This window comes from Nuphar pumila, chromosome 8 (genome assembly GCF_984573655.1).
Source record: "Nuphar pumila chromosome 8, dmNupPumi1.hap1.1, whole genome shotgun sequence".
Taxonomy (NCBI): domain Eukaryota; kingdom Viridiplantae; phylum Streptophyta; class Magnoliopsida; order Nymphaeales; family Nymphaeaceae; genus Nuphar; species Nuphar pumila.
The window spans coordinates 20,808,314-20,952,492 of NC_143256.1; the positions used below are offsets into that span (position 1 = coordinate 20,808,314).

The 144,179-nt window shown below is 37.9% G+C and overlaps 2 protein-coding genes, 1 non-coding gene and 1 pseudogene across 3 annotated transcripts; 3 read left to right on the forward strand and 1 right to left on the reverse strand.

Moving 5' to 3' along the window:
• Positions 1-36,737: 36,737 nt before the first annotated feature.
• Positions 36,738-37,151, forward strand: LOC149829747 (auxin-responsive protein SAUR36 pseudogene; annotated as a pseudogene).
• Positions 37,152-40,084: 2,933 nt separating this feature from the next.
• On the forward strand, positions 40,085-40,664 carry LOC149829748 (auxin-responsive protein SAUR64-like). The gene has a single exon (XM_090015617.1). It carries the CDS (start codon positions 40,169-40,171, stop codon positions 40,619-40,621), a length of 453 nt encoding a protein of 150 aa, XP_089871743.1. The 5' UTR covers positions 40,085-40,168; the 3' UTR covers positions 40,622-40,664.
• Positions 40,665-44,418: 3,754 nt separating this feature from the next.
• On the reverse strand, positions 44,419-100,370 carry LOC149829749 (Copper amine oxidase family protein). The gene is made up of 11 exons (XM_090015618.1): positions 100,259-100,370; positions 99,868-100,173; positions 98,639-98,751; positions 98,205-98,535; positions 97,897-98,112; positions 97,556-97,792; positions 92,719-92,904; positions 72,007-72,147; positions 70,259-70,527; positions 52,542-52,623; positions 44,419-44,705 (listed from the first exon to the last, which is right to left on the reverse strand). Exons 1-11 carry the CDS (start codon positions 100,355-100,357, stop codon positions 44,598-44,600), a joined length of 2,088 nt encoding a protein of 695 aa, XP_089871744.1. The 5' UTR covers positions 100,358-100,370; the 3' UTR covers positions 44,419-44,597.
• Positions 100,371-137,963: 37,593 nt separating this feature from the next.
• TRNAM-CAU (transfer RNA methionine (anticodon CAU)) lies at positions 137,964-138,049 on the forward strand. The gene is given in 2 exon segments: positions 137,964-138,001; positions 138,014-138,049. It is a non-coding gene; the product is annotated as a tRNA-Met (tRNA).
• The last annotated feature ends 6,130 nt before the right edge of the window (positions 138,050-144,179 follow it).

Genomic DNA, 144,179 nt, shown 5'->3' on the forward strand with positions numbered 1-144,179 from the left:
TCTCGGACACCACTTTCACTTTTTACAGTTTCGGATTTGGAGCAACACACAAAGAGAAACTATAGCCCTAAGTCGATCCAAGATCTCAGAGGCCCAAATTAGGCTCTGACACGTGTACCGACATCTCGGATTTTTGTCAGACATTAAAAAAAATCAGAAAAATCTGATAAAATCATATTAAAAACTAGACATTCTCACGAGTTCAAAACATATTTCGGATCGACAATCGGATCTCCCATGAGGGATATCTCGATTTTACAAGTCGGAAAATGATTTTCAAAACGTATCCCGGGTAAAAAAAACCCGACTTGCCATTTTGAATGTTTACCGCAGTAAACAAATTCAAATGCCTCCGAATTTTTGGCAAAATTTCAGGGACACATAAGGGCGCATTCCGTGATTTTTTTGGAATTTTTAATAAAAAACAAATGCATCAAATGACGTGTGGACTGACTGACAAAAACAGAGAACTACTGAAAATGAGCAGAATTGAAACAAATCCTAAATTAATCCTAATTAATTCATGAAATGTGCTAAATAAACAAAATAAAATGCAAATTAAATCTAGATAAATGCATGAATGATAAAAATCATCAAGGAAGCATAATTGAATATTTTTATGTATGTCGTTTTATGAGAATAGCTCAATCCATCTCTCGGATGAGCTCTTTCTTCAAACGACTCCCGAATCGAATTATGAAATCAAATCAAGAGGAAAAGAGGTGCACCTTGCTTCGTTAGGCAGCGTAGGAGCTTGCGAAAGGGACGGCTATCACGAGCTTCATTCATCCTTCGCTCCGGGCTTCGGATGGTTCACCAAAATCGACCCACTACCTTCTTCACTGAGCCAAAGGGGGCGTGAATTCCAAAGTGCAAAAATCGGATTTTCAGGAAGGCTAGGTTGAATTTCCAAGTTCACAAGAGTTCTCAAAAGATGGTCCCCCTAGGCTGGGCATGGAGCCTTGTTTTTATAGATTTTTCTGAAAATTTTGAATTTTAAACAGGCTCAATCTGAGCCCTCCATGTGGCGCCATCTCAGGGGGTGCCATCTGGGGGTTTGAAATTCGAATTTGGCTTTTGCAGGGAGCCCTCAGGTGGCGCCACCTCATGGGGCTATTTTTATAAAAAAATATATTAAAGAAAAGAGAGGAAGCCAAGTGGAGTCCTGGAATGGTGCCACCTCAAAAGGTGTTTGACACATGTCAGAAGGACAGAGCAGTGGGCTCAGAAGGCGCCACCTCAGAGGAATTTGAATTTTGCTTTTTCTGGTGAAAGGAGATCTGGACATGTGGCAGTCCAGGATGGTTCCAAGTGTCAACCTGCTGGAGAGGCTTTCTCAGATGGCGCCACCTCAGGGGGAAGTTTGAAATTCAAATGGAGGTTGGCCCTGGAGGAATGGAGGATGGACATGTGGCGCCACCTCAGGGTGGCTCCTACAATGCCATGTGGCAAGAGGGAGGAAAAAGAGGGAAGGGACATGTGGCGCTCTCTTAGGCCATCTGGGAAATCAGAGCTCTGGATTTTTGCCACCTAGTGCTCTGTTTGAATTTTAAATGGTTTGCTTTTTCTGAAGAAGGCCAGGAGTGACATGTGTCTCCTACTTTTCTGAAAGAGGTAGGGAGAAGACATGTGTCCTCTACTTTTTCTGAAAGAAGCAGAGAATGACACGTGGCAGAGGGGAGAGAAGGTGGGCCAAGCCATGTGGCGCCATCTCAGACAGGATGAAAAAGGTAGGAGTTCTTGATTTTCGCCACCTATGGGGGTTTTTGAATATTTGAATTCTAGCTTTTCTGAAGAAAGCAGGAAATGACACATGGCACTTGCCTTTTTCTGAGGAAATGAGGACTTGCCACGTGTCCTCTGCAGGAAACACTCCAGATGGCGCCACCTCAGAGGAGACAAGCCTATCTTTTTTGTAGGAATTCAGAAGTGACACATGTCTCCTACTTTTCTGAGAAAAGTAGGAAGAGGACATGTGTCAGGCTACTTTTCCAGAAGGAAGGAGGGGTTGACACCTGTCCTCTGCAGGAGACACACTTCAAGTGGCGCCACCTCAGAGGAGACAAACTCCACTTTTTCTAGACAGGACAACCTATGACACTTGGCATCTTCTGGTAGTCTTTGAAATGACACATGGCGCAGGATGGATAGGGTGACACATGGCAGATAAAATGGGATGACATGTGGCGGCTTTTTAGGGTAGCCCCACACTGACACGTGGCATGGGAATGGGAGGAGAGAGAAATGACAAGTGGCACCAATCCAGGGGACAAGGCTCCTATATTTTTGGTTTTTCAAAATTCAAATTTTCAGAAGGGGAGCTTGTGTGACACCACCTCAGTGTGGGTCCCACATTGCTTCTTTATTGAAATAAGGATAAAACCACAACTTCTTTTTGGAATTTTCATAAAATCTGGACTAATGGGCAAAACAGGAATTTTGGAAAGAGTTGGCCCTTGTGGGGCGATTTTGTAAAAAGGAGATATTTGAAATTGTCAAAAAGGGCAAAATCTGAGGTGAAGTGACTCAAATCCATATTGAAAACTATCCAGATGGTTTTCCTGAGGAAATATTTTGAAATTCAGAGTCCTGGGGGTAAAATGGGAAAAATTGATAATTTTGAAGACCCAGGGTTTTGAAATCAATTTTGAAAAGAGTTAAAATTCGAATCTGGATTGAAAATTTTGAAATCAAGAGTTCTGGACCTCGAAATGACATGCTGTGCAGTGCAGTGATTTGAAATGCTCATGCAATGATATGCAATGTCATGTCTTATGAAATGCAATCTTGAATCAAGACTTGGAGATGTCTGTCTCCTGTCAGGAATAAAATTTTGAATATCTGAGCTAAAAATAGAGAAATTTTGAGAGTTTCAGATGAAATTTAGACTTTTGCAAGGTCCGAGCTCAGAAAATGACCATTTTGCCCTCTGGCGATTTCAGAGGCTTGAAGCTGATGCTTGGTGGAAATGTTGGGGAGGTGAGTGAAAATTTGGGGTGTTTACAAATACATATACCAATGGCCATAGTCAGGGTATATTGAGAGTTAATTTCATTTTAAATTTTATAAAAGCACCAAAACGTATTGTATTCTTCACTTGAATTTAAATGTGGTTATTATATAATATATCCAATGACCATAGTCAGGGATATATTATATTTTCAACCTCATTCTTAATTCATTTAAAAAATGAAATAGCTTTTCAAATTCTTTAAATTCATTTCATCATTTAGGATAGAATTGCATCATACTTTTCAAAAATTCCTTTTAAAAATCCAAGTGATTGTGAGTACCTCTTCTTCAAATTCCTATTTCAATTCTATCTCATTTTTCAAATCCAAACTTTGAAATCAAATTCAAAGTTTAAATCCAACTTGATTCATTTTATAAATTCCAAAATCAAGTTCAAAGTCCCATTTGACTTTGAAATTCATCATCAAATCAATTTTGAAATTCCAAAAACCAAAGTTAAAATCTCAAACTTGGATCCAGATTTCCAAGTATGAATTCAATTCCACTTCGGATCTTAGACTTCAGATCCACATTTTAGATTCCAAATCTTAGATCAAATCCATTCTAGGATCCAAAATTCCAATTCTACTTTGGATCTCAGACTTCAGATCCAAATTCCATTTAGGATCCAGAACCCAACTCTATTTTGGATCTCAGACTTCATATCCAAATTCCATTTAGGATCCAGAACCCAACTCTACTTTGGATCTCAGACTTCAGATCCAAATTCATTCTAGGATCCAGAACCAACTCTACTTTGGATCTCAGACTTTAGATCCAAATCCATTCTAGGATCCAGAACCCAATCCTACATTGGATCTCAAATTGCAGACCCGAATTCCATTTTAGGATCCAGAATCCAACTTTGAATCTCCGACTTCAGATCCCAATTTCATCTTAGATCTCTAAATTCTTAAATCCAATTCCATTCAAAATTTCAGATCCAGTTCCATCTCAGATCTCTAATTCTTAAATCCAATTCCATTCCATCTCAGATTTCAAATCCAATTTTTATTTCAGGTTCGAAATCCAAAATTCAACTTTGAAACCTATTTAGAATCCAAAACTTCGGATTCAAAATTCCATCTTGAATTCCAACTTTCCAATCAATCCCATTTCTCAAAATTTTATTTAGATTTCCCACATTTCACTTTGATTTCAAACTCCAAAGTTAGAATTCAATTCCATTTTCATCTCTATTCTGATTCGAAGCCCATTTATGACTTTGAAATTTCCTTTTTTCTCCTTCATCTCAATTATTCCTTTCAAAAAGCCAAGATTTATTCCCAAAGCTCTTGATTATTCTAAAAACTTAGAACTTTAAATCTTAAGTTCTAAGTTAGAGATCATTTCTTCACTTTATCAGATTCATCTCAGAAACACTTGGGAATTCTTCAAAACATTTTCAAAAGAGCACACATCTTTGCATTTGCACAAGCATGATTCTTTGTGCATTTAGACTTAGAATAAATTCTTAGATAATTTCTTAGCAAAACAAAAGGCATAATTCGACCCTTGGTTCGATTACCCCTGGTAAAGGCGCCAGGAACGGTCGAACCTCGTACCGACGAGCGGATCCCGTCTCCCAGTTTTTCCCGCAAATATTTCAAAAACGGAGGCGAGTTATTTTAAAAAATATTTTCAAAATTAAGGTCAAGTGAAACCCCGCAAAAGAGTTCATCTTTCTCTTCTTCTCTTTTCTTTTCTCTTCTCTCTTTCTTTCTGCCTTTTATTTTCTCCCTTCAAAAAAGGAGGAAATAGAGGTTGGAAAGGGAAGAGATGAGGAAGAGAGAAAAATCACAAGAGAGGAAAAATTTTGTGATGATCACAGTTTTGGCGACCGTGATGGGACTCGTCTTCGTCCGGTCGAATTTAATGCTTTTTATTTTTGCTTTGATATTATCTAAGTCTTTATTCTTCTCTGTTAGCTTCATTTCCATGCAAAACCTTAGGAGCCTAGACTCTGTCCTAAGCTGACATCATTGCATATAGGATTTAAAGTATGGTTTGGTAGGACCATATTGAGGAGATTATTCTATGCTCACATTAGACTTAGGTCTGAAATACAACTCTCCTCAATTCTAGGGATTGAATGCAAACAATATGTGCAAGTGTATGCTTCTCTTCATTTTAAATCTATCTCTCTAGGATTTGCATTAGAGCCATCTGATTTCTTGCATGTTGAGCATATTTTGAAAACCTCCCTACCTATATTGTCCCGGTCTTCACGTTGCTGGGCTGTCTCACTAAACCATAGTTCGGGAAAGAGCCTCACAACTGGACCACTTATTTGGGTTCGCGCCCCCCTACCACGTACCTAAGGGCCATAATCCAAGGTATATCGGTAGGTGCTCAAGGATGTTGGGAAGTCATTACCTTAGAACCGGAGGAATATTTCTATGCCACGTACTTCGAACTTCGGCTTGGGTATATCGGCATATCTTGATTGGAATCAGATGATCTGAGCCCTAGAGTCAGGATTAAGGTCCTACAAGCCATTTCAAATATTGCATTTAGGGTCAGCCTTTAGAGAGTGCTGTATGCGCATCCTCGTTTGTGCAGCTTTAGTTATGTGATATTTCTCTTATTCTCTCATATATATGTATCAAACCCTTTTTCAAAACCCTGGGTGTATTATTCAAAACTTACCCTCATTTTCAAAAACCTCAGGTATATATTTCTCTCTATCTACATTTCTTTTCTCTTTTAGATCAAATTTTCTTCAAAAACCCTGGAAAATTCCTTTAAAATTTCCTCAACCTTTTCAAAATTTTCAGGTTTGATTCTTCAAAGAGTCTATCCGTAAGTCCTGCATTCTATCTGATTCTCCTCATTTCTTCTTTGTCCCAATATCATTTCAATGGCGTCTGATTCCCTCGATGTTGTCTTTCCTCGAGATCATGTCTTCTATCAGATTCAAGATGGATCCCCGGATCAACGGGTCATCCAGTCTCGTCCTTTCTTCCCTCGGTGGTATTATTCTTGGTTCGCCACCTTCTCACGTATATTCTCAGACCACTTGGATGATTGTGGGTTGGAAATAGCATCAGCAGTAGGCAAGCGAACCATCAATGGAGCTCTGATTCAGGCTATGGCAGAACGATAGAATCCACGTACCTGCACATTCTGGTTTCCTTGAGGAGAGATGACTCTATTGATGGATGAGTTCAATGATATTATGGGATTGCTCGAACCAGCTGGTCAGCCAGACGATCCTGTCGAGCAGCAGTTTTTGATCAACATCAAAGGGGTAGATGTTCGAGAAGCCTTGGCCAGAGCAACAGGGAGCAGATCCTGGCCTCTCATTGAGATTGGTGGGAATCAATTCATCGGCCTGTTTGAACTATATCGCAAGTATGGGGCCTACGAGGAGGTTGACACTCTGTCTCGAGCAGCGAAAGACAGAATACAACATGCCATGATCCTATGCACAGTAGGATTAGCTTTCTTCCAAGATGGTCAGAATTTCATAGACATCAGAGTCGCCCAGCTCTTTCGAAGATGGGGCAGTAAGCAGACCCATCAACTTTCAGTCTCCATGGCCGCATTAGCCTTTCTTTACAGAGGATTGGCTCGATTTGCTCTTGGGGAGACCATTTTGGTAGAAGGATGCACTTACGCCCTGCAGTCGTGGTTCCTGCGACACGTTCCCTCGAAGGCCAGTCCTTTCAGATTCAATGGTAAACAGCCGAAAACAGCCATTCAGTGCCGAGCTTTGATCGAGAAACTGCATCAGGAGGAGATTACTTGGGATTTCTTTGACAGAAGAGAGACCGTTCCTCGATACTCCTATGCTCGTGACAAGCGCTACAGATTGCTTGGCCCTTTCTTTTGTGTTGATTATCAGCCGGAACGATGTCTCAAGCAGTTTTCGCAGCGGCAGGTTCGTGCCAACACCCGCTTTCCGACAGGCAACATGCCAGAATTCAACCTGCAGTCGGATTAGTGGTCTGGGGCATACCATGTCACTAAATATACCTCGGACTCCTTTATTTCTCTGTCTGTATTTCCTGGACCAAATGTAACATCTGAATATCGAGAGTGGTGGCAAATTGTTTGCCCACCCTCTCTTTGTCCTTGAATGTTAAAGTATCAATAAAAATTACTTTTGGCCAAAATTTTACTTCTTGTATTTTGTTTTATAGTGCAAATAGTCACAATTTTTTGTGACGACCTCATCCCGGGTAAAAAGGACATTCCTCCCACATTTTCTTCAATATATTTTATCATGGTTGACAACCTCGCCTAGGTAACAAGGCACATTTCTCTGTTATCATCAAATGGTAACACAATTATCACAAATCGTATGATGATCCAATCCTGGGTAATGGGATAATCTCTTGAAATTGTCTGCCAAAATCCTTCATTCTTTCCTCAAAAAGTTATAATTTTCAAAAAGCTTCTCCATACTCTAAACCATTCCCATATTTTCTTCAGGAAAACTTTGGCATCTGAAAATGGTTCAGACAAGGGCTGGTAAGCAGGCTGCTCAATGGCACAGTGACAGTGAGCCAGAGGAGATGAATTCTCCTAGAATATCCAAAAAGCATGACTCGGGGGATGAGAGCGATGTTGATCCGGCTATGTACCGGGTTTTCCAAAAGATGATGACTAAAATGATGGCCGAGCAGGCTAAGGCTGTTCCCAAGAAGACAGTTTCTAAAGGCAAAGCCAAGAAGAAGCCCATGAAAAAAACCGTCAAAGTCCGTAAGCAGAGGATCCAGCGTGACAGTACCTCAGAAAATTCAGAATCAGCAGAAGAGAACTCCGAAGAAGAGCAGCTGATTTACATTCCGAAGCATCTGCGGCAGTCCAAGAGGCCAGTGGAAGAGCCAGTGTCACTAAACAAGCCAAAGTATGGGGCCCCCGCGGAAGATTCGATTCAAGCTTTGACAAAGATAGTCAAGGACCTGCAAATCCGTGACAAAGAAAAGAGGTCATACACCAGGCAGGATTTCTATCTCGGCTTAGAAGGGGACAAGGATCTGAAGAACCTCCCCCGAAAATTCATTAAGTTTGACGGAACCAGCGATCCTAAGGCCCATCTTGCCATGTTCTTTGCAGAGTGTGCCTGGTTCAATGAAGATAACTGCGCCCTTTTTCTTTGTTTTCCCTGTAGCCTGGACGGGATAGCGGCCAAGTGTTACGCTGAGCATGTCAATCCCATCGAATTGAGGGATTTTGACAAAGTTGTTAATATGTTTGTTGAACGCTTCCTGTTCAACACGGAAGCCCTACCTACCCTAAACCACTTATGCAACCTCAAACAGGAGCTCAATGAGAAGGCCAGGGATTTCATCCATAAGTGGAGGAGCATTTGTAATAAAATGAGGAATCCCATTTCTGAAGAGCATGCCCTTCAAGTCATCCTAAACAATTTTTGTCAGCCTCTAAAAAGTCTCCTTTTCCCATATCCCTCCAAATCCTTCATCAAACTAACAGAGCGAGCAGAATGGCTCAAAATGGGGGTAGAGAATGGGATGTATCAAGGTGTCGCTCTGGCCAAGAATATCCCAGACCCAAAGAAGAAGGCTCATTTTACCTACTCAGCTGATGTTCCCGAAGATAATCAGGGCAGTAGCAGTAAAAATGACAGTGGCACGAGGCCTGAACAGAATAGAGGCAAAAAGGGGAAGTTCTTCAAAAGCAATGACAAGTCTCTTCCAACCGGTCCTCAACAAAAAGGGGACTTTCAAGAAAAACCTAAACACATCAATTGGAGCAAGGATAGGAAGTTCACTCCTTTGGACCAGCCTCTGGAGAAAGTGTTGGAATACCTGCTATCCCACGGGATGGTGAAATTGCCCAAAATTGCAGACCCTTCAGTAGTCATGGGCAAATACAGAGAGCAATATTGCAAATTCGATAGAGCCATGGGACATGATACAGAACACTGCTTCGTCTTGAAGCATTTAGTCCAGGATTGTATCGACAAGAGCATCCTCGTAGAAAATGAAGAGGAGGGAAAAATGGAAATTTTATCTGCTCCATTTCTGAACATTCTTTCCTTCCACAGAGCCATATACATCCATGCTCTAGTGAAGAGATAAAGCTCCAGCATCAGGTAATGGTCCTACATCAGGATCAGCCTGTATATCAGAAAATGGACATATTCTCGCTTCTTGATCAAATAAGTGTACCAGTCAAGAACGAAAGAATTCAAATCTTCCCAAAGAGTTTTCTTAAGAAAGAAGCCTGCACAGAGAAAGCAGAAACCTCTAAGGCAGCGGAAGAACGGGCCGATGATTTTCAGAAGCCAATTACAGCACTCTCCAACATTTCAATCTTTGAATTAACCCATGATTCTCCTAAGCATCAGGAAAAGTTGGATGATCTGTTGAGAAAAATTAAGGTGAAGCCGGGCACCACGCCCGAAGACATGGCACAGATCGTAAATCAGGCGATGACTAATGCGCCTATTACATTTTCAGATGAGGACTTGCCTAAGCCTTATTCATTCCACAATAACGCATTATATATCGTGGTCAGGACCAGGGGCATGACTGTCCCACATGTACTTGTTGATGGGGGCAGCAGTTTGAATATTTGCCCAGAAATGATAGCAAAGGCCATGGGATTGAAGGAAGAAGAATATGTGCCCGATCCCATTACCATCTATGGCTTTGACAATCACGGGCAGATTTCAAAGGGCAAGATCTTCCTAGAAATTTTTATCAACTACTCAATGCACACGGTATTATTCCATGTTGTCAATGTGCCGCCAACTTACAATCTGTTATTGGGACGAACATGGATCCACAACGCCAATGCAGTTCCATCAACCCTCCACCAATGCATCAAGTGGTCCAAGGGCAGAATGATTACCACCATTCTGGGCGAAGACCTTAAAGAAAGGCTGCCACAGCCTATGATTCCCCGTCCAACATTTACAACAGATATTCCCAGCATCCGGGAGGCAGATGAAATCAATCTTAGCGACAGCCTAGAGATGTTGAAATTAAAAGATGTCATGGGCAAAGAGAATGTTACAGCCACGGTCCAATGGCAGGGACCTTGTTTCTTCAAGCTAGGAGGACGCATCAATTACACCTCCTTCAAAGATCATCCTTTATTCCATCAGTTTTTCAAAGCAAGAAAGGGATTCGATCTGTTGATCAAACATGGATATCAGCCATTCCAAGGAATGGGGAAAAATGAAGACGGCATGATAGAGCCTATCATTCCAGTTCAGCATGCAGACAGTTCAGGGTTGGAGTTCACCGGCCAGGACTCCAACAAAAAGACAGTTTTTGTCAGAGGAAGCCAATGAAGAGATGATGCATTGGTTTTTCCTGCTTTTCTATTCTCATTTCTTTGTTTAAATCTTGTAGGGACAACACAGTCCCATCTTTTGTCAGTATCTTGTAAATACTATGCTTCAATCAATGAAAGATCAAGCTTTTCCTTCATATTTGGGCATCTATCATTCTTTTCTTATATTTTGTTGGTGTCATTATTCTTTGCTTTGTACAAAAGGCTTATTTTTTATACTTTCCCTTAAAAACATCTTCTTGGCATTTTCAGGACCATTAACTCCTGAATCAATGACAAAATTCGTTATCAATCCCAAGTATCTAAAATTGGCGAGGTTTCTTGAGATGAAAGACACAGCAGAAGTCAGTCAGGCAGCAGAGCAAACCGAAGAACCAGCTGAATTTGATTCCACTATTCAAGAATTACCAGAATTTGCTCACATTCAGAAGCAGGATGAACCCTCATCTTTGGTTCAAGATCCAACTGAAGATATCAACATTGGGTCGGAAGATGATCCGAAAATTCTCAAAATCGGGTCGGGTCTAAGCGAAATTGAAAAGCCAAGATTCATCCAATTCCTTAAGAAGCATCAGGAAGTATTTGCCTGGACTTACAAAGATATGCCAGGATTAGATACCAAGTTGGTTGAGCATCGACTCAAGTTGAAACCAGAAGCCAGACCAATCAAACAAAAATTGAGGACATTAGACCCTCGAATTGAGCAGCAAGTCAAGGAAGGACTTGAAGATTTATTGAAAGCAGGCTTCATCCGAGCCATTGATTACCCAGATTGGTTGGCAAATATCGTGGCAGTCCCTAAAAAGAACGGAAAAGTTCGGATCTGCATTGATTTCAGGGATCTCAATAAAGCCACCCCGAAAGATGAAGCAAGAGCTGGAACGTTTGAAATACATGACCAGTGAAATGCTGGGACATTTTGGAAATACCTGACCAACGAGTGTTGGATCTTTTTGGAAAATACATGACTGGTTATGAAAAACTGAATTTTAATAAAAAGGTTGAGAATGATCGAAATTGGGAGATTATAACCCGAGGGTTGAGAAAATGGTGAATTTTTTTAAAACATTGTACCCAGAGGTTGGAGAATTGATAATCTTGAGAGATTTGGAGATATGAAGGTTTGGAAATGATAGATTTTGAGAGATTGAAACCCGTATGTTTGGTAATGAGAGAATGGAGAAATCGCAACCTAAAAGTTTGATTTATGGAATAGGTTGATTTTGGGAGCTCGACAATTGTGAGCTCGGACCTTTTGAAATACATGACCAGCGAGAGCTGGGTCTTTTGGAAATACACGACCAAAAGCTGAGTCTTTTTTGGGGATGCATGACTAGCAAAGCTGGAATGTTTGAAATGCGTGACCAGCGAAAAACTGGAACGTTTGAAATACCTGACCAGCGAAAAGCTGGAACATTTGAAATACATGACCAACGAGTGTTGGATTTTTTTTTGGAAATACCTGACCATTAAAAGCTGGAATGTTTGAATTACATGACCAGCGAAATGCTGGAACGTTTGAAATACATGCCCAACGAGTGTTGGATCTTTTGAAATACCTGACCAGCAAAAAGCTGGGACGTTTGAAATACCTGACCAGCGAGAAAATAGAACGTTTGAAATACATAACCAACGAGTGTTGGATCTGACCAGCAAAAAGCTGGAAAATTCGAAATACCTGACCAGCAAGAAGCTGGAACGTTTGAAATACATGCCCAACGAGTGTTGGATCTTTTGAAATACCTGACCAGCAAAAGCTAGGACGTTTGAAATACCTGACCAGCGAGAAGCTGGAACGTTTGAAATATATGACCAACGAGTGTTGGATCTTTTCGAAAATACTTGACCAGTAAAAAGCTGAAACGTTTGAAATACCTGACCAGCAAGAAGCTGGAACGTTTAAAATACATGCCCAACGAGTGTTGGATCTTTTGAAATACCTGACCAGCAAAAACTAGGACGTTTGAAATACCTTACCAGCGAGAAGCTGGAACGTTTGCAATATATGACCAACGAGTGTTGGATCTTTTCGGAAATACCTACCAGTAAAAAGCTGGAACGTTTGAAATACCTGACCAGTAAAAACTGGGTCGTTTGAAATACATCAACTTTTGGGAGTTTTAAATTAGAACTTGAATTTTTGTAGAAGAAAAGATTTTGATCAAAAGATTGCATGCAGAAAGTTATTGGTACGAGGGTCGGATCCTCCAAATGAGCTCAATGTATGTTTGAAGATTTTGGGAAATACCCTAGTGCGAGGACTGGGTTTGTAAAGATGAGCTAAACAAAGTGAAATTTTCAGAGAATAAAGATTCTTTGGTAAAAATTAATGAACCATCATAGTTTAATTGCATGTGGTCGACTTTCCGGATTTTGTTCCCTTGTCCTGAACGGGGGAAATAAATAAAAAAAGAGAATACCTCATCGACATGAGGCATCAGGTTTATCCCTTAACCAGAAAGGGTATTCTTTAAAGATAAAAGTAAATGAGATTTTAATAAGATTGAAAAATTTGTTAAAACTTGACACAAATGAGCATTAGCTTGATGTAAATTTGATCAAACCAAAAAATGAATCAAATGAAATGAAAAGACCACAAGATCAATTAAGAATTAACAGAATTTAAGGAAAAGAGCTTTCGTCTAATCCTGCCTGCATATGATGAAAGAAGATGATTATAGATCAAAATAAAATGCCCCAGTATCATGGAGAAGAATGTAAGAATTGATAGAAGATCATTATTTTATTGAAATGACTCTTTAGAAGAGTACAAAGGCTTTAGAATGAACATTTCAGGTGTAAAACTTCTTCAAATGCAGAGCATTGATGGGATCTGACATTTCCACTCCATCTGCGTTGATTAGACGATACGAATTGCGAGGAAGTGCTTCTTTAACCACATATGGGCCTTCCCAATTGGGTGACCACTTGCCTCGTGGTCGATGCTTGAGATGAGCCATTGATCTGAGTACCAAATCGTTAACTTGAAATTTTCTCTCAATGACGGACTTGGCATAGTGTCGAGCTACCCTCTGTCGATAAGCTTGAGCGTGCTCTGCTGCTTTGAGCCTCTTTTCATCCAGTAAATCTAGCTGCACCAATCTCTGCTGCTGATACTGATCAAGTGGCAATTCTATAAGAGAAGCAAATTTGAGAGCGGGCTTTTGGACATGGAGAGACAATACTACTTCAGTTCCGTAAACAAGTTCTGAAGGAGTGGCATTAGTCGGAGTCCGAATGGTGGTCCGATATGCCCAAAGTGCGTCATGAATTTTCTCATGCCAATCTCGTCCTGTTTTCACAGTCCTTTCCAGAATACGGATCAAGATTTTATTGGTAGATTCTGCTTGGCCATTCCCTTAAGGATAATAGGGAGCTGAGAAATGATGGAAAATTCTGAATTTAGAACAAAACGTTTTCATCCTCTCATTTTTAAAATGGGTTCCATTGTCTGAAACAATGTCATGTGGGATGCCGAAGCGACAAAGAATGTTCTTGTGAATGAAAGAAACCACATGGTGGTCTTCTACTGTGCGTAGAGTAACAGCTTCAACCCATTTTGTGAAATACTCTATCACAACCGGAAAGTATTTATGGTCGTTGGAAGCAGAAGGGGTAATTGGGCCGACGACGTTGAAAGCCCACATGGAGAATGGCCAAGAAGAAACAACTTATTCCAGATATGTGGCCGGAGCATGAATGGAAGGTGCGTGCATTTGGCACTTGACGCACTTCTTCACAAATCTATGACAGTCCTGCTGCATGGTATTCCAATAGTACCCTGCTCGAACGATCTGTTTGACGAGAGTTTGATAACCGACATGGCCACCACAAATCCCTTCATGTGCCTCTTGGATAACTTCCATAGCCTCTTCTTTGTCTAATCATCTTGAATACTCAAAACTGAAACCACGGTGGTAGAGGACATTGGCAAGAATAAAATAACGGGTAGACATACGCTGAATCGCACGTTGCTCCCTTTTAGGCAAATCTGGTGGAAATTTATCAGTCTTAATGTAATTCTTGATATTTTGATACCAAGGTTTCTCCTTCTGATTAACCTAGTTTACTTGTATAATTGAATCGAAAGCAGGTTTCTCAAGTCTGCCAACTTCGAAAGAACGACAAGATTCACTGCCCTTGAAGGATAAAATGGAGCCCAGGCTGGCTTAACCATCGACTATCTGATTGTGCTCTCTTCTTATGTGACTGAGCTGAAATTCTTCAAAGCTGTCCACAAGAGCTAAGACGATCTTCTGATACAGAATCAATTTAGAATCTTTCACTTGCCATTCAATGTTAACTTGACTGACAACAAGTAGGGAATCACCAAAAGCATGCACTCTCTTGACATCGAAACTTTGTAAAATTTTGAGGTCTTGTATTAGAGCTTCATACTCGGCCATGTTATGAGTGCATTGGAAACCAAGCTTAAGAGAATAAGGGATCATTTCTTTTTCTGGAGTGATCAACAAGACTCCAATCCCTATGCCAGACATGTTTTTAGAGCCATCGAAGAACATATTCCAAACTCGGGGTTGTTGGATATTACAGATGTGCTCATCAGGAAAATCATCTTTTGTTTTAATTTCTTCCGTCAAAGGGAAATCCGCCAACTGATCTGCGATCGCTTGGCCTTTAATCGACTTTTGAGAAACATACTCTAAGTCATATTGCATTAGGAGGACCTACCACTTTGCAATCCGTCCAGTGAGAAATGGTTGTTCTAAAATATATCTGAGAGGATTAAGTTTCGATAGGAACTTGATTTCAGAAGCCAACAAGTAATGTCTCAATTTCTGGCACATCCAAACCAGGGCTAGATAAGTTTTCTCCATTTGGGAATACTTCTTTTCATAATCAATGAATGTTTTGCTCACGTAGTAGATGGCGTGCTCTATTAGGCTGCCCTCTTCATACTGCGCGAGGAATCCGCCACAGGCATTCTAATTGACAGAAATGTATAGCAAGAGAGGTTTTCCCAACTTTGGCAGTTTCAAAACTGGCAGATTAAGGAGATGCGGCTTGATACGCTCAAACGAGAGCTGCATTCTGGTCCCCATTCAAATTTAACTCATTTCCTTAGCAAATGATTGAAAGGTTCACATCTCATAGCCAAATTAGAGATGAACCTACAGATAGACTGAATACGCCCTTTGAAGGCTCCGCAGTTCCCTGAGATAAGTTGGAGGCGGCATATCAATAATGACTTTTGCCTTGGCTGGATCCACCTCGATTCCTTTCTTGCTGACAATGAAGTCGAGTAATTTGCCAGACTCAACTCCAAAAACACATTTCTGAGGGTTAAGTCTCAATTTATAGAGAATAAGTCTTGCAAAAACTTGACTAAGAGCATCAAGGTGATCCTCTTCTTCTTTAGACTTAACCAAAATGTCATCCACATACGCATCCATATTCTTGTGCATTTGATCGTGGAAAATGACGGCCATTGCCCTTTGATAGGTTGCCCCGGAATTTTTGAGCCCAAATGGCATCACAGTGTAGCAAAAGGTTCCCCACGGGATAGTAAATGAAGTCTTTGATTGATCACGAACGGCCAGCTTGATCTGATTATAACCTGAGTATCCATCCATGAAAGAAAACATGGCATGACCCGCTGTACTATCAATCAACAGGTTAATATTAAATGATGTTGAAAAGCCAGAAGCGAATTGATATTGATCGTGGCTATGGCGCATGTTTTAAAATGACTTTCTAGCAATCAGGCAGTGGAAATATCTTGAGCTATAAAAAGAATCCACTCAACCCATATCTTCTCATTTTCGTTTAAAAAGTTGCAATCAAATATCCGCAAAAGGGATCTCTCAATTGTCGTCAAGATGAAGGCGAATTAAACGAGTAGACCCCCGGGGCCAAAGAAGATTTGAAACATCTCCAAGATGACGAAGTTTGTGACGGATCCTTCCAGAGAAAGTTCAAATCACCGTCGAGATGAAGGCGAGTGTGATGAATCTACCGACAAACCCTAAAAGATATTTGATTTCTGCTATCATCTAAAGACCTTTTGAGCCAATGTCATCAAAAGAATCCCTGAGATAAAAGAAGGATCGGAACATCTCCAAGATGAAGGAGTTTGTGGCGTACCCTTCTCTGAAAAAGAGAGAAAAGTCAGGACATCTCCTAATGAAGAATGATAAAAAAGCCCGAGAAAAGCCCAATGACTCAAAAGGAGTGCAAAAAAAAGATCATCGTGGGAAAACACCCAGATATCAAACTGCCAAAGTTGTCGGAAGTCATCTTTTCTCATGCAAAATTCTTTTATCAATATCTTTTCATTACTTGCTTTTATGAAATTAAGAATATTTCTTCTATTCTCATATCAGGGAAATGAATAACTCCCTTGAAGAAAATCATCAGCGCTAAAAATTTGAATCTGACTCTTAGAACTGAGGAGTTAACCTTATTTGGGGGAAATACTCTAGGTAAAAGAAGGAATATCTTTGCACATACGTGCACATTTAAGAAACATTTGAATCTACTACGATTTTATCTTATTGGCAAAATTTTCTAGATACTCCAAGATTGAAATAAACATTCAATATCCATTCTCGATGCAACCTAGCGTTGTTTATATCTTCTAGAAGAGTTGCCTCATTCAGTTGAAGTATCTCTTCCTGACCCATCGCGGTTTCTTCAGTCAAGGATTCCGTATGGTGTTCCCACTCAGGATAAGGGTCAAACCTGAACCTTCTACGAAAGATCATTTGATTGCAAAAGCTATTTCAGTCTCTGCAATGAGACACCCCATTTTCTTTCCCCTTTCCAAAGCTTTAGGAAACCCTATATTTTCCTCCTCTTGTAAATCCCTTTCGGATTTGTTCGTCCAAAATTTTGAAGGTCCCATTATGGTTTCTCCATTTAAGAAACCCATATGGTAGATTTCCCATTTAAGTTAAAAGTTAACCCGGAACCTCGCTTCACGAGGCATCTTCCTTCCAGGTTTGGGTTAAACCTGAGTCTTGTTCCTACAAAATTCCTCGTTTTAACGAGATGATTTCTCTCAGTCCTATCATGGCTCCTCCCATCAAGGAACCCATACTTCATATATTCATCCAAGAAAGGATCATACTCGAGCTTCATTTCACAAGGCATTTTCCAAAAAAATGTCCCATCAAGGTTCTCATGTATTTCTTTCCTCATTTCAAATTCATCTTGATATATCTTCGTCCCATCCAGGTCAAGGGCTAAACCTGAATTATTTAAAAAAGAGTATCTTGTCTCACCCATGAGACCTGATCAAAATTCTGACTTTTCCACCATCTTTGGGATTTTCACCCAAAGTCCCATCACGATTTTCTCATCCTCTATTATTCAATCATATCATTTTCCAAGATTTCGTCTCCCAAAAACCATTCAGGATAAGGTTTTAAGCCTGAGAAGCCATGTTTCCAAAATAATTCTTCAACACCCAGTTCAGATCTGCTGACTGGGGCATTTTCAAAATTTGGAGTGTTATCTTTGCCACTAAGCTCGGCTTTCAACCGGCTTAGTAGCAAAGAGGGGCATCTGTGAACACCCCAAATTTTTCAAAGGTTTTATAAATAACCCTTTTGCACCTGACTTCATCTTCTGAGATAATCAAAGCGATTTCAAAGCTAAATTTCAGTCATTCTTCAGATTTTTTTGAATTAAATTTCATATTGATGTATTCAAATTCAATTCTGGATCCGAATCCAGTGTTTTAAATCCATATTTCCTCAAAATCCGAATCCAAACCCATTTCTAAAGAAATTTTCTCAAAATAGCTTTTAAATCCTTAGAAAAAATCTCTTTTGTAAATATTTTTGCAAAAACACAAAAAAAATAGTTCTAAATCATTGTTTTCTCACAAAATTTAGGATTTTATTCTAAAAATACCAAAAAAAATTGAAAAATAACATAAAAAACCAAAAAAATTGAGAAAAGCTACAAGAAAAATAAATGATTTTTGAACTTTTAAAACCTTTTAAGATAATTTTTCTGAAATCCTCACATTCAAACCATTTTTTTCAAAAAAAATTCTAAAAGGGAACCACCTTTTTTGAAAAGAAGAAAAATCCCAACGGATTCCCTCCTGCGTGTTTTTTCCTCCTCTCCCCATCGTTGATCTACCAACAAACCCTCTTCTCTCCACCCTTAATCTTCAACCATTTCCTCTCCCGAAGCCTCTATGATCCCTTTAAGAAGAGACATCGACCCTCTGTTGAGGGAATCCATTTTTTTCCTCTATGGTATCGGCCATCGACATTCACGGTTCCGATTTTTTTCTGAACATTTCATGCGACAACCCATCCTCAGGCTGGAAGTTCCCCTTCAGCATCGATCTTTCCTCGAATATTTCATACAACAACTCACTTTCAGGAGTCGACCAGTCTGAAACTCCAGCAGATCTTTGGTAAGCAACTTCTCTGTCCTTCATTAACCCGGTTTCCCTTAATCTTCCTATTTCTCATCCCTGTTTTGTTGAGGCGCCCTTGATAATATCGATTTGCTTATTGCAAATTGATTTATCTACGTGCAACATTATTGGAATTTTTCTATTCCTACATTTTCAATTTATTTTTTTGAAAATTTGTTTTGATTTTCCTTTAATTTCTGTGGATCTGAATGTATGTTTATACTGTTTAAGTTCATCGGAGCCCCGATCTAATGCCTGTTTATGTTCTTTAGGATAGTGTTTATAATAGATTGTGTCGCATTCTATTGTAGATCGATTTAATAAAATCTATTCCAAATCCCTTTTCCGTTTTTTTTTTAGCATGATATTTTCTTGTATTCTTCCTCTTGTGTTATCCTAATTTTGGGCCGTTCTCCTATTTATCAGTTGCCTGGATCATTATCCCCTTTTCTAGTAATTCGGTTGATAGGTATTCTTGAGAAGATGGTGGTTGCATCAAGCAAAAACCTCTAAGAGGTAGTGCTATGGTAGATATAAATAATGACAGATCCTCAAAATGTTTATTGAGATTTACTTGTTGGTTGAATCAAGCTCATAAATGATAATCATGGGAGACTCCCACGTAGAAATTTGTTGAGGGTCTTCAGCCTATATTCATTTGGCTCAATAACAATGGTGGTGTTAATGTGATGGGTTCTGAATCTGGTGGTTCAAACTTTCTGGAGGGTGACATTGTTAAAAAATAATAATAATAATAAATCTACAGGTTTAAAAGAAATTGCTGGAAATTTTTGCCCCAGATAATCATGGTAAGGGGTATGTATCAGGTAAATCATTGACTTGCTTTTGGCTCCTCATATTTTGAATTTAGCACAGCATTCATGTCTTTGCAATGTATTGCATATTCTGTCCCTATATATATATATATATATATATATATATATATAATCGATGGCTATTTGGCTCTTTGATGTTCTCTGCTTCTTTGATAGCCATGATCGACTGCTATAATTAAATCTTTTTTTTTTTTTAAGCTTTCGATATCCTATTCTGATATCAGATTTGCCTTCACCGTGTCTCCATTTTTTTTTTTTGAGTTAATTCTGGCCATCCTCCACGTTGTCCTCACCATTGGCATCCCCTGTTGAGCAAGGTCACCAAAATCACTTCCCAAAACTTGGTGTTGGACAATGAACTATCATTGTTCTTTATTGAGGCTACATTTGCAATATACATTAGCCCAGAAGATCCAGTTGGATTGCTCATGAACAACAAATCTTAGAGGTGTCGAGTATGGCATGGGCAGGGATCTCACGTCAGTAATCAAGCTGTAGCACCAGCACCAACCTCCATTGTTGTTCCAGGAAGCATGGACATCAAATCAGAGCATACCAATTGGGTCTTTGATAGTGTTCAGCACAGCATATGACTTTCGTTTCATGTTAGGATGGTGCCATTCATTTAAATGCCTTAGTAGCTTTTGATGTTTTCAGTGCTCTCTACAAACGTGAGATTAAAAAATCAGAATGAATCTGCACTGTCAGCAGCGGTGGATCTGAAGCAGCCTTCAGTGAATCAACTCTTCCATCTCCAGTAAGCTGTCAGGAGAAGAGGAAACAAAAAGATTTCTAGTAATATTCATGACTTTTTTTTTTCTTGTTTCCCAAAAAACCATTTGTTGGAAGAGAATCAATCTCATGACTGAAACTTAGACCTACTCCAGGAAATTCCTTAGCTCTTTGATTCATTAATTTACATCTTCTGTTGGGAATCTTTCACTCAATATGCAGCTTTCTAGGCACAAGTCCCCTGGGCCTTCCAGTTCCATATGTGAGGTTGATCCACTGTACATATCACTGGTACTCATATCATTCTCCATTTTTTTTTTATTACAAAGGCAATTCTGAACACTATCAACGGCATCACCATTTCCTAAAATGTCATCATTGCTTTTAGGTCCATGGAATCTAATCCCCCTGATCAGAATGGCTCTTTAGAAGATTGCTGAGAAAACCAATCATCCGATCTTCTACATCCATAGCCCTTAGTAAACCTCATGATACTCCAGGAGGGGACCCAACCTTATTTGATTCCACAATCCTCTAGAATCTGAGCCATCTAGTCTCAACTGCAGAGGATTTCCTTTAGCTGAAACAGGAATCCCATTTGCAGATGATTCTTTCTCCTCTCCTGATTGTCTCATACTTGTTGAATGTGAACTTAGAGTGTCCACTTTAGGGACAGTTTTTCTCAGCACCCTGGAGAGTCTCTTTGACATCCTAATACCTGTCATACATTGCCCCACCAGACCCTGTTGCCACCTACGCAGCAGCAAGACCTTCACCCATCACCTCTCCACTGTTGCTGCAGAAACGACCTACCCTTTTGGATTGACAGCAACCTTTTGTTGTAAGGTATCCCCACTGCTGCCACTTGCTGCAAAATTGTGGCATACATAGTGTTTCTCTTACACTTCCTCAGTCCATCTGCTAAATCTCACCCTTCAGCACGTTGCATATCACCTCCCATCCAGCATCTTGCATTCCTGCAACACCATTCATATCCATCGTCACCAGCACTTTCACTACCACACAACTGCACCTGCAGTTGTTCATGGTATTATTATTCACAACACATTACATGGCTAAGTGTCTGCGCATAAGCAGTCACCTGCTGCTTCATCCCATCATTTCATCGCATCTACAGCAATACCTTCACCACCATTCATGGCACTTACCATGTCATTTAGGCCTAACATTACACATTCCACCCTAAGTATTTACAACAAATGATCTGTATTGCTATAAGTATTTATAACAAACACCTTGTTTTGCTGTAAATACTTACAACACATGCTTTACGTAGCTGTAAGTGTTCCCAGCACACATCTTTATATCACCTTAGCAGCCCTTTGTTGTACTTAACCTTACAACATTCATTTTTGTTACCACACCTTATGTTTTCAGCACATATACAACTCCCAGCAACCTTGTGCTACCATTTACCTGCACAATGCCTGTGTACCTCCATTTATGTATAACTCTTCACTAACTTGCTGCCTCCTACACTCATTCCAATCCCAATTCTCACCTCTCTTATTTTACAAGGTATTGTATATGTCATATATATATATATACATGTATATATATACATATATATATATATACATATATATATATATATATACATATATGCATATATATATATGAAGGTATGTATATAGGCATATATATCATTTTCTATCCCTTTAAATACCTTGACACATGAGCATTTTATCATTGGCATCCATATGATATGAGCAATTCTCTTTTATTTTTCATACTAACCAGGTGTTTTGCAGGAAATATGTAGAAGATATCATTACTTGAGGTTGTAAATTTGATTTTACATGTAATAGCTAGATTTGAATGAAAATTTACATTTCCTGCTTTAGGTAGAATGGATGAGCATTGTAAACATCATAAATTGCTTGTTCTCAAGCATGTTTGCATTTATTTCTCAAATTCTCACAATGGTGAAGCACGAATGACACGTGCACCATTTCGTAAGAGGTAATTGATACTAAGTTAATGATCCACATCAATGGCCATAGTCAGGGTGTGGACAAAACTTAGCGTTTTTATCTTTTACAAAATAACACTGGATCCACTTTCAAAATTCATCATATTTTCCTTAAATATTTTCTTCTTTTATCAGAATTTAACTTAAAATTAATTCAATACATATACCAATGGCCATAGTCAGGGTATATTGAGAGTTAATTTCATTTTAAATTTTATAAAAGCACCAAAACGTATTTTATTCTTCACTTGAATTTAAATGTGGTTATTATATAATATATCCAATGACCATAGTCAGGGATATATTATATTTTCAACCTCATTCTTAATTCATTTAAAGAATGAAATAGCTTTTCAAATTCCAAATTCAAATTCTTTAAATTCATTTCATCATTTAGGATAGAATTGCATCATACTTTTCAAAAATTCCTTTTAAAAATCCAAGTGATTGTGAATACCTCTTCTTAAAATTCCTATTTCAATTCTATCTCATTTTTCAAATCCAAACTTTGAAATCAAATTCAAAGTTTAAATCCAACTTGATTCATTTTATAAATTCCAAAATCAAGTTCAAAGTCCCATTTGACTTTGAAATTCATCCTCAAATCAATTTTGAAATTCCAAAAACCAAAGTTAAAATCTCAAACTTGGATCCAGATTTCCAAGTATGAATTCAATTCCACTTCGGATCTTAGACTTCAGATCCACATTTTAGATTCCAAATCTTAGATCAAATCCATTCTAGGATCCAAAATTTCACTTCTACTTTGGATCTCAGACTTCATATCCAAATTCCATTTAGGATCCAGAACCCAACTCTACTTTGGATCTCAGACTTCAGATCCAAATTCATTCTAGGATCCAGAACCAACTCTACTTTGGATCTCAGACTTCAGATCCAAATCCATTCTAGGATCCAGAACCCAATCCTACATTGGATCTCAAATTGCAGATCCGAATTCCATTTTAGGATCCAGAATCCAACTTTGAATCTCCGACATCAGATCCCAATTTCATCTTAGATCTCTAAATTCTTAAATCCAATTCCATTCAAAATTTCAGATCCAGTTCCATCTCAGATCTCCAATTCTTAAATCCAATTCCATTCCATCTCAGATTTCAAATCCAATTTTTATTTCAAGTTCTAAATCCAAAATTCAACTTTGAAACCTATTTAGAATCCAAAACTTCGGATTCAAAATTCCATCTTGAATTCCAACTTTCCAATCAATCCCATTTCTCAAAATTCTATTTAGATTTCCCACATTTCACTTTGATTTCAAACTCCAAAGTTAGAATTCAATTCCATTTTCATCTCTATTCTGATTCGAAGCCCATTTATGACTTTGAAATTTCCTTTTTTCTCCTTCATCTCAATTATTCCTTTCAAAAAGCCAAGATTTATTCCCAAAGCTCTTGATTATTCTAAAAACTTAGAACTTTAAATCTTAAGTTCTAAGTTAGAGATCATTTCTTCACTTTATCAGATTCATCTCAGAAACACTTGGGAATTCTTCAAAACATTTTCAAAAGAGCACACATCTTTGCATTTGCACAAGCATGATTCTTTGTGCATTTAGACTTAGAATAAATTCTTAGATAATTTCTTAGCAAAACAAAAGGCATAATTCGACCCTTGGTTCGATTACCCCTGGTAAAGGCGCCAGGAACGGTCGAACCTCGTACCGACGAGCGGATCCCGTCTCCCAGTTTTTCCCGCAAATATTTCAAAAACGGAGGCGAGTTATTTTAAAAAATATTTTCAAAATTAAGGTCAAGTGAAACCCCGCAAAAGAGTTCATCTTTCTCTTCTTCTCTTTTCTTTTCTCTTCTCTCTTTCTTTCTGCCTTTTATTTTCTCCCTTCAAAAAAGGAGGAAATAGAGGTTGGAAAGGGAAGAGATGAGGAAGAGAGAAAAATCACAAGAGAGGAAAAATTTTGTGATGATCACATACTGTAATGCTGGGTATCTAATTTTGTCCAAAAAAGGATTCAATCTACTGAAACCTTTCTGAAAGTGATTTGAGAAAATCGATTTGCTCATACAAATCCGTTGGCATTTACCCATGCCATACTCTATTTAAGATCAGATTTCCAATTCATTTTCAGAATGCTTTATCAGATTCACAATCCATTTGTGATCTGCTGCAAAACCCAGACCCTGTCGAGTTAAACTTAGATTTGTTGTGCTTCATTCCACCTGCATTAGGTATGGCATCAGCATTTACCTCTTTCTTTTGGCATCTTCACTTCACATGCATGTTCACTCACCTCACTCCACATCTTCACTCTCATTCCCTGTGCACATATATCCCCTGTATATCATTTAGTGCATGTTAGTTAGATGTCAATCTCCCTGTATAGGCACACATATTATTTTTCTTACCTGTTGCATGTCAATCCCCCTGTATATATCCATTTTCCCATGACCTTTCACACAACCTTTCATATACTTACAACTATGATTTGCATTGCCTTAGTCTCCTACATAATCATAGCAATGGTCAATGCATTGTCATGGCTTTTCCTGTTATGGCTACAGCCTCTTATCTCATCTCCTCTCTCATGCCATATATATCTATATATATATATATGTATATATATATATATATATATATATACCTATACATATACACATGTATGTGCTTGTATATATACGTATGTATAAGCATATATGCCATTTTTTCATCTTTCTATCATTTATATTTTGGTATATGAGCATTTTTTTTTTTAACATCCATATGATATGCGCCATTTTCTTCTATTTTCATATTAATCCAGTTGTTTTGCAGGGAATATATGGAAAATATCATTACTTGGAGTTGTAAATTCAATTTTAAACCTTGTAATAATTTAGATCTTAATGAGAATCTACATTTCCTGCTTTAGACAGAATGAATGAGCATTGTAAATATCATGAATTACTTATTTTTCATGCATTTTGCCTTTATTTCTCAAATTCTCACAAATGGCAACACGAATGGCACGTGCACCATTTTGTAAGAGGTAAATTAATCCTAAGTTGATTATTTACATCAACGGTCATAGTCGAGATGTAAACAAGACTTGGTATTTTTATCTTTTATAAAATAACACTGGATCCACACTAGATCTTTTCCAAAATCATCACATTTTCAAATATTTCTTTCTTTTATTAGAGTTTAACTTAAAATTGGCTCAAAATATATACCAATGGCCATAGTCAGAGTATATTGAGAGTTAATTTCATTTTAAACTCTATGAAAGCACAAAAATATGTTTTATTCTTCACCTGAATTTAAATATAGATTATTATATAATACATTCAATGACCATAGTCAAGGATGTATTATATTTTCCATCTTATTTAAATTCATTTAAAGAATGAAATATGATTTTCAAAACCAATTTCAAAATTATTTTAATTCATTCATCATTTAGGATAGAATTGCATCATATTTTCAAAAAAAAATCTTTTCAAAAACCCAAGTGATTTTGAACATCTTTCTTCAAATTTCTGTTTCAAATTCCAATTCTATCTCAATTTCAAAGTCCAATTTGACTTTGGAATTTCAAAATCATTTTTTTTCAAAATTCCAATTCAACTCAAAATTTAAAATTTCAAAGTTCAATTTAACTTTGAAGTTTCTGATTCATTCTCAAAATCAAAATCAAGTTTATCTTCTTATCTTCAATCACAGTTTGAGATTGATTGTGAATCTCAAAACTTGGTTCTTCTCAAATTTTAATTCAATCAGGGTTTACAAGACCCAGATCCATCCTCAAAAGCTCCATTTGGGCTTTCAGAATCCAACTTCACTTTGGATCTTAGACTTCAGATCCAAAAATCCATTCTAGGATCTAGAAACCAACCTCAACTTGGATCCAGATTTCCAAGTATCAATTCTACTTTGGATCTCAGACTTCAAATCAAAATCCGTCTTAGGATCCAGAATCCAACCTCATTTTGGATCTTAGACTTCAGATCCAATTTCATTTTAGGATCCAGAATCCAACCTCATTTTGGATCTCAGACTTTGGATCCAATTCCATTTTAGGGTCCAGAATCCAACCTCATTTTGGATCTCAGACTTCGGATCCAATTCCATTTTTAGGATCCAGAATCCAACTTCACTTTGGATCTCAGACTTCAGATCCAAAATCCATCTTAAGGTCCAAAGTCCAACTCTATTTTGGATCTCAGACCTCATATTCAAATTCCATCTTGGATTCCAAACCTTGGATCCAATTCTATTCAAAATGTAAAATGATTTTGGAAATTTCTCCAAGTATTTCTGAGATGAATCTGATGAGGGAGTGAAGAAATGGTTTTTAACTCAAAACTTCAGATTTAAAGTTTTAAGTTTTTTGAATAATCAGAGTTTGGGAAAATAATCTAGACTTTTGAAAGGAAGGATCTTGAATTTGAGATAAATGTCTGAAATGGGGTTTGAACTCTGGTTTTGAAATCAGAAGGAGATTTGGGAAATCTGAATAGAATTAAAAAATAGAGTTGGTTTTTGGATTCAAGATAAACTTGAAATGGAATTTAGGTTGGGAGATAGAATTTGATTTGAAATTTGGAGTTCAGAATGGAATTTAAATCAAAGGTTTGGATTATAAATAGAGTTGAAATCCAAGATGAAGTTGAATTTTAGAGTACTAAATGAGAATTTAATCTAAAATTTGAGACCCAATGAATTTTAAATGGAATTAGATCCAAGATTTGGAATTGAATTTGGATTTGAAGTCTGAGATCCAAGATGGAATCAGATTCTGGTTCCTGAAGTGGGTTTTAGATCTGAATCTGGGATCCGAGATGAGATTGGATTCTGAATTATATCTCATGCCTGATACATTTGATTGAACTTGTGATAACATTTGAGTTCTGTATGATTAGGTTTAAAACAAATTTGACAAATTGTCTCTTTGTCTTTCGATTGTCCAGTGTTTTGCTTGAAGTTGGCACTCTGCTGATTAAATTGTGATTTGCACTAGATTAGTATGACTAATTCTACCTGGATGATTGTTGCCCCACCTGGGTGAACTCACAACCCTTAGACATGAAATTATTTTGATATCCACCTCTTCGATAGTTGGTCTTTCTTTGACGTTGTGTGACAAATGCAATGCTTTTATTTGTTTCACTATTGTTCTCAGGGCTTTGCAAACTTTTCATGTTTTGATGGTTCTGCAGAAAGGCAATCAACTGCTTGAAAGTGAGAATGGGAGGTTTGAGCATTGTAGTCACAAATGCCTCATACTTCTGCCCTAGGCCATCAAGCAAGATAAACATCTTTGTTCGATCATTCACCCGCTTTCCAATGGCAGCAAGCGCATCGCATGTGCCTTTGAAGGTATCAATGGATTCACTAACAGATTGGTTCCTCTTTTGATGAATTTGCAATTTTGTAATAAAATGCACTCACACTCTTGAGAATCTAGAGTGAAGGCTTCTTCAAGTGCAGCCCAAACTTGGGATGCAGTGTCAAGTCCTACAACAAATTTGAGGACCTCTTCTGACATGGTTCCTATGATATATCTACGAAGTAACCTGTCAGATTTTCGCCATGCAATGTAGTCAGTGTTTTTAACCCGGATACCATCACTGGATATCATGAATCGCTCAGGCATCTGTGTCTCTAAATAAGACCAAGAACCTCTATGTGCCATAACAAATAATTCACTTAAGATAATTTAATCGAAACAAAATTTATAACATTGAGAGTTGTAGGGTATGAGAACTTTGGCAGCATGGTTGAAGAGGATATGATAGCCATGACAAGTTGTTGTACCTCCTACTCTAAAACAGTAAAACAAAATAGTAGAAAGAGAAAGATGAAATAACATAGATATTAATGTGGTTCCACTACAAGAAAATTGTGGATTAGCGACGGACGATATCCATCGCTAAACTCTTTAGCGATGGATTGGCGACGGTGACGGATTGGCGACGCCGACAGATTGGTGATGGATAGAGTCCATCACAAATTTTTTGTCGCTATTTAGTGACAAAACTTATTTGTCGCTACTTTTGTCGCTAATTTGTGACAGATTAACAATGAACATGATCTGTCGCTAGTTCGTTGCTAAATAAGCACAGATTTTGGTTTTGCAATGGACATTATTCGTCGCTAAATTTAAAAAAAAAAATTTGCTCCCTGTTGAGCGGTATTTCGACAACAATAGTTCAGACTTGTACCGCACCCCACAGGCGTTGCATAGGGTCTTAGACCCGAGCGGCCCGGCCTGCCACTGCGGGGTCTTCTGCACAGAACTGACGTGCTCTCTGGCGCCCTCCTGACTTGGTTCCCCGCTTGTCCATCCTGACCCACCACTGCAGGGTCTTCTGCAAAACGCAGGAGAGTGCACTTCTGAACCGGCGCACTCTCTTGTGTTCCTCCACCACCGTGTTAAAGGAAAGCTTAGCAGCCCCAACTTGGAGGCATACCTTTGCCTTTGAGATGATCTTCAAGGCGACAAGTTGGCCTTTGATTTCGCCCTTCCGAGCCCTAGCAAAGCAGGTGTGACTGAAATGTCCCCTACTGACCTCCTTCTCGTGCTTGTACTTCACCATGAAACTTTTGTCCAGTGGCCGCTCTGCCTCATCACCGTCCTTCGGTATCAATCCTTTTGCTTTTGCTTTTGCTTTTGCTTTTGCTTTTGCTTTTGCTTTTGCTTTTGCTTTTGCTTTTGCTTTTGCTTTTGCTTTTGCTTTTGCTTTTGCTTTTGCTTCTGCTTTCCTTGCCTCTGCCACTTGGCTAAGGATGCCTTGATATGCTTCACTGATGACGGTCGAGGAAACGGCTGCCGGAAGAACCTCTGCAGTGGCAATGACCTCATCGACGATGGCATCAACCCGGCCGTAGCGAACAGCTTTGCGCCCTCCACGAAGAAGTCGTTTGAACTTCATCACCCTCCATGAAGAAGTCGATTTAAATCCAATGACGGAGATGTCAGTTTAAATTTCGCACGGAGAGAGAGGGAAAATTTTGTGCCCTAGATGGGTCGATTTAAATCAAAAATTAGCGATGGAGAAAAATTCCCTCGCTAATTTCATCGCTAATTTGCAACAGAATTTATCCCTCGCAAATTTTCGTCGCTAATTAATGTTTTTCTTGTATTGAGAATTAGCGACAAAAAATTGTCGTCGCTAATTAGCGACGGATTCGCGATGGAAACCTCTCTGTCGCTAAGTTGCGACGGAGTTTGAGACATAATTTTTTCGTCATGAATCCATCGCTAAGTAGCGAGAGATTAGCGATGAAAGTTTTTTCATCGCTAATTAGTGACAGATTCATGATAGAATTTTTTTCGTCGCTAATTTCACAAATCATTCGAATGTTAGCGACAGATAGTTTTTTCTAGCTAATCTATCACAAATTTGTGACAGAAAAAATCCGTCGCAAATTTTCGTCGCTAATTAACATTTTTCTTGTGTTGGGATTTTAGGCCTACATCCACAATGGAATCACTTGCTAGCTGGCTTCATTCATCAAGGTTGCCTTGTATATATACAATTTGTTTCCTTAGTTGCTTATATTCTACATAATTCTTTCTTATTAATATTTTCCTTTTCTCTTTCACGATTTTTCTCTTTTACATAAAAGGATTTAACAATAGAGGAAGTTATCGGATGCATTGGATGATTCTCAGATTTTTCCTTGGCTGGTTGATAAGCTGATTCTTTGAATAAATCTCCAACAATAACCGCACTAAATTGGCTTTGTTGACATCAAGAGGTCTTCGTACTCCCTCAAGCTTAGGCTTGAAAAGACACATATCATTTCAGAAAATGGCATCTCATGGAGGTCTCTCTGCTGAGTTCCACAAATTTTCAAAAGTACTCCTCCACGGCATGAATTATGGACTGTAACTCTTAAAGATTAGATGACGGAAATCTATTCTTCTCGCACAAGACAAAAATATATGCATACAGCTGTGTAATCTTTTCCTCACTTTGGCCATGACCACCCTACAGTATCCAGCTTTTATCCCACCCTAAAATTGTGGCAGACCCAGATATTTCAATGGCAACAATTCTATGTGTTGACGATAAGGATGTTTGGGGTATCGACGGTTTCTCCTTTCCTAAAATATCTGCTCTTTCCTTCTCTTAAGGACTATATTATGCTGGATGATTATCCTTCCTTTTTTTGGTTGCCACGATTTGTGGATCTAGCACTATTTGTAACTCATCCCTGAGGTAATGGAGTATGACTGATCGGTGTTCTCTCGTGGATGTAGGTCTCTATGACCGAACCACGTTATCTTGTGTGTTTTGTTTGTTTTTTCTCTTTTCTATTCTCGTATGATGGATTGCACAGCATCGTTTAACATGGTATCAAAGCGCAAGTTTGTGTAGTTGGGTTCCCTTCACACAAGGTGGGGTTCTTCAACATCATTGTGTGCTACATCTGGCTATGCATCTCGCGTGGTGGTTTTTCGTATCTTTTCTGTTGTTAATCCCTATGCAGCCTCTCATTTCTGCAATAGGGCCTACGTTCTGCTGCTAATCCCTGTGCAGACTCTCATTTCTGCAATTGGGCCTATGTTCATTGCAGGTTATCTGTATTGTTGGCAGCAGTGCTGTAGTGCTTCTTTGTCCATGGCTAACAATAGCCAGAATACAGAATATGCTCCTACCATCGTCAGTCAAGAGCAGATAAGTACCTCTCTAAAAATCACTTCTGTTCCGCTTAATGGTTACAACTACACAGCATGGGCAAAGTCTGCTGCTCTTGTTCTCAGCGGTAAATCCAAGTTGGGACATGTTACTGGAAAAAAACCCAAGCTAGCTGAAATTGATTCCAGTTTTGAAGAATGGGAGTCGAGCGATCATATGGTCATGGCATGGCTTCTGAATTCCATGGACACATGTATTTCTGAAGGATTTCTATTTCTTGATTCGGCTAAGGCTATTTGGGATGCAGCTAAGGATCTTTATGGCCAGCAGTATAATTTGGCTAAGAGCTACCAGTTAGCTCAAGATATTCATAGTTTGAAGCTTGACGATATGCCCTTCAACGAATATTTAGGGCGGTTGAGAGGTATGTGGGACGAATTTGATTCTTATATTCCTACTATTATTGATGCAGGGTCTTTCAAAAAGTGGAGAGATCACGAAAAACTATTTCAAATGCGTGTTGGGCTGGGACCTGAGTATGAACAACTTAGAAGTCAAATCTTAATGTCCTCTGAATTACCATCTCTCAAAGTGGATTGTGCCACTGTCATGCGTGAGGAGTCTCGTCGAAGGGTTATGAATGCAAAAAATAAAGAAGTCGATGAAAGCAGAGCGGCACTCATAATCAAACAGAATAAACAACCATCAAAATTCTCTCAAGATGCTGAAATACAAAAATTCAAAGAGAAGAAATTATTTTGCACCTTTTGTAGGAGAGACAATCATTCTCGAGACCGGTGTTGGAAGCTCAATAAACGGCCAAATGCATTCAAATGAAAACAGCAAGCTCATGTTGCTCAATCTCAATCAAATGAGGAAATCTTAACGGTTGAAAAACTCACCCAGATTCTTCAAGGGTTCGCAAAAAATAATATGGCTGCCTTTGCTTTAAAAGATTCAGGTATACCTAATGAATCTTGCTCTTGCTTTACTACGCATCAGTCTAACAGTTATGCTTGGATTATCGATTCTGGTGCGTCTGACCATATGACAGGACATACTTCCTATTTAGAAAACATCATATCTAATATTAGTTCTAAATCTGTTTCTGCTGCAAATGGTTCTCTTATGAATGTCGAAGGAAAGGGAAAAGTTAGCTTGTTTGGTCAAAAAGACAATGCGCTTTATATGCCGACATTAACAGCTAATTTGTTGTCTATTAGCAAAATTATCAAATCCTTAAATTGTTATGTTATTTTCACTCCTATTGAGGTATTATTTCAGGACAAGATGACAGGGAGGACGATTGGTAGAGGAACTGAATCTCATGGTCTTTACATTCTTGACAACCAAAATAAAGCGTTGATGGCACAAACGGATGATGAAGGAAGAATGTGGCACATCAGGTTAGGTCATCCTTTCAGCAAGGTGCTAAAAAAATTGAAGCCCAGTTTAGACTTTGACTGCAATAAATGTGAGACATGTCAATTTGCTAAAATGACTCGTCTACCTTTTCCCTCATCTGAAAGAGTTTCATTACAAAAGTTTGATATTGTTCACTCGGACGTTTGGGGACCTTCCCCCGTTCTATCTCATAAGGGTTACAAATATTACCTGACTTTCATTAATGATTTTTCCAGAGTTACACGGGTTTATTTTCTCAAAACTAAAGACGAAGTGTTTGATACATTTGTCAATTTCTACACTATGATTCAGACTCAATACAATTGCAATATCAAAATTTTGAGAACCGATAATGGGACTGGATATATAAATGATAAGTTTGTTGATTTTCGTATAAAAAAGGGCATGGAACATGAAACCTCTTGTCTCGGAACACCTCAACAGAACGGTGTCGCCGAAAGAAAAAATCGTCATCTTCTTGAGATTACTAGGGCTTTGTTGTTTCAAATTAATGTTCCTGGAAAATTTTGGAATGATGCAGTTAGCACCGCAAGCTATATTATAAATCGTCTTCCTACCCGGAAGTTAAATTTTAAGTCTCCCATTGAGGTTCTCAAAGAGAGAGAACACTCTATTTCTCATTTGAAAACTTTTGGCTGCATTGCATATGTTTGGAAACATCCTATGTTTAGAAGCAAACTTCAACAAAGAGCCATCAAATGTGTGTTTCTTGGGTACTCACATTCTCAAAAAGGATATCGATGCTATGATTGTAAAAATCATAAATTTTATGTTTCACGGGATGTTTCTTTTGATGAAAGCACATCATATTTCGAAAATAAGGAAAATGGTAGCAAGGGGGAGCAACGGCCTGAGAATGATCATGTTATGCCCATCATCACCTTTGATAGTGTTCCTTTAGATAATGATGTGCCAAATCTGACTAGTTCGGTTCAACCAATTAATGATAACTTTAGTCAGAATGAAGAAGGAATTGTTCCTAGTCAGAATGAAGAAGGAATAGTTCCTCATCGATCTGAAAGAATCACTCGGATGCCCAGTCGACTGCAAGATTTTGTTACGTATATTGCTACTACTTATCCTATTGAAAATCAAATTCAATATGAGAACATCTCAAAAAACTATGTTGCATATCTTGCTAAAATCTCCGAACATCATGAGCCAAGTTCGTATGATGAAGCCTGCAAACAGAAGCTATGGTGTGATGCTATGAGGGAAGAACTTGAGGCCATGAAAAAAAAAATAGAACATGGGAGGTTGTTCCAACACCAAAAGGAAAAAACATTGTTGGGTGTAAATGGGTCTACAAGGTCAAGTATAAAAGCGATGGATTTGTAGAAAGGTTCAAAGCGAGACTTGTTGCTAGGGGGTTTTCTCAAACTGAAGGAATTGACTACACAGAAACATTTGCTCCAGTAGCAAAAATGAATTCTCTTAGAATTTTATTATCCATTGCATGTAATAAAAATTGGAACCTATTCCAATTAGATGTTAAAATGCTTTTTTACAAGGAGATCTTATTGAGGAAGTCTTCATGAAGGTTCCCCCTGGACATCCCAGTTGGAATGACTCTAGTGTTGCTTGGGGACTTAGAAAATCTATTTATGGTCTTAAGCAATCACCCCGAGCATGGTACGCCAAGTTGAGTCAGGCTTTAGAAGAAAAGAGCTTCAAGAGGTGTGTTTCTGATAACTCTCTCTTTATCAAGAAAAGTGGCAAATACAACACTATTATATTGGTGTATGTGGATGATATAATTGTGACTGGTGATAACATGAGTGATATAGATAATGTCAAGGAATACTTACATAAAGTTTTTGATATTAAGGATTTGGGAAAATTAAGATATTTCCTTGGAATTGAGATCGGGCATTCAAGAAAGGGATTATATCTCTCTCAAAGGAAGTACACTATTGACTTGTTGACAGAAACCGGAAAGTTGGGCATTAAACCTGCTGACACGCCTATGAAAGTGAATCATAAACTTGAAAAAGCTGAATCAGAACCAATCCAAGATATTAAGCAGTATCAAAAGCTTGTGGGAAAACTTATTTACTTGACCGTTACTCGTCCAGATATTGCTTATGCTGTGGGGGAAGTTAGTAAATTCATGCACAACCCTCAGAAATCTCATAAAGACGCTGTTGATCGCATTCTACGATATTTAAAAAAATCTCCAGGACGTGGTATTTGGTACAAGAGAAATGAGAATACGGATATTTGTGACTACACGGACGCTGATTGGGCGAGCAGTGCCCTCGACAGAAAATCCACTACCGGTTTTTGCATATTTGTAGGTGGTAATTTGGTATCCTGGAAAAGTAAAAAACAGAAGGTTGTTGCTCGTTCTAGTGCTGAAGCAGAATACAGGGCTGTGGCTATCACGGCTTGTGAATTAACCTCGACTAAAGCACTTATTGAAGAGATGGGATTCGAAGTCCAAACTCTGATGCCTATGTATTGCGACAACCAGGCAGCAATTCATATAGCTGCAAATTCAGTGTTCCATCAAAGAACGAAACACATAGAAATAGATTGTCACTTTATCAGAGATAAAGTGCAAAGCAAAGAAATATCAACTCCGTTTATAGCTAGTGCAGATCAACTTGCAGATATTTTTACTAAAGCCGTGCCCAAAGATAATCTATATAGAGTTCTTGACAAGCTGGGAACTCATGATATATTTGCCTCTCAGCTTGAGGGGGAGTGTTGACGATAAGGATGTTTGGGGTATCGACGGTTTCTCCTTTCCTAAAATATCTGCCCTTTCCTTCTCTTAAGGACTGTATTATGCTGGATGATTATCCTTTCTTTTTTTGGTTGCCACGATTTATGGATCTAGAACTATTTGTAACTCATCCCTGAGGTAATGGAGTATGACTGATCGGTGTTCTCTCATGGATGTAGGTCTCTATGACCGAACCACGTTATCTTGTGTGTTTTGTTTGTTTTTTCTCTTTTCTATTCTCCTATGATGGATTGCACAGCATCGTTTAACACCATGGTTGTCTTTTTGGGCACTAGATCCCTGTTTTCCAAGGAACGTGAGATTTAGTGTATATTCACTGCCAATCTTGGTGTGATCTCAGGCTAGATTAACTGCACAAATATGAGATGGAGCCCTTGTAGGTGGTGTGTATTATTTAATGATTGCATTTTTATAATAAAAATAAGAGGAATTACAACTGTCTGTCCATGTTATCTTAAAATTTTATCAAGCACCAATCATTTGGCTGCTTGTTTACATCTATAATCTTGTAGTCAGGTCTTAGTTTCTTTGGTTAGACCTAACAGGTTGGATAACATTAGTGCTGTAGAAATTAAAATGCAGCAGTGCCCACAATGCCAAACGACTTTTTTGTCCCCTTTGAGATGAGCAAGTGGTTGGATCCAATGCTGAATAGAAGTGGTTCGAACCCATTTAGATCCAAAATTTTAGTTGTTCCTACAGAAAAACCAGGCCTGACCTGCATGCCTTAACCTGATTCATGTCACAATCCATCACTATGTCTAGATTAGATTTGGTTTTAGCCCTCCATGTGGGTCAAGCTTCAGACTCTTTGTCTGCTCTTCCCTATCATAATCAAAATGTTCAGGACCTAAATGTTGGAACTAGCTCCTAAACTTTCTTAACTGATTCATGGACAAGTTGGTGCCAAAGATGCAAACATGTTATAGCTAATCTGGGTCTTCACTTTAGTGTCAGTGGGCTTGATTTTAATCATTGATTATATATATTAGGTCAAACCCAGATGGGATTCTTTTTTTTGGATTTATAACCCGAAGAAACCGCACCCAGCATGAAGACCTGGTTCCAATTGCTTAGCCTGCCATACCTAGTTATGGTCGTCCTGCCCACAGCGTAAAACTCTGAGGCTAGGACAGCCCCCCCCCCCCCCCCCCCCCCCGGGCCCCAGGGCCTATGCTGGGTGTCGACTTGAGCACAGAGGAGATGCCTATGCGAATCTAACCTTGACTACCTGTCAAGTGGCCAGAGCCCCCACCCGACTACCCCAGCCCCCCTTGGTGAAACCCAGATGAGATTCAATAATCAATCTCTCGACTCATCTCTCGTGTTATCACAACCAATTGAATGGCAGCATTTCGAATTGCGCCCATGTTCTGCTGCTGGGGATGCCACCACGTGAAAGGCTGTGGCGACAGAGTTAATATTCTTGGGTCCCATGCTGTGGTGGCCACCAGCATACCCATCTCCTCACCCATGTGGTATTTCCCCCCGCATCACTTGCTTCTCACATCCCACTTGCCTTCCATGAAAATTAACACAACCCAATTTCATTCCTTGCCTTTGTATATATATACATGAACGAGCAGATATTAATACTCACAACTCAAGCTCAGCCACATTCTGAAGTACTTTGCCTTTCCTCCGATAAACTGACAACCACATTCATCATCTTCATCATCAACCTGCAAGAATGATTTGTACAAAGAAGCTAGTAGAGATGGCCAAGAAGTGGCAGAAGATGGCTGCTATAGGGAGAAGAAGAATCACACTCGGTGGTGTGAACAGGAGCAACACCAGAAGAAAAGTGGCAGAAATTGCAGAGAAGGGCCACTTTGTGGCTTATGCCGCTGATGGCAAAAGGTACATTGTTCCCTTGGCTTACCTCCAAAGACCCATCTTCCAGGAGTTATTGAAGATGGCCGAGGAAGAGTTTGGATTGAACATTGATGGTGCAATTACATTCCCTTGTGGCTCTACAATCATCGACTACGTCATGTCACTTGTGCAAAGAGACCTGTCCAGGCAGATTGAGAATGCATTGGTGGTGTCTTTAAGTAGCAGTAGATGCCTATCATCCTTTGAGTTGCCTCAGAGCCACGCCCACCATCACATGCCCCTTCTTGGATTTTGAACGAAGTAGATATTGTCTACGACATACACATGTATATATGGAAATTTTCAGAGTAATTCCAACTTTTTGGTCAAGAAAATTCCTATTCGCAGTATTTTTCTCAGTCTAAATCACAAGTAAACTAAAGAAAAAACTGGCAAAGTGTAAAATTTGGTTATTACCAATGAGGTTAATACCAATTACCAAGCAACATTGTTACTTACTCATGACATGAATTCTTGTTGGATATGATTTTTAACATATGTAGTTTCAGGACTTGAAGCATGAAAAATTCATCGGTGGCTTTAATTATTTACGCTATAAAAAAAGGGAAGAACAAAAAAAAGTTCCAAGTTAATTTATGGATTAGTTAAGTGTGTTATTTGTTTTTTTGAAAGACAGTTAAGTATGTTATTCAGGTCATCATTAAAGATGTGTCACATTAGTAACGAAACTCCAATCTTGTATGGTCCATATTTGATGAAGAAATATGTCTCACAAAAAGTGAAATCTTAACTGTAGGATGTTTAATATTCATGGTTCACATGATAGGTTTTCTCTTTGAGATGGTGGACATGCAATTATGTGGACCATTATTGGCTGGATTCATTGATGTACATTTCCAAGCATACCATGGGGAGCATCCATGTGACATTGCCCATTTCTCATGGGTTTGCGTTGGACATGAAATCTAAATTTAAGAAATGGGTCAGTTTTGCTTAAAAAAAATAGAGGCCTAAATCTATTTGTACTTAGACAATTTTTTGTAGCTGATCTTAACAGTTTTATGCAATCTATAACTGACCAAAAATCTTAACTAGGTCTGTAACCAAAACTATTTCATACTTGACCTGAAGCCAACCCATTTTAGATTTGATCCAAAACTCGAGCCAATCCCAAACCCAGACCCAATTTATACCCAAACTCATTTCATTCCTCGTTTGCCACTATGTACGTATAAACATCACTGCATTAATCCAATAATTAGCATAGTTCAAGTGAATGACAACTTGAAAGAAATCATTGGAACCAATCAAACAAGCGGGGGTGGGTACCGGCCGGAAACAGTGATGAGGAGCTTCCATCAGCTTGGTCAGCATTCCCATCATCATAGTTACAATGTGTCCATTATGCTCGGGACGAGGAATGGAAGAGAAGCAAGATTTCCAATACATGTTCTTATGGAAAGAGGCCATCCAATCGCATGCTCCCCCACTGTGAGGAAAACATATGGGGGTTGCAATGGCGTCAAGATAGGAGGACTAATGGTGACTTCCTACAAGCCCTTAGAGTTTTTACTGTCCCTCTGATCTTGATGCAGGAGCAGAGCGATGCATATCCCGGTTCACTTCAATTCTTTTATTGGATCATTTGATATCCATACTATTTAGTTTGGATATTTTTAGTATTTGGATCATTTTGTAATGGATCTATATTCAATTTTAATTAAATTAAGATAATTAAGAAGAGTTTTATATTTTTTAAGAGTTTATCAGACTAGGTAGTTTACTTGGATTGGGATTTGGAAGAGCTCATCTATAAATAGATGAGAATCCTATATAGACAGACAGTTCAAAATTGAGAGTTGAATTTTTTCAGCTTATTCTAGATATTTTCTATTATATTCAGCTTTTCCTAGATAATCTCATAGTTGGTTAGTTTTTTTCGTAAATCAGACTCTCCCAATTTTATATCAATTGGGTATCACAGTTGAAATCCTAATAGTGTTTATGATTTCGGATGTGAATGTTTTTTTATTGGACCACACTCTTTCTTGTTTGAGTGAAAATGTAGCGTTGATCGCTCAGTCATTGACTAAGCTGCAAGAAAATCAAATTCAGTTTCCCTATACCGCTCTTGCTTCCTTGTATCCCTCATCGTCGGCCTTGTGCCAGCAGTTTTTGCTGCTGATTGACTTTGACTGCTGCATCGGGGTTTGATCCCCTCTTGAAAAAACTCATTTTCTCATCTCGTCTTGGAAGTAAATTTCTTGTTCACTCTGGGAATAAGGAAGACATGTTGTATGTGCTTCAACAAGGTCCTTGGATGTTGGCACGATGGAACAAAGAGATGACTCTGGGATCCCTAAGTTTCATCGGTTGAAATCCCTCCATATCTGAACTCGCATTACTGGCCTTCCAACGGCTATGTGGTGCCAGGATATGTTTGCAATGGTTGCGTAAGGTCTGGGTGGTAAGCTTGTGGCAGTGGATGAGCGCACGAGTGTCAAGGTAAGTTCACTTTGCTAGAATTTTTATTGAAGTACATATTAATTGTGAGCTTCTTGTTTCTGCACCTCTTGTATTGAGTAAACTATTTAAAGGTGATTTGAATTTTGAGTATGAAACTTCTTCTAAAGAGTGGGGGATATGTTAGTCTCGGTCTCATGGGACTAACCAATGTTAAAGCAAATCTTAATTATCCTGCTTCTAAGAAAGTTTCAAGTAAGGGTTCTGGGTTCCCAAGGCAAGAATGTCAATTTAGAAAAAATAATGAAGCATCTAATTTATTACACCTACTACCATCTGCTTTTATAATATTTAAGATAAAGATTTAAGATAGGATAGGATAGGATAATATTCATATTAGAATTTAAAAAATAAAGAAGTGAGAGGGGATCCAAGGAGCTTAAGTGCCCTGGACGCAGCAAATCACATCACAGCATTGCATGGGACCCACAACAGCAGATTGCAAGCCCCACATTTAAATGCACTCATGTGATTGGCTTGGGCTACCAAGGGAGCATACCCGGCGGGCCTTCCAAATGGTTGTGTTCATGTTGTGATGACTACCAACATACCCATCTCCTTAACCATGTGGCATTGCCCCCACACTTCACATGCTCGTCAATTCCCACTTGGCTTCTATGCATGCACACAACCCAATACCATTCCTTCTCTCTATATATACATGCACAAGCAACCAAAGTTGTACATCAACACAATCATATCAATATTCACAGCTCAAGCTCAACTACACTCAAATACTTTCTTTGACCTTTGAGGAACCATTTGAACCACATTCATCATCTGTCAAGAATGATCAGCACACATAAGCTAGTAGAGATGGCTAGGAAGTGGCAGAAGATGGCTGCTAGAGGGAGAAGAAGAATCTCATCTGCTGGTGTGAACAAGAGCAACTCCAAAAGAAAATCATCAACAGTTGCAGTTGCAGTTGCAGAGAAGGGGCATTTTGTAGCATATGCAGCAGATGGTAAAAGGTACATGGTTCCCTTGGCTTACCTCCAAAGACCCATCTTCCAAGAGCTGTTAAGGATGGCAGAGGAAGAGTTTGGATTGAACATCAATGGCGCAATTACATTCCCTTGTGATTCTGCAGTCATCGACTATATCATGTCACTTGTGCAAAGAGACTTGTCCGGGCAAACGGAGAATGCATTGGTGGTTTCTTTAAGTAGCAGCAGGTGCTTGTCATCCACTGAGTTGCCTCAAAGCCACCCTTGTCAGCATATCCCCCTTCAAGGATTTTGAACAAAATAAATACTGACTGTAAAATACACATGTACAAATGCAAATTTTGAGAGCAATTTCATTTTTTTTGGTCATGGAAGTACCAAATCATTGTATTTCTCCCATTCTAAATCCTAAGTAAACTTTGTGAAAGATGTTCAACCAGTAAAGCAAGTGGAAGATCTGTTTATCACCATGAAGGTGTCAACTACCAGATGTCATTGCACATCCCTTAACATTTGTATATATATTACCCACTGCATGAACATTCTAAGTTTAAATGTTCTCCCCTTTCTTGTTGGATATGGATTCTGGGTATCAAGTAGTTCGTGAATGAAAATCATACTTAGCAATATGTAAGATGGCCAAAAAATCGTTAAATAATGACTACATAATTAAAATATTTTTCATTAAAAATACAAATGAAAAGAATGGCATTAAAAAAATGAGTTACTGAAAAATCGGTGAGCAGTATAGATGGGTTTAATTTGTAAAACAGCATGAACATATATATATATATATATATATATATATATATATATATATATATATACACGCGATTGTTCCTTGAAAATCAAATTATGGTATAAGAATTACAGGATTCAAATTCAAGGCTTAGTGCAGTTGAAACCCAAGATAGGATAAAATCGAATCTTAATTGAGTATTTTTTCTAAGTTAAAATTTTCATGTTCTGAACATTTCTCTCAAAAGAATGAGTTTTTTTGCTGATTCTTTAAAAAATAAATGAAGTTTCACTATCTATGGTTGAAACTTGAAAAATCCGTCCGGTTGCTTTACTTAACATCAGGTGATGCGCTGGATTAATGAAGTAATTAAAGTTATCATTAAAGATGGATTGTATTTAACCAAACTTCCATGAATTACGTGTAATGAAGAAATATGGCTCACAAAATTTGATAGATCCTAGCTGTAAGATGTCCAGTAATTAATCTATGGTTCACACGATAGACTCATCCAATCCACAGACATTGGCCTGCTGATTATTGGCTGGATGAATGCATACATAAAGATCATGGGTACATGACCGACATTTAATTTGGGTTCATGTGTGATCCACATTTTATTTATGAAACAATATCCACAAACCAATGTAAGATTTTACCAATATTTATTACAGGCTGGCTTGATGCATTGAAGCATTATTTTCATGTAAACATTTAGCTGACATGAACTATTGGACAAGCATGCATCTGTGGGATTGTGGGTTCAAGATGCACATTCCCATGTTCACCTAGGGGAAACATGCACATGATATTGTCCTTTTCTTGGACAATATTGATGTTGAAACATGACCCACATTTTATGAAAAGCACGACACGACCCATAAAGCACTGATAATACCTTATTGTAAGGTTTCCAATATCTGGGTTCACAAACAGCAGGTTAGCGTCAATACATGGAATTATTAGCTTATTTAATCATGTTATCCTATGCTAGGATTAATACTTCTTGCTCACTATTGGCAACTGTGAAAAGCACACTTTCTTATGTAACTGACGGCATGCCAGTTTCCTAATTTCTTCTCATTCATTTGTCAATCGCTTTCACCTCACTTCTGTCTCGCTTCTCTTTTTATTATTATTATTTTTTATTTTTTTTGTATAACAAGTCTTATGTTTGTTTCTTACTTCGTCCTACTTGTTCCACATTATTTTCTATTTGTAACACTCGCTTCCCCACTTCTGCTTTGCACGTTGCCTTTGGTAGCTATTATCAAGGCTGTGGATACAGACTTGGATCCCCATTTGCACCTAAAGCAAGATACTATCCTTTATGCAAGCTGAAAGACTGACAAAGAAATATAACTAGCTGGCCTCATTTTCCAAATATGGTGGACTTGCATTTTGTGTTCGGCAAGGGATGGTTAAATATGCACCAGATCATCTTCTAAACAATATGTAGGGACGGCTAAATATGTATCAGATCATTGTCTAAAACAATATACAGCTTGTTTTGTTATTTTTTCCAAAAGGAGAAAAGGAAGAGTAGGACCCAATGATCATTGTCAAGTTTGGATTCAAGTTCTTGCACCTTGTTTTCAAAAATCTTAATTCAATTTAAACATCATGTCGGCATCTGGATGTGCTAGATTTCGGATGAGTGGCACTTTCAAAGGAGTGTGAAAATGGAGAGAATATTTGAAATAACATCGGATTCGGACATTGTTACTCTGTGGTTTCATAGACTAGATCTGTAAGAAACAATAGCCCTCCATCTGTCTATTACCATCTTATTATGCCATCATTTTGGTTAATTAATAGTATATCTGAAATTGTATTCTTCCTAGTTGTTCTCATAGTTTGGTCTACCACTGAGTTTGATACTTTTGCACAATCTCATTTTTGGGTAGTACAAAGGGGAACTCGCCCATAAATTGGAATGCAAAAAGGCAGCAGCTGGGCGTTGATGGACACTTGCTGGCATAATGAGGGCTTGAATGTGAGAATTTGAGGTCTCATGAACTGCTATTTCTTTTTTCTTGGAAAGCATCAGGTTGTTCGACGGCCGGGATTTGGATTTGATCAGGAATACAACTTCATCAAGCCGATTAGCATCCCTTCCATCAGCACAAGCCAGAACCTCCTTATTCAAAATTTTTGAAGTCATTCATGTCTGATCTCTATCAGGTTCACTCTCCATACTAGTTTCTCCCTTCCTGACACCCCTAAGGCTATGTTTGGAGGACTTGCATTGAGATGGAAACAGCATTTCCATTGTCGCCAAAATGTATTGTAGAGGATGGAGTTGCCAAAAACATCAGCTTGCGAGTGGTGTTAGAAATGTATTGTTGGGGCTGCCAACTCCATTCCCAATGCAGTGTTTTGGCAACAGCACTGCTCCCAGACAGCAGAAAGCATGAGACCACAGGCAGAAACAAGACACCTCTGTTTCAGGGCTCCCAAACAGAGCCTAAAAGTGGGTAGAGCAAAGCAGAACAAAAAGGATTTTCCATGAGATAAATGGTTGGATAGAAAATGATGGTCTAAATCATATAAAATATAATGATATATATAATCAACCCCATTATCAGATGTGAAGTCAGAATTGGCACTCTGACACAATCATATATGGTGCCGACCTAATTTTAACATGTTGCCTAGGGACCCTGTCATCCAATCTAGGCAGTCAAATAGTTATGCTGGTATATTTACTCAAAAGACTTTCCACACTTCCTTATATCAGGAAAGTACTGAACTTATGACGATAAATATATAAATAGAACTTTATTTTGAAAATATGGAAATAATGAACAAGGCGCTCATTCCTTTTTATAGTTACACTGCAAAATGCACACGTTAAGCATGAGCTCGAGGCAATATCCACATTGTTATACAACAACAACAACAACTACGCCTTCAATCCCAAAACAATTGGGGTCAGCGATATGAAATCCACATTGTTATCATAAAAAAAAAATTGAGTGGCTGCTATCATAAAAAATTGAAAATAGCAACTAGAAACATCCCCACAGTAGCCAATTATTTGAACTAAGACCAAAAATAGCCTCACTTGGTACGTTTGGAAGCCTACTCTAATCGGATAATCCGAACTCTCTGATAACAGGATTTAGCTTAGATGGTTTAGAACTGATCCTACATATCCGAATTGATCTACATCCCATAAGAACAGACTACATGTTTTGGATCCTGGTCACAAAACCAGCTCTCTCTCTCTCTCTCTCTCTCTCTCTCTCTCTCTCTCTCTCTCTCTCTCTCTCTCTCTCTCTCTCTCATAACAAATGCAATGGTATATATATTTTTCAAACATTAAAGTATCACAATATGTTCCACTAGTATTTTGCACTTGATCAACTTCAGCATAGCGTCTTATATTATTTCAAGAGCATGTGAACAAGAAAGATGACACACCAGTAAGAATACTTCATAGGCCACAGCACAAGATCAAGCGACTTGGAAACAATTTGAGGGTCATACAGTACCAATACAGCCCATGTAGATAACTATATATCCATACTCAAAGTTTTGAAACCAATCCATTCTGAATAGGCTTCTCCTTGATATCTGTATCACCAGGACTTGGTGGGACATCTACTGCTGGTGAGCAATTGAAAAAGCCGTGAGGCTGCACATAACCAACCATTTGTGTGCTGTTAGTGATGGATAATTACTGTAACAAAATAAAATCCCCTTTTCACCTTCTCTCAAAATGCAATGCTTACATTATCTTTGGATGCAAGGGGTGAAAAGGAAAAAACAAAAAACAAAAACTTGCATAAGCATGGTATATTAAGTATTATGACATTCAGTGGAAGACTTGGAAAACTACAACATTACTATGACGTGCTTCACAATAGTTAAAACCCCACATCTCAAAACTTTGACAGTAAAAGTTTTAAGTTAATGATGGAGACAAAATCCACTTGATTTAAGCATGCTGAAAGCAACCAAAGTATGCAAGAATATGCTTAGGCTAAAATTTATTAAAAAATCAGACAACGTCCAAATGGTACATGAATAAGCAAAAGCATCACGCAAACTATCACACATATTAGTCGACTGTCATTCAGAAGCACAGGTTATGTCAAGACAACACACCATATACCTTTAGGTAAATGCCGTGAGACAACAGGTGCAGATCACCAGGCAAAAAAGTTATAATCTGTGAGAGGCATACTCTCCATTAAACAATTTCACAGGTATACATTGAAACTTTTTAACTATTCTTTTATCTTCTTCGCATGTAAGTTCATTTAATTTCATTCAAAGTGCACTTGAGAAGCAAGATAGCATTAGGAATGTTAATGATTTTCTTGCCTCTGAAGATATGGCTCTACAATTTGTGCTTTATGATATACCTATTGCACATCAATTTTCTTGAGGTTATCACAATCAACAACAATTAAACCTTTTAACTGATTGTAGATATAATTTGTCTTAGTTCCCTAAGCTGTGCCATGCATCTACTTGCATAAAAGTTCTCTTCATCAAAGCAGACGCAATAGTACACTAGGAATCTAAACTTCTAGGGGATGCTTGTTCCATACCATTTCCTATGAAAGAGGACTTTTTTCATAAGAAACGCGGCCTGTTTCCTAGGAGGTGAAACAAACATGTTCATGGGAAGTATCTGATGGGGCCTCACAAAATAACAGTTTAAAGTTAACACTAATGAAATAAAAACAATTACCATATCATCAATTCATCATGCATAAATTTATGCAATAAATCAAATTAACAATCTATGATTGCTATTTCTCATCAATAAAAAATAACACCACTAATGCAGAGGTGCGGATATATATATATATATGTGTGTGTGTGTGTGTGTGTGTGTGTGTGTGTGTGTGTGTGTGTGTGTGTGCATTTATACATATAATATAGATAAAACTGGACTTGGTTAGGGTTAACTGAATATACTTTTGGACAGAAATGGACCTCAGTGTGGTTGACTTCATCTGGCACAAAGGAAGGAAACCATGTCCAAGTGTCACACCCGCACTGTGGTGCCCTGTTAGAAGAGTCCATGTTACATAGCCTCTTGGGCATCCCTTTCAAGGGAAAGTGGCTTCCCTTGGTGGGAGTGTAACAAACGGCCCCTTAGGCAAATGGGTTGTTTTGCTTGAGTAGGGATTGAAAACACGTGATTTATTCTAGTATTGGATTGGGTCTGAAATAGATCCAAATCCATGTTATCGTGTAAACTTATGTACTGCGTAGGTGTAGGGTATACTTTGTAATTTAGTCCTTTTACCAAAGGGTCTTTATGTCTTTTGTAACATAAAGTAATATAAAATCATTAGGGCACGCCAAACAAGAGGTGTGGCTGCTGTCAAGTTTTTGTTCCTCTTTCTCTCCTTTCTCATATTCTCCTGTTGAATAAATCTGTGGTGCCACATCGATTTCTGACATGGTATCAGAGTGAAGGGTAGCGTATTCTTCCAAAAGGTATGCCTAAATAGATCTACGGTTTGAATTCCAAGTTAGAAGACCTTCTTCTCTCTCTGTTTCGAATATTCTCTCTCATATCTGTGTCGTTTTTACTATCTCCTATCTGCGGTTTATAATATTAAAATTATCTCTTCACATCTTTCAAGTTAGATCTGCATTTTACGAACCCTAAAATAGATCTATCAGTCTTCCTGTTTAATAGATCGAATCTGTGTTTTACGAACCCTAAAATAGATCTATCGGTCTTCCTGTTTAATAGATCAGATTTGCGTCTGATTTCGTCTCTACAACAGATCTGCACTTTGTTCCTACACCTGATTCACATCTTAATTCATTTTAAATCTCCTTTCTGCGTCTTAAATTTCTTTTTCTTTTTGTCCTTCTTTTGGATGAGATCTGGTAAGATTTCTTCTGTTCTTCTTTTGGATCATATCTGGAACAAGAGCCTTTGTTTCAGGCAACTTTCATTATAAATCCTAAAGCCACCACTTGTATACTCGATTGGAGCAGCTCACGTTGTTTGGGAACAGCCATGAAAGAACAGCTTACGCTGTTTGGGAACGTTTGATATCGCGCATCAGACTAATTTGGACTAATTTGTTGGGAACCGTCTGATATAAAAAAAAAGGCATATACAGTTGCTGATTTGGCTGAACTGCGGGGCAAGTTTCTTATTCATCTTTCCTTTCGTTTCCATTCTTAATATGGATTTTTCTTCTTCCCATACTGGTCTTTCTTCAAATTTCCTCAGTCAACTTGTGTCCGAAAAATTAAACCATTCTAATTTTCTGACTTGGAAAAGACAAATTGTTCCTTTTATAAGGAGTCAGGATCTGTCTGGGCATCTGGATGGATCAATTCCTACCCCACCACAATTTATTTCACAGGAAACAAAGGATGACAAAGGGAATGCATCGATTCAGTTAACATGAAAGTCGGAGTTCACGACTTGGATGAAGCGGGATCAGGCCTTAGTGGCCTACATTACTTTGACCTTGTCACAAGAGGTCTTGATATCAATTCCTGATGATTGCACTGCCGCAGAGTTATGGAATAAGCATGTTCAAACATATTCCCAAATATCAGAGGCTAGAGTCTTGTTCTTGAAGCGGGAATTCCAAACTCTCCAAAAGGGTACCATGTCCATTATGGAGTACTTGAACAAAATGAAGACAATAACGGATCAGCTTGCTATTGTTGGAAGTATAGTATCAAACAAGAAGATAGTACAACAAACTTTGAATGGCCTCGGGGAAGAATATCACGCTCTTACCACATCGTTGTTGTGCCTGCCAGAATTACCATGTTTTGAAGACTTTCGAGTTAAGCTTTTACAATATGAGATGAGTCTGAACAGATTGACTACCAGGAAAGAACAGTCCAATACACAAAATGTTTTGGTTACAGATATATATCAAGGTGATGCTCGTGGTGGGAATAATTTTTGAGGTGGAAGAGGTCATGGTCGTCATGGACAAGGAGGTCGTGGGCTTCTTCCTACTCCAAATATGTCAGGAAACTCTACAGTGGTAAATCGAAATATTCCTACATGCTTTCTCTGCAACAAAAAGGGGCATATCAAAGCAAATTGTTGGTTCAACCCTCAAAACAAAGGCAGAAATAACAGAGCAGAGGGAAAAAGGGAAACTGAGGGATCGAAGCTTTCTGGAGATGTACAAAAACTCTTACTTGGAGCCTTTTCACAGATGAATATTAAGCAGAATGATCAGGGAGAGTGGTATATAGACTCTGGAGCAGCCACCCACGTGACAAGTAATTCGGGTAAGCTCACTAACTTGTCTCCTTATTTTGGAAAAGGCAGTATCGTTACTGGCGATGGAACACATCACCCTATTACTCACACTGGAAATGCATAAATTCTATTGACATCTTCTAACCTTAATTTGTCTCATGTTTTTTTTGCTCCTAATATCACAAAGAATATTATTTTTGTATCTAAACTTGTCGATGATACAAATTCTTCAGTCGATTTTACCCCCTCTTCTGTGCATGTCAAGGATCTTCAAACGAAGGAGACGTTCGCTAGAGGGGAGCGACGAGGAAATATGTACGTCTTCAACGAGGATCCTTCTCTTGCTATCTTGAAGCCATCTTTTGTCTCAAAGTCGCCGTCACAACTTCCAGATTTGAGTTCTTCGAATGTTTTGAGTATAAGTCAATGCAATAAGCCATATATATGGCATGGTCGTCTTGGTCATTGTAGTCGTACTTTCATTGAAAAGCTTGTGTCAAATAATCTTATTCTAGAGTCTAGTGTACTTTCTGAGTCTGATATTAATAAGTGTTCCAGTTGTCAGTTATGCAAGAGTCATGATCTTCCATTTTCTTCTATAAATAAAAGAGCTTCAAGACCTTTTGAAATTGTGTACTCTGATGTATGGAGACCTGCTCCTGTATGTTCCTCTTCTAGAAATCGATATTATGTTCTTTTTATAAATAGCTTTTTCCGCTATACTTGGATACACTTCATGAAACACAAATCTGAAGTCTTTAAGTTCTTCCAACATTTTTGTGCAATGGTTAGAAATCAATTTTCCACCAATATCATGCATTTCCAATGCGATGGGGGGTGAGTATTCCTCAACCGACTTTATTGACTTTCTTCAAAATAATGGGATAAGTAGGCGAGTATCTTGCCCCCATACACCTCAATAAAATGGAGTGGTTGAACGGAAATATTGCCATATTGTTGAGAGTGGCATGAGCATGCTCCATGACAACAATGTTTCTGCTAGTCTTTGGACAAAAGCCTTTCACACTGCTGTACATGTTATCAATCGCCTGCCTATGACAGTTCTTGCAGATAAATCTCCTTATTCTGTTCTTTTTTAGCATCATCCCGACTATAATGATTTGTGAGTCTTTGGTTGTGTTTGCTATGTGCACATTGATAAATCTCTAAGAAGCAAATTTCAAGATAAGGCCTTCAAATGCAGATTTGTGGGGTATGCAGAAGACTACAAGGGCTATAGATGCTATGATCCCATTACCAAACGTGTTAAAATCTCCAGAAATGTTATTTTTGATGAACAGGATTTCGAAGGTGAGTTTTCATCTCAGCAAAGTCAGCCTTGCAATATAGAAGTCTACGATCCCTAGATGAGTGCAGACTTATTTGCCAGTGAAAGAGAGTTTAGCCAATCTTCTTGTGACAGAACTGAGATAAGAGAGGAAAATCATCAAGAACATCTCATATCAGAAGAAGTGGCACCTGCTGCATCTGAAGGTTTAAAAAAAAATTCAGGCCAAGTATATACTAGGAGAGATAAGAATCCTTCTTCCGACAATGTAGAAGAGAGCATGAACCAACCCACTACAAGAAGGTCTGCAAGGAATCGCCATCCAATCCAGAGATGGGTTAGCTATGACAACTTTTCTCTGGATTTTCAGTTATTCATGTCACAGGTTGAGAAGCAAGACGAACCTATTGCATTTCATCAAGCCATTAAGTCATGTAAGTGGATTGAAGAAATGAAAGCCCTACATAAGTGTCAAACTTGGGTGATTGTTCCTAGACCTAAAGGCAAAAATGTTGTAGGATCAAAGTGGGTTTACAAAATTAAATACAAGCCGAATGGAAATATAGAATGTCATAAAGCAAGGCCCGTTGCTCGAGGCTTTACTCAAGAGTATGGACAAGACTATGATGAGACTTTTAGTCCTATTGTTGAGATGGGAACTATTTGTATCATCCTTTCCCTAGCAGTTGAACATAGATGGGCGTTGAGTCAGTTAGATGTAAAGATTGTATTTTTGCATGGAGATTTGAAGGAAGAGGTATATATGGAGCAACCTCCCGTCTATGCTGAAGAAGATCCACAATCATATGTGTGCAGGCTGAAAAGAGCCCTCTATGGGTTAAAGCAAGCATCTAGATCTTGGTTTGAAAGTTTCTCATTCAAAATACAAAATCATGGTTTTCGTAGGTGTTTTCTTGACCATTCCTTGTTCATTTACAAAAATGAAGATGTGACTACTTTGTTGCTCATATATGTTGATGATATAGTCATCACTGGAAATTCTGACAATCACATACATGTGGTGAAAGGTTTGCTAATGCAAGATTTTAAGATGAAAGATCTAGGGGAATTAAGATATTTTCTTGGTGTTGAAGTGGATAAGAAGGGCGATGTTTTGACTCTTATACAACACAAGTACACCCTTAACTTATTGAGTAAAGCTGGGGTGATGGATTGCAAACCCTTGACTACTCCCAGTGCTATAAACCAAAGTTTAAGTTCGCAAGATGGAGAAATATACCATGACCCCACTAGATATCGAAGCATTGTTGGAATGTTACAATATCTAACATTCACCAGACTAGACATTGTATATGTTGTGAATCAAGTATCTCAGTTCATGCATGAGCCGAGAACCGGACATGTTGAAGCTGTGAAGAGAATCTTGAGGTACTTGAAGGGAACCATTGGAGAAGGACTTGCTTATCAAAGGAGTTGGTCAAGCAAGAAGAGTCATAAAATACTTACTTATACTGATGCAGACTGGGCAGGTGATCCAGATGAAAGAAGGTCCATTTCTGGTTATTGCATCTTCATAGGAAATAACCTAGTATCATGGAGTAGTAAGAAGAAACAAAAGACTCTTGCCAGATCTAGCACAAAAGCAGAGTATCGGTCCATGGCAGCTGGAACAGCAGAACCAACTTGGGTGAGGCACTTACTACATGATCTAGGAGAAGTTATCACAGGCTCATTATTGTTATGTGACAACCAGAGTGCCATTAATATCTCTTTTAATCCGATTCACCACAGCCGCACGAAGCACATTGAGATTGATCAGCATTTCATCCGACAAAAGGTGGAGGAAAAAGAAATCATGCCTCAGCACGTTAGGACTGAAAATCAAGTAGTTGACTTGTTTACAAAAGGTCTAACAAAACACCATTATTGGTTCTTAAAGAACAAGTTGTCCATGATTCAAGATCATGCACAACTTGAGGGAGGGCGAAAACACGTGATTTATTCTTGTATTGGATTGGGTCTGAAATAGATCCAAATCTATGTTATCGTGTAAACTTATGTACTGCGTAGGTGTAGGGTATACTTTGTAATTTAGTCCTTTTACCAAAGGGTCTTTATGTCTTTTGTAACATAAAGTAATATAAAATCATTAGGGCACGCCAAACAAGAGGTGTGGCTGCCGTCAAGTTTTTGTTCCTCTTTCTCTCCTTTCTCATATTCTCTTGCTGGATAAATCTATGGTGCCACATCGATTTTTGACAGGGATAAGTAATCATCATGTTTGTATGTGTGTGTATTTTGTTAAAATATATTGTGTATATTTGATATACGTATATTTATACAATATACATAATATCAAGGGCATTTTGGTCTTTTCCTGTCCTGTAATAAATACAGTCTAATAGGGACTGTATTGTCCTTTTATTTTACTTATTTTTTCTGTTTTTGTCTTTTAGTCATAGAAGATTGTTGGGAGGCAATCCAACGTTTCGTTGGACTGCCTCCCTCTAGTGTATGTGGCTCTATAAATAGAACCACACTCTCTTGTAAACATATGCTTTTCCAAGCATATTTGTTGAAGTTATAAATTTATTATTTTTACATTGTGGTGTTGTGAAGTCTGTGTTTTGTATATCTCCTTTGTGAGATTGTAATCAGTCCATTAGAGACCATATTGTGATTGGTGCACTTGTGTAGCCCTTGGTTGGCATTGTGATTGTGCACATCTTGTTTCATTTCATATGTGCCTGTACATAGACTGGTAGCACAAGAGAAGTCAGAGTTTTAATATTGGGTTCTATGCAAATTGAGGCTTTTAAGGGAAATCGCTAGAATTTATACAGTGTCTGAACCGAAGACAAGCTCATTGTGTATTTTGCAACAAATGGATGTCACAAAGTACATTTTATAAGATATCATTAGCAAGTGCATGTATGCATTAAGCCATTAATATAAAGGAATAATAACACATATAATCAGAATCAGCATATCTGGCAAAATTAACATACCATTAGCATAAAACCAATCCTGTCCACAGGCATGATGGGCCAGTCTTCCAGACGAGGAATATGTGTGATTCCAAACACATACCTGCAGTGGAAACAATCAATGTATTTTTAGAGTTTCATGGTTCATAACAGAGCCCTAAATGGATGAGACTTAGGCCAGCTAAGGGTCAACTAGCAACCTACCAGTGGATTAGGACCCAGATCAAGAATGGATGGATCATTTGTCCAACATCCAAATGCAAAGCATGTAGTTTGAAATTTAATGTGAAGAATGCTTGAGAAAGCATTAAAAATTAGGTATGACGGTTCTTTTTATGACACCTCTTGTAAATGTCAAGCTCCCTCCTGCTATATGTATAGCAGGAGGAACAGATTTGGTCAGAGTCTGCACAATCTGAATCTAACCTGTTGTCCTTTTCTCAAAGGGAAGAGCCAAGGTTGCTCAGGAAACAACCACCAGAAAGCAAACCATGAGAAATCAATAGAAAACAATGAAATTACAACTGAAACAAATAAAAAACAATAACAGTTAATGCTCAAGGGGCCACTAATCTAGGTTCTGATCCAGCTCAACCTTCCATTTTTCTTTGGCAAAGAGCCCAAGTGTAAACTGAATATGAAGACAGATGAACAACATATCACTAGATACATGACAACAATCCTGCAATTTCTTTCAAGCCAGATAAACTATCATGGTCAAATTTGGTGGCATCTCCATATGGTGAGACATTTCTCCCTTTGACACTTATCCAAGAAACAAAGATAACTTGCCAATTTGACACAATTCCACCCATCAGACATAGTGAAAATATCGTGATATTATTGGTATTTCAAGGTAAACCAAAATTATTGGCAAAATATCACAAAATTTTCAAAATATTGCCAAAACACATTATTGTGATATTATCATGAAATTTTTTTAAGATTTTTTAAAGACTTAACTTTATATATTTTAAGCCTATGTTTTCTTTTTTTCTTTTGTTCTGTATTTTAAGAACTTTTCTACGTGTTTCTTTATATTTTAGCAAGAAAATTTAATACAAAACCTTTATTTTCTATACTATTCTTTAATTTTCAAAATTCCAAGATTTTCCCGAGATTTTTCCAAGGAAAACCACTTTGTGAAAAAAAAAATCGGAGAAAACCTGTGACTATGCCATCAGACTATTCAAATCTTCCCACTGCCAACATTAATAAATTTCTAAAGAAAAGGCTATGAAACTTTATTGAAAAGAGCATAAATTAAATAATAAAGAAAATGAAGAACTAGTTGAAATGAAATAGGGATCTTCGAAACACGAGCTTAGATTCTCAAGGGTAAGTGTCAAGAATGACACTAAAGCATAACCCTTAAAAAGGGTATAACTGGAAATAAAATAAAAATAAAAAGGTATTCTTTATTGATATAAAAAACCAATTGCTTAAGAAGCATTGGAATTAAAATACAAGAGGGGCTGCCCCCCTTTATACACACAGCTGAAAGAGGACTAAATAGAGCTGCTGGACACAACAGCTCTAAATAGAGTCCAACAGCTCTATTGCTAGTCAAGTCTGGACAGGACTTGACTAGCAACTGTCATTCTAGTTCAAACTGAAGTAGATGACATAAAGACAAAATAAAAATAAAGAAAAAAAGTTACAAAAAAAGAAAGAAATAAAAAATATATTTATATATATATAATAATATAATATTATTATTATATATATATATGTACAGTTTTACATTTTAACACTCCCCCTCAAACTTACGGTACAATGAGCGAAAGTTTATCTAAGAGAAAGTAAAATCGGGAAGCAGCGAGAGGCTTTGTAAAGAAGTCTGCTAACTGATATTCTGAAGTGACATATGGTAGATCAATTATCCCATGTAGATATTCCTCTCTGACGTAGTTGACAATCCATTTCGATGTGTTTGGTGCGTTCGTGGAATGTTCTGTTACTAGCAATGTAAATCGCACTTTTGTTGTCCCAGCACATTTGTGAAGTCTTTGTTGCTTCAGCTCCCATGTCAACAAGCAGTCGTCGAAGCCAAACTACTTTCATGGTCGTGGTTGTCATGGCTCTGTATTCAGCTTTGGTGGATGAGAGAGATACCTTCTGCTGCTTTTTACACCTCTACGAGATCAATGATTCCCCTAAAAAAACACAAAAACCAGTGGTTGAGTGTCTGTTATTGGGATCATATCCTCAATCAGCATCAGTATATGCAATTAAATCAAGAGAAGAGGAGGAAGATAAGAAAAGTCCTCGTGAAAGAGAGGACTGGATGTATCTGTTAAAATAAATGTACTATTATATATATATATATATATATCATAATACCCGATAAGGGTATTATGGTCTTTTCACAAGTATTTGATAGGGGTACTTGTTTTTCTTCTCTTTTTATTTTCTTTATTTTTTTTCCTTTTTTCATTTTTTAAAACTTTCTTTTTGATCCACTTAGGGGTCCCACCATGGAGTCGTTGGGGGCTCCCAACAACTCTATTGGGAGCCCCCAAGTGCCTCCTTGGTGTACAAATAGGGGTGCATACTTTGGTGCCTCTATATAAGAATAAGGGCGATATACAAGATTGCACAAACTATCGTGGTATAAAACTCATGAGTCATACTATGAAACTTTTGGAGAGGGTGATTGAGTCTAGGTTGAGGAAGATTGTCATGATATCGGAGAATCAATTTGGTTTTATGCCTGGAAGATCAACTATGGAAGCTATACATCTTCTTAGACAACTTATTGAGAGAAATAGAGAGAGGAACAAAGATTTGCATATGGTTTTCATTGATTTGGAGAAGGCATACGATAGAGTACCCAAGGACGTTCTCTGGTGGACAATGATGAAGAAAGGTGTTTCTCTCAAGTACATTAGTATAATTAAAGATATGTATGAAGGAGTAGTAACCAATGTCCGCACTTGTGGAGGGGTGACAACCAATTTTCCTATAACGGTTGGGTTACATCAAGGATCTGCTTTAAGCCCTTTCCTATTTGCTATAGTGATGGATGAGCTTACGAGATCAATTCAAGAAAATGTGCCATGGTGTATGTTGTTTGCTGATGATATTGTTTTGATTGATGAGTCTAGAGCTGGGGTTAATGCTAAGTTAGAATTATGGAGACAGACATTGGAAGCAAGAGGTTTTAAGTTGAGTAAGAGCAAGACAGAATATATGGAATGTCGGTTTAGTAAGCAACGAACTAGTGATGGGAGTGCACTGAAGCTTGGTGAGCAAGAAATACCGATGCATGATTGTTTCAAATATTTGGGATCTATCATTCAAAAGTATGGAGAAATTGATGGAGATGTAAATCATAGGATAAATGTTGGGTGGATGAAATGGAAAAGTGCAACTGGAGTGTTATGCGATCGTAGAATGCCATTGCGGTTGAAGGGAAAGTTTTATAGGACGACTATAAGGCTTGCTTTACTATATGGTACAGAATGTTGGGCTGCCAAGAGACATCATATTCAAAAAATGAGTGTAGCTGAGATGCGTATGCTGAGATGGATGTGTGGAAATACAATAAAAGATAAGATTCGGAACGAGGAGATACGAAAGAAAGTAGGTGTTGCACCCATTGAAAATAAGATGAGAGAGAATCGTTTACGGTGGTTTGGACATATTCGGCGAAGGCCTAATGATGCTCCAGTTAGAAGGAAGGAGAAATGGGAAAATATATTAGTTAAAAGAGGTCGGGGTAGGCCTAGGAAGACATGGATGGAGGTGATAGGAAAGGATATGAATGCTTTGAACCTCACCGAGGACATGGCATTGGATAGAAATGATTGGAGGAGAAGGATTCATGTGGGAGACCCAGAATGATTTTCGTTTTTGGTTCATATCGCCGACCCCAATTGTTTTGGGATGAAGGCGCAGTTGTTGTTGTTGTTGTTGTTGTTGTTGTATTGTTATGAGCCGGTACATATCAAACCCGTTTGCCCAAAGTTAAATGGGACTTTCAAGCCAAAGGTGGCTTCCGTTGAGGAACCCTCCACCAAAGAAGATGAAGGCAAAAACAGGGATCTCAAGGACACTCTTGGTCAAATTTCCATGGCTCTCCAACAAATTCTAAAGGCGACTTCTTCCACCTCCGGTGCCGCCATTGCCTCATCATCTCCTCCCGGTATGTATTCTTGGATTTTAGATTCTGAAGCTTATTTTCACATGACTCCCCATGAAAATGCATTAAACAACGTGAGCACCAATTCAAAAATATCTTGTGTCTTTATGGCTGATGGAACTTTTCTCAAAATAAATGGTATTGGAACTCTTAATCCTAAAAATATTCAAAATTTCTTTGTTCCAAAAGTAAGAATAGTTCCTAAACTAAATCTTAACCTTTTTTCCGTTTCCCAAATTGCCGACCATGGATGTGAAATATCTTTCTCATCTCAAGGGTGCTTTGTGCAGGATCTCCGGCCCGGGAAGCGGACTGGGCAAGGCCATAGAAAGAGTGATCTTTATTTTATGGATCACTTAACGCTCCCTAATACCTCTTTTTCTACTTATGTCCAAGATAAAAATATTGAAACTTGGCATAAAAGACTTGAACATCCAAGTTATTCTAAAATGTATCTTTTTCCTTTTGGAAACAAGTTTTGTAAAGAAAAAAATATTAATTGCAAAAATTGCATTTTTGGAAAAATGAAGTCTATTCATTTTCCTATAAGAACCTTTGTGTCAACAAGACCTTTTGAATTGGTGCATTCCGATGTATGAGGACCATCTCCAGTTCTATCTAAAGGTGGTTATTCATATTATGTTACTTTTATTGATGATTATACTAGATATGTATGGATTTATTTTCTTAACCTTAGATCGGAAGTTGTTAACTTTTTCAAAGAATTTTATGCAAAAATTCGAAACCAATTTCAAAGCCGCATATCCATTCTTAGATCCGATTCGGGTGGAGAATACTTATCAAATGAGTTTCAATTATATTTAAAACATGGCATTTGTCATCAAAGATCATGCCCAAGAACTCCTCAACAAAACGGTCTAGCTGAAAGAAAGCATAGACATATTTTAGAAACCACTAGATCATTACTTATTTCTAAAAATATTCCTAAAAAATTTTGAGTCGAAGCCGTGTTAACCTCCACCTATTTAATCAATAGAATGCCATCTTCAAAATTAAATAATCTCTCCTTATGAAAAGCTTTTTAACCTAACACCCGATTACAATCGTCTTCGTATTTTTGGATGTAAATGTTTTGTGCTTTTACATAAAAGAGATAAGTTGTCACCAAAAGCAATTGAATGTGTATTTTTAGGATATGGTGAAAATAAAAAAGGCTATAGATGCTTTGACTATAAAAACAATAAGTTATTTGTCTCCAAAGATGTGACTTTTTTAGAAGATAAAAATGGTTTTGAAACATTAGATAAACCAAATGAAATCGAATATATGTTTCTCAATGATCTTTTAGAAGATCCAAATGATAACTCTTTAAGTCATCCGGAAATCCTAGAAAATACTCATAATGATGATTCTCATAATATTGAGGTATCACCAACTAATGGTGACAATCTCCAAGTTTACACCCGGCGTGAGCAAGAGCAACCTACTAGTGCTTTAGAAAAATTCTTGCGGCTTTACGAACCTCCAGAAGAAATCTCCCTTAGGTGATCCTCTAGGTAATCAATTCCACCTAATAGGTTTGTCTCATATGAATCTCTCTCACCTAACTATAGAGCTTGTCTAATAGCCTTGCATTCATACCATAAACCTTCTCATTATAATCAAGCAAAAAATACACCTCATTGGGTTGAAGCAATGAGAGTTGAACTAGATGTTTTAAATAAGGCTAAAACTTGGAAAATAGTTCAATTTCCTCCAAATAAAAAAGCTATTGGATGTTGGTGGGTTTACAAAGTCAAGACAAAAAGTGATGGTTCTCTAGAACGATATAAAGCAAGATTAGTTGTTAATGGATACTCACAAGAATATGGCATTGATTATGAGGAGACTTGCCCCCGTGGCTCGCATGACAAGTGTTAGAACTCTAATTGTTGTAGCATCATCAAAGAAATGGCCTATATTTCAACTAGATGTTAAAAATGTCTTTCTTAATAGTCAATTAAATAAGTATATATGAATCCTCCATCGAGAATTAATCTTAATCAATGTCAAACTCTTCGATTATTAAAAGCTTTATATGGCCTTAAACAAGCCCCTAAGGCTTGGTATGATAGATTTAGTGTTATCATGATATAAATGGAATTTCGTTCATGTTATACTGACACTGCTCTCTTTGTTAAAAGTGCAGGTAATAGTATTATCATCCTTCTGCTTTATGTTGATGATATGATCATCACAGGCAATGATGACAGTAGTATTCTTACTGTTAAAAATATGTTAAAACATAACTTTGATATGTCTGATTTGGGTTTTCTCAGGTATTTTCTTGGTATTGAAGTAGTGTATTCTCCCCGAGGGTATATTTTGTCACAGATGAAGCTCGCTGCAGATATATGTTCCAAATCTGGAATTTCAGATGGCAAAAAAGTAGAGACGCCCGAGGTTATCAATGCTAAATTACGGTTGGAGGATGGAGTTCTGCTGGATGATCCTACTCCTTACCGGCAACTCATTGGATCTCTCACCTATCTGACTATCACCAGGCCTGATATTGCTCATGATGTGCATTTTGCAAGCCAATTCAGCATGCCCCTACAACTGTGCATATGAGTGATGTGCTTCGGATCATTTGCTACATAAAAAATACTTTAACTAAAGGGTTATTTATATCCTCACTCTCTTCATTAAATTTACTTGCTTATACTGATGTTGATTGGGGAGGTAACCCAAATGATCGAGAATCTCAACTACTGGCTTTTGTGACTTTTTAGGAGATTCGTTGATCGCCTGGAGATGCAAGAAACAGCAGAAAGTCTCATTATCTTCCACTGAGGCTGAGTATCGAGCTATGGCAACTACTACAATAGAACTTGGGTGGCTTCAAAGTCTTCTTCAAGATATGGGAGTTGAAATTTCAGGTGCTTCGAAGCTCTGCTGCGACAACAAAAGTGTCATCTATATTGCCAATAACCACACCTTCCATGAGCGGACTAAACATATAGAAATGAAGTGTCACTATATTCGTGATGAGTATCTCAGCAGGACAGTTACACTGCCATATGTCACATCCGAATACCAGCTCGCAGATTTTTTTACTAAAGCACTTCCTGCTACTCGCTTCTTGTTTCTTCTTGGCAAACTTTCGGTCATCTCCATGTAAAGTTTGAGGGGGGTGTTAAAATAAATGTACTATTATATATATAATACCTAATAGGGGTATTATGGTCTTTTCACAAGTACCCGATAGGGGTACTTGTTTTTCTTCTCTTATTTTTTTATTCTTTTTCCTTTTTCATTTTTTAAAACTTTCTTTTTGAGCCACTTAGGAGCCCCACCATAGAGTAGTTGGGGGCTCCCAACGACTCTATTGGGAGCCCTCAAGTGCCTCATTGGTATATAAATAGGGTTGCATCCCTTTGTAATTCCTCATGCTTTTGCAAGCTCCTCTTTTATAATAAAGAGTACATTTTATAGTTGTAGCCTTCTTTAAAGGCCTTTTGCATTGTTTCCTTGTGGAATCTTATTCTCTTATGCTTGTGTATTAGTTTGGTGTTGGACATTATGAATGCATTTGCATTCTTAAATTCTTCCGCATACTCCATTACAGTATCTAATAATACGCATGACTGCTCCCATATGAACAGAAGTAGGAGCATGTTGAAATTGACTTGTTGTGTGAACAACATGTGCTATATCTGGTCTGGTAATGGATAGATAGGAAAGTGCCCCGACAAACTGTCTCTAAGGAGTAGGGTCTGCAAGAAGTTCTCCAACATTAATCTTCATTTTAACATTAACAACTTCTGGAGTGTCGACTTTCTTATCATCAGTAATATCAGACCTGGAAACAATATCAAAAGCAAATTTAGTCTGAGATAATAAATATTCTTTAGGAGAATAAGCAACTTCAATGCCTAAAAAATATCTCAACAAGCCTAAATCAGTCATTTCAAAATGAGATTTAAGAAGTGTTTTGATCGTTTCAACTCTCTGTTTATCGCTTTCGATGATGATCATATCATACACATAGAGAAAAAGCACAATGATCCCTGCATCAGAATTCTTAATAAACAAAGAGTATCAATCATAACACGACTAAACCTATCATACCAAGCTTCTGGTGCTTGTTTAAGTCCATAAAGAGTTTTTTCTAAGCGAAGGACTTTACCCTTAGGAATACTTAGACCAGGAGGGGTTCCATGTATACTTCTTTAACTAACTTTCTATTTAAAAAGGCATTTTTGAAATCCATTTGAAAAATATACCATTTTTTGATAGAAGCTAAGGCAATTAATGTTCAGACAGTTGTCATACGAGCCACCGGAGCAAAGGTTTCTTCATAATCAATCTTATATTCTTGGGCATAACCTTTGGCTACTAATCGGGCTTTATATCTTTCAAGAGTACCATCACTCTTGGTTTTAATTTTATAAACCCATCGACATCCTATAGTTTTCTTTCTTGGAAGAAGATCTTGAATAGTCTATGTAGAAGCCTTTTCAAGTGCATTTAATTCAGCTTTCATGGCTTCTATCCATTTAATATCATTTTTTGCTTGAAAATATGTGGATGGTTCTTCATATGAGTGAATTAATGCAATAATTGCCCTATATATGGGTGAGAAGGACTTGTATGATACAAACTTTTCTGGAGGCCTCGAGACTCGGGATGATTGTCTAATTGGAATGTTAGAATATTTTTCAAGTGCACGTGGAGGATTAGACTCTTATCGCCTGGAATATTGAATACTAGTATCCCTATGAACTTCTTCATTTTCAACATTATGATTAAGATCAATAATTCTTTTATCATCATCAAAGTTACAGTCAAGGTCATATTCATCAGATATTGATGTTAGATCTAGCAAAAATGAGTACTCAGTGACGTCTTTTAATTTTCTAAAATCAAAGAAGCTCTCCTTTTCAAGAAAGGAAACATTTCTAGACACATATAGTCATAGTATTTTTGAAGTCAAAACATCTATAACCTTTCTGATTTTCAGCATATCATAAAAAGGCACAGGGAATCGCACAAGGAGAAAGTTTATCATTTTTGTCAGTAAATATGAAACATTTGCACCCAAATATTCTTAGTCTAGAGTAGTTTGAAAAAATGTTCATAAGTTTTTAAATGGGAGTGATATTTTGTAACGAAGAAGATGGCATCCTATTAATAAGATAGGTGGCAGTTAAGGCAGTTTTTGCCCAAAAGTCTTTTGGGACTTGATTTGCTATTAATAAAGTACTAGTGGTTTCTATAATATGGCGATGTTTTCGTTCCGCTAGTTCATTTTGTTGAGGTGTATAAGGATAAGATCTTTGATGTGTGATGCCATACAACTTAAGATAATTTTGAAAATCTGTAGATAAAAACTCTTCCCCTGAATCTGTGTGAAAAATAACAATATCACTTTGAAACTTATTTTTAACCATATTATGAAAAGTTTGAAAGTATGAAAATACTTCAGACTTATGTTTGAGAAAGTAAATCCACGAGTGTCGGGAGAAATCATCGACAAAAATAACATAGTAAACAAATCCTCCTTTAGAAATTACTGGTGCAGGACCCCAAACATCCGAGTGTATTAATTCAAGTGGTCTTGAAGAGAAAAAGGTTTTCTTCAGAAATGGTAATCTTTTCATTTTGCCAAGAATACAATCTTTACAATCAAATGATTCAGAGTTACAAAATTTTCCTAGATTTGGAAAATGTTGGATTTTGGCTATATGTGGGTGGCCAAGTCTCTTATGCCAAAGTTCTAACTCTATTTTCTGAATATTATAACAAAAAGCTTTTTTCGACATTTCCAAAAAATCCATGTAATAGAGTCCTCCTTCTCTATGGCCTTCCCCAATCAGCTTGCCTGACTGACGATCCTGTACTCAACAACCATGAGAAGAAAAAGAAATATTACACCCATAATCAAAAATTTGAGATACAGATAAAAGATTTAAATTTAATTTGAGAACATGTCTAATTTCTGGAATAGAAAATTTCTTTGTTTTATAATTTTTTTCAAAATTTTCTATTCCTTCTATTTCAAGAGAAGTCCCATCAGCAGTAAAGACCTTTGACACACTTGTTTTATTTTTAACACATTTGGATAGACTTTGATTATTTGGGGTCATATGAAAAAATACACTAGAGTCAAGGAGCCAAGAAATTTTACCTGGATCGGAAAAAGATGAGGTTGTTGCACCGGTTGAAGCTTCAGATGAGGAAGATGCACCTTTGATGAGAGGCTGAAGAATCTCCATTAGTCAGGCCAGGGAAACTGGTGCATCCTGATCTTTAGGCTCTGATACAGCAATTGCAGCTCTTTTTTCTCTCAGCTCCTTAAGTTTGGGACATTGTGGCCTATAGTGTAATAACCCGAAAAAAAATTGTTTGGATCCGGGCCGGATCCGGACCCGGATCCGACCCCGGTGATAAGTCGGTTGCGTGCTTTTAAAAGCACGCAGCGGCGAAGGGGGGAGGTTCTTGAAACCTCCTTCCCCCTCTCGTCTCTCAGTCACTGCGTTCTTCCCCCCGACCGCCTCTCTCCCTCGTGCTTATACAGTGAAGCGAGGAGGGGAGGGGTTTCGATACGAAACCCTCTCCCCCTCTGTCACTCTCCCGACCCTCTCTCGTTCGACCCTGCGTACCGGCAGCTTCTCCATCGGCGCTCCTCGTCCGGCATCGCATCTCGCCAGAATCCCAACGTCGAGGAGCCCCTTTCCCCCCACGCGTCGGCCACCACCTTCTTCCCTCTTCTGCGAAGGCATCGACAGCACCGCCATCGCCTTCCGCTCCGGTGACCCCCCAGGTATACTCCTCCTCCTTCGTTCATCTCTCTCTCCCTCACTTCTCTGTTGCGCAGGGAGGGGTTGAGCCACCTCCCTGCCTCCCTCAATCGCAAGGGAGGGGCAAAGCCCCCTCCTTGCTGCCTTAAAATCGCAGGGGCGGGGCAAAGCCCCCTCCCAGTGCCTCTGTTAGCAGGGGAGGGGTCGAGCCCCTCCCTATGTGTTGTTACGACAGAGGAGGGGGGGTCGAGCTCCCCTCCCTGCTCCCTGTGTCTCATTACGACAGGGGAGGGTCGAGCCCTCCCTGCTACCTTTGACGGCAGGGGAGGGTCGAGCCCTCCCTACTGCCTCTTTTGGTCAGGAGAGGGGTCGAGCCCCCTCCCTGCACCATCGTCTTCTTCTTCTCTCCTTTTCAGTCGGCGGGCTGGCAGGGGCGACGCCCCCTGTCGCCTGTGTCCGACTGGTTGGCAGGGGGTGATGCCCTCCTGCCGCCTGTTGTTGGTCGACTGACAGGGGTTTCCAGCCCCTGCCCCTCACTCTCTCTTTGGGACCTTTGGCCGGTAGGGGCTGTGGCCCCTACCTACCGTCTTTTGGCAGGACGACAGGGGCATCGCCCCTGTTGCCTGAAACTTTTGGATCGGCAGGGGATAAAGCCCCTGCCTGTCGTTTCTGATACGTCGACAGGGGCTGGAGCCCTGCCTGTCCTTTGTCGACAGGGGCGACGCCCCCTGTCGCCTGCATTTGTTCTTCAGCAGTAAGGGTCATTGGACCCTGCCTCGCATTTCTTCAAGGTTGGCGGGGACCGTTGCCCCCTGCACCTTGTTTGTTTTTCGGTAGGGGGTTTCGCCCCTCTGCTTTGATCTTGCTGCCTCTGTTGCTCTTCTGCATTCTGCAAGGAGTTGAGCTCCCTGCCTACCCTCGTATCGGGGTCTGGTACTGTTGCAGGTCTTACCGGACCCACTTCGCATTTGTATTTTGGCATGCTAACCTTTTTAGCATCACAGGTTGAACGGTGGATCCTGCTCGCCCTTCATGGCTTGAGCTCGTGCTTACCTACGCCGCTGGCATACGAGAACCGTCACCCCTCAAGGTAGGGGAAGATTGCACTGAAGACTTGGACAATTGAATTGAGTTCAATTAACTAAAAAGGACAATTAAATAAATATATATGTATATATATATCATATATATTTATACGAGTACGCATTTAACTCAAGGACACGGATTCGCGATCCTTGTCCTTTACTTTGCCGCTGCGCATCGCGTAAAGGTTCTGTGTTGCACTCCTGCTTAGTCTTTACTTTCTCGTCGTGCATCGTGCAAAGGTTCTGCGTTGCACTCTTGCTTACAGTCTTTACTTTGTCGTTGCGCTTTGCGCATAGGCTCTTGCTTTTGCATATGTGTTGGTATTGTCTTGCTATTGCAGATGACGTGCAGGTTATTGCTCTTTGCGTAAGACATAAAGGCATCCTCGTGGAGGATGCAAGGGGCATTTACCACTCTCTCTTGCGACGAGAGTTGAGTTAAGAGCTAGCGTTACATCCTCGTCTAAGGAGAGGGATACCTTGCAAGGATCCTGACTCTTCGAGTATGCAATCCTGCAGACGAGTTAAGCTTCGAGTGAACTACTTAGCAGGGGTTCTGTTGAGAAACCTGTATCCCGTCTATCAAGGCCGGTATCGAGTCATGCGAGGCATGTAGATACCCTGATAGCGGATGAGATTCTAGAAAATCGCATGTATAATGTTGGCACAAGGTACTGCTGTTTCAAAACATAAAGAATATCAAAGTATAGTTGATAAACATTACATCTTTGTGAAACACTCCTTTTGAGGCTTCTATTGAGAAGTTATATCCCCTTCATCCTAGAGTACTTATAGTCGCGCACGACACGTCTAGTACTGCGATGATCGGATGAAACGATCGTGCAACCTCGAACAGTGCTAAATGCACAATGATGTAATCACATAAATGGCCTCACATTCGCCTTCACAAGCAAGATGCTCGAGTGGTTTAAAGACCACAGCATAGGATAGGTCGTTAGTTAAGCAACCCCTAATGTACCCATTCGCTTCTGGTTTTTCTGTCAAGGGAGAAGACAAAGCGGTACAAAACTCCAATTGACAGGTTGTTAACAACCACCCTACGGGCAATGATCCGGCCTCACATTCGCCTTCACAAGCAAGATGCTCGAGTGGTTTAAAGACCACAGCATAGGATAGGTCGTTAGTTAAGCAACCCCTAATGTACCCATTCGCTTCTGGTTTTTCTGTCAAGGGAGAAGACAAAGCGGTACAAAACTCCAATTGACAGGTTGTTAACAACCACCCTACGGGCAATGATCCGGCCTCGCCAGTCATTGGAGTTAAGGGGAAAGGGGCTACAATAGTTAGCTCAACACTTCTGCAGAAGTTGGATGCATCTGTGGCACTGCCTCATTTGGGGAATCCTCTCTCGACTAAAGTCGTCCCTTTAGAGCGGGCTCAACTAGCTATTCGGGTTATTGAAAATACATAGAATAACAGACGCCCGAACTAGTCTCTATTGTTTCTACGTTTTGCCTGCGCGTACCCGCAGGCCAGTAATATCGAAACATAAAGTCTATTCACACTGGTCGATTGCTTGCTCGGTAGTTCAGTACGCTACTCGTCGAGTTGTACCCGCCTGTCGAGGCATTACTCTTGTTGTTAAACTGCTTACGCAATTCTTTACTAAGTATCATCTAGATTCTCATACTAGTTAAATGTTTATAATAATAGCATTATAACAGTTGCTACATATTACTATGTGACTTGCTTTACCTCTTGGTCGAACTGTTTGGTGCTTATTGTAGTGTAGCATGTCGGCTTGCATCTCTTATGATTGATGTGATTGCATACAGCTCATAATCTACGAACTGGTGGCAACTAGGATTGATGTGGCCGCTGCTTACATATTGTGAAATAACTGTTGTCGTATGATTGCTTATGAATAGCTTGTGATGCAATGGTTTATGCCTTACGATTAATTTAATTACTTGTTGATGGACTGAGTCATTTGATGGTAATTGTATGTTTTACGAGCATTGTTACGAGTGCTTGTCTTATTCGGTTGTTTTGTTTGGCTGTCAGATAGAGTTAGTTACTCTTCGCCAATAGAATCAACTGGATTGTCATATTTGTGTGTTCTCATATGTCGTTTACGCATGCTTTGAGGTCCTATTTGAGGATTGCAATATTCCTTGTGGCAATAATACAATGCGTAGGATTATATGCTTCTGCGTGAAGTGATACGATGTATATTGCTGATATATATGCTTGTGCTCATATTGTGGCTACTGACCCCAAGAGCGATCAATTATTTGGAGCAGTCGACTGTATTGATGCATGTATCACCGAGTAGGGTGTCTGCTGAGGACCGGATCTTCAAAGGATTATCTACGAGGGTGTGTATGGTCCAAGACCAGGTATACCATCTAGGGCGGTAATTCTTTGTGAGGTTGTACATTTCCCAGATCGGGTAATCCGGCTAGAGCGGTAGAATCTCTGTGAAGATGTACATTGTCCACGAACGGGTAGCCGCAAAGACGGTGAACTCCTATGAGGAAGTGTATGGTCCAAGACCAGGTATACCCTCTAGGGCGGTAATTCCTTATCAGGTCGTATATCTCCTAGACCGAGCGATCCGACGTGGATCTTGTGTTTTTGCTTACCATAAAAAGTTATGGTGAGTTATGGTGATCTTCTGAGATTGTTTGGGATAGACACTTATGAATCTATAGTTTTGGCTTTCTGCTTTAGCATGATTACATGTTGATCCCTGATGTGAGAATCAGATCTTTAGCGATTTTAAATCATGATCATATTTTGGACCTTCTACGGAAGGGTGGGCTTTTTTGAGAAAGTATGACGCCTTAGTGAGTCATAACCGGTGACAGTTGGCCGCGTAAGGCCTTGAGAAATGGGAATAGTTTAAGGTGGTTCAGGACAAGCGTTTGTTAGTAGTGAGGGCGACAAACGATGACCTGATAATGATTAGATGCAGAAACCTCGTTCTAAGAACGAGAACAAGCTTGTTGTGTGGTAGTTCACAGCTTACGATCAAATAGATCGTATGATGCGTTTGTCAGTTGCACTGCTTCTTTGCATTGAACTACTTACTTGCTTGCACTACTTACGTGTTTGCACTGCTTACTCGCTTGCACTACTTACGTGTTTGCACTACTTACGCGTTTGCACTGCTTACTCACTTGCACTACTTACGGGTTTGCACTACTTACCCGTTTGCACTGCTTACCTTATTGTACTGCTTACCTGTTTAACTGCATATCTGCTTTAAACTGCACAACATACCGAATTAAATGTACTTAATTCAGTTTCCTAGGGTCTCTCTTGTGCACCTACTAGTTTTTCGCGAAACTAACTCATTCTATGAGTATAGGTGATGATTAGGTACACTACGGGCGATGGCGCGATTCTAAGATGGCTTCAGGACTTCTTCTTCATGCTCTTAGCTCACGTCCTGGACGTTTTGGGTTTGTATCGGATTTTCCTTAGGATACCCGAATTTTGTGAGTTTTTGTTCTTTTAGCTAATGCGCCCAAAGTTGTCAGCTTGCTTTCTGATTTAACAAAAGAAAAATCTTTCGCTGATTTCATAAACAAACTCTGAAGAAAAAAGATATTTCTAGTCTTTTGCCTATTTTTCTGAAAAGGTTCGCAAGTTTGAAATTTGGGGCGTTACATATAATGTTCCGGTTCATGACAGTGATGACAAATAACTTTCTTCTTATCATAGTCACCATTTTGTCGGTTAAAGTGAGGAGACCTATATGATCGAACATGATTCTCTGGTCTAGACACAGCTAAAACGGAATCATCTTCAATTTTTGAAGAACCTTTTCGGAGACGATTTTCTTCCATTGTTAACTCTTCAATAGTTTCAACAATAAAAGGAATTTTTCCCCGGTGAAGGTGGGCCGATTTAGTGGTTTCAAATTCCGGCCTTAATCCAGTGATAAATTGGTAAAAATGTTCAACATCGAGTTGTTTCTAACGAAGCTCGATGTCTTCGGCACAATGCTACTTTGGTTCTAAAAGGGAAAGTTCTTCCCAAAGTTCGGAGAACCCATTGTAATATTCACGAATAGTTTTGTCTCATTGTGTCATCATTCAAACTTTTTCTTGGAGGTTGCACACGTGTGCAATATCTTTAAGGGAATACATATTCTTAAGGTATTCCATGCCTTATAAGCATGATCAAATTTAGCAAGACTTGAACATTTTTTAATGTCAACGCTATTGATAAGACATGACATTATCTTCGCATGAGATATTCTTCATTCTTTCCATTTCTTCTCGTATGAGGCAAGAGCCTTGATTTTCTCTTTTTCCGATAGAGGGACCTCTTTATCTCCCTCCTTTTTAGTAAGAGATAGATTGGGTTCTGAATCGGAACCATCCACAATCCCCCATAGGACTTTTCCCCATATATGGTGCTTCATGATTAAAGCCCATGTTACATAGTTCGTATCGCTTAGTTTCATAGGCATGATGGTGACTTTATGATTGTCATCCATTGATTACAATGAGAGAAGAAAAAGCGATAAAAGAGAAACAAGAAGAGAAATGAAAAAGAAAGAAGAAAATACAATACAACAAGAGGTGAAATCTTCCCCAATGAAGTGCTAAAACACTTCTCTTCAAGTGGTGAACGCTTTTGCAAACGGGTACGGAAACCGAGGTAGCTTTTCCTCAAGATCTAATACTTCTGCGGCTCTGATACCATGAAATGAAATAGGGATCTTTGAAACACGAGCTTAGATTCTCAAGGGAAAGTGTCAAGAATGACACTAAAGCATAACCCTTAAAAAGGGTATAACTGGAAATAAAATAAAAATAAAAAGGTATTCTTTATTGATATGAAAAACCAATTGCTTAGGAAGCATTGGAATTAAAATACAAGAGGGGCTGCACCCCTTTATATACACCAACAGCCTTAAATACAGCTCTATTGCTAGTCAAGTCTCGACAGGACTTGACTAGCAACTGTCATTCTAGTTCAAACTGAACTAGATGACATAAAGACAATAAAAATAAATAAAAAAAGTTACATAAAAGAAAGAAATAAAAAATATATTTATACATATAATAATATAATATTATTATATATATATATATATATATGTACAGTTTTTTACATTTTAACACTAGTGAAATATAAGTTCACTACTTAAAATGGCCATGAATGGCTCAAGTGTTTGGTAGCCATACATTTACATAAAAAGGTTGCAAGTACCTCCTAATGTATGTACTGATCAAATTTATATCATATCTGAAGTTCAAAACAATCGATGCAGATAAAAACTAATCCAAAGGAGGTTATATGGAGAAGTTGGGGAATAATAATATGAAAATGTATAAACTACCACATGAGTCTACAAAATTTGAAACTCTATGAATTGCCAAAAAGTTGAGAGTGTTTTCAAAGATAAATCTCAGTGTGACTATTAGAAGATTCTCAAAACCAGATTGTGCATAAAACCCATAAAGTAGACAGACAATAAAACATCTCAATTTTTAGAATAATAAATGGAATACTTGTTTACTACCAGAAATAGGGCATGCTGAGAATGGCAAATTCTATTTCCTAGAAAGCCCTTTCAGACTTTTCATTTCCTGTAAAATGTGTACTTGTCACACAAGCTGGCCCTGGAAAATGCAGAACTAATCATCCAATAACTTTTGTTGAACAAACAAATGGATTCAATCTAAAGCAATGGAAATCTCTCAATCAAAAGTGAAAATATAGCAAGAAACAATAGGGCTTTATAAAGTCAATTAGAGAAACCGCAAAGGTAGAAGTATAACTAACCAAAGAACAATATCAGTTTCCTCGAGAGGCCGATTCTGTTTTACCCAAGTGGCTAGCCCTTCATCAACTCGTGGATTTTGATTAGGAAACTCTCCTCCAGGATACATTTCATCGCGATTATAATCTGTAACCCAAAGGTTGTGCTTTAAGAAGGCAGCTCTTCGCAAGAACTTTGCTTCAGAACCAGCCAATGGCAAGCAATTTGAACCAGGCATTAGTTTAAATCCTGTAAGTTGTCCTGTACGGTTTACAGTTCTTGTATTTCGAATCTATGTAAAACAAGCATTTTTTGTTAGAATCCAGCTATACTCAATTTGCCTGGATAAGGTAAATGATGCAACTCTGCAATATACCAATTGAATCCAACAAAATTGAAGATGAAGCAGAAGGAAGGCTTGAGATTATGCAACACCATTGAAAGAAACTGCAGTCTAATATCCTTTCGAATCAAAAATACAAAAATTAAAGCTATTAAAACTTTTAAAGAACTTTGCCCCAACCGAAGTTCTTCAGTTAATTATTGTTCATTAGAATTGTATAAAAATCAACAACTAGCATTACTGTTAAGAGATGTTTCTAAAACACCATAAGCTACATCAGATAATTGAACAAAAAGAATATGAGTGCAAATTCCTCTTAACCTTCATCCATTTCTCCAAAAATAAATCAGTATCCACCTTTCTAAATTGCATATGAACCACTTGCATGTAATGCATAAAACCCTCTTGCATTTCCTTAACAAGGCATCCATATTTTTCCTAAAGGAATCTATTCATTTTATTTTACAATGACACCTGGAAAACCATATTCCTTTTCCTTGTTTTGAAAATGAACAGAATTATGACTTGTTTCCTTGCCTAGAAAGGAAGGTGAAAAAAAAAGTGTCAATTATAACAGACTATATCTAAGTTCACTTTGTACAAGTCCGTTAAAATGTCTATGTACAAAACTGCTTTTCTTTTTATTAAATCAATGTTGAGTAATCCATGGATCTGCCAGGCCATTTAATCCTATGGCAGGTACCAGGACTAATCATCAGATGGTCAACTATTCTAGTTTTAGGTAGAAATTACAGATATCCTTAAAGTCAAATCTACCACAATACCGCTCAAACAATCGTATCTGGAGGAAATCTGCCCAACATGATAATGTGTCTCATATTTAGGCTGTACAAGTTAGTAGATGAGAAAAGATAAAGCATCAGATTGACATGTTTCCCTTCTTAGAAACAAACTTCTGACTGCAATCACGTCGGCATTTGCATAGATAACCATGGTTGAGTAGTTGCTTGGTGATTGCAGGACAAGGTAAGAACTTTAGCTAAATCAAGACATCTACATTCATGAAAACAAAGAAAAAAATGTTTATGTTCATTCAACCCTCATATAAAATACTGTAACCCTAGTAGCAACAAAAGAGGAGTGAAAAAAGATCCAGTCATCATAGAATTACAAATGTATGAGGTATGTGTGCATGCACACAACCCTAAAATTCAAAAAATTTCCATTTTTTTATAGATCAAACATTTCAAATTGATATGTAAGAAGTTATCTAAATGAAGGCAAATAAATACATAAAAAACAAGACCAAGACTGTTTATTTTGTAACATACATAAACAAGTTATAGCTGTTTGGTTGCTTTCATAACTTGACAAAAGAGGAGGAAAAGTGCAAACACAATAAACAGAAGAAATAAAAGGTGTAGACACCAGGAAAATTCATGAGGAAAAGTAACTATAATGTCTTACAATCCAATGCCGAGCAGTCAAAGGATTACAGTCAGACATTGCTTGCAATTCAGAACGAAGCAGCTTTTCTTCTGCATAGAATGCATTGTTATGTATGTTGTCCTTTCCAGATTCTTCAACTTTGACATTGACTTCCACAACCTAAAAAAAAGTATAGGAACATGAGTCATATTTATCTGCACTTATGCATGAACAGATAATTTGGTCCTTTTAACCTTTATTTGTAACTCCAATAAGAAAAATGATTTACTTCAGAATGTATTCTCGAAGTCAAACTCTAGATGGTGTTCTGCCATTTCAAGAGGTAAACAAGCACTCTGGCTAAAAACTCTAGTTCTTAAAGAAAAGGATGCCATGGTTTTTTCCTATATCGAGGGCTACTAGACTGTCCTTTTTGTGACAGTCACCCCATCATTACTTACAGATATTCAGTAATAGCATAGCTGTATATTTTGCACTTTAAAGAAATTTCTATCTCCTAATATTTCATATGCATGTTTATTCAAAGATGACTATCCCAATGCATGTCATTGGTGTTGTGTCTACAATTTCATTTTCATACTATCTATATTACATGGCATCTGTAGAATCCCTGTATCAGCATCCCCACAGGCAGTCTAAATTTCCTCTCTCTCTCTCTCTCTCTCTCTCTCTCTCTCTCTCTCTCTCTCTCTATATATATATATATATATATATATATATATATTCAAAATGAAACAGAAACATGGATATCACTTGGTACATTGTCTACATTGAATGGTTTTCACCGAGAAGGATAGCAACTATAGAAGTTTGGTACTAGCAGTGACATCGCATCTTACACATTCTGATTGGACAAGGAATATACTGATACATATTTCAGTAACATACATAAAATACTTTTTGACACCTAACTTTAGTCCAATTTGAGTGCCTAGTACACACAATAAATGCAGTCTTATCTTCCCTGGTAACTGTCGTTTCTTACCATATCTTGCAATGTGGACTTATCTTACTGATTATTCTGCTGACATTGTACTCCGTTGTATAAGGATATTCCAAATTCTTATTTGCTTTTGGAAGACAATAAAAATCTCAAACATAAGGCCAACCAAAAGGTATTCATTATCTTCATGCATTGGTAAACTGAGAAAAACACATCCAATTAAGGAATTCCCAACAGAAGTATCACCACACACTTGTATGGCAGCACCAAACCTATCTAATCTTTACATCAGTATGAACCTACATACAGAAAATTCTCCTATTTCCTCATGCATAGCGTGAAGGCAATTAGTTATTTCCTATAATGACAAAACCTGTTCAATATGAGAAACTTTTTCCTTCAACTCATTTTCACAATCTTCCTTTTCTATTAACAAAATTAAATTGATCAAGTATACAAGTTTCTTCGTAAACCAGTATTAACATGGTCAGCATCAAACTATATCATAAAAGACAGGGAAATGTGTGCAGCTTAGGAACAAATGACTGTCTCCAAGGAAGGGGAGGGCGGGAATGATGGCTATATATATATATATATATATATATATATGCATCTTGTTTAATACTTGTTATAAATGTCAGGGAATAAAAGTTATTTTAAAAATAAAATAAAAATAAATATTCCAACAAACTTTAGGAGACAACAAGAGAAAATAAAAAACTCTTCTTCACATAAGGTAGCCACAGATCTATGGTGGTCAGTGAAAGATTTTGGTCTCTTGTTGTAGTTTCAGAGATGCTGCAGAGAAGAGGAAGAGGAGAATAAGGCTGGACAGAACTCTGAAAATGTGTTTCCCAATGTAGGAATGTGTGGGTCCACCTTCTATTATATATAAACTTTCCTTTTTGTAATGTTACAACATTACCCCATCAATACAAAAGAGAATACACAGCTAATAGGGATAATAAAGAAAACATAAAACAATACTAAAGGCACATGTAAATAAACATAATGCCCCAGGCTGAATGTGTTGCATCTAGATTTGGATCGGATCTAGATCTAGACCCAATCACGTCACAATAGCCTCCCTCAAATTCTACATGGTCTGCACCATGGACAACCTATGTCACCTGGGTATAGGTGTGGATGGTACGACACGGCAATATATATATATATATCACATAAATTCAAAATAAACTGAATATAAACTAAATATATATGCTATATCTAAAATATATATTATATACTGACAGAAGTCCCAAGCCCGGATAAAGGAGGGTTGCGGTAGGCCTGTGACAGCCAGCATAAAAACTGTCATATCTTATGAAAATGAACCAATATGAGAATTTCGTTGGGGCGTTCCCTACTGAGCGACGCGCTGTACTCTCTAGGCCCGGAGGCAGTGATAAATGGGCAAGGGTTGCTAGGTCGTCGCCCAGAAGCGACGCGTCACACTGGCGCCCGGGTGTGGTGTCAAATAGGCAAGGGTTCCCTCACTTTGTTGGACGGGTGGGGGTAAAGAAGTTAGTCCAAGACCATAAAATTAGGTTAGCCACTTGGAACATAGGGTCTTTAACTGGTAAGTTGGTAGAGTTAGTAGATGTTATGTGTAGGAGAAAGATTGATATTTTATGTCTTCAAGAGACCAAATGGGTAGGTGAGAAAGCTAAAGTGATAGAACCTTGGGGATATAAGATTTGGTATACAGGAATAAATAGAAAAAGGAATGGAGTAGGGATTGTTATGAGTCGTCAGTTTATAGATAATGTAGTCGAGGTCCGTAGGAAGGGTGATAGAATTTTACTTATTAAATTAGTATTAGGTACGGATATTATTAATATTATTAGTGTTTATGCACCTCAAGTAGGTTTAGATGATTCCATTAAGCATCAATTTTGGGAAGATTTAGATGGAGTAGTACAAGGGATATCTTATGGAGAAAAGCTTTTCATCGGCGGTGACCTTAATGGACATGTAGGCATTAGTAGGGATGGATTTGAGAGTATCCATGGAGGCTATGGTATAGGAGAAAGAAATGAAAGTGGAGAAAGGATTTTAGATTTTTGTTTGTCCTATGATATGATCTTAGCAAACACTTGGTTTAGGAAGAGGGAGTCTCACTTAGTAACATTTAAAAGTGGGGTTAATACGAGTCAGATAGATTTTTTCCTACTTAGAAAGAGAGATAGGGGTTGTTGCATCGATTGTAAGGTTATACCGGGAGAAAGTGTAGCTACACAACATAGAGTCTTAATTTTAGATCTTAGAATTAGACAATGCCGCAAAAGAGATAGACATAGGATAGATCCTAGAATTAAGTGGTGGGCACTGAAAGGAGCTAAACAAGGAATGTTTGTAGAGCAGGTAGTTAAAGAAGTTGATTGGTGTCTCGAGGAGGATTCAGAATCAATGTGGAATAAGATAGCGGGTGGCATGAGAAAAGTGGCTAAGGAGGTATTGGGTGAGTCTAAAGGCGGTGCACCACTAGGTAAGGATACATCATGGTGGAACGAGGATGTCAAATTAGCTATTAAGGTTAAAAGAGAGTGTTATAGAAATCTAAGTAAGAGTCGTGATAATGAGAATTTGGAGAAGTATATGATAGCAAAGAAGGAAGCTAAAAAAGTTGTTCGAAACGCGAGGGCTAAGGTATATAAGGAGGTTTATGACAAGTTGGATATCAAAGAAGGCGAGAAGGATATTTATAGGCTTGCAAAGATGAGAGATAGGAAATCGAAGGATTTGGGTATGGTTAGATGTATCAAAGATGAAACGCAAAGGGTTTTAGTCAAAGATGAGGAGATTAAGGAGACATGGAAAGATTATTTTGATAAGCTTTTTAATGATAGTCATGCTCAAGATCTTGGAGACTTCTCCATTCCTTTTCATGAGATAAATCGTGACTTCATGCGCAAGATTCAAAAGAAAGATATTGCAGAGGCTTTGAAGAAAATGAAATCAAGAAGGGCAGTTGGCCCAGATGGTATACCTATCGAGGCTTGGAAATGCTTGGGAGAGAAAGGTTTAGAATGGTTGACAAATCTTTTTAACTTGATTTGGCGAACAAATAAGATGCCTAATGAGTGGAGGAAGAGTACTTTGGTGCCTTTATATAAGAATAAGGGTGATATACAAGATTGCACAAACTATCGTGGTATAAAACTCATGAGTCATACTATGAAACTTTGGGAGAGGATGATTGAGTCTAGGTTGAGGAAGGTTGTCATGATATCGGAGAATCAGTTTGGTTTTATGCCTGGAAGATCAACTATGGAAGCTATACATCTTCTTAGACAACTTATTGAAAGATATAGAGAGAGGAACAAAGATTTGCATATGGTTTTTATTGATTTAGAGAAGGCTTACGATAGAGTACCTAGGGACGTTCTCTGGTGGACAATGATGAAGAAAGGTGTTTCTCTCAAGTACATTAGTATAATTAAAGATATGTATGAAGGAGTAGTAACCAATGTCCGCACTTGTGGAGGGGTGACAACCAATTTTCCGATAACGGTTGGGTTACATCAAGGATCTGCTTTAAGCCCTTTCCTATTTGCGATAGTGATGGATGAGCTTACGAGATCAATTCAAGAAAATGTATCGTGGTGTATGTTGTTTGCTGATGATATTGTTTTGATTGATGAGTCTAGAGCTGGGGTTAATGCTAAGTTAGAATTATGGAGACAGACATTGGAAGCTAGAGGTTTTAAGTTGAGTAAGAGTAAGACTGAATATATGGAATGTCGGTTTAGTAAGCAACGAAGTAGTGATGGGAGTGTAGTGAAGCTTGGTGAGCAAGAAATACCGGTGAATGATTATTTCAAATATTTGGGATCCATCATTCAAAAGTATGGAGAAATTGATGGAGATGTAAATCATAGGATAAAGGTTGGGTGGATGAAATGGAAAAGTGCAACTGGAGTGCTGTGCGATCGTAGAATGCCATTGCGGTTGAAGGGAAAGTTTTATAGGACGACTATTAGACCCGCTTTACTATATGGTACGGAATGTTGGGCTGCCAAGAGACATCATATTCAAAAAATGAGTGTAGCTGAGATGCGGATGCTTAGATGGATGTGCGGAAATACAATAAAAGATAAGATTCGGAACGAGGAGATACGTAAGAAGGTAGGTGTTGCACCCATTGAAAATAAGATGCGAGAGAATCGTTTACGGTGGTTTGGACATATTCGGCGAAGGCCTAATGACGCTCCAGTTAGAAGGTTGGAGAAATGGGAAAATATACTAGTTAAAAGAGGTCGGGGTAGGCCTAGGAAGACTTGGATGGAGATGATAGGAAAGGATATGAATGCTTTGAACCTCACCGAGGACATGGCATTGGATAGAAATGATTGGAGGAAAAGGATTCATGTGGAAGACCCAAAATGAATTTCTTTTTTGGTTCATATCGCTAACCCCAATTGTTTTGGGATGAAGGCGTAGTTGTTGTTGTTGTTGTTGTTGTTGTTGTTGTTGTTGTTGTTGTTGTATACTGACAATATAATTATAAATTAAATACAAAGTTATATGTGCGGAGGGTAAAATGGTGTGTTCGGGTGTTGACACGTGTTGACACAGGGACACGCATGTCGACAAGGGTATGGAGGGAAAAATGGAGTGTCCAGGTACCATAGTGGACAACTTGTTCATGAGATACCAAAATCTTTGTGTTGTAAGGTCTTTTATGAATAAATCAGCTATTTGATTCTCCGTTCCCATAAACTTTGCTTCTAATTCTCCATCTTCTATTTTTTGTCTGATGAAGTTTTGATCAATCTCAATGTGCTTGGTTCTACCATGCTGGATTTAAAGATATTTGTATAGCACTTTGGTTGTCACAAAATAACATCGACCTTAGTATTTTCTCCCCCAGTTCAATCAAAAGATATCTTATCCAACTCAATTCTGAAGTAGTTGCGCTCATAGTCATGTATTCTACTTCAGTACTTGACCTAGCAACAACTTGTTGTTTTCAACTATTCCAAGACACCAAATTTCCGCTAAGGTAAACATCTTCCTCAGAAGAGTAGTCATGGTATTTCCTAGGTATCCTCTTTTCATACTACCTTTGATATCTCATGTATTTTTCTTGGTTCTTTCTCCTTAACATTCTTCTGACTTCTCGATCCTTTTCTTTATAGTAGGACATTGGTTAGGATTTTTCTTTTCTTGGGTAGTACTTCTCATTTTCATATAATTCTTGATAATTCTAGAAGTTCTTAAACCTCATTTCCCTACCTTTTCTTTCAAGATTTATGCTTTTCATAGGGTAGTACTCATCCTCATCATTTGATGACTCATAGTGCTTGGTACTTCCCTTAGGTATGGGTTTAGTTTTCTTGACTTTTTTTTGAAGGATTTCACTTTTTGGGGGGGACAATCTTCCTCATCATCAAAAATCTCATAGAATTCCCTGGATTTGTGCTCAATTCCCTTTCCCTTCTTGGGGATTTTTCTTTCCTTGGGTGACCATCATCATTAGTCTCCTCATTGATTTCCATTATCATTTTCTGAAGTTTTTCTATTTTTTTCAATAGATTCTCTTTCCCAGGCTTGTTGGGTTTTCCTTTCCGTGGGCTCTCTTCCATTTCCTTAGAATCTTCTTCCTCATTTTCTAGGGTTTTCTTCTCCTTTGGTTCATCTTTCTTCCTGTTTTCTTGGGTTTTATCTTTCTTAGGTACCTCTTCGAGTACGTCATCTTTACTTTTCTCTTCTTGATTAGTTGGACCCTTATCCTTTGGGGATACATCTTGGATTTCAGATCTTGACATCTTGGCCTTTTGAGCCCTAGTGAGTACCCTAGATGTGCTCAAGTCTTCAATATCCTCTTCCCTCTCAAACTCCTCATCCATGTTATTCATATCCTTCTTAGACCTACCCATGGCTTAGGACACAGCCAAGGATATAAACAAGATCACCTTTCATACAATTTCAAAAAATGTTGGTGTCCTAGTTAAAGGGTTGTTCTAGTAGGTCTCTTCAGGGTTCTAGAGTTAGGGTTTCCTCCTAGGCATTTTGCGATATAACCAAGCTAAAGGCTTCTGGTACGTTCTATAAGGGACACCAGCATTCCATGAACACCTATCGATATACCCGATATAAGGGATCTTATTATGTGGTAGGGAGATCTTACAATCCAAGAAATGTAACAAAGTAGTTCGAAAACTTTGCACACAAAAAACAAGAGGCCTTCTAAATCCTAAAGAGAGAGAAAGGATAAAAGAGAAAGTGCACACGCAAAACATGCATTGTCTTACACACAATTTTGTGGAATTGCTAGGGGTGAGAATTCAATTCCTAAGATCAATGTGTCAGGTAGATCCTTAGCAATGTGGGTGTGTGAGAAAAGGTACTTGAGGTTCAAGATTTCTCAAGAAAAGACTTTCTTGAAAAGATCTCAATAATGGAGGAGAGCGGGACCCATCACGCTCGCCAAAAAAAGATTGTTGATAAGAAATTTTACCAAGAAGGTATTGAAAAATATTTTGAAAATGGTTTTTAATAAAAACTTTAAAACTTGCCTTCGTTTTCAAATGGTGATGGGATTCACTCGCTTGGTACGAGGTTGAATCATTCTCTCCCAAATGGCAAGGAATAATTCAACCAAGGTTCTGATCTTTTACCTGGGAAAGTTCATTCTTGAGCTTTTTTTATCCTTCATGGGTGCACTTATGAGGTAAGCTTGGATGGTGAACCCAGACCAAAGCAAGAAAATGTGTATTCAAATTAGAGAATGTGTGCTATCAACTAGAACTGTCAAAAAAATTAAAAGATCGTCCAAGAATCTAAGAAAAGTAAAGAAAGAGAGAAAAAGAAAACTTACTCGGGTTTCTTGGAAACCATAGCCCCTTCCTCGCAATAATCTGACGTGATGACGACATCTTGAGCTTTTGATGTTGGTAGCCTAGTGGAAAAAAGGGCTTTCCGACGTAGGAACATGGTTCTTGGAATGAAAATTCTAAGAAAAGGTTTCTTGAGAAAGAGAACCCAAGAAAAATATTGGAAAGAAAGTTCCAAGAAAGCAAGAAAAATAGTATGGAAATGTAAATTGAAATGAATTTTGGAAGAGTTTTGGATTTACCTCATTGCCCTCTCCCCAGAAGATGAAGGTTGATTGGGTTGATCTTCTTTTCCAAGCATGGGCAACGCTTCGAGGAGAAAAAGATGAGAGGAAAAGAGTTACCAAAAGCCTCAAAATCCCAAGTGAAAGATTTCCAAACTTCTCTTGACATTCTGAAGGGACAAGAGACTCGAGAGGGATTTTGGAAGCTCTCGCTTGAATTTGAGATGGAATGGGGGAGAAAAGAGGGGGTATTTATAGTTTTGGACCCCCCCTCCCCAAGGCTTGAAACACGCTTTCCCACGTTTTTCATGCTTAAAACAACTAGAATGACTAAGAAACATGGCAAGAACAATCTTGATCTCTTTAATATGCTCTTCTGAATTCCCTATCACAATGATATCATTAACATAAATAAGCAATAATATCATCTTTCCTTTCTTCTTGTAGAAGAAAAGAGTGGTCAAGAGGAGATCGATAAAAGCTATGATTCTGGATTTCTAAAGAGAAACTCTCGAACCAAGATATGGAGGCTTGCTTCAAACCATATATTGCTCTCTTCAGTCTGCAAACATGTATCCTCGGGTCTTCAATATGATACCATGTGGGTTGTTCTATATAAACTTTTTCTTTTAGGCTACCATGTAGGAATGCATTTTTCACATCCAATTAATTTAAAGACCAACTATAGTCAATGGGAAGGAATAGAATCAATCTTATGGTGCACATCTTGACAATAGGGCTGAACGCCTCATCATAATCCAGGCCATACTCTTGGGTGTAGCCTTTTGCTATAAGCCTGGCTTTGTACCTCTCTATGGAGCCATTAGGTTTATCCTTTATCTTATAGACCCATTTCGAACCGATTACATTTTTCTCGTTAGGCCTTGGTACAACTTCCCACGTTTGACAATCATGAAGGGCCTTCATTTTTTCATTCATAGTTTTCACCCATCTTTGAGTTTTGGAAGCTGATTATACGACCTGGGCTCATCATGTTTAGTTATCTTAGTTAAGAACAATTGATGATCCATAAAGAAGTCATAATTTACCGATCTCTTTATTAGGTGTTGAATCCTTCCTGATCTTCTTGGCTCACGTTTTCCTCTGCAGTTTTGTATCTTCCACTGTACACTGCACCTTCTTTGTACGTGTGAAATTCATGTAAGCGCTATCAGTAGCATCTTGTTGTACATTGCTTCGTTCAACACTTTCTATATGTGGCTACCCATGTTCAGTATTTATTTCACGTAACTTCTCGTTACGCTTTTGTGAAGGCTCTCTAGAATCAGTGTACGAGAATAATTCTGCACTAAGCCATGGCTGATATGACTCTATTTGGACAGCTTTTTTACCTATAGATGGCTGATTCTTATCATTGACAGCATTCTTAAAAAGTAGCTCATCAAACACAACATTATGCGATATTTGAATACACTTTTGCGAAGGATCATAGCAATGATAGCCATTATAATCATCCACATATCCGACAAATCTACACACATGAACTCTTTGGTCAAATTTGGTTCTCAACAATTTATCTACATGAACATAAACATGTGCAGACCCATGTCTTCAACTCTTCGTAATTTGGATGTTTTCCATACAACATAAAATATGGAGACTTGTGTTGCAAATATTGTTAAGATTAATGTAATATAAATATATATATGTATATGTATATGTATATATCTATATATATATATTATAATAATATATATATATTAATATATATTGTAAATATATAATATATATATGGGAGTCAAGATTAATGTTATCTTTATGATGAATATGTATTCAAATACATTGTATTTTTTGGTTCTTGATCCATTTCGGAGTGCATCAGGATTCGAGTCATTCTCTTGACAAACCTTTCATTGGCAACTTATTTATTACAAATATTGCAGAGTGAAAAGCTTTTGTCCACAAAAAATAAAGGCATGTCACTCGCATGAAACATGGCTAAACCACTCTCCACAATATGGTGATGCTTTCTTTTTGCAACACCATTTTGTTGAGGTGTATATGGAAAAGATACCCTATGATTAATCTCATTATCATGCAAAAACTCACTCGATTCCTTTGAACAGAACTCTCCACCCCCATCACATTGGAAACTAACAATAAGAAGAAAAAATTGATTCATAACAAAGGCATAAAACCGGTGAAAGACACGAAAGATTTCAGACTTGTGTTTCATAAAATAAATCCATGAATAACGATTAAAATCATCAACAAAGATAACATAATATTTGCTTCCAGACAATGATTTATTGGGTGTCAGACCCCAAATATCATAATGAATAATTTCAAACGGTCTTGAAGTGCCATTGTCAGATAAAGAAAAAGGTAATACATAACTCTTGCACACTTGACAACTAGAACATAAAGAACCTTCACTTATGTTTCCTAGACTAGACTCAAGAATCAAATGACCAAAAACAAGTTTTTCAACAAAAGACCTACTACAATGAGCTAAACATGCCATATTTCAGCTTATTTGACTCAATGACACTACAAACATAAACAAAAGATGACAATGTCAATGACAGGAACCAACTTTGATGGCACGTTCAATTTTGGCTTGACAGGATTCACAAGACTCTCCTTGAGAACATACATATTCCTGCATCTTTCCCCTTCAGCGAACGTCTTCACGAGAACAACCTTCACATAAATAGAATCAGGGTAAATATGATGCCAAAATCAGTATCATCCACAAGCTATGTCACAGGGATTCGGCTAGCAGGGTGCCACACCCGCGTCGACACGACTCGACGCGGGTGCGGGTGCGGCACCGGGTGCGGTCAACCCGATCCTGGGTGCGTTGACTGCACCCAGGATCATTTAGGTCCATTTTTTTTGGATTTTTTTTTTTTTTAAAATTGCCCTATGAAATTGGCTGCGAAATTTTTTAAAAAAAAAATTTGCTGTCAGCTCCTGTCAGCTGCTGATGGGCTGCGAAATTTAAAAAAAAAAAAATCTGCTGACAGCTGCTGTCAGCTGCTGATGGGCTGCGAAATTTTTTTAAAAAAAAATTCTGCTGACAGCTCCTGCCTTTTCAAATCCTTTTTTTTGTAAAGGATTTTCTCTCTCCCCTTTATATATATATATATATATATATATATATATATTACATTTTTGCCCCTGTCGCACCCCCGCACCCGGGTTTTTTGGAAGTGCCGAATCCCCGCACCCGCACCCGCGCCCGCACCCATGTGACATAGTCCACAAGTTTGGAAACATAAATTAAAATTTTCTGGATTTGGTAAACATAAAGGCCATTTGACAAGGTAAGAGACTTGGAATTGGACATGGGAATGAAAATTTGCCCAATATATGGTATGGGATGTTGAATCCAATCACCAGTTACAACATTACTTTTTTCATGATAAGGAATCAATAAAGAGAACTTACCCACATCACCATTGATATGATTTGTGGAACCAAAATCAATATACCATATCTCCTGCTCATTCTATTTCAGATTCAGCCCAGTAAGTACTGCCAATAACACATTCTTGTCCAAGGTAATATTGATGGAACTACTAGTCCCACTCGATTGAGCCTTCTGTTGACCGTGATTTTCACTTTTCTGCTTATTATGATGGATGTTTCCTTCTGAGTTATACTTGGGATTATCTTTGTACCAACAACTTGTTAAAATATAACCTGTACGACCAAAAGTGCTGCACAAAGAACACTAAAAACAGCAATGAAGGAAAAGAAAGGAAACTTGTGGAATCAAAAACTGATTTGAAATAAAAAAGGGAACAGCGGTCGGTGATGTTTAGAAGAAAAAAAAATGGAACCAACACAGACGATAGAGTAATAGAAAAGAAGGAACTTTGAATGAACACAGTCGATCTGTTGTTCACGATCTGCTCGATGAACACAGTCGATGAACACGTTCACGCTGAAAGGAAAAGAAAGGTACCAACTTTCAGAAACGGGGAGATTTCAGAGGATAAGATTTTAAAGGCTGACTTCTTCACGCACAGGATTGCCACGCAGTGCTGCTGTTCACGATTTGCTGCTCACGCTGTCTGACTTCTTCACGCACAGGATGGCCACGCAGTGCTGCTGTTCACGATTTGCTGCTCACGCTGTTGTTATTCACGATCTGCTATTTCAGATCTTCTTCACGCACGCTGTTCACGATCTGCTATTTTAGAACTTCTGCTGCTCACGTTGTTGCTGTTCACGATCTGCTATTTCAAAGTTTCTTCACGCACGTTGTTTACGATCTGCTATTGCAGAGCTTCTTCACGCACAGGAAGGCTACAACTCTGATACCATATCAGATTTGATATCTGGTACAGCATCTACAGGAAAGAGAGAGAGAGAGAGAGAGATATCTGTTTCATGTAGATGTTTTTCACGATCTGCTATTGCATAGCTTCTTCACGCACGCTGTTCACGATCTGCTATTTTAGAACTTCTGTTGTTCACGATCTGCTATTTTAGAACAGGTATATGCCTTATTACAGTTTTACTGATTGATTAAGTGATCTCAAATCTGTTTATTTCTTTTCATTCATGTTGTTTGCTTATTCATTATTTCACTGATATGGATTACTCTTCATCTTCGTCATCCGGTCCCTCTACCAATTTCTTGAGTCAACTCGTTATAGAAAAACTTACTCATTCTAATTTTTTGACCTGGAAAAGGCAAATCCTTCCTTTTATACGAAGTCAGGATCTCGATGAACATTTGGATGGTTTAGTTCATATACCACCACGGCTTATTTTGCAGGAAACCAAGAATGAGAAGGGTGACACAATTACCATTTCCATTAAGAATCCAGAGTATACAACTTGGAGGAAGCGGGATCAGTCTTTGGTTGCTTATATTACGTCAACACTCTCTCAAGAAGTGTTGGTTACTCTTTCAGATGATTGCACTGCGGCGGATCTGTGGAGTAAGTTGTCACAGACTTACTCTCAGATATCAGAATCCCGAGTTATGTTCTTAAAAAATGAATTTCAAAGTTTGAAGAAAGGCTCCATGATAGTCATGGAATACATAGGCTGCTTGAAGAGTATTACTGATCAATTGGCTGTTGTTGGAAGTGCTATTGCAGATAAAGATAAAGTTCAACAACTTCTCAATGGATTGGGTCCTGATTTTGACATGTTTACCACAGCTTTATCAAGCCTTCCTCACTTGCCCACTTTTGACGACCTCCAAGCGAAACTTCTCTAGCATGAGATGATTATGAAGCAAAGGGCAGAAGGAAATGAATCAGCTCGTCCTCATTCAGTTTTGGCCATGGACACTTCTGTAGGTTTTGGACGATGGAATGGCGGGCATCAAGGAGGCAGAGGCCGTGGACGTTTTGGGCAGGGAGGACGTGGTATCTTGCCAACACCTAATATTTTAGGGGGGTTTAATACAGGGAATCAGAAGAGAGTGCCCACTTGTTTCTTATGTAACAAAAGAGGACATGTGAAAGCTGATTGTTGGTTCAATCTACAGAATAGAGGAAAAATAAACAAAATTGACAATAAATCGGCTACTGCTGTGGACACAAAAGTGCCATCCACAGATGTGCAACAACTTTTGTTATCAGCATTGTCACAGATGACGATCAAGCAAAATGAACAAAGCGAATGGTATGTTGATTCAGGTGCCACCACACATGTTACGGGGAATGCGGGTAAGTTATCTCACTTATTGCCTTACTTTGAAAAAGGTAGTATAGTTACGGGAGATGGAACTTATCACTCCATTAGTCATACTGGCAATGCACATATCCCTATGTCAAAGTCCTCACTTCACTTGTCCAATGTCCTTCTTGCTCCTAATATTAAAAAGAACATTGTTTCTGTAGCTAAACTTGTTGACGATATGAATTCTTCCGTCGAATTTACTCCCTCATCTGTTTATGTTAAGGATCTACAAACGAAGGAGACGTTCCCTAAGGGGGAGCGACAAGGAAACATGTACGTCTTCAAGGAGATTTCTTCAGTGTCTTCGTCTTCAGTCCCAGTCCTCCAGTTGAAGTCATCCAAGCATTCTTCAGTGTCTTCGCCTTCAGAGTCTTTGTTTTTTCCTTCATTGGAAGTTTTTAATTCATCTAATTGTAATAAGCCAGATATTTGGCATAGTCGTTTGGGACATTGTAGTCGAGGTTTCGTTGAAAATCTTGTATCTGATGGTCTCCTTCCAGAGTCTAGTTTATGTTCATTTTCTGATAATAATAATAAATGTTTTTCATGCGAACTCTGCAAAAGTCATGTTCTTCCTTTTCATATTATAAATAAAAGAGCTTCAAAGCCATTTGAGATCATTTGTTCTGATGTTTGGGGACCCGCACCTATTCTCTCTCTTTCTGGCAGTCGTTACTATGTTATCTTTATTGATTCCTATTCCCGTTATACTTGGATATATTTCTTAAAACACAAGCATGAAGTTTTTCAAATATTTCGGGAATTCCATTCGATGGTCAAAACAAAGTTTGCTTGTGATATTGTACATTTACAATGTGATGGTGGAGGAGAGTATTCATCGAACGAGTTTATTACCTTTCTTCGGGATAAAGGAATAAGTCGACAGGTTTCTTGCCCTCATACTCCTCAACAAAATAGGGTTGCAGAGAGGAAACACAGGCATATTATCGAGAGCGCGATGAGCATGTTACATGATAGCATTGTGCCCGTTAGTCTCTGGACAGAAGTTTTTCACACATCTGTTCATATCATAAATCGTCTTCCTATGGCACTTTTGGATCGGAAATCTCCCTATTATACTTTATTCGGGCAACATCCCTCTTACGATGAGCTGCGTGTTTTTTGTTGTGTATGTTATGTACATGTTGATTCATCTCTGCGAAATAAGTTTCAGGACAAGGTTGTCAAATGCAGATTTGTTGGGTATGCAAATGAATACAAAGGTTATCGATGCTATGATCCTACTACAAAACGTATTAGGACCTCCAGAAATGTTGTTTTTGACGAACGAAATTTTCAGGTTAATGACTCTGCAGCGTTGCCATCTCGAGAATTAGAAGTATATGATCCATGGATGAGCGCAGATCTTTTTGCTAATACAGGACAAACATGTCAGACAAATTGTCCTTCCTTCAGCTTGAGTAGGGAATTGAATGACTCACAGATGCATGTTGAATTATCTCCAGTTGAGCCAACCCCAGTCGAACGCTTCTCTGGACAGATATATACTAGATGGGACAAAACTACAGAGCCGAGGAATGTGGAAAGCATCGCCAATGATTCGGCTCAAAGGTCGTCACGCATTAAGCATCCTATTCAACGATGGGTGAGTTATGAGACCTCCCTTGATTTCCAGTTGTTTATGTCTCAGCTCACAAAACAGGATGAACCCACTTGTTTTAAACAAGCTCTTCAATCCCGTCATTGGACTGAAGCTATAAATGAAGAAATGGAAGCTCTTCATGAATGCCAGACTTGGGAAATAGTCCCTCGGCTAGAAGGAAAGAATGTAGTTGGCTCAAAATGGGTTTATAAAACAAAGTATAAGCCTGAAGGAAGTATTGACAGATATAAGGCGTGACTTGTTGCTCGAGGATTCACACAACAATATGGTGAAGACTACGATGAAACTTTTAGTCCGGTAGTCAAAATGGGTATTATTCGTGTCATCATATCCCTAGCAGTCGATCGAGGTTGGAGCCTTAGTCAGATGGATGTTAAAAATGCATTTTTGCATCGAATTTTAAAGGAAGAAGTGTATATGGAGCAACCTCCTGGTTATGCCGAGAAAGATCCTACTGCCTGGGTGTGCAAACTAAGGAAATCTTTGTATGGGTTGAAACAGGCGTCCCGTTCCTGGTTTGAAAGTTTCTCTATGAAAATTCAAAGTTATGGTTTTAGAAGATGCTCTCTGGATCACTCACTCTTTATTTACCAAAAGGCAGACATTGTTATACTTCTTATATATGTTGATGACATTGTGATCACTGGGAGTTGAGATAATCATGTGCAAGACGTGAAGCAATTTTTAATGAAAACTTTCAAGATGAAAGATTTAGGGGAGTTTAGGTACTTTCTTGGTGTGGAAGTTGACATACAACAAGACACATTGACACTCATGCAACAAAAGTACACTCTTGACCTTCTGGAAAGAGCCGGTATGACGAATTGCAAACCAGTCAGTACTCCCAGTGTATTACATCAAAGGCTGAGCTATGAAGATGGTCATCTTTGTGTCAACCCTACAATATATAGAAGTCTCGTGGGAATGTTACAGTACTTGACCTTTACCAGACCTGATATAGTTTATGTTGTCAATCAGGTATCCCAGTTTATGCATGCTCCAACGGAGGGTCATATGAAAGTTGTGAAGCGCATTCTACGCTATTTAAAAGGAACTATAGGAGACGGACTTGTTTATCGCAAGAACGATAATCTGCATAGAGGACATGAACTCATCACTTATACAGACGCAGATTGGGCAGGGGATCCAGATGAGAGACGATCTGTCTCTGGATATTGTGTATATATTGGACACAATTTAGTGTCCTGGAGCAGCAGAAAACAAAAGGCAGTGGCACGATCGTGTACAGAGGTTGAATACAGATCGATTGCTGCAGGCACGGCAGAAGCCACATGGATTAGACACTTATTGAGTGATCTTGGGGAGACAATTATTCAATCTTTTCTTCTATGTGACAATCAAAGCGCAATAAACATTGCATGTAATCCTATCCAACATAGCAGAACGAAGCACATTGAGATTGATCAACATTTCATACGGCAGAAAGTCGAGATGAAGGAGATAGAACTACGTCATGTTCGAACAAAAGATCAAGTGGCAGACTTGTTTACCAAGGGGTTAACAGGACGTCAATTTTGGCTATTGAAGAGCAAGTTGTACATGATCCAAAATCACGTACAACTTGAGGGAGGGTGTTAAAATATAACCTGTGTATGGATCTGGATCCAGATCCATGCGCATGGTATGTTAAATGAACACATGATGAATATTACTCATTAATGGCATCCTTGTAATATCTCTGATATTACAAGGATCATTGTATACCATGTTTTATTTATAAAGGATTAGGGCTTGGAGGTCGAGTATTGGAGTGCCGCCTCAGCCATTCTCTCTCTCTCTCTCTCTCTCTCTCTCTCTCTCTCTCTCTCTCTCTCTCTCTCTCTCTCTCTCTCTCTGTTTCCTGTAGATGCTGTACCAGATATCAAATCTGATACAACTCACCTTTATGTGATCAAGTTTCTTGCACAAAAAACAAGTGGAAACACCACATCCTCCTTGATTATTCGTAAGAGGGACATTGGGTGTGGACAATAAGGCACGTCCACCTCCATTGTTCCTTCCTCGACCTCTGCCTTCACGAAAACCATGACCTCTCACAGGAGGACCCCGTAAAGAGGACATCATGTGCATCTCCTTGGCCTTTGTTAGAATTATCGGACAGCCCCTTAAGCAACATCTCATAGTCAAGTAACTTGGGTCTCAAATTCTCAAAAGTTCGGAGCTTCTCAAGGCATGATATGGTGGTAGCTAGAACATGAAGGGCGTGGTCCACTTTGTCTTTATCTAAACCTAGCCATTGAGGGCTTGCTCCACTTTGTCTTTATCTTAAACTTCACACCCAATAAGAGCAAGTTGATCCGTTATGCTCTTAATCTTGTTCAGATAATCTAGAATGTTGGTATTGTTGTCATTTTTCAAATTCTGAAACTCTTGTTTCAAGTACATGAGTTTAGACTCGGATATCTATGAGTATGTCTGAGCCAAGTGTATCCACAATTGCATAGTTGTGCAATCATCTGGAATCCCAATCAAAACTTCTTGAGAAAGGGTCGAAGTGATATAAGCAACAACTGCTTGATCCTTCTTCATCCAACTGATAAATGTTGGACTTCCAATCTATATAGATTTAACAATCTGTCCTTTCTCATATTTTACTTCCTGCAAAATACACTCTGGCGAGACCGAGACAAAGCCATCCAAGTATCCCGATAGCTCCTAACTCCTTGAAAAATGAGTAATTTGTCTTTTCTAGATCAAGAAATTAGAATTATTGAGCTTTTCTGAGACTAACTGTGGAAGGAAGTTAGACGAAAGATTTGAAGAAGATTGAAGAGAATCCATGAAACAATATAGGTAATAATGACAGAAATAAAGAAAAGTAATGCAGGGATAATTTAAGAATAGAAGGAAAGAATGAGAAAAGTAACCTACTCCATGTGATCCATCATTATACCAGAAATAAATGGGATCATAAATTCTACATTTTTTTGCTTAGTACCAGAAAATCAGATTCCTTGTATCGGCAACTTTGTTTTAATCAATATGGATCAATAACAAACCTTTTAACGCAAAAGGATGTAGGCCACACAAGATTAGAGAGAATACCAAGAAAGATTATAGAGATTCAAGGTAAGGTGAATGCAAATCACAAAGAAAGTGCTTTAAAATAGGTTGATCACAAAAAAACGCGCAGATCAGATATGATATCCAGTATTTTAATATCCCAAATTTGATCTTTGAAAGAAAGAAGAAGAAAAGAACCCTAACTTATGCAGCAAGTTAGTGTGATAAGATATTAAATTGAGAACATACGAAGGACGATTGGGAAACAAGATGAAATCTAGACAAAGAGAATGATTAAAAAGAGGTATTCAAGAAAGAAATAAGAGGGAGAGAAAGAGAGAACAAAAACAGAATATTAGGAGAGATCTGGAAAACAGGATCTACAAGAACTTACCTTGGATAACCCAATCAATGGAACCCTGCTCTGATACCATGAAATATTTTGGTATCTTGCTGTAGTTTCGAAGATGCTGCAGAGAAGAGGAAGAGGAGAATAGGGCTGGACAGAATTTTGAAAACATGTTTCCCAATGTGGAAACATGTGGGTCTACCTTCTATTATATATGAACTTTCCTTTTTGTAATGTTACAACATTACCCCATCATACAAAGCATTACCCCATCATACACAGCTAATAAGGGTAATAAAGAAAACATAAAATAATACTAAAGGCACATGTAAATAAACATAACATCCCAGGCTGAATGTGTTGGATCTGAATCTGGATCTGGATCCGATCAAATGCCTTTCAAGATTCTCATAGTATGAGAGATTAATGAACATCCATCCCCATGCCCTCAGGCCCAAAGACACCAACTCCACTCCAACACAATAAGTATCTTTAAATCACTGTCACTGATATCGCCGATATTTTGAATCGGCAATTTCAAGCTTGCTATCATGATATTTCCAAAATATCGGCAAATAAAAACTACTGCGATATTTTTAAGTTTTTTTTTAAGTTTGTATTTCCTAGTTTTTTGTTTCTTTTATATTTTAAAACCTTTAAAACATGTTTCTTTATATTTTTGAAAGAAAATTAATACAAACTCATTATTTTCTTAGGGTTTTTTGTTATTTATATTTTTCAATTTTTTAAACTCCCAAGATTTTCCTGAGATATTCCCGAGATTTATCAACTTTTTAAAATCTCTCCGTGAAATACCCTCGTTCAGAAATTACCTTTAACGATACAGGTGACTATGCTTTAAATCAATGAACTCACCAAGCTGCTCCACTTTCTCTCTTGAAAAAAAGAACATCTTCCCAATATGAGAAGGTGATAAGAGATATCCCACCCTTTTTATGCCAAAAAAGAACCACTATCGAAACATGTGCTCCAGAGTATTTAAATTACAGTTGCAAAGAACATTCATCCATGATTGGCCACAACCCAAACTCAGATGCATCCAAAACAAACAGGAAAAGGAAAAAGTCAATAACTATCAATGCAAGTTGAGCAAGACTATTATTTTGACATCACAAATTCCTGAATGCATTGTTGACACTGCCTTATGAAATACCATTTACAACCGACTAGGGATGAGATATAGCAACCATTTTAACCATTAAGAGAACCAACAATATCTCAGTAACTTAAAGATGACATAATTATCTTGTAGAGACATTGGCTTGTGTAAGATATACTCTCCATTGGTGTTCCCATGGTTAAATACTCACCAGCTATGTCACATGGGTGCGGGTGCGGGTGCGGGTGAGGCACTTTCAAAAACCTTGGGTGCAGGGGTGCAGCAATATATATATATATATATATATATATATATATATATATATATATATATATATATATATATATATATAGAGAGAGAGAGAGAGAGAGAGAGAAGGGGGGTCCAGGGGTTCCCCCCGGCGCGGGTCCGCACCCAAAAATGGACCAAAATGACCCTGGGTGCGTCGGGTTGACCGCACCGGGTGCCGCACCCGCATCGTGTCGCATCGACGCGGGTGCGGCACCTGTCCGCCGAATCCCTGTGGCATAGCTCACCAGCCTCCTAGACATCACTGTTTTTCTAGAACTGTTTGTTTCTGAAGCCTCCATGAATTTGGTAACCAGAGATTGCTAAAGCCAGCATCATTGGACGAGATCATCCGCAATCCTCAAGAGAGAAAAGGAAAGTTTCCATGGCTAACATTTACTTACTCGTCTTCCCTCATTCACTACTGACACTTAACCATAAGTAAAATCTTGCATTAAGTATAAATAAATTCTTGCCATGCAAGATTGAGTATAAGTAAAATCTTACCATGCAAGATTTTGTGCCAGATAAAAACTAATCCAACAAATATCATATTCTACTGACCACAATAGATAAAGAAAAAAAATACTTAGGCAATCAAAAGAGATTCTATAAAAAAGAGAAGAGGCTACACACTAAATAAACTCACCTGATTGAAAGTCTCACCAGGCTTACAATCAACAGCCATGTCCATACGAGCAACAAAGAAATGTTGATGAACGGGTGCATATAAACCTGGTGCAATGGTTGTACCATACTTTCTAAACTCGCCTGGAGGTAAAGCGCCTAAACTTAGAATTCCTGTAAGCTTAACTTCTGCCTCAATTTTCCCATCCTGAAATAGAAAATAAAATTGATCTCATCATTAAAGCCCCACTCTACATGTTTCAGTGGAATACAAGAAATGAGTAAAAAAGGTGCCAACTTTGCAGGGAGGAAAAAACATTTTATACATGTTAAACTACATAATCCACACACAAAAATAAAGCTACACCAGCATAAAGAAGCCCCATCTTTAATCAATCAAATGAGGTTTATAAACATAAAAAGAACTTATGATTAAGTCCCCCAGCATTTGTTTATAAATTATGTTTCACTATCTAAACTTTGTTCTTAAAAAGAATGAGAACTTAATTTTTCTACTGTTATGCAAAATCTCGGTAACAGTGCCTAAACAAGGTGGTGATGAGCCAAAGGCCTCCAGCTATACATTTGTTCATTGCATGTTTCATGAAGCACCCCCCTTGATAACTCCAGACTAGAACTTATGGTTAAAAAAGTAAAATGTAAAAGAATTATATACTAAACTAGGATAAGTAAAGTAGTTTGATCTTGAAAATATTTAAAAAACAAAACATTTGTTTGTTTAAGTCTTATAATGATTAGTTCCATACCAAATCCATAGAATTGAAAAGATAAGGCAGAAGCTGGAAGTTTCCAATTTTCTAATACATGTTTACAACGCAGGCTAAGTAGATAGATCCACCATGTTTATTCCCACAAAGAATTGCCAAGAGTGCTTGCTTTAGTTGTCATAAATATTATGATTCACATGAATAAAGTTTTTGGGGTTATTCTTGAAACTAGGGGTGGGCAACTGGCCCAGCAGCCCGATGGGAAAAGCTGACCCGGCCCGCCTTGGGCTGGGTTTGGGCCATGATTTTAGGCCCAGGCCCGTTAGGTACCGGGCCGAAACCCGGCCCATTATATACGTGGGCCGAGCTCGGGCCGCCCCGATGGGCCTTAGTTATTTATTAATTTTTTTAATAATATAAAATTTTTAAAAATTAACTATTACATAGCAACTTAGATAACAATTATTATTTACCTAATTAGTTGCATGGGAACTTGCTATTCGTTAATTATTACTATTTATCTAATTAGTTGCACTAATTAGGAATTAGTTGCATGGAAATTTGTTATCCTCTCATTAACCCATAATTTCAGTCAAGCATTTATGCATTTTAATATTGGGCTAGGCAGAGCCGGGGCAGACCCAGCCCTGGCCCGCTTCACATTGGCCCAACGGGCCAATGGGCCGGGCCATTGACCGGGGCCGGGCAGGCCCGATGCCCACCCTTACTTGAAACTGGCCAAAAGAAGTGGTGGATGCATGTTCTTTCAAACTCCAGAACTTCTCATTTTTCACATTTTACTATTTTCTCTCAGATCAACTATTTCTTTTGAAAGAATCCATATCTTGCGCCAAGAAAAAGTTATCACGGGACCCAGTGCATAGGAGAGTACAAGAACTAAAGAGAAGCATGAACTGAAAAAAATAAATATCATGACTTTATTCCTGAATATGAGCATAGGTGCATAAAGCCAAGTAGATCAAGGCAGAGGTGGTATCTGTACTTTCATGTTATTGGGCATGCCTCTCTGCAACTACAAAAGACTGTAGTACCTGCAGACAATCAAACTTCTTAGATATCATAATTTCCTCATTTAGGGAAAAGACATGCATATGAGAATGTCCCAAATAAAGAACAGCAACACATGTAACTCTATTGCAGTATGCAAGAGCACTAATCAACAGAGTGCTTCACTTCGTCACCCCTACATTCATGAGTATGCTGCCAAGGGGTACTCAACCGCAGATTGCTCATCTTAGCCCAACCAACCAAAAGGAGGCCTGGTTGGCTTGGATATAAACAGACCATATCAAATGTCTGCAAGTCCAAACACCACTCAAGTAAACATACATATAAAAATATATATATATATGGTGATAACCCAATGGCTACTTTGTATTTATACTACTCCCTGCTCTGCAATTCAGGTCTCATCCTGCTGGCTCAAAATTGAATGGATGCCTGTTGAACCAAGATTCCAATACATCCAACCATTTTTATGCAGATTCCTAATGACTTGGTTGTATAAGAGATCTAAACAATTAATGATCAGGCTCAATAAAATTTAGACTAACTAATTCTAACAGGCATTCCAAATGGATTGGTTTGCCAGAACCAACCTATTGGATCTGGTTCAGGTCGGTATCTGTTACCAAAACAATCCATAAAAAACCCTATGCATGAAGCGTATAAACCTGCACAAAACTTTAGAGAAGAATTACACAAACAAACAAATATAATGTAGATCGCCAGATAAATAAGAAAAGACCATTAGATATAGTGGCAGCCAAACATATTAGAGAATAGGACCAGTGGAAGGTCAAGAGAGATCTTTGTCTGATAAAGAAATGAGCACTTATGAATTGCTTGATAAGATCATCTGACTAAAGTCAAATCCTATCATGCAAGCACTTTCATGGATATCAGAACCATCAAGAAAAAATTATGCAAATGCACAAGTTCTGAATCAAACAGTCAAATGTGATCCCATCCTAAATATAATTCTAAGGAACAACCTACACACAATGAGTCCATCATGGCACTGAAGCATGCTAACTGATCCTAGTAGCATAGATCCAATCATCAAAAGCTAGAAGCTTGGAATATGTTTGGAATGGTCCATCAGCTGATTTCAAGTGCTAAGGTTGAGCACAGATGACTTCGCAAGCAAGAAAAAACTTAGTGCAATATAGACAGCTATTTCTTGTCATCTCAGAAATGAAACTTACAACTATTTCTGTAGGATCAGACTGAAATAGTAAATTGACCATGATGAACATGACCGAAGGATTAGATCTAGTTTTTGGTGACTGGATATAAAAAACCAAAAAGAATACTGAATAAAGATATATGTGGTTCAGTACCATCATGGCTTTTCTTAAAATAGTTTATGTTCACATATACATGCAACATAAACATGTAATTGTGTGTGTGTCAGGTATGTAAACATTTCTGTGCAAAGAAAGCGAGAGTTTTTTTTTCATTTTATGTAACAAATAACTGCTTGTATTCATCTGGTGCTCCTCTAGTAGATGGCGCTCAGCCAACTTAACAAATGTAGAAGGAAAAGTTTGTTTCCACACAAAAATACACACTGATATTCCATATTTCTTAGCCACAAAATACACACTGATATTCCATATTTCTTAGCCACAAAAATTCCCCCTAGATTTGAAACTTCCCAGTACACATAAACAGTTCATCATTGGATGACCACATAAATCCAACTCCATTAAGGATGTACGCACAAAATAACAAGTTCAAGATCCATCTCTGCAACCTTTACACACAATGTAACATGAATGAATCATCCCAAAAGCTGCTGTCACAAAAATATAAAATATCTTCAAATCAAACCAAACAGAGTTATGACAACAATTCAGCTGCATAAGTTCGGAATGCCGTTTAGATGGTATAAGTTCAGAATGCCATTTGGAAGTACTCAATAAAAAAGCGACCTAGCATCTGATTTTGTCATATGAACATCATGGACCTCAAGAAGGCTTGGAATGCTTGTTGCTTCTTTGATGTCCTTACTGCCACTACCCAAGCAAAGACATGCCCCTCATTGTGGACAGCTCAAGAAGAATCAAGAAAACATCATCTACTTAACAGTGCTTGACAAAAGTCTAAGAAGAAAATTCCTCCTCTTCGACAAATGACAAATGAATACTATGTTCCCCTACCAACCATAAAACCGCTTGGGTTCTTTTTTTCATTTTTTTAATATTTTTGTTACCACGGACCTCCAAAAACCAACATCACAACCTTCAGCAATTGAAGAAGAAAGACATGGTGAGTCCCCAACAATCTTCCCTAAACAAAAATTGCACCATGAAAATGGACTACTGATGCCATGGCATGCATCAGAATTGAATGACCTAAATAATGGTGATAACTTGATGAAAAGACCCCAAATCCTAGCTTCCATGTGCAACAAAAAGTGAGAAAGGCAGTTACCACCATCATACCCCACAAGCTTGTGTTTAGAGCATATCCAACAGTATCATTCATGTGATGATATCAGCAATGATTTAACCACAAGAATCATAAAATAAGTGGCTTTTCTTGGGAAAAACAAATCACTATTTATAAGTAAAACTTAAAATTAAAGATTTCAAGTTTGTCGTGATATTTTGACCTTTCAGTTTTTAAAAGAAAACCTTAAAAAGTGAAAAATTGAAATGATTGCAGTATTTAAAACTATTAAAAGGATTTAAGACTACAGTTCTCCAAGCACAGCTTGCAGTTTCATAGTAAGTTTCATAAAGACAGTTTGAAAACTCACCAGCTTGGCTCCTTTTCAGCATGTATTTTCCTTTATTTTCCCTTCCTATAGTGGGAGAATTTATGTGATCCACCCTTTGTCAAGCAGGCCCTATAACTCAACAGATATGGGACCAATAAACAGAATAGTAACGTGGTCCATCAGAATAGGCTAGGAAGTGTTTCAATTAGTTTTCTTGCAAAGGAAAAAACTCCAAATAAGAGGCTTGGTTAAGGAAATGTTCAATGTACAGAGGATTTGACCAGACATGGAGAAACAACACACAGTGCAAGAAAGCCAACACTGATACACAAAATGCTAAAAGAAAATTCCATGGTGTTGCCATGTAAGAACGATTAACTTGCCTGATAGAAATGCCAAAAGAACCCATATTCATAATTGGCAACAGTACATATAAATGATACAGATAGTCGCCTGGATCGTCGGACTTCAGCTAATCCTGTCCTCCAATCTTGATGTTTCCATAGAATTCCATAATCTTCTTCGTGCAAACAGACACAATTCTCAATTGTTTCAACTCCCCCAGTGAAATTTGTAAAATGGGAATCGAAATACTTGATATAGCCTAAACAGTCACAACCCTGCATGGTTAATCATTAAAATAAGCTTAAAGTTCAAAATGCAACAATGCAGCATGTTAAGTTACTAATCGATGAAGAAGATGAGTATAACAAACCAAAACTACCTTCTTAAGAGAGTGAGCATTTTTGCCTAAGCCATCCTCTCCAGCATCAAATGCATTTTTTCTATAATGAGGATCATTTGGATCCCCATATGGGACAACCATTTCAACAAAGCTCAACCTATGTGCTACAGACCTCCGACCACGACTACCATCAATATACGCAACAGAGTAGATAACCAGGCCCTCTCTGGGTGTGAAGCCAATTCGGAAGTTCCACTATCCAAAGATCACATCCAAACTGATTAGAAAAAGTTAAGAATTTAAAGAATTGTTGCAATGGGCCAAAAGAATACACCTAAAAATATTACCTTCTGCCATTCTACATAATATCCGTTAACACGGAAACTCGGACCTTCTGGCTGAATAATTTGCAAGGGTTTTACATCGCTTCTGTCAACACCTCCTCGTGTCTCCCCAGGAGTATAATTTCTTAAAGGATCAGCCGGAGGCAAAGGAACAAGCTTGCGATCTTCAAACTCAATTACCTCCATATTTTGAATATCAACAAGCACATATATGCCTTCAACTGGACGTGCATATCCATTCTCCATTGGGCAGTCACTCTCAGTTCTGCAGAAAATAAGTGGCTTTGCAAGTCGACGACTAGGAGCATCTGCTTCACCATGGTAACCAACACACCTACAGGAGAATATTGTTGTCACGAATAAAAAGAGAACAAAAATCCAGTGAAAAATGAGTCTTTTCTCAGTCAATAGAAGGAAATTAACATGCAGGATCCTACCATGGATCAACCATAACGAGATCCATGTCTTCTATGCCCCTCTTCTTCATGGCCTCCCTGAATGGTGGGTAATCCTTAACAAGAGCCTCACATTCAGCATATTCCATAGCATCCTGCAATTACAGTCAATGGTGACAGAGAATACAGCCTATAAGCAAATGAATCGATGTAACCTATGTTATCATATACGGTAATCACAGTCAATCCAAGAATCTATTCTTGTTGATAAGCAATAACAGCAACAGAAATGTGTCTGCATGATTAATTACATCACAAACAAAGAGAGAACATTAATGTGTAATAAAACTTAATAATGCATGTAAAACAGTGGAAACACAAACATGTTATCATGGAATAGATAAGAACCAGATATCTGGAGGCTGAAAAATGAAAAAACTTCACCTATCTGGAGAAGAACCGGACATTTGATGGCTCAAAAAAGTCTTCTTTTGAGACACAGAATAAATAATATCTAACTAAACATTAATCAACTTGACAAGTGCCCCTTAATACGGTCAGAACTAGATCAGAAGTTTAGCACTCCACTACCTGAGACAGTGACAGTTTGATATTTCAAATTGTACATATTATCTTGAATAGCACCCATAGATTGCAGTATCATTAGCAATGCAATGAACCCTAATTAAATAGCACTTCATGATAGATGGCTTCCTGTTCTTTTTTTTTTTGTCCATAACTTCTCATAATGTGTACAACCAAGGACATTCCTCATACATTTCTAGATTGATGAGCCAATAATATGACATTACACCCAACATTGCAAACCACCTTGATAAAATTAAGTTCAAACTTAAAATTTTCTAGAAGGGGTAAATAAAAGGTTAAAGAAAAGAAAGCTGACCTAGAACTCAGAAGCTCAAAGCAGGAGGGAATAAAACAGGAAGAAAATGATCTTTATAAATAAACCATTTACCTAGAATGTGTTATCAAGAATATACAGCACACTTTTAATATGCAGCAAGCAAATTGTTTCTTAATGTAGAATTGTAACAACAGAAAAGTTTTAGCAACGGTTCCGATATATGTCAATGCAAATGGACCACAAGTTAGTTCATACTGGTCAAGATACATCAAGCACCAATTGAATCAATGTGATGGTTAATCCAATATAACCTTATTAATGCAGTTTCTTTCACATCAACAGCATAGAAAAGCTAAATGTCAATGAAATTCAAGAATAGTCAAAAGCTGAAGCATTAAGCCATCACCATTGGAGGCTGCACATCTGGAACCACTTTGGATGAAATAGCCTTCCCCCTGTGATGCCCACCTCGGGTTGCTGCATGCACTTCACTGAGTTCAACTATCCATATACTTGTCTCATTGGACTTCTTGTTGTAGACAACAAGCCTAGCCCTTCTGGGAGGAAGTTTGGCGGGAATCACAGGCCCACCCTTGGTTCTTGGAAGTAGTGAAGGTTGGAAGGGAGGGAAGAAGTAGGCATCAGCTAATGCAACAACTTTCTTATCAGGTTCATACAACACCACTTCAACAAACCGCATGCTGTCCCTCACCTGTAGTTATAACAAGGTCAATCTATCTACCCAATAATCTAAAAGGAGTCCACAAGTACACTCCTCAAGAGTCTTGTTTCAGCACCTCTGGGGTGTTCCCAGCTGCCCTGACTGTCGCTACTGCTACTGAAATTTCAGCTGCAGACAAAGGATCCAATGGATGGCGTGTTTGTGCCCTAGTCATGATCTGGATGGCCGAACCTACTTTGACATGAAAAAGAAGAGGAGATAAGAGTAAGAGCAAAAACTCAATTGGTCACATCAAAGGGAGAACAGAAACTCACTATGGCCATTCCCTACTGATTCGTAAGGAAGAAGATATTAGAAATCTCATACAAATAAAGAAGCAGATCCAGAATTTCTAAAAGAAAATCAAATATCTTTCTTCATTTTATGGAAAACAAAACATAGTGATCTATATGAAGCAATGACAGATGAAAGGCCTTTATTGATCAAACATTTCCAACCATGACACAGCATGTACAGTTTATCGATACTGTTGGAATGTGGATGGTTTCGGATCTCGTTACGGATAGATGGACAATGATGCGAGTGTGTGTCTGTTATGGAGGACATGTGTGCCACCTTTGTAATAAACAATTTCTGATGTATATTTGTGCCCTATAAAACCCATAAGTATTTGTGTAATTTGCCATGTATTTCAAAGAACATAAATGGTCCTTAATGGAACGTCCACCGCTAAGGCATTGAGGGTTTTGGACTTTTCTGCAAGTATTCTTCTCTCCTACTTTTCTCATTTTCTCTTGCTCTAAACTTTACATGGTATGAAAGCACACATCTTAGTTCAAATGATCCAGCAAAGCCTCAGCAACAATGACGTATCTAAACCATCAAAATACACTTTTCCCTCTTGTGATGCCCTTTCCCTAATATTTCCCTTTTGTTTTTCTTTCTTAAAGATCCGTCTTGTTATGTTTTAAATCCTCTTTTCTTCCTCTACCCTTCTGTCTTTCTTTAATCTTTCTATTTTTTCCCTTCTCACTTAATCTTCTTTTTCTTTGATCCCATAATCTATTTCCCATTAGTGCAGATCTAAACATTAAATCTTTGTCTTTCTAATAAAAAAGCTATGTAACGCGGACTCTTCTAACAGGGCACCGCACCAGCGTTACACCCGCACCCATGCGGGTGTAACATTTGGACACGGCTTCTTTTGTGTCAGGTGAAGTCAACCACATTGAGGTCCATTTCTGTCCAAAAGTAGATTCAGTTAACCCTAACCAAGTCCAGTTTTATCTATATTATAAAATATAAATACATAAATGCACACATACACGTAGTGTTAACTTAAAACTGTTACAAATTATATATATATACCCTCCCTGCACCCCCGCACCCAAGTTTTTTTGAAGTGTTGCATCGCCGCACCCGCACCTATGTGACATAGTAAAAAAGAGACCTGCTCTCATGGCTGACATCAGTAGGATCTTGTTTCAGGCCTGAATATCCTTTTAGCCTGCTGTAATCCCTCTAGCCTCCCTTGACTTGCCCACATTTTTCTATTCCTGATAAGAAAAAAAAAGGCATCAAGGAGAAAGGGAAAGATTCGCATATATTCTCACAAGCAGTGATATTTTGCAGTAATGGCCTCTTCCAGTAATACTTATCAAGTATCCTTTTTATCTTCTTTCAGCTTTTATCCCTTAATTTCAATTAATTTCTTGTTTAGAAAAAACAAACTGTTCCCTTTATTAAAGGTCCATAACTTGATGATGCATATCAATGTAGCTAGTCTACACTTGCTAGAATATCTTGAAAACATTAAACAAGATACACATGCAGTAACTGTTCAAAATCCCAAGTGTATTGCTTGTCATACATGTGACCAGTAACTTGTCATGTTTATTACCTCATCATTGTCCCAAAAAGTGCTTCTGCTAAACCCTTGTAATTGCATCATGGGTGAGTTATGGAACCACCTACATAAGACGTATGCTTAGGTTTCAAGGTCTAGTCTCATGTATCTCAAGTCTACTCTTGAGGATGCAAAGCAAGAAGAAACAACTATTGAATACTTCTTTTGCAAAATCTGGGTTCTTTCAGATCATTTGGTAGCCATAGATCATCCACTATGTCACAAGGATATGGATGTGGGAATGGGACATGATGTGGATACGCACGATATGATACAATCATTTTAAACATTAGGACAACATGACACAATCGTAGTATATTTGGGTGTGCGTGTAAAACAACAATTTTAAATCACTATAATTAGGAACATCAAATAATAAAACTAAGTTCAAATTGAAATGTAAGGTAATTGATGACAAATTTTAAGAGACAAAGAACTGAAGTGAATATGAAATAAATAAATAAATAAATAAGATCATGAAAAGAAATAGATAAAGTTAATGACATAATGTTGACTGTGTGTGAAACTGGTTTGATTATGCCCATGAAGTATCCTGGAGTGTCCATGAAGTGCCCAAGTGTCGTGCCGTGTCGTGTCGATGCAAGATACGCATGCTGACTGAAGTGTTTATGAGACATAGAATTCATCTAATCTCAGAGAAAGAATTAGACCACACTGCCTTTAACAACCTTGGTCAAGAATTTTGGAGTATAATTATCTCATTTAGTGAGACATGAAAAGAAGAAGAGATAGAAGAGAGTTTGGAGAGGCAAAATAAAAGAGACTTCATTAAAATCACAAAAGAATGGAGAGTTACAACCTATGTCACAGGGATTCGGCTAGAAGGGTGCCACACCAGCGTCGGGTGCGGCACCGGGTGCGGTCAACCCGACCCTGGGTGTGGTCAATGCACCTAGGGTCATTGTGGTCCAAATTTTGGACTTAAAAAAATTTGCCAAGAAATTTTTTTTTGCCCTATATGTCACAGGGATTCTCCAACTAGGTGCCGCACCCGCACTCCCACCCGATGCAGTCAACCTGACCCTGGGTGCAGTCAACACACCCAGGGTTATTTATGTCCAACTTTTGGACTTTATATATATATATATATATATATATATAATTTTTTATATTTTTGCCGCACCCCCGCACCCAAGTTTTTTGAAAGTGGCGCACCCCCGCACCCGCACCCGCACCCATGTGACATAGGCTACAACATATAGGGACATCCCCTTTTTGCAACACTAGAAGACAAAAATAGTTGCCTACAGCCTTATTGCTAAAGTACAAAAGTATCCCTCTAAAATAAACATATATACAAAAGCATAGAGGGTATGCACAAGACTAACACAAGTAGCACATTCCCCAATACTCCCCCTCAATCTTGGGATGATGAAAACACAATTATTCCAAGTTTAAAAGAAATGATTGGAATGTCTTCAAAGGCAAACTTTTGTTGAAACAATCCACTATCTGATTGGCAGTTTTCAATGTATGACAATGAAATATTTCCCTCCAAGTAAGCCCTGCGAGTGAAGTGACAATCTATCTCAATATGTTTAGTTCTTTCATGAAATTTCTTATTCTTACCTATATGAATAGCACTCTGGTTGTCACAATATAAAGGAGTATAACCATCAACAAAAACACCCAAATCTTCTAACAACCATCTTAACCACATAATCTCTGTTGTGCCCTGTGCCATAGCACCATACCTTGCAACTATTTACTGCTTTTTTTTCTTCCACAATATCAGAGAATCACCCAAGAATATACAAGACCATGTGGTAGAGTGTGTCTTTGGATACTCCTCCAAAGTCTACATCACAATATGCCTTAAATTTCAATGCAGATGAGGTTGAAAAGAACAAAGCATAATGCATTATACTTTTAACATATCTAATGATACTCAAAACTGCTGCCAAGTGAGAGGATTGAGGAGCACTCATGAATAGGATCACCAAATGCAGAACAAAAGTGATGTCAAGTCTTGAGATGGTTAAATAAATCAAACTCCTTACCAACTACCTATATACAGTGAAGCTCTTCATCTTAATGCTTCCATTTATAGTTGACTTTCATAGGAGTATCTACCTGCTTCTTATCCTCAGTTAACCTTGCTTTGTTGATCAAATCAGCTGCATACTTATGTTGAGTCAACAAATAGCCTCTTTTTTAGTATACAACTTCAAGCCCCAAAAAATATTTTAGCTTGCCAAAGTCCTTCATCTCAAAGTTTTTTATCAGTCTAGCCTTTACATTTTCAATCGTGACCTAGTTATCCCCAACAATTATCATATCATCTACATATAGCAATATCAAGAGTATACACTATCCTCGAGAGGAAGAGGCCACAAATAGTGTAGGGTCACAAAAACTATGTTTGAAACCAAATATCATAACATCAAAACTGATCATATCAAACCAAGCTATTGGGGCTTGTTTTAAGCCACACAAGGCTCTTTTTAGCTTGCAAACTCTGCCTTGTCAACAATTCTCTATGGCAACTTCATGTATACTTCTTGCAAACCTCCATTCAAGAAAGAGCATTTTTGACATCCATCTACCATAAGTTCCACCTTCTAACTGTAGCCACTACCAACAATGTTCGGATAGTAGTCATGTGGGCAACTGTAGCAAAAGTCTCAACAAAGTCTATCCCATACTACTGGCTACACCCCTGGGCTCCAATTCAAGCTTTATACCTTTTTATTGATCCATCAGCCCAAATCTTCATCTTGTATACCCACTTGCATCCAACTACATTTTTCCCATCTAGCAACTTTACTAACTCCCAGGCTTTCATCCTCTCCAGTGTCTAACTACTCACACATAGCTTTCTACCAATCAAGCTCTAACACAGCTTCAGCATAAGATTTAGGTTCATAATAAGATTGGATCATGGCTAAAAATGCTTGCTGAGTAGCAGAAAATGACTCATAAGAAATAAAATGTGAAGGAGGAACAGAGGGATGAGTACTTCTAAGTATCTAAGGAATGGGAGGAGATACATGTGTTTGATCATAAAGATCGGCCTGGGGAATATTGGGACTTGGCTCAGATGAAGCCTCACCTTCCGGATCATGTTGTTCAAGAAATGACTGATTAGGAACTCCTAATGATCTTCTACTATAGGTAACCCACTTCTTATCTTTCTCATAATCTTCTGGGAAAGGAACTAAAAAGGAGAAGGTAGACTCAAAAGTTTGAAGTTCACCTTTGTAATATGGCATGCACTCCAAGAACTCTACATGCCTAGAAGTCTACACCTTCTTACCTACAGGATCAAAGCATTTATACCCTTTCTACCCTGTCAGGATATCCAATAAAAAACACTTGACAGTCCCAGGTGATAATTTATCTCTATATTGAGGTGAAAAAATAACAAAACAAGTACTACGAAGGACTCTTAACAAATCATAGTCAGACTCTCTTCCAAACAACTTTTTATATGGAGACACTCTCCTACTAACCTGTGATGGCATCTAATTTATCAAATACATTGTTGCTCCCACAGCTTCTGCCTTAAACTCCATAGACATTCTACAATTAAATAATAGAGCTTTAGTGGTCTCAAGTATATGTATGTTCTTTTTATCAACAACTCCATTTTGTTCTGGTGTATATGGGCATGACTTCTGATGTATCATTCCCTTCTTCAAGAGGAACTCATGTAAATTATGGCCTACATACTCTTCCTTGAACCTGAGTGCAAAATTTTTACCTTAGTTGGAAATTGAGTCTCAACATACACATAAAATCTCATAAAAATATCAAACAATTCACTCTTATTTTTCATGAAGTATATCCATATATATCGGGTATAATCTATTAGACTGGGTACACTTGTGTTTGTACTTAAGGTTTGGATCCGGGTCCGGATCCAAACTCCCCTTGTGTAACATGTCTAATTGATATTGGACAAAACTTGTAAATGCTGTAACTTATTAGGGCTATTTGTGTCATATAGCCATGTATTAGGTCATGTATTAAGTTTTACATTATAAGTATTGAAGAGATCACAATTTTTCCACAATGGAAAAACGTGATTAGTTGCAGCCCCGTTCACTTTCTTCTTTGCGGCTTCTTGTTCATTGACTCTAGACTATTCTCACATGGTATCAGAGCAATTCTGATCCAAGGGCTGAAGGTTTTTCCAGCAGGTACATTCCTAAGAGACCTAACCCTCCTCCTCATCTCTCTTCTATTCATTTGTTGTTCTGTGTCTTTAATATTTACTCCCCATTCTATTCTTCTCCAGTTTTCTCTGGATTACGATTTTGTTCTTCAGATCTGTAACTGAGTTGGGTTTGTGCTAAACTAGTTTCACGATACTTTTGCCTACTGAAACTTCTCTGGGTTTGCGTCAAATCCATTTCACGACAACCCTATTTCCTGAAACTGATTTGTTCTTGCACCAAATCAGTTTCACGTCTTTTTTTTTGTGTTGTTTTGTTTGATTCCTTTCACGTTATTCTTGCATATCGGGTTTGTCTGTTGGATCGGGTTTTGTTTTCCCAGATCTGTGCATCAGATACGATAACTGGCTAGAATCAGATCTGCAGTCTAATATTTCCTTTTAGATTTACCTTTCTTCATTTACCTTTCTTCCTTAATCTTCGATTTTAGCCTGCTGCCTCTTTACATTTGTTACTGTTGTGTGCAATCTTACGTATACAACTTTGAAATCAGATTGGATCTCTACACCAGATCTATTATTTCTTGTTCAAGTTAAGTACTCGAGTTTTTCAAAAAAAAAAAAAGGGAAAACCGAGACTTACTTTTAGCATCGTGATCTGCAGATACCTTCATTCTGCTCTACTGATTGCACATCTCAAAAAAAAAATAATTTAGCCATGGATTCTTCTTCTCAGTCATTTCTCTCATCTAATTTTCTCAGTCAACTCATCTCTGAAAAACTTACCAATTCCAATTTCCTGATTTGGAAAAGACAAATTCTTCCTTTTATTAAAAGTCAAGGTCTCTCTGGACATCTCACTGGATCAATCTCAGCCCCTCCAGAATTTATCATACAAGAAATTAAGAATGTAAATGAGGTTGATCTCATACAACAAATTTCAAATCCTCAATATGAGATTTGGATGAAGCGTGATCAAGTTGCAGTTGCTTTTATCATCTTCACTATCTCTCAAGAAGTATTGGTGGGAATTCCAGATGAATGCTCAGCAACAGAATTGTGGGACAGACTAGTGAAGACGTACTCTCAGATATCAGAAGCTAGAATTTCTTTTCTTCAGCGTGAATTTCAACTCCTGACTAAGGGTTCCATGTCCGTCATGGAGTACTTGAATAAGATTAAGATCATCAGTGATCAACTTGCAGTTGTAGGGTATGAAGTGGCAGATAAAGACAAGGTCAGACAAACCTTGAATGGATTGGGACCGGAATTTCATGTTCTCTCGACTTCCTTGTTATGCATGCCTGATCTACCATCATTTGAAGACTTGCAAGCCAAATTACTTCAATATGAGATGACTCTGAAAGGGATGTCTCATGAGACTGGTGGACAGATTCTTGCTACTAGGGTTTCTTTTGGCGCGGGACGTGGTGATAATAATTTTGGTGGTGGCAGAGGACGAGGACGAGGTACTCCAGGGGGACGTGGGCTATTACCTACCCTGAATGCTTCACCTCTCTATAATGTAAAAAATGTACCCACCCGTTATCTTTGCAACAAGCGAGGCCACATAAAAGCCAATTGTTGGCACAATTCGCAGAACAAAGGAAAGTTCCAAAGGGGTGAGAGCTCGTCAGGACGAAAGGAAAACTCTTCAAAGTTCGGTGGCGATGTGAAAGAGCTTCTCTTGGCAACGTTACCTGAACTTAATCTGAAGCATGATGATAAAGGAGTGTGGTATATTGATTCCGGAGCAGTTACTCATGTCACAGGTAATGCGGGTAAATTCTCTACTTTAACTCCCTATTTTGGAAAATGTAACATTGTCACTGGAGACGGGTCCCACCATCCCATCACCCACATTGAAAATATTTTTATCCCCTTGCCTAAATCCTCACTTCATCTGTCCAATATTCTTCATGCCCCAGATATTACAAAAAATATTGTTTCTGTTTCTAAGCTTGTTGATCATACCAATTCTTCCGTTGAATTTACTCCATGTTTTGTTTATGTCAAGGATCTACAAACGAAGGAGACGTTCGCTAGAGGGGAACGCCGGGCAAATATGTATGTTTTGCAGGAGGATCCTTCTACTTGTGTTCAACATACCTTGAAGTCATCTCCTCAGTCTATGTCGTCAAAGAATATTCATGTGTTCAGTTTGCAATTTTCAAATAAATGTAATAAGCCCGATCTTTGGCATTTGCGTCTTGGTCATTGTGGTCGAGTCTTTGTTGAGCGACTAGTATCTGATGGTCTTATTCCTGAGTCTAGCTTGATTTCTAGACCAGATAATAAAATATGTTCAAGTTGTCAAATGTGTAAAAGTCATGTTCTTCCTTTTCATTCAATAAATGAGAGAGCTTCAAGGCCTTTTGAAATCGTTTGTTCTGATGTATGGGGACCGGCTCCTAATCCCTCTAATTCTGGCAGCAAATATTATGTTATTTTTATTGATAATTTCTCCTGCTTCACTTGGATATATTTCATGAAGAATAAATCGGAAGTCTTCTCTATTTTTCGTTGTTTTCATGCATTTGTCAAAACTCACTTTTCTTGCAATATTTTACATTTCCAAAGTGATGGTGGGGGGGAATACTCCTCCAGGGATTTTATCAATTACCTCCAAGATAATAGGATAACTCGTAGAGTATCTTGCCCGCATACGTCCCAACAGAATGGAGTTGCAGAACGGAAAGACCGTCACATTGTGGAAAGCGCTATGAGCATGATGCACGGAAGTCGTACTCCCATAGGACTCTAGACAGAGGCTTTTCACTCTGTTGTTCACCTTATTAATCGTCTGCCCATGAAGCTTTTAGAAAATACATCACCTTATTTCATCCTATTTGGGAAACATCCTGATTATGATGAATTAAAAAATTTTGGCTGCATGTGTTATGTTCATATTGACTCTTCTCTGCGAAACAAGTTTCAGGTTAAGGCATCAAAGTGTAGGTTTGTCGGATATGCAGATCATCACAAAGGGTACAGGTGTTATGATCCTGACAGCAGACGAATCAAGATATCTAGGAATGTAGTTTTTGATGAAAATGATTTTGGAGATGGAGAATATGTTTCTGCCCAAACCAATATGAATGTGATATTTTATGATCCATGGCTCAGTGCAGAGCTATTTCCTGCAACCAACAATGAGTGTTCTTCTTCCTGTGCTCAAGGAACATCCTGTCAAGATGGAAATAGTGGCATACAAGAACTTGAAAATAGAACGTCCTTCAGAGATTAACAAGTTTGCTGGGTAAGTTTATAGGAGAAGAGAAAGGGACTCACCCTTGACTCTGGATGATATTGAACAAGAAGAGCCTATGTTTCATTCATCCAATGATATTACTTCTCCAATTTCTAATCCAGTAGCCATTCCGATCAGACGATCTGAAAGAGCTCGGCATCCCATTGAAAGGTGGGTCAGTTATGAGAATTTCACCCTGGATTTTCAGTTATTTTTGTCACAGATTGAGAAAGAGACCGAGCCTAGACATTTTCATCAAGCCATTAACTCCAAAAAATGGATTCAAACTATGAATGAAGAGATGGAAGCCTTGTACCAATGTCAAACATGAACAGTTGTCCCCAGACCTCCAGATAAGAATGTTGTTGGGTCACGATGGGTCTACAAAATCAAATACAAACCGGATGGGAGTGTTGAATGATACAAAGCTCGTCTTGTAGCAAAGGGATTCACCCAAGAGTTTGGACAAGACTATGATGAAACTTTTAGTCCAGTTGTCAAAATGGGCACAATTCGTATTGTTCTTTCATTGGTTGTAGATTATGGTTGGAGAATAAGTCAACTAGATGTGAAGAATGCTTTTCTTCATGGAGATTTGAAGGGAGAAGTATACATGGAACAACCGCCAGGCTACACAGAAGGAGATTCAAAGGAGTATGTATGTAGACTAAATCGAGCACTCTATGGATTGAAACAAGCATCTCGATCTTGGTTTGAGAGTTTCTCCCTAGAAATTCAAAAACATGGTTTTTATCGATCACAATTGGATCACTCCCTTTTTATTCTTCGAGGCAAGGAGTTTACTACCTTCTTGTTGATATATGTTGATGATATAATTATTACAGAAAGCAGTGAGAATCACGTTCAAGAAACTAAAGATCATCTGAGTCAAAGGTTCAAAATGAAGGACCTTGGAAACCTTCGGTACTTTCTTGGAGTAGAGGTGGATAATCAAGGAAATAAACTTACTTTGACCCAACATAAATACACCCTAGATTTGTTAGAAAAGGGTGGAATGCAAGATTGCAAGCCTCTTGCTACTCCTAGTGCGCTTAACCAGAAACTAAGTGTGCAAGACGGAGACTTGTATCATGATCCTACCAAATATCGGAGTCTAGTGGGAATGCTTCAATATCTTACCTTTACCAGGCCCGATATCACATATTCAGTCAATCAAGTTTCCCAATTCATGCATGAGCAAAGGACGGGACATATGGATGCAGTAAAAAGGATACTGAGGTACTTGAAGAGTACTGTTGGAGATGGACTCTTGTACACCAAAAGCAGATCCATGAATACTGCTCATGACATCATTGCTTATTCAGATGCGGACTGGGTCGGGGATCCTGATGATCGAAAGTCAGTTTCAGGGTATGGTGTTTTCATTGGTGCCAATCTTGTTTCTTGGAGTAGCAAAAAACAGAAGGCAGTGGCTAGATCTAGCACGGAAGCATAATACAGAGCGATGGTTGCTGCTACGGCAGAAGTGACATAGACTAGACATTTGTTAACAGAGTTAAAGGAGCCGATTGCTGGTTGCTTTCTTTTTTGTGACAACCAAAGTGATATCCAAATATCTCTTAATCATATTCATCACAGAAAGACCAAGCACATTGAGATTGATCAACATTTTATCAGACAGAAGATTGAGGAGAAAGAGATGGAGCCTCATTATATTAGAACAGAAGACCAAGTGGCCAATTTGTTCACCAAAGGACTCACAAAGCGCCGATTTTGGTTTCTAAAAGGAAAGTTGACCATGATTCAAAATCATGCACAACTTGAGGGAGGCTATTAGACTGGGTACACTTGTGTTTGTACTTAAGGTTTGGATCCGGGTCCGGATCCAAACTCCCCTTGTGTAACATGTCTAATTGATATTGGACAAACTTGTAAATGTTGTAACGTATTAGGGCTATTTGTGTCATATAACCATGTATTAGGTCATGTATTAAGTTTTACATTATAAGTATTGAGGAGATCACGATTTTTCCACAATGGAAAAACGTGATTAGTTGCAGCCCCATTCACTTTCTTCTTTGCGGCTTCTTGTTCATCGACTCTGGACTATTCTCACATAATCATCAATGAATGTCACAATGTACACAGATTCTCTCTTTGACACAAGTGGATAAGGTCGCCAAACATCAGTATGAACAAGATCAAAAGGACCATCTAACTCAATACTTCCAAGACCAAATGTGAGAGCATGACCCTTAGCTAACATACAGCTCTCACAACACTTAATTTCATCAAACACACTAGAGGTCGACTGTCCAAGGACACTAAATGACAACACAAACTGCAACCTAGAGCTAGACACATGTCATAATCGATGATGACATAGGATTGACGACTCTAAGACATAGCACTTTGAGATTTTTTATCTAACTAATCCAGGAAGTAGAGATAACCCCACCTATGACGAGTCCAGGAGGGCTTTAAAACCCAAAAATGAAAAAATTACTTTTCGGCCATTTTTAAGTGTGCCACACCCGTATCGTATGATACATACGATACAGATACAGATACGATACGCACTTGTATCGCGATACGAGGACGTGTCGTATCGTTTTTCTATATAGTAACAATATGTATCGTACGATACGGTATGATACGGACATCCTTGGTGTGAAAAAAGGATCATGAGGTACATCAAGGCTAAATTGACAATTGGCATTGTTTATAAGGTTCCTGTTCAAAGGAAGTTGTTCTCAATACCTTTGAAGATGATTGCCTATTCAGATGCAAATTGGACTAAAGACCCAAATATAAAGAGATCTACATCCAGATAGTGTATAAATGGGTAGTCATTTGATGTCTTGGAGCAGAAAAAACCAAAAGATCGTGGCTCTGTTTAGCACAGAAGCCAAACACAAGTAAATGGTAACTATGACTTCAAAATTAACATAGGTAAGAAATTTATTAATCTCCTTGAGGATTCTAATATCGGTCAGTCTTATATTCAAACAAATAATAATGCAATATCGCCCTCTAAATCTAATGCAGAAAAACAAATTTAAGCATACTGAGTTGTGCATAAACATTGGATCACAAGAGCAGGAGGAATAGTTCATCTATGGGAATGATCAACTAATAGACTTCTTTACAAAAGCATTAACCAAGGTGATAGATTGGTATTTAAAAGACAAACTATTCATGGTGCCCTAATTATTTCAAGCTCCTGTGTAGTCAGTCATACTACACTAAAAAAAAACGGGATGAAAGTTTGATCGGATGATTGCCTCATATATACGGCAGATCACATACAGACACTAAAGGAATGCATTGAGAATTTGAAGAAAGCAAACAAAAAATTATCTATAAGCAAAGGTAAACCGGTCTTTGTATCTAGGCATGGAAAGCAAATGGACACAGACTTTCTACAGATAATAAAAGAAATGCCTGCCTGTTGACGTCGATGTCCGAGGGGTACTTCCGTCAACAAGAAAGAGTGAGGGATATATAAAATGTCACTGGATGATTTTAACGAATGAGAAAAGAAGTCGTGAAATAGCGACCGCAGATGAGATCCTCAGATTAGTCGAGGGTTCGTTAACTAGGGATGCAGAGGGTGTAGCCACCATGCCCGCACACTGGTGCCATAGAGAACACAAATTATTAATTATAACAATTAACCTTAACAAGGTACTCATAAACAGTCAACCATTACAAACACTAACATTTAATACACTAACATGAAATCGAATAAGCAAAAACACAGACGTTCAGGGAGGAGGACGACCCACAGTGAACACGACAACACACCAAAGTCGCCGCCCATCGTAGCCGGAGAGATGAAGAAGAGAGTGATCCCTTAACCCAGCGGGCCTTAAGCGGGGGAAGCGAAGTGCAAGAGAGCCCTGGTACACAAGAGTGAGTGAGAGGGGGACGATGCACGCTCCCAACCACTACACAAACGCCCGTGCTAACATGCATATGATTTCTGTGTGTATATGTCACTCAATGAAAGAGAAGAAAAAATCCCCTTGAGGAATATGTTGTAATCATAACCGAGCAGACAGCGGCCTTCATGTAAATGACCGAGACATGTGTCCTGGTAGGTGAGCATAGGGATCGGCATCAAAAATAAAGGGACAGGTGGAAGTCCTTTAGTGTCCTTTATTTTGCTCTTGTTGCTCCAAGTCAAATGAAAGCAAAACAGAGGGAAGTAGCATGGTTTGTTGTTGTTGTTCTTTGTGTTGTTTTATGTCCTCAAGAAAGAAGTAGAAAGAAGTATGAAAAGCAATAAGTGTTGTTCGTTATAGTTGGGAAGAATTTTCATAAGAGCGAGCTGTAGCGAGCGTAGGGAAGAGGCAAAACCAACTATAAGAAGCAGGTGAGTAGGCAAAAGAAGTAACGTATTAGGAGAAAGAAAACTCTCTCTATCTCTCTTTCTTAGCCCCAAAACCAGCTCTTTTTTTCAAAGGCATTGAAAAAGCAAAACGATATCTGTGTCTTAGGAGTGCATGGACCAGGTGAGTAGGCAAAACAGGAAGAAGAAGTCACAAAGCCATTGGAAGGTCAGCAAAAGCAAGGTCTTGTTTTGTGGTTTGTTAGTCCCTAGTATATGGTTTGTGGTAAGTAGTTTCGGCTTCACCACATAAGGAAGCTTCGCCTTCTTCTTTTGGTCATCGGCTTTGCCTCTTCAGTCAAGGGATATGATCTTTTGGCTTTGCCTTAGGAAGAAAGGTATCGATTGCACCCGTCAATCAAGGTGGGCTTGCATTATTGTCTCTCACTAAAGTAAAGTCACCTTGTTCAACCTGCATGCTATCGTTTGCACCAACGTTGGGCCTTCGGAATGTCAACTCCACACCACAGGGCAGCCAGTACAGAAAGACACCTGGATGGAGATCCCCAAGTCTGGCGTGCTAGCATGAGGTTCTTTTATAGATAGAGCTAGTTGTGTCTGGAACCGACGAAACTCATCTTTCGCCTCTGCAATTACAGGATTTGAAGCTTTTTCTGGAGAAGACGAGGGGTTAGGTGGGAAAGTGTTCCCCCTGCCCCTCCAGCAACCAAGACCGAAGCCTTTTTCCCTCCCACCTATGCCTCTCTTTCTGGGTGAACTCTCCATATATGGACTCACTCTGAGGGTGCACACGCAAGAAACCGGCTTTCTCGTTGCTACCTGCGTGGGAACGGAATCTCGATTGATTGTTGGTAGATCCACTTCCTACTTCGATGTTGATGGGTAGGATGCCACTTAAACGAAGACGGCTTTAAGGTTACCGAAGCTCCTTCTTTCGCATATGGCAGATCTGGAACTAAGCGAGGGGAAGCTTGAATAGGATGTTCTTGCCTTTCCGGTAGAACAGGTAGGAAGGGCTAGGAAGCACTAGCTCCCTCATCAGATCCCATGATATAATGCTATTTCCAAGCCCAAGGCCCATGATCGAAAGTCTCTGGCTTCCGTTTGAACTTCAGTGTATCACTTCGCTCTAGTAGATCAAAAGGCTTCCCACTAACACATCATCCCCGCCTTCTTTCAATCAATTAAGTATTAGTTCGCCATGCATGGAAGTGCGGTAAGGCAGATGGTTTCATATTCTTCATAGGGGTGGGTCGTTGTCTCTTAAGATGTTGTGATCGATTCCCTCACCACTCAAGGTGGAGGCACCGTAAGATGTTCCTAGTAGCAACGTAAGCACCCGTCAAGTCTCTAAGAGTGTAACAAATCCACCATTCACATTTCACGAGAACCGAATAGATGTTCAAAGAGTGCCACCGTTCCTTCGATAAAATAGAGTAAGAGTGACGATGGAGCCACCGAAGATTTGATTAAGATCACATGTAGGCTAAGAAGGATCTTCCGAGAGAAAGACCCTAATTGCCCACCTCAATAGAGAGCTAGTTAGATCGCCGAGATTGACGATTAACCCCTGGAAGATGGCATCGTTTCTAGAAGTGAGAGCCCCGTGGTGTTTCTTAGTGGAAGATCAGAGAAGACTTCTCTTCATCATGAGACTGATCGGTTCTACTGTAGACACCCGACAGACCTCCACAAGGCTACAAGAGTAAGAGGACAACAAGCAAAGAGGTCTGTCTACTTTCAGATGTGTGCTTGTTGTTCTCCCAATGTGAAGTTGGTGAAACCTGAGCGTAGCTATGTCACATGAAGTGAAGAACCTCAGCTTCCTTTTTTAGACACCTTATCTGATTATGGACCAGAGCACAAGAGCAAGGGTAAACTCGTGAGCTGGATAGTCAATGGAGAATAAATGATATCGCTTTTACAGGGGGATCGAGATAAAGGGAAGGAGATATGGAGCTAGTGAGTGGCAATTTTTTGCCGCCTTCTATGTGCTATCAAAGCCACTCGTCCCTTCTCCTTTCCTTTTCGTCAAGGTCTAACCTCGTGTAGCTCATGAAAGGGAATAATGCCTGAGAACAAAACTGACATTTTTGCCTGAGAACCAATTCATATCTAGTAGGGTTGGTTCTGTAGCAAATGCTATGGGTCGTTTACACTGGAGAGGTTGTATTGGATTTAGGTCTTCTATACGTAGGGGATTTATCGAGGATCTGTAGCCAAATTTGAGGGGATGGGATGAAAGCGTCATCGGGTTGTTGCATTGCGGCGCATGATCTAGGGCGATTATTCCATCCGAATGAGTACCGCCCTTAAGAGAAGACCTTTCCCTTAGTGGATGGATAGGTCATTGCCCGTCCATCCAGGTTCTTGAGGGATTCTATCCCTAACGGGTGGCTTCGGAGGATTTGGCAGGAAGGAGCAAGCTCATTATCTGAATAAATAAGAGGATGTCATTTTCTATGTTATATGATATTTTCTATGATATGGCAAGCACGGACGACCAATTGCGCTTTTTTTGTCCAACACAATGAATGTGTCAATGGTGTGGATTTTATGATGTGAGACATGTGTTTTATGGTGGAGGACATGTATGGCAGTTTTATCATAAATATTTTTATAAGTGCATATTTGTAGTGTCCTTTGTGGAATCTGCCACGTATTTCAAAGAATATAGATAGTCCTCAATTGAATGTCTAATGCTAAAGCATTGAGGGTTTTGGACTTTGCTGCAAGTATTCTGCTCTCTACTCTGAACTCGCTTTCTAAAGTTTACAGATTCAATAGAATCGTGTCTTTTAATATTTTGAAGAACAATTATTAATAGAGGAAAGCAATATATGTTGCATAGACAGAAGAGCAAAGAACCATTTAAACCCTCCAATCCATCTCCCATTGCCTCCTCCCACGCTCCACAAGAGGGGAAAGGAATATGAGAGAGAGAGAAAGAGAGAGATCAACAATTTTCATCTACGACCTGCATCAAAAAAATATTCAATCCGTCTCGCAAAGGAAGCTCGGTATCAGATAGCTTTGATTATAAAAACGGCAAAAATTGGATCATTTCATCTATAAAAATTGCAGGAAATAAGACCATAAAAAAGAATCAGAAGCACGAAACAAAATAAATGATCAATATCCCTTAGAAATTCTAATTCAAGATCCACCATTAACACACAGTTTAACAATGCTGGCAATGACACCAGTTCTGATCGTAACAACACCAAACTCTCCCACCAAAAAGTAGACGGATGGAGCAACAAACCGCAAAGAAACCATGATACAACGATTCAGCACAAGGGAAAAGATGCATGCATGGTAAAATCAAAACTGTGTTCAACTTCAATCTTACAAATAAGAAACAGAACACACAATCACACAAAAAATTCTAACATTCTCAACCACTCAGTAAAAATTGAACCATGATACGGTAGAAAAGGAAAAATTCACCATGAGTAAATCAAAACATCGAAAAGAAAAAACAAGATCCATGTATTGCATGTACAATTACCAGACAAAAGATCACAATAGAAACTCAAAACAAAGAAGAAGAAGACGATCTAAAAGAAGAATTTGCAGGAAAAAGAAGAAGAAGAGAGGGCCTAGCCTTGTGGAGCAGATTCAGGGGGTCGCGGATCGACGACAGGGCTGATCATGCTGCTCAACGACGAAGCGTGTTTGCTCTGGGGATCGCCGCTGGAAACATCCCATTCGGCGGAAGCCGCAGAGGCCGAGGCGGCCTCCCGGCGGAGAGAGGGGGCAGGTTGGCGGGGAGAGGATGAGGAGGAGGATGGTGATGTTGATCGGCAGCAGAGAAGCGTCGCCTTTTCCTCAGTTGTGGCCATTGCAGTGGGTTTGCGAGTTCCCCGAATCCCCCGTAGTAACCAAGGAGGCCACCACCACTACCTGACATACAGAGAGCCTCTTTCCTCTCCACTCTCTCTCTCGCTCCCGTTTCCCTCTTTCCCTCACGTCTCTCCTCCTGTCAATGAAATACAAAAAAATGACAATACCCACAAGGATACCACCACCCAACTCTCTCTCGGCGATTCAGGCAGGCCGGTAAAGGAAGCAACAGATGCCAACCTCTGTCTCTCTCTCACTTACTGCATTTAGATGGTGTCATATGACAAAAGTTAATCTCTCTCACTTACTGCATTTAGATGGTGTCATATGACAAAAGTTAAAACGGCAAAATCTCGGCAGGCAAAAAAAATATCGGAAATAAAAAATAAATTAAAAAATATAAAAAAAACAATTTTTATAAGAAAATATAAATAAAACACATTTAAAAAAAACAAGGATGCGTAATGCGGATTCGCAAGTTGAAGATTTTTTTTAAAAAAAAGAACGCTGTTTTTTTTAAGTTTTTAATCAATATAAGTTAATTTTTTCACACTTTAATATAAAATAGTCTTATTAAAACAATAATCATAACCATTAAAAATATTAAAATAATAATTATAACCTAAGCTGATGTTAGGCAGACCCCTAACAGTTATAACAATGTCCCAACACAAGGTAGTGTGCACTAATTGTTGTTCCTGCCAGGCAAGCCAGACAGAGCAGAAGGCATGAAAGCCCCTATTGGCGGTAATCCCATTGTTTTTTTTACTTGCTCTTGAATGTTGTAAGGCATCTAGCAAGTGGAGATGAAGGAATTTTGACCCACTACAATTCTCTAAGTTGAATTACTTCTAACTATATTCCAATGGTTTAAACTATAACCAATTTTTCATTTTTACTTTAACAAGTTTTAAACTCATTTTAGTTCTACGTGCACCGAGATTGCCTGACCCAATTCAAACACATATTCAACAACATTTGGATCCAGATGGTTTATGGTTTCAAATCCATAAAGACTTAGTAGCCTTGAATGTAACACCCTCAAAATCTCACATATTCAACAATATATGTTGCTCCTTTCGTGATGTATAGTTTAGAATAAGTAAAATGAGCATGATGATTTTGTTTTGATATTAACTCTCTTGAGGGTATACATTTCTCCAGCTTGTTATACTATGTATTTTGATACCTCGAACAACTAATTGAGTTCGTTCTTAAGAGATCGGCCAGTGATCGAGAGAGAATTCTCTAGAGACATTCGTGGCAAGAAATACATCTAACTTCTATAAAAGTCTATGGGAACTATCACCTAAGATAATTTTTTGTAGCTCTATCCCTTAACTCCGATAACCAAAGATATTGAGTTTAATTGCTACTCGAGGAGCTTAGTTGTTAACAACCTATCCATTAGAGTTTTTGTACAATCACATCATCTCCCTAGACTAAACCAAAGAGATGAATAAATATTGCATGTAAAGGCGATCATCATCATTTATGTGATTTTCTTTTTTTATCATTGTACATTTACACGCTACGAGGTTACCATAAACATCTCATTCAATCATCATAATACTAACAAGTTGTTCATATCTGATAGTACCGCTACGATAAGAGGGATGTCATTTTTTCATTAAGAAACCCCCAACATCATTTAAAAATTTCAAAGTCACATACTTTAGGCCGAGAATATCTAAGTCATTTTGAATACCAAAATGAAGAATCGAACGTACGTACCACTTAGAGCTACGTAGTCAAAGCCTTTCCATTACTCAGGTTCAAGGGAAAGACTCGATTGCGAATATAGAAATGTCAAATATTTGTTTTACTTTTTGAGACAGCGAATAATACGAGCTTGAAATCTCGTATGTGAAATCTTTTTTTAAAAATAAAGACTTGATGAGCTTGAAATCTCGTATGGTAATTCATCGCATGAATGAACCACAATAATCTTCTCTCATTGTCACACTATGACTAGATCTACCTAGAATAGGGTCATTAAACCTATTTACATGCTTATTATTGATCAATAAAGGTTTTGTTTTTTCATTTTACGACGAATGAAAACCCCCACCCAGAATGGGATCACTTAATGGGCGTGCTTCTTTGCGAGGTAAAACTCCAGGTTGAGGACATGACCACCCAATCTTTTATGTGCCCCAATAGCGAGATTTGTTTACACAGTCCCCTGCTGGCCAGTACGGTGGTGATAATATTGAGGGACTGGATATGGTTGTAGCGTCATAACCTCATAGGTATATGCTTTTTGGTTGGGGCCACCAACCATTTGAGTGATAATGCATCATGCATGCATGCAGCCAAATCCAGTTTTCAATATAAAAAAAACTGAAGAAAAAACTTTTGAGTGAGTGGTCGCCCATGGTTTTTACTTCATGTTTCTTTTTCAAAGGATTTGAAGGCATGTTTGGAATCTTTAGCTGGGATGGGCGTTTATAGAGTTTATGCATTTGAAGAGAGTGGCAACTTGCCAAATCCATGATTTAGCGTAAATACAAAGGATAAAAGCCCTCACTTCCTATCCCAAATGCATAAACGCCGATCCCCAGTGCTGAGATTTCAAACAGGACCTGAATAAATAAAGGTAACACAAATAAGTATCAGGTCACCTTGTGTTGTTGGGACTTTGCATGTTGAAATCCTAATATAGTTTGTATAAGGTCTGCCTAACCCCAGTTTTCTGGAAGCAGATCAGGTCATGCTGAACATGAGCGTTTTTTCTCGTGCCGACATCGTAGCCGTCTGTTTGCATTTTGAATGAATGCCGCGGTTTTGTTGACTTTTTAGCTTTTTAAAATACAAATAGAATGGCCACAATGTAGGCATGAGCAAAAACACTCATGTTCAGCATGACCTGATCTGCTATGCAGTTTTCTCTGTCTAAAAAAAGGGAGAAAAAAAAATTACACAAATAAATAAATGCCGCTATATGCTGTCAATTATTTAAACTTTGCAGCAGCAAGAGCCAACATATACAAGGTCGATAAAGGTGAAAGGCAGGGTGATATCATATGCACGTTGGTAATATAGACTTTGACTTGACCTGTGTTTTGTGGCAATTAAAATGTTATACGAGCAGGTGAATAGATTATTAGTACTAATTAACGAAGGAGCAAGTTTTTTGTTTTTGTTTACCTTTATTTCTTTTGATTCATCTTTTCTTTTTGAAAGGCAAACTCAGATTAGTCCGACCCCACCTAATGATAACTTGGTATTAGAGTCATCATTAGCTGCCGCGATGTTATATGACAAAAGCTATGTTATATGACAAAAGTTTCATCCCCTGGGAGACTTGCACTGACAGCTCCTACCAACCCTAGTGGAGCCCCCATTGGTGTCTCTTTTGATTTATCCATTGCATGTTTTTGCTTACTTATTCTCGTCCTTTTAAATGTGATTTTTCTTAACCGGCAGCCATGAGAGGTCATAGAGGCTCGAAGGGGTGTCGGTGGTTTCACGACAACCAAGGAGGGGCCGATGCAACTTGTCCTCCTGTGAGTCTTGTTCGACTACTATCGGAAGACTGTGTTAACAATAGAGATCATGACCATAATGTTGGGTACAATAATGTCACCAATGCGACTCTAATAGGCAGTTATGAAAAGGCCAAATGTGAAGCTAATATGATGAAGACCAAGATTATTGATACCGACAACGCCAAATGTGGAGCCAATATGATGGAGACCAAGATTATCGATAATATCAAAATTATTGATAATGCAAAAGGAGAAGCTAATATGGTTAGAATTGAAGGAGATCAAGATAGCAATCTTATCAAATGTAACAAAGAAAAAAAGAATCTAGAAAATCGATTAAGAAAGATGATAGCAATGTAATATTTTTAAATAGTGAAAATCTCCATATATGATTGGTTGAGTGGGGTATCATGGACATAGGTGATCGCTCACTGAACCACGTTAATATCGTGTGTTGTGTTTTCTCTTTATGATATCAGAGCTTATTGCATCTTGGGTGATTATAGTGTCATTCTAAATAGCGTCAATATCTATCAATTGCTTCATCAAATTCTCATATCCTTTCAACCTGAATATGACGAATTTTGTCACAATTAAACTCAATCATTTGAATTTTTTATTATGAAAAACACAGTTGCTTGGTCTTATTGAGAGCCAAGACATGATTGACTTTATAGATGGCAAAACTCCAATCCCAGTTCAAACCATAGATGGCATCTCAAATCCAAAGTTTATTGTCTGAAAAAAATATGACAGGTTTCTGCGAGGATGGATCTTGGGCACTCTATTCGAGGAAGTGTTGGGTCTCGTCGTTGGTCACCAAACATTCAAATGAGTTATGAAATACTCTTATCAAGGCTTTTGCTCATGTCTCCAAGGAACGTGAATTTCTATTGACGCAAAAACTTGTAGTCATATTAGAAAAGAAGTCTCTCGGTGAATGAATATGTCAATGAATACAAAAAAAATTGTAATGAACTTGCAACCGTTGGCAAGCCCGTGGAAGATGAAACCATGGTATTCTGGCTCCTCAATGGGCTTGGTCATAAGCACAATGCGTTTATTACAACTATGCTAAAGTCGCCCATTCTAGCGTATGATGATATGGTTAGCTTGCTTCAAGGGCGTGAAACTATGAGTACTGTACAGAAAGAAGGTGTGAATGAGAATTCTGTATTTTTTGGGCAAAAATTTACCAATCAAAAAAATTGAGTTAACACAAAGCAACAATTTAACTTAAAGGGACGTGACTTTATCCAAGCTGGATAGGACGACAGTCGATTCAATCAAAATAAGACTAGATCTGGTTTTAATCAACTGAATGCCAAAAACAAGCAAGGAAAAGAAAAAGGGGTCTTGTGTCAAATATATGTCAAGATGAATCATAGTGCTATCAACTGTTGGCACTGTTTTAATCATGCCTATCAAGCTGAAGATGTTCCACATGCTCTTGCTACCATGAAACTTGTTGATAGCCAAGATGAAGATTGGTTGCCTGACATAGGTGCCACCTCACACATTACTGTGAATCCAAGTAATCTCAAAACTTGTTCAAAGTATTATGATTCAGAAAAAAATATGGTCGAAAATGTTGCCAGATTAAATATTACCCATGTTGGGTCCACGAAAATTGAAAATGGTGACAATTTTCTTCACCTGAACAACGTCTTGGTCGTTCCTGATATTAAAAAGAAACGGGTGTCTTTAAGCCATTTAACTTATAATATGTCATGTTTATTTAAATTCTCATACGATAGTTTTGTGATTAAGGACAAAAGGATGGGCAGGCAAGTGGCGACAGGGAGTAGAGTAGGAGATCTGTATAGATTCGACAACTCAAGGAACAAGGTTGATAACAAAAAACTAGTTTTCTTTTCTTTACGATTTATAAACTCCTGTTGGAAAGTTTGGCATCAACGACTTGGGCATGTACACGAACAAGTTATTGACTTTCTTGAAAAAAATAAATCTATTTCAAGAATATCAAAGTCCGTTAAAAGTACTATATGTGCAAGCTGCCAAATGGGTAAAATAAGTAGACTTCTTTTTCTTGTTGTTGATGACCATTTCACGGAGTTGTTTGGAAAAGTTCATTGTAACTTATGGAGAACCGCTCCTGTTATTTTCTATCAAAGTTTCAGATTTTATGCAGTCTTTATTGATGAATATTCTCATTTTTCTTGGATATTTTCTTTAAGACATAAATCTGAATTATGCAACAAATTTATTGAATTTCATAAATATGTTCAAACTCACTTTGAAAAACAAATAAAGATTTTTCAAACTGATGAAAGAAGCGAGTTAGAGAGTATTGAACTCTGAGACTTACTTAAAGATGAATGTGATTGTCCACTATAAAACCAAAAACTCCAGAACAAAATGATATGACTGAACGAAAGTATCGGTCTATCACCGAACTGGGGTCGGACAAGCCCACCATGCCTCATCCTAGTTTTTTTTTTGTGTGTGTTTTTTCAGCATTTAGATGCTGTGTTTGGGCAAAAAATGACCCTTTAGAGGCCATCCAGGACTGCCGCTAAGGAGTCCTTTTTTGCAAAAACTAATGCATGCATCTGATCTTCATCCCACGTTTGTTTGTCAGACGTAATGTCAAACTCTTTGTGAGTTCATGGGCGTACTCTCTTTATATATAAATATATATGAGATTATATTTGGTCAGATCGCCATCAGGCACAAATGCCAAACAATGTTCAGTATTTTTGTTGTTTTTCATTAATCTAACATGGTGTCATCTACATGTTTTCTTAGTAGGAAGTGACACTTGGATTGTTTAAAATGACAAGTAAGCAGTGTCTTGTAAGGCCTTAAAAATCAATTGCTTACAATGTGTAATATATCTTAGACTCATAAAACCTTATTTTTTAATTCAAAAACAAGATCCAAGAATTTGGATATTGGAACATGCTGAACACTTCTCTTATAACTCACAAGGGCACAGGAAATTAATAAATTTGGAACCACCTACTGCACCTCACTTAAAATGTTTTCGTTTGGACTGGTGGACGCATATTCTTGATTTACTTGGAATCGATTTCATTGGGGACAATTTATTTATTTGCCCGGTTTCCAAAAAATTAAATGTGCTTAATACGTAATTGACAAGATAGCTTTTTGGCGTTTTGCTTGCTTTTTTTTTCGCATTAATGAGATTCAGTGCTTTTTAGGTTATTCCATCTTTCTTTTCCAATCGTCACGTTAAGCTTTCACAGTTCACCAAAAAAATCATACCCACTCGCTAACGCAAGGCCCCCTCTCTCTCTCTCTATATATCTATCTATCTATCTATCTATCTATATATATATATATATATATATATATATATATATAGATAGAGAGAGAGAGAGAGAAATTTTTTCAACGTGCAATTGGAAAAGGAAAAGGAGTTGGACTAGATGTTTGATTTAGGAAGTGAATATCTTTTTTTTTTTTTAAAGGCAAGATGGGGTTAGGCAGACCCCTACCAGTTATACAACTATAATATTGAGTTCTTAACCTGCAACTAGGGATGGCAGTGGACTGGTGCGGGGGACAAGGTCTCCATCCCCGTCTAGGGATAGCAGTGGGGCTGGGGAAAAAGGGGCCCAGCCCTGCCTTGCCCCGTTTGGATCGGGGATGTAGGGCATGAAATGGGGTTGGAGGCAAGATGAAGGTTAAAATTCATCCCCGTGCTGGGATAGACTTACGCTTTCCGCCACCCCGCCCCATCCCATCCCCATTAATAATATTACTAAAATACCTTAAGCTAAGTAATAAAATTACAAAAAAACCACATTTATATATACTAACTTACTAACCCTAAATCGTATTAGTCGAAAAACAGAGTCAGTCGTCGTCAAGAGGAGAGAGAGTTTTGGGGAATCAAGATGATTTTTGTTTTGCTACTATTTGAAGATTAGGATTCTTTGTGTTCTTTTTTTTTCTGTGGTTTATTGATGATTTTCATTATCATTGGAATAGTTGATGATTTTCGTTCATTGGAATAGTACTTTTACTGTGGTTTGATTCTAAAGGAGCGTTTAAAGGTTCCTCCTGTTTTGAATCAGTTCACAAAGATACTTGACAAAAATGTTGGTAAGCTCTCTTTTTTCTCTCTCATTCATATCATGTGTGTTAGCTCCTCATGCATCGATGCATTTACTGGGCATCATATATGTGTAGTTGCAGTTTGTTTATAGTTTAAACTGTCTTGCATCTTCCAAAAAAGGGATTTCTTTAGTATTCAAACTTAAAAAGTATTTATCCCTTTCTTCTGGCTGTTGGCTGATGATTATATGTCCCACTTATCCTTCTCTTTTAGTAGTAATACTAAACACTAACCTGATGCAGATTTTGCTCAATCAATTGTGTTTAGAATATTGAGGAAAAGTCACAGTTTGATCTTTTTTCTAATCAGTTTCAAATTCCGTTTTTATGCTTTGGAAGCTCTGGTGAGTTCGTTGGATTTGATGTGGAAGAGCCAACATCTAGAAGCAGAGGGAAAACTGTTGCTATTGGGTCTATAAAGAAGGTAGTAACTATATGTTTCTTGTTCAAGGTGAGTTTTAGTGTACCTTAATCATCTTATGATTCTTTTTGTTAACATTGGATGCAGAAGAATGGGTACAAGGTATTGATCATGATCGGTGATGGGGCAACAAACCTTGAGGTAAATGTGGTGCTCAAAATCAACTTTTTGCCCTCATTAACTTATGTGCAACGAAGGAATCCACATATGCATTTAGATTCAAAATGAGAACATTAATATTCTTGTTGAGCCATTTGTTTCCTCCTGATATTCATATTTCAAGAAAAAGCAACTTGAGAATAGTTCCAAGGCATGGTTCTGCTTTTGTCACAACTTCAGTCCTTTTTCCATCAATTCAGTGAGTGCCTGATAACCAATGTGAGATTTCATTTAATATTTTTTTTCATGACTTTCTCAATTACTTCATGTATCACAGTATTGTGGTCATCTGGCAAAGAACATCCTAAGTTTAATGGATATTGTATCAAACTCAGTGGTTGCTGGTTATCATATGCACAGATTAAAGAATGTGATTCATGTATTTGTCTGTACATATATTTGTAGCCTTATGGCCATCTCGCCTTCTTCAAGGATTTTTATTTGCTCAACCTTAGCGAATGTTCATGCTATGGAGACCTCTAGAAATACTTTCATTTGTGCATCTATATATCTGCTGGCCTGATATTGCTGATATTTTGAAAATATCACAATAATATCAGCAAGATTAGGCCAGCTGATATTATCGGCAATGATATTTTCAAAATATTGTGATATTATCATGATAATATTGTGATAGTATCATGATACTTTTGGGGGGAAAACTCTTTTTTTTTATATTTTAATCTTACATTTTCAAATTGACTAGCATCTTCAGAGACATGTGCTTTCCCAAAAAGAGAAGAGTAAAAAGTCTTTGTTACATAAGCTTTTCATCATCTTCATACGACAAACGATTTGTTGTATTTCGTCTGATTATAATGAAATATATTTTTTGGTCAAAAAGAAAATTGCAAATCATTTAGAGAGTCCAGAATTGTATTATCAGAACTCTCATCCAACAGGAACATGAGTCTCCGTAGAAGAGTGCTAAAAATATTGTGACCATTGTACATGATCTTCCTCATTAGACAACTGATCACTAGAATTCACAGTGATGCCAAGTTGATCATAATTAGGACTGGTAGCTTTAGTAAAGAACATTCGCTAAGACAACTGGATTATTTCCAATAAAATCCTCTTGAATCTGCGTGCCTAATCTGCCCTTGATCTGAACATCAGATTCACAATCAAGCCCATCTAATGTATTAATTTCATTCACTAAATTTGCAAATTCAGGTTTGGATGATAATCTGACTTCTGACTTCTCTTCCACAGCCAATCCCAAAACTGAATCGATATTAGAGTTATGAAAAACTCTAAGACGAAGATTTTCATCATTAACAAGTGGATTAACTCTAGAACTATTATTACCGAACAACAAATCCTCTTGAACCTTTGAGTTAATTAAAGTTGAACTACAGACAGTACTGTACGACTAATTTGACATGTATCCTAAAAACCCTACAATTTTCGCTATTCTCTTGATGTCTAAAATCACAAATACCCAACCTCGTTTGGACCTTTTTACTCTTCATAATTGCAAATTGATGGAATTGCTCGCCAGCTAGTGCAAAGTTTCATTCAAATCTAGAATCACACTTTTTTATGTTGTACGAACTCACATAAATTTATTTACAAACATTTGGTGAAACTGGAACCACTAAATCACAAATATCCTATGTATTCACATATACTTCACGAATTTACATACACTTCACGATTTCACCAAAATATATTTGTAGAATATTTGCATACATCCAGTTATACTGAAACTACAAAAATCACAAATATCCTACTTATACACATATACTTTACGAATTCACATAAATATTTTTGCAAACCCCCACTTAAACTGAATGTCACAATAATGCAAATAACCTACTTAAATATTTGTGAATTTATGACATATATGCAAGTTTTTTATTATTATTTACAGAGTTCTTGAATCATATAAAAACTCTTTTTTGTAGTTAGGGTTTCTTCTTTTCGTGTGTCTTTGCAAAGATCTTTCTTGTAGAACCCTTTACATTGTTCCTCTCTCCTTGCAGTGATTCTCATGTAATTTGGTGTTGCATTTCGAGAAGGTTGCAGTATCATCCTTGTCATTGACTTCCCCATCTATAGGTTTAAATGATGAGTTTCATATAAACAATATACATATATATTGTTTATTTTTTGCTATAAACTCTTTTTTATAGATATGATCATTTAATAGCCCCACGAGTATTTTTGTTTGGTTGTTGCTATGGATGTTTTTTTTGTATTTTTTTATGTTGTGATCGACTTTTTCAGCTACCAGATTTACTGTTTAGGGTTTATTATGTTTAAGGTTTTTTCATAGATATATATATATATATATATATATATATATATATATATATATATATATATATATATATATATATATATTTGTTTTTGTTTTATATTATTTATGTTCAGTTTCTTATCCATAAGTTAATATTTGATATTTGTGTATTGGTGTAATGGGCTAGGGTTTACTGTACACAACCATTGAATAAGGGTTAAGAGTTTATTGTTGGTAATTGGTTTTCAGAGTGGTTGTTGTAGGTAGTTATGTGAATTGAATGTATGAAGTGTATATGGATGGTGTTTTCTCATATTCTATTTTCATTAAATGAATGATATGTTGTGTGGTTGGTGTAGAAAAATAATGATGGGATTTGAAATGGTTAGAGTATATTATCATAATACTAAGTACCCTACTTGACAATCTATAAGTGTCTAAAAAAAAGTAGCTTTCTGAAATTTATGGCTTTGATGTCTCATAAAATTAGATATGTGAAAGAGTCAATGATCCTCCAATACAGTTTCTCCGAACATAGATATTCAACATATATGGATGGTTGTGTTAGACGATGATGATGTGAAAGTGATGTTATTTCGTGTTGACATTTACTTAGTTTCTCACAAAGATAAAGAAGAAGTTGAAAATATGCATCTATCTCAGACACCATCTATCAAGTTGAGTTATTCACGGATCATCCAACAGTCTCAAATAGTTAACACTATTGATGTTGTACATGATCAAAGGATGATTGCAAGGGATGTGGAACCACATGGGCAAACCAGTGCCAGTGATCTTCATCGTAGTAATTTGAATGATATGCAACCTTCTCGGGCATACGATAAAGCTAGATACAAGTTGTAATTTTAATGTAATTAATGGTTGAGATGTAGGTGTGATCATGAATATGATATTTTGATAATTTAACCTTGAATGCAAGAATATTGCATGCATAAAAGCAAATAAAGTGATAAATATGATAAATTTTGATTTAGTTTATACAATCGAACTGTCAATTAGCGGTAGCAACGATCATGTTGACATTGAAGAATCGGATGATATTGATGATAATGAATATATTATGCCAATATGAGAGGATGAAGACAATGATGATATGAGACAAATAATGGCAGGTGAAAGCGATACACCAATGACATTTGAGAAATCGAACCCTTGGTATATTATATAACTATTTGATCATTTGTTTAACAATATAACTTGTTTATGTTTTTACCCTAATGAGACAAAGTTGAATAGGTTCTCGTGTACAATGAAGAGGAATTGAAAATCATTGAAGCAGATACATCTCATTTGTATGACCAATTGCATAATGAAAAGCTTAATGATTATAAACAATTTTAGTGGCTAACAACAGACTCAAACGATCAAGAAATTGCTTTCGATAAAAGGTTTAATGATCTCCAGTCTCCAACACTACTGTGAGTTTTTGAAAGATCTTGTGAACAAGAATAACTATAAAGCAAAATTTCTAAAGAGTTGCAACAATAGTCATTGTCGTATGAACGAGGAAGAACTCACATATGACAATTGATTGCCCTTGAAAGATTCATTGCACAAAGGTATGCAGAGTAGGGTTCTTTTAAGTGAAGAAGTATCAAAGCGAACACACATGTGGTGGATCACTGAACAACTTTATAGTGAAGAAAGTGCTTTCCAAGCAGATTTTAGGTATTATTCATAAACTCATATACGATAAACCGAAGATAACTCCAAGAAAAATAATAAATGACATCAGTTACAATGAAGGTATAGTGGTTACTTATAAAAAAAATATGGTGTGGATGAGAATAGATTAAGATGGCACTATATGGTTCATTTGAAGAGTCCTTCAAGATGCGTCCCACCTATTTGGATCATCTGATAAAGGCTAACCGATGATCGCTAGGGTACATTCAGACCGATCAGAAAGATTAATTTCAATACCTATTCTTATTCTTTCATCCATACATCGATGAATTTTTGAAAGAATGCCCTTCAGTTTTTATGGTAGATGGCATATTCCTAAAATAAAGATATGCAGATATATTATTATCGGCCCATAGTATTGATTCTTATGGTGAGATATTTTATGTAGTATTTGTAGCTATTAATAAAGAGTCCAATGAGTCATGAGCATGTTTTTTAGAGTATCTAAAGCATAAATTAATACACTTTGACAAGTTTCGAGAGAGATAGGAGTATTGATAGTTATTTTAAATAGGCATAAATGTTTAAAATATATTGTCCCCCACACATGGCATACATATCATATTAAACTTTGCATGAAGCATTTGACTGAAAACTTTTTGAAAAATTTGGTTCACCACTCAGTGCACTTCGATGAAGTGCAACTCGAGCAGTCAGAAAAGAACATTGCACTTATTTTCTTCAAAAAATTAATGAACAAAACAAAGATACATACCATTATGTTGTTACTGATGCGGAACTAAAGCATTAGGCTAACAATCACTTTCCAATGAAAAGATATGGATGCTTAATCTATAATATAATCGAGAGCTTCAATTTGGGGATTCTCAACATACATGACAAACCCCTAATTCTTTTTTATTAAAAAGCTCCATCTTGTGATGAAACTTTTTGAGAAAAAAAAGAATGCCGAGTAGTATATGACAGACATTGTAGTGCCAAAGGTAAAAAGAAAAGCTAGAGGAACTAAAGAAAAATGCATAACAAATATGCATGCAAGTAGTGCATTGCCTTCGATATCGGTATAAAGCTTGTGACCAATCTCACACTCACTATGTTGATCTTCAAAAGTACTTATGCTCTTATAAAGAGTGGCATGTTAGAGGGATTTTTTGCGCACATACAATCATATGCATTTTGTATGAAGGCAACCTACCAAAGGATTACTGCAATAAGTTCTTCACAGTTGAATCGTATCAAACTGCATATAATCAATATCCATTCTTTCTTGTGGCGGATAATGATTCACTGATCGCTTCATATACTATTATAGTTGTATATCTACCAAAAGTGGTTCATAAAGCAGCGTGACCTAAGGTTAAGAGACGAAGAACATAACACAAGGATGTTGTGCCATACAAGTGCAGTGTTTGGGGTGAGGTTGGCTACAACAGTTAGAAACACGAAGAACAATATGTTAGAGTACATATACTTTGCAAAATATAGGATTTATTGATTATTGTTTAATGAATTGCTTCTTTGTATATATATGTAGTATTTTTTAATAAATTACTCCAATATCTTATATCTTCTATGTATATCTTAAGTAGTTCGCGATGTATAGACGTAGAGGTTACCGCAACGGAAAGGTAACTAATCTGCCCCGAGTTTCGAAAAAAATGAAATAAATTATGGTGCATAAGGTATAATCAATATCCTGAGTCATGTGTGTACATTTGTTATACTGTACATATATGTGAATCACATACAATACATAAACAAGTACGCAAGTCAAGAATTAATCATCAAATCATCTAAATAACTAGAAAATACTTTGTCAACTCATATCATGTTGTAACAATAGTATCATCATCAAAAGCATCAAAGCATAAGAGCATCAAAGATATGAGCATAAAAACAACTTCATAAATCCTACATTGAGTCTATTCCACTAATGCATTATTTCACTTGCTTATAGAGAGACTGTCTAGAGTATACAAGAGGTGCACAAGCTCAACCAATAGGGTTGCATTTATACTCATCACTTTATGTCAATCCCTCTGTCGAGATGACATCATGCATCACCACGCTCATTCAGTATGTTTTTTGTTCTCTTTTGAACCACAAGCTCAACATTCGTACAAGTATCCATTTAACAAAAGTAAATGATACACTCATGAAATGTGAGCATTTGATTTAATGTACATATGTATTCTCATATATATATATATATATATCTTTCACATATATGTATATACATGTATTCATTTTTCAACACCCATATATGTATATATTTAGGTATATATATTACCTATTTCAAGATCTACAATGGTTGCCACCCATTTTCTTTATATACATGGGCTGGTTCGACAAAACCAAGCCTACTGCACCTAAGCAGGTGCGATAGCTGCTGCCTACCATGTTCAATACAACAATTCAAGTATGTTATGTTCAGTAGGGTGCAATGACCTATTGTACCACAAGAGAGGTAGCCGACTGGTGGTCTGCAGACTCCAGCCGATCCGCACCTCTGATATGTTGTGGCAAACATGATGTCTGTCGCAGTGAGCAAAAAGAACATCAAGTTGGAAGTCATGCAGACCCCAGCCTGCCAGCCTGAGGCATGCTGCCATGAGCAGCAGCAGGGTGTTGCACGCCCTGCTGTAGCTAGATGCACTCATGTCCAGGTAGAACCAAACTTGGTCGAGCTGGGTTAGACTGACCAGATATGGTCTTGTCTGACCCGCTTGACCAGGAGGCTCAAAGGAGGGGACTGAGGTACTGTAGGCCCCAGTCCATCCCCTGCACTCCCACATACCTCTCTCTCTCTCTCTCTCTCTCTCTATATATATATATATATATATATATATATATATATATATATATATATATATATATATATATATATATATATATATATAAACACATTTTTTTATGCAAGTGCGTGTGAGCAAGCAGATCCGAGACAAATGAATCACAATCAACAAACTAACTTCAATGAACTGGAAATACAATATTATACGTAGATCTAGAGAAAATGATCAGATTTCCTTAATGACATTCACAAAAGAGTAAAACTATAATGTCGTTGTATTTTCCTAATCAAGGAAAATCTTTTTTTTCTTAATTTTAAATGGTTTCACATATAACATTTAACATCATGATATAATAACATGAACTGAACATACACAAATTTTGAAATAGCCTAGGATAAAAAAATATCATGAAATACCTACCATGAATTGAACATGCTCCGGTTTTTAATAGCATAAAAACTGAATATTCTTGGATTTTTAAATAGCATTTGAAATAATATCCATGAACCAAATGTACTCAGATTTTTAAATAGCTTTTGATGGAAATATTATGAAACATTAACCATGACGCGGACATAGCATTTGATTGAAACTGATACACCTAAAATAACTACTAAATCCACCACGAAAACTTAAGATAACAAGTCATGCATAAAAGCAATCCATATGTTTAGATCATAACCAAATTTGGAACATCCCACATGTATAAGCACCCTATCAATGTATCCACTTACCGAGCTGATGCTTGGTGCTATGCTTGCAAACAAAGCAATGCAAAACCTACCTCAAAAAAATTGGTTTGAAAAAGAATGAAGAACACGGATGTAGGTTGCCACCACCTTGCTGCAAATTTAATGGTTGCAATCGGAGCTACAAGGTGTTTCTAAGGGGCGTGAAAGAGGAAAGAGGAAAGAGGAAAGAGGAAAAAGGAAAGAGGAAAAAGGAAAGAGGAAAGAAGAGGGTGAAAAATGACAACCCTAAGGGAGAAAGAATAATGAGAAAGGAAGAAAATAATGAGAGAAAGATAGTTCACACAATCATGTGAAGAGGTCCCTCTCTTCTTATTTTATATCCAAACCCTAGGGTTCAAGCTAAGTTTCATCAAATCTTAGCCCTTCATCTAAATTTGAATCCCTTGATCTTTTGACACCTTAATTTTATTATGTATGGATTGGGTGTATCATATGGCACAACCACATCCAATGCTACATTAAGGAGGGCCCCCCACTCAAAATGTATGGGATTCCTTGCTATTTTAAAATCCCTAAGGCATTAGCTTATTCTATACACTATTCTTTAATTTAGCCAACATATAACTATATATTATATTATATATATGGGGGGATGCCACTTGGCACCCCCACAACAAATATCAAAAGAGGTAAGGACTTCTCCCCAAAATTGTGTGAGAGGATAAGGCAAGTCCAAACTTCCTTTTTTTTTAAATTTATTTATACCTTATGTATTTTAGCAACTTCTCACTATTTCCTTGGTTTATCAAATCGTGAAAGAAAGGGAAAGTCAAACTTCCCTTATGCCTTGGCAATCTTATTCTACTCCAAGACTTTCCTTAAAAATATTAGAGAGAGGGAGAGAAGAAAGCCAATCCTTGACTTATTTAAACTCCTTTCTTAGTAGGTCTCTCCGAAAAAGTGTAAAGGGAGATGATTATCAGACTTTACCCTTGTCAAGTCTTAAGTTAATTATAACATTTTTCTAATTAAGCCTCTATGTTTAGGTAGGCTTTCTATTTTATTTAATTAATTTAGCAAATTAATTATTTAAGTATAGCAAGTTGGTGGGGACGTCCCACCACACTTGGGTCTATAAGAAATTTCTTAGATATTCAATTGTCTCTAAGAAATATCTAATTCCAACTCTTTATTAATTTGAATCCCCATGAACTAAACTATCCATACCCAATGTATTAAAATATCTGAATATATAATTTAAATCCATGTTAAATAAATTACCTAATTACTTTTATTGTGCCTTGGCAAATTTAAATCCAATTAGGTCCCACATAGGGGCGTCCCACCTAGGGTCCATATCCAATGTATTAGATATCCAAATCTATTATCATTTCATATCCAATTAATTATCCAAGTCCAAATACATTTAATAAATTATATTGATTCATTTGTTGCATATTCTAAAAATTAATACAATAGTTTTTAATTTAAATCTACAGTTAAATCCAAATAAAATCTAATTATATATGGATATTAACTTCATTATAAATTAAGTTTAATTGAATATAATATAATTTTATAAATTTTAAATTCACATAATATTGGATGTAATATTCAACCTAAAATTCATCTTTATTCACTTAAATATTAGAAAAAATCATAAGTGTTACATGCAGTGACAGTGGTGAGATGAAGAGAGTGTGTGTGAACATTGTGAGGGTGAAAAAAGCGGAGGAGGAACCTCATCAAAGAGAGATTGATGTTCATGGCTCTCAGCAAATGAAGGAGGTGAAGGCCAAGGAGGAGAGTGAGGGTGTGGTGGGTCAAGGGCTAGAGAAAAATCTTCAACAAAAGGATGAGGCTAGGGTGGAGAGTGCAACAGAGGTAGAGAAATTTTAAAAGGATCATCAGTAATATGAGGTGGAAAGGGCAGAGAAAGAGGTGGAAGATCATTCCTTGGAGGAGGAAGTGCATACTTCGAGGAAGAGGTTGCAATGACAAATAAGGTTCAATGCTCATGAATATATACTTTTTTAATTTGTTAGTGTGTGCAATATATTTGTAAGATGTTTGCAATGAATTTTAATGTTACATTAATGCGTAATTTTATAAAGATAATATAATCATTTTTCATTAAATTATCATGTGTATATATGAAACATGTTTGTAAGATAACTAGTTTGAATATTAGAATTCATTAAATAATTTATCATGTATGTGTGAAGAATATTTTTAGAATATTATAATTTAATCATTAAATTATCATATGTGTGTGTGAAGTATATTTGTAAGATAACTAATTTTAATATTATAATTCAATGATTAATTTCTCATATATGCATGTGAATTGAATTTGAGCGTTATATTCAATAATTAAATTGTGATACGTGACTAATTCTATGCAAATTTTATTAACCACAAAAAGCCGATGATCTAACAAACCTCATGCATCGATTCTACTGATTCCAAACACATGAGTGGTTCGAATGACTGACTTTGACAAAAAGCCGATGGTCAAATAAACCTCATTCTTCATAAATTACATGCCAAATGTTAGTTGGGAAAGCCTACTAGGGCTCCACTCATTTGGTAGGGGTGGCTTATGAATGTCATCAAGTTGACAGGATGTCATGAGTTAAAAACCCGTGGAGGGCGTCCCTTGCTGCAAGGTTAAAGCTGGGTGTACTCATGAATATTAATTGGAGGCTTACCAATGTGCAGTCCAGGGACAATGGCTAGTGGGGGTGCATGAAGCTCAAGATCAAAGTCATTGAATCAAACTCCATTGCTTCCGGGATGTGGGTTTCTCCAATCAGTCTTCATAAGGAATGGAGGTTGGTGGACCACCGAGGTTTACTTTGTAGGGAGGAAAGCTCATTAAGTCATCACCTGCATCCTCAAGAAGGTTTCCCATCATAAAAAAAAAAGAGTATGTGACTAATGGGCATTGCATCCTTCTAAAAAACAATAGTAGACCCACAATGCGTTAACATGTAATTTTCTTAATATGTACATACCTCTCAGGTAAGATTAGGGGTGTCGATGGGTTGGGTTTATAGGCATGGTGATAAATAAGAAAACCCAATTAAGATCTGGATCTAGACCCAAAAGTCTGATTAATACATGGAGTTGGGTATAGTTTGTGAAATTTTATACCAGACCCAGGCCCGACCTGAGTTCTTGTAGTTCTTATCGGGTCCAGGTATGGTTTCTCTTATGGTGGGTTCGATTAGACTCGGGTCCAGACCCGATACCATATCTGAGAATCGGGGCCAGATCTGCTTCCAGCTGGGTCCGAACCAAACCCAACAGGTTGACACCCCTGGGTAAAATAATATAGATCTATCAGTCTAACTACCCTATGCCCTATGAAAATCTCGCGATAATATCGCGAGAAATTGCCCGAAACAACAATTTCTCGCGAGATTTTCAAAATATCATGAGATTTATGAAAAAACATAAATACCACAATTTAAACACGATATTTACATTTTAAACGGCTATTTATCATGAAAAAACTGTTTAATTTTTACTAATATTTTCTGATAAAAAATACTTTTTATATTTTAAATTTATTTTTTTATTGCCAAAAAAATGCAAGATTTATGATTTTTTTTTTAAATTCTCACGAGTTTTTGAAAAAACAAGATTTTGCTGTTTTTAACGTTTGTCACTATGGTTCATGGATTGGGAGTTTACCCCCTAAACCCAAAAGTTTGAGTCTCTCTCTGTGAACACCCCGTCTTCTACAAGGAAAACCCGGGTCGGATGTGGGCGCATGATCACCCCGCCTTAGGTGGCCCACCTCTGAAAGCTACGTTGTGCCAGTGGAGTTTGATCCGGTGCCTTCATCTTAGCACCCTCACAACCACCCCCCTGGCCACGCAGGCGACCCCGGAATGATGCTAAAAAGCCCACGCTTGCTATTGACCACACCATCTCAACAATAAATCACGTTAAAATCCAGTAGGGTCTAGAGTAGGGGATCCAATTATGGAAAACAAAGAAAACGTTCACTATTCAGTAGGGGTGCAAGTGGGTTAGATCTTTATCCGATTAGGACCCGACCAAATGTAATTCGAGCAGATGTGATCCATAAAAATCATGCCCATTTTTACAAGAAGGCTGGATTTGAGACAAATAATTATGGGCTTAGTTAAATCATCTTCAGAATCAGATAAATATATAGATCTGAAAACAGGTAAATGTGCGCGTGCTCCAACCCGTTTTATCTGTTTTCTGCAGGTCCAGCGACAGAGGGGATCAGATCATATCCAGATCCGAAATCCTACCTGGGTTGTTAGTCAGATATAAAAAACGGATCCACTTATGGAAAGTTGGATCTAGTGTCTGGTCAACTTGACCCGACCCATATCTGACCTGTTTGGAGCCTTACTATGCAGTATGCAGTAACATGGCAACAGACTTGAGGAAAAAATTACGGTGATGCGGTGATCCAGGTAGGATCAGATGACAAGTTCTATCAATCGGTAGAAAAATTGGAAGTTTTTTTTGAACTTATGGAAAAGGTTGAGGAGATTTTGATCAAGTGATCTGCCAAATCACTTTTAGAACAGTGATTTGGCATCCTCACCGTCCGCAGTGTAAGCAAGGACCATGAGGTCCTTGTGGGATGAAGCAATGGACGGTGAAGATGTCAGATCACTTTCTTAATGTGATTTGACAGATCACCTTTTCTGCTCTCAGCGAGACAAGCTACCTTTCAAAAGTTAGTTCCAAGCCCTTAACATTGTATCAAAATATTATAGTTCTTCAATCTCTATAAATCTGAGGTGGTGGCGCAGTTGGTTAGCGCGTAGGTCTCATAGTTAAAAGAGTGATCCTGAGGTCGAGAGTTCGAGCCTCTCTCACCCCAAAATTGTTGTTTTGATTTTTTTTTTTAGCTTTTTTAAGAGGCTTTTTATTGTGCCAAACAACTTGGATCATTTCAATCCCATGCATTTGAGTGAAGAAAGTTGAACCAAACTGGACCCTACGTGATTCAAGGACCAGTCTATGGCTGAGTTCCTATATGTGAAGATATAACCAAAATCGTTGTTTTTTTTTTCCTAATGACGAGAGACCTTGCCCTTCGCCGAGAACTGAATCACTTGCCGGCACGGTAAACCTTGAGTGGGGTCCACCTAGGGCTGCAAATGGATTGGATATGATAGGATGTCCTATCCGAATATGACATACATTTGGAATATGGATCCTTTAAACAAAATCTGAATGTGGAATCAGATCTATTCGATGGGATCACTTTTGGGTTCAGGTCGGATTCCAAATCAGCATTTTAAGTCAGATCTAGAGTTTATCTAAATCAAAATCCAACTAAAATGCATTTTTTACTTGTAAAAAGCTTGTTTTGTTCTATTTTTTTTCTAGATCCAGTATTACCACATGAATTCCGGATTTGGATTCAATCTAACCTTCTCAGATCTGGATTTGGATCCATTGTTTGCATTTCAGATTCGGATTCAGATCCATTGTTTGCGTGCACCCCGGTCCACCTTACCTGAAAAACCACACCAGGCTATTATTGTCCTACACCTGCTAGGGGCAGATAGCTTCAACAGTACAAAGCAATAAAACTTTATCACCAGTTCGAATCACAGTAACAAATATCAGCCATATTTTGAAAATATTGTGATTCCATTAAGATATTTTCAAAACCCATTTTTCCAAAATATTTATTTTAACTATCATTATTTTATTGAGCCCTCACAGAGGAAAGAGAAATCAGAGAAGACAATAGAAGGGTGGGTGAAACCCTTAGAAGATAAAGATCTGAAGGGTTCCTTATGAAGATCCTTAGTTGGAATGTGAGAGGCTTGGTGCGCAGTGCAGGCCAACAAGATTTAGAATCATAGGCCAGCCATCATTTTCTTTGACTCAGCCGAGTCACTTGAGAATCGGCTGAGTCAGCATGGTTTTGTTAAAACTCGCCCGAATCATTCTCTTATATATTTTTTCTTAATAATTATGACTAATTAAATTCATTTAAGATGTTTAATTAGGTGCTGCCCCTTACACCCAATTAAACACCTTTTTAATGACTTCACTTTTTCCATTGGGTGCAGTCCTCATTTTTTCTAAAAAGATCATTATTTTTAATTAATCCAATCCTTTTAACAAGTTTAGGCACTGGTCCTCACACCCAATAGAGCATGGCCTCTTTAATGACTTTACATTTTTTACTGCATGCATTTCACACCCAATGGAGCATGACTTCTTTAAGTAGTTTTACTTTTTTATTAAGTTTAATTAGGAAGTCTACTTTTTTTTTTTTTAATAATTTTACATATCTCATCTGTGAGGAGTTAGCATCGTTACATCCAATTAGGCATTCCCCTTCTAATGACCTATTTAAATACAAGTTGCTTTGTCATTTCTCTTTTTCAATCAAAGGAATACTTTAAAACTAAAAGTTTGAAGTTTACATGTGCTCACACACACACACACACACACACACACACACACACACACACACACATATATATATATATATATATATGTGTGTGTGTGTGTGTGTGTGTGTGAGCACAATGACTATATATATATATATAGTCATTGAGTTGAACCGCCAGAGTCACCGAGTCAAGCATGGATGATCGGAGACCGAGTCCCAAAAATGCCAACAAGGCCTCATTTTTTCATTGAAACCGTGAGCTTTCATGAAACTTTGGTGGTGGGTGACTGCAGATCGAGATCCCTTGATGCTTATAGGGGATTTCAATGCCATGTAATATGCGTCAAACAAAGCAGGGCACACTTCATTTCTGCAGTCATTGTGAAGTTGAAGACCCAAAGGTATTTCATTCTTTCTTATTTCTCAACTTTTAAGAATACAATTAAATAGAGGAAACAAAATGGGAGCTTCAACTTATCTATTATCGATAGTTTATCTGTTATCGATATCTATAAAATATGTTACAACAGAACCTACAAAATATGTTACAACAGAACGACAACTTATCTGTTATTGATATTGTTAAAGATGACAGATAAAGATAAGCTGCTGTCATCTTTAACGATATCCTTTAACAATATCTTTGAGGATAAGGTGCTAAGACTCCCCCTCAAACTGTGGCATGAATACCTCGAATTCCTAGTTTTGCGAACCAAGTGCTGAAAAGATTCTCGTCCAAGTGCCTTTGTGAAAAGATCAGCTATTTGGTCCTTGATGCGGATATAACAAGTGTGTATAGTTCTAAGAATGAGCTGATCACGAACCACATGACAATCAATGTCAATGTGCTTGGTCCGTTCATGAAAAACTGGGTTGGCTGCGATGTGAAGGGCTGCCTAGTTATCACAGTAAAGATTGACTGGGAGAGGATGCTTAACTCGAAGATCGAGCAACAAGCCTTTAAGCCAAAGGATCTCACAAACAGTGTTTGCCATGGATCTATATTCGGACTCAGTAGAAGAACGAGAGACTGTCACTTGCTTCTTAGTCTTCCATGAGATGGAACTAGAACCAAGAAAAATACAATAGCAAGTAACAGATTGGCGAGTTTGAGAGCAAGCAGCTCAGTCTGAATCATAGAAAGCATTAAGCTGCAAAGTGATACCATGTTGGAACAGAAGACCTTGTCCAGGTCAAGATTTGATATAACGCACTACACAAAGAGCATCATTAAAGTGTAACTCATGTGGTTGGTGCATGTATCAACTAAGAATCTGAACCACTTATTGTAGATCCGGCCTTGTGATACTTAAATAAAGTAAATGTCCTACTAGCCAACAACATTTTGTTGGGTCGGATAGTAGTGGTCCATGATCTGCATCAAGCCCATGCTTTTATTCCATAGGGAACTCGACGGGTTTGGATCCCAACAAACCCATCTCATTGATAATCTCTAGAGTATATTTTTGTTAACACAAATAAATGCCAGATTTGGATTGTGCCACTTATAGACCCAGGAAATATTTTAAGGAGACAAAAAGTGCTTAAACTGCCCAATTGCTGCTGAACGATTTCTTGCAATAACCAGATCATCAACATAGACCAGTACAACCATAAAAATATGATCTTTGTAATAGACAAACAAGGAATAGTTCACCTTTGACTGTTTAAAACTTAACTCTTTAAGAGCATGAGAGAACTTTGAGAACCAATTCCTGGGAGCCTGCCTTAAACCATAAAGAGATTTATTAAGTTTACAAACTAAATTCTTCCCCTCTGTAATCTTCAGACAGATCACCATGCAAAAAAGCATTGTTCACATCCATTTGACATAAAATCAAATTCTGTGCAACAACAATAGCAAGCAAAGTTCGAACAATTACCATCTTAGCTATTGGGGCAAAGGTCTCTATATAGTCAAGTCCTTCTTGTTGAGAGTACCCCTTGGCTACTAGCCAAGCCTTATAACGTTCAATAGTCCCATCTGACTTCAATTTCACCTTATATACCCATTTGCATCCAATGGGTTTCACTTCGACAGGCAAAGAAGTAATGGTCCAAGTGTGGTTATCTCGCAGAGCACGCATCTCAGAATCCATGGCATCTATCCAATGTTTAAATTGAATGGCTTGATCAAAGGACTCAAGTTCATGCAGGGTAGACAAAGCAACAACAAAGAATTTATGAGAAGGTGAGTGCTTTGACAAGGAGAAAAAAATTGACAAAGGATAACGTGTACCTTTCCATTTTCCTTGATTCAAATTTGAGATTGGAGGTGGTGAAGAACTAAAAGAGCAATAAAAATCCCTTAACTAGGTGGAGGGCTTTTTTATCCTTGTGGAACGTCTACTCACTTCTTCATGAGAAGATGTGGGTGAACTTGGTTCAGTTTGAGAGGAAGGTTGAATGGGATCTTTAGAGATGTTTTCAGTTTGAGGCAACACAATATGTGATGTTTCAAGGATATCATTATCATGACAAGGTTGCAATGGGTTGTAGCTACTTTCACCATCACATCTTATGGGCATAGGTAGCACGGGTCCATCAAGAATCTCTTTTGTAAAAGAAAAAGAAAATATTTCTTCGTAGAAAATTACATCATGACTAGTAAAAACTTGTGACTCTAAATCAAAAAGTTTATAAGCCTTTTCTCCCATGGGATAACCAATAAATATGCACCTCTTTGCTCTCATGTCGAACTTAGTTTTGTGTTGATCTATGTTAGTGGCATAGCATAGACACCCAAAAACACGAAGATGACTAAAAGTGAGTTTTTTTCCAAATAGCCTTTTAAAAGGCGTTTGACCCTTAAGACGTGGTGTTGGAGTGCGATTAATAAGATATGCGGCAGTTAAAACATATTCACTCCAAAATTGAATAGGAAGATTGACTTGAAATTGAAGGGCTCTGGCAACTTTCAATGAATGCCTGTGAGTTCATTCAACTACACCATTTTGTTGTGGTGTAGCAACACAACTGTGTTGATGGATAACACCGTGGTCGTTTAGAAAAATTTGCATTTCGTGCGAGAAAAACTTGGAGCCATTATCAAATCTTATATTCTTAATGCGACTATCAAATTGATTTGAAACCATACCATTTTTTTAAACAAGATTCAAGGTCTCACACTTATGTCGTATAAGAAAAACCCATGTGGCTATAATAAAATCATCAACGATGCTAAAAAAATAATGCACCCCATTAAGAGGCTTGAGAGTAAGGACCCCATATATCACAATGAATAATTTCAAAAGCACATGAAGACATAATATCACTTGAAGGAAAAACCAATCGTGTTTGTTTAGCATAATGACAAGAATCACAATGATGCAAATTGTTAAAATCTAACTTAAATTGCAAACCATACGTTTTTACTAATTTCATTCTAGAAACCGATGGATGTCCAAGCCTTCTATGCCTTAAATCATAGACTGACGAAACTGAAGCATTAGCTGAAAAAGGTGGTGGTCGTGGCTTTAGGAAGTAAAGCCCATCTTTTTCTTCACCCCGCGCAATCATCATCTTCGACCCAAGGTCGATGGTACAAGATTTAGACAAAAATATGATAGGACAATTTTAAGATTTAACTAGTTGACTGATAGAAAGTAAATTCATCTTGAAAGAAGAAATGAATAAGACATCATGTAGTTTAAAAGAATCAATGCAAATGGATCCATAATGGGTAACAAGTATAGAATTCTCATTGGGTAATTTAATGAGCTTTGGACTATCATAGAAAATAAGATTATAAAATAAATGTTGATCGGCACACATGTGTTGACTAGCTCCTAAATCTACAATCCAAGAACAAACCAAAGAAATTACAGGACTGATTATACCTGCACAATTTACATTGAAGATTTGGGACGATGGGTTCAAACCATTTTTTTATAAGGGAGATAAGCATTTGGTATTCCTTGATGGTGAATGTTGGAACTGCACACTTGTTATAACCATCTACTCCTACTGAACTGACTTCATTAGAGCTCACGTAGGCAGTTCCTAGTTTGAAATTGGGATCACGTAGTCGATGCCCATGTGGATATCCTATCAATTCAAAATACTTCTCTCATACATGCCCTATTCCTTGACAATGAGAGCATGTTGGGCAAGTTGAACGACCACCTCTCATATTCTGTGCTTTTGATTGTTGGTCACGATGTGCAGAGATCTTAACAGCCAGAGTCGACCCTGAATGGTCAAAAACTGGTGTGATAAAATGAGCTTCTCGATGTTTCTCCTCTTGTAGAACCAAAGCATATACCTTGGTTACATTAGGTAGTGGGTCTAAAAGAAGAATTTGACCTCGTATAGCATTATATGAGTTATTTAATCCCATAAGAAATTGTATGATTTTTTTTCTCTGGATTTGATCTGAGACAATCTTCATGGCGCCACAAGTGCAGGTAGGAACAAGAGTATATAAACCAAGTTCATCCCATAAGGATCTTATCTTGGTAAAATAGTCAGCAACTGAAAGAGTATCTTGTTGCAAACGATTTATCATAGTCTGAATTTAATAAATTCTGGGAGCAAGACTTTGTGTGTACCTTTCTTGGAGATCATTCTAAATATCATGTGCCAAAGTTGCAAG

Excerpts from the sequence above, each read along its gene's own strand:
- LOC149829749 (XM_090015618.1), bottom strand. The coding sequence starts at position 100,357 with ATGACTAGGGCACAAACACGCCATCCATTGGATCCTTTGTCTGCAGCT. Across the intron at positions 98,536-98,638 it reads CTCGTTATGGTTGATCCATG|GTGTGTTGGTTACCATGGTG; the intron begins GTAGGATCCTGC and ends ATTCTCCTGTAG. Across the intron at positions 70,528-72,006 it reads TGACTGCTCGGCATTGGATT|ATTCGAAATACAAGAACTGT; the intron begins GTAAGACATTAT and ends TGTTTTACATAG.
- LOC149829748 (XM_090015617.1), top strand. The coding sequence starts at position 40,169 with ATGATCAGCACACATAAGCTAGTAGAGATGGCTAGGAAGTGGCAGAAG.